Source organism: Neltuma alba, unplaced genomic scaffold, assembly GCF_004799145.2.
Source record: "Neltuma alba isolate B1F8T4 unplaced genomic scaffold, ASM479914v2 tig00003057_pilon, whole genome shotgun sequence".
In the NCBI taxonomy this organism is placed as follows: domain Eukaryota; kingdom Viridiplantae; phylum Streptophyta; class Magnoliopsida; order Fabales; family Fabaceae; genus Neltuma; species Neltuma alba.
This window is the reverse complement of record NW_021633125.1, coordinates 122,814-262,178: the sequence shown is the minus strand read 5'-3', so window position 1 is coordinate 262,178 and position 139,365 is coordinate 122,814. Positions and strand designations below refer to the sequence as shown.

General features: G+C 35.9%; 16 protein-coding genes and 3 pseudogenes across 24 annotated transcripts in view; 7 read left to right on the top strand and 12 right to left on the bottom strand.

Annotated features, from left to right (window-relative positions):
* Nucleotides 1-2,300, bottom strand: part of LOC114740094 (uncharacterized) — a 2,416-nt gene extending 116 nt beyond the window's left edge. The window contains exons 1-4 of the mRNA XM_028928218.1: nucleotides 2,076-2,300; nucleotides 1,914-1,980; nucleotides 953-1,814; nucleotides 1-195 (exon numbers count right to left, since the gene is read on the bottom strand). The exon at nucleotides 1-195 is cut by the window's left edge and continues 116 nt beyond it. Coding sequence (XP_028784051.1) covers nucleotides 174-195; nucleotides 953-1,814; nucleotides 1,914-1,980; nucleotides 2,076-2,150 — 1,026 coding nt within the window. The 5' untranslated portion in view covers nucleotides 2,151-2,300 and the 3' untranslated portion in view covers nucleotides 1-173. The remainder of the gene's footprint in view (nucleotides 196-952; nucleotides 1,815-1,913; nucleotides 1,981-2,075) is intronic.
* A 10,212-nt stretch (nucleotides 2,301-12,512) lies between these two features.
* LOC114740097 (TORTIFOLIA1-like protein 3) lies at nucleotides 12,513-15,690 on the top strand. Its single transcript, XM_028928222.1, has 5 exons — nucleotides 12,513-13,471; nucleotides 13,593-13,701; nucleotides 13,902-14,464; nucleotides 14,751-15,172; nucleotides 15,355-15,690. Exons 1-4 carry the CDS (start codon nucleotides 12,680-12,682, stop codon nucleotides 15,147-15,149), a joined length of 1,863 nt encoding a protein of 620 aa, XP_028784055.1. The 5' UTR covers nucleotides 12,513-12,679; the 3' UTR covers nucleotides 15,150-15,172; nucleotides 15,355-15,690.
* A 1,144-nt stretch (nucleotides 15,691-16,834) lies between these two features.
* On the bottom strand, nucleotides 16,835-22,324 carry LOC114740096 (myosin-11). The gene is made up of 4 exons (XM_028928220.1): nucleotides 22,211-22,324; nucleotides 21,824-22,000; nucleotides 19,062-20,768; nucleotides 16,835-17,188 (listed from the first exon to the last, which is right to left on the bottom strand). Exons 1-4 carry the CDS (start codon nucleotides 22,223-22,225, stop codon nucleotides 17,153-17,155), a joined length of 1,935 nt encoding a protein of 644 aa, XP_028784053.1. The 5' UTR covers nucleotides 22,226-22,324; the 3' UTR covers nucleotides 16,835-17,152.
* Nucleotides 22,325-23,560: 1,236 nt separating this feature from the next.
* On the top strand, nucleotides 23,561-28,431 carry LOC114740095 (pentatricopeptide repeat-containing protein At1g74850, chloroplastic). The gene is made up of 4 exons (XM_028928219.1): nucleotides 23,561-25,629; nucleotides 26,524-26,838; nucleotides 26,919-27,026; nucleotides 27,892-28,431. Exons 1-4 carry the CDS (start codon nucleotides 23,774-23,776, stop codon nucleotides 28,226-28,228), a joined length of 2,616 nt encoding a protein of 871 aa, XP_028784052.1. The 5' UTR covers nucleotides 23,561-23,773; the 3' UTR covers nucleotides 28,229-28,431.
* Nucleotides 28,432-37,424: 8,993 nt separating this feature from the next.
* LOC114740136 (transcription factor MYB1R1) lies at nucleotides 37,425-39,610 on the top strand. Its single transcript, XM_028928267.1, has 3 exons — nucleotides 37,425-37,815; nucleotides 38,054-38,262; nucleotides 38,800-39,610. The coding sequence occupies exons 1-3, from the start codon at nucleotides 37,545-37,547 to the stop codon at nucleotides 39,232-39,234; spliced, it is 915 nt and encodes a 304-aa protein (XP_028784100.1). The 5' UTR covers nucleotides 37,425-37,544; the 3' UTR covers nucleotides 39,235-39,610.
* Nucleotides 39,611-44,996: 5,386 nt separating this feature from the next.
* Nucleotides 44,997-49,019, bottom strand: LOC114740143 (serine/threonine-protein kinase AtPK1/AtPK6-like; annotated as a pseudogene).
* A 1,212-nt stretch (nucleotides 49,020-50,231) lies between these two features.
* LOC114740127 (probable myosin-binding protein 6) lies at nucleotides 50,232-51,944 on the top strand (annotated as a pseudogene).
* Nucleotides 51,945-53,059: 1,115 nt separating this feature from the next.
* On the bottom strand, nucleotides 53,060-56,507 carry LOC114740092 (transcription factor bHLH79). 2 transcript variants are annotated; one of them, XM_028928216.1, is made up of 6 exons: nucleotides 55,917-56,507; nucleotides 55,022-55,225; nucleotides 54,839-54,904; nucleotides 54,566-54,634; nucleotides 54,388-54,465; nucleotides 53,060-53,572 (listed from the first exon to the last, which is right to left on the bottom strand). In XM_028928216.1, exons 1-6 carry the CDS (start codon nucleotides 56,220-56,222, stop codon nucleotides 53,444-53,446), a joined length of 852 nt encoding a protein of 283 aa, XP_028784049.1. In that variant the 5' UTR covers nucleotides 56,223-56,507; the 3' UTR covers nucleotides 53,060-53,443. The 2 variants fall into 2 exon arrangements, with proteins under 2 accessions (XP_028784049.1, XP_028784050.1); XM_028928217.1 differs by having other exon boundaries at nucleotides 53,060-53,560.
* A 7,484-nt stretch (nucleotides 56,508-63,991) lies between these two features.
* On the bottom strand, nucleotides 63,992-66,842 carry LOC114740135 (uncharacterized). 3 transcript variants are annotated; one of them, XR_003739666.1, is made up of 3 exons: nucleotides 65,531-66,841; nucleotides 65,178-65,386; nucleotides 63,992-64,598 (listed from the first exon to the last, which is right to left on the bottom strand). XR_003739666.1 is itself a non-coding variant. In XM_028928266.1 (3 exons), the coding sequence occupies exons 1-3, from the start codon at nucleotides 66,209-66,211 to the stop codon at nucleotides 65,231-65,233; spliced, it is 765 nt and encodes a 254-aa protein (XP_028784099.1). In that variant the 5' UTR covers nucleotides 66,212-66,842; the 3' UTR covers nucleotides 65,047-65,230. The 3 variants fall into 3 exon arrangements, 2 of the variants coding, with proteins under 2 accessions (XP_028784099.1, XP_028784098.1); XM_028928266.1 differs by lacking the exon at nucleotides 63,992-64,598 and having other exon boundaries at nucleotides 65,047-65,386; nucleotides 65,531-65,614; nucleotides 65,687-66,842; XM_028928265.1 differs by lacking the exon at nucleotides 63,992-64,598 and having other exon boundaries at nucleotides 65,047-65,386.
* A 462-nt stretch (nucleotides 66,843-67,304) lies between these two features.
* LOC114740133 (uncharacterized) lies at nucleotides 67,305-69,848 on the bottom strand. The gene is made up of 4 exons (XM_028928263.1): nucleotides 69,355-69,848; nucleotides 68,981-69,094; nucleotides 68,572-68,859; nucleotides 67,305-67,936 (listed from the first exon to the last, which is right to left on the bottom strand). Exons 1-4 carry the CDS (start codon nucleotides 69,805-69,807, stop codon nucleotides 67,733-67,735), a joined length of 1,059 nt encoding a protein of 352 aa, XP_028784096.1. The 5' UTR covers nucleotides 69,808-69,848; the 3' UTR covers nucleotides 67,305-67,732.
* Nucleotides 69,849-70,273: 425 nt separating this feature from the next.
* On the bottom strand, nucleotides 70,274-72,041 carry LOC114740134 (transcription factor MYB35-like). The gene is made up of 3 exons (XM_028928264.1): nucleotides 71,909-72,041; nucleotides 71,682-71,811; nucleotides 70,274-71,018 (listed from the first exon to the last, which is right to left on the bottom strand). The coding sequence occupies exons 1-3, from the start codon at nucleotides 72,039-72,041 to the stop codon at nucleotides 70,343-70,345; spliced, it is 939 nt and encodes a 312-aa protein (XP_028784097.1). The 3' UTR covers nucleotides 70,274-70,342.
* An 8,678-nt stretch (nucleotides 72,042-80,719) lies between these two features.
* Nucleotides 80,720-84,567, top strand: LOC114740131 (hydroxyproline O-galactosyltransferase GALT6). The gene is made up of 7 exons (XM_028928261.1): nucleotides 80,720-81,812; nucleotides 82,383-82,615; nucleotides 82,693-82,983; nucleotides 83,080-83,208; nucleotides 83,292-83,465; nucleotides 83,736-83,843; nucleotides 83,945-84,567. The coding sequence occupies exons 1-7, from the start codon at nucleotides 80,972-80,974 to the stop codon at nucleotides 84,152-84,154; spliced, it is 1,986 nt and encodes a 661-aa protein (XP_028784094.1). The 5' UTR covers nucleotides 80,720-80,971; the 3' UTR covers nucleotides 84,155-84,567.
* Nucleotides 84,568-86,504: 1,937 nt separating this feature from the next.
* Nucleotides 86,505-88,478, top strand: LOC114740132 (AAA-ATPase ASD, mitochondrial-like). The gene has a single exon (XM_028928262.1). The coding sequence runs from the start codon at nucleotides 86,831-86,833 to the stop codon at nucleotides 88,274-88,276; it is 1,446 nt and encodes a 481-aa protein (XP_028784095.1). The 5' UTR covers nucleotides 86,505-86,830; the 3' UTR covers nucleotides 88,277-88,478.
* Nucleotides 88,479-88,498: 20 nt separating this feature from the next.
* LOC114740129 (DDT domain-containing protein DDR4) lies at nucleotides 88,499-96,252 on the bottom strand. Of its 2 annotated transcripts, XM_028928259.1 has the most exons (12): nucleotides 95,528-96,252; nucleotides 95,319-95,429; nucleotides 93,303-93,389; nucleotides 93,170-93,207; nucleotides 93,006-93,087; nucleotides 92,495-92,601; nucleotides 92,201-92,366; nucleotides 91,423-91,515; nucleotides 91,100-91,223; nucleotides 90,066-90,108; nucleotides 89,749-89,937; nucleotides 88,499-89,608 (listed from the first exon to the last, which is right to left on the bottom strand). In XM_028928259.1, exons 1-12 carry the CDS (start codon nucleotides 95,918-95,920, stop codon nucleotides 88,846-88,848), a joined length of 2,196 nt encoding a protein of 731 aa, XP_028784092.1. In that variant the 5' UTR covers nucleotides 95,921-96,252; the 3' UTR covers nucleotides 88,499-88,845. The 2 variants fall into 2 exon arrangements, with proteins under 2 accessions (XP_028784092.1, XP_028784093.1); XM_028928260.1 differs by lacking the exon at nucleotides 93,303-93,389.
* A 2,401-nt stretch (nucleotides 96,253-98,653) lies between these two features.
* Nucleotides 98,654-100,974, bottom strand: LOC114740117 (HIPL1 protein-like). The gene is made up of 5 exons (XM_028928247.1): nucleotides 100,521-100,974; nucleotides 100,191-100,399; nucleotides 99,678-99,856; nucleotides 99,309-99,550; nucleotides 98,654-99,091 (listed from the first exon to the last, which is right to left on the bottom strand). Exons 1-5 carry the CDS (start codon nucleotides 100,961-100,963, stop codon nucleotides 98,713-98,715), a joined length of 1,452 nt encoding a protein of 483 aa, XP_028784080.1. The 5' UTR covers nucleotides 100,964-100,974; the 3' UTR covers nucleotides 98,654-98,712.
* Nucleotides 100,975-102,220: 1,246 nt separating this feature from the next.
* LOC114740116 (protein NUCLEAR FUSION DEFECTIVE 4) lies at nucleotides 102,221-104,638 on the bottom strand. Its single transcript, XM_028928246.1, has 2 exons — nucleotides 104,079-104,638; nucleotides 102,221-103,733 (listed from the first exon to the last, which is right to left on the bottom strand). Exons 1-2 carry the CDS (start codon nucleotides 104,529-104,531, stop codon nucleotides 102,546-102,548), a joined length of 1,641 nt encoding a protein of 546 aa, XP_028784079.1. The 5' UTR covers nucleotides 104,532-104,638; the 3' UTR covers nucleotides 102,221-102,545.
* A 6,139-nt stretch (nucleotides 104,639-110,777) lies between these two features.
* On the top strand, nucleotides 110,778-122,396 carry LOC114740115 (zinc finger protein BRUTUS-like At1g18910). 2 transcript variants are annotated; one of them, XM_028928244.1, is made up of 12 exons: nucleotides 110,778-111,112; nucleotides 114,457-114,675; nucleotides 115,420-115,614; nucleotides 115,694-116,043; nucleotides 116,172-116,403; nucleotides 116,990-118,680; nucleotides 119,225-119,443; nucleotides 119,542-119,679; nucleotides 120,684-120,918; nucleotides 120,999-121,058; nucleotides 121,787-121,858; nucleotides 122,021-122,396. In XM_028928244.1, exons 1-12 carry the CDS (start codon nucleotides 110,843-110,845, stop codon nucleotides 122,120-122,122), a joined length of 3,783 nt encoding a protein of 1,260 aa, XP_028784077.1. In that variant the 5' UTR covers nucleotides 110,778-110,842; the 3' UTR covers nucleotides 122,123-122,396. The 2 variants fall into 2 exon arrangements, with proteins under 2 accessions (XP_028784077.1, XP_028784078.1); XM_028928245.1 differs by lacking the exons at nucleotides 110,778-111,112; nucleotides 114,457-114,675 and adding an exon at nucleotides 115,263-115,332.
* Nucleotides 122,397-123,050: 654 nt separating this feature from the next.
* On the bottom strand, nucleotides 123,051-123,843 carry LOC114740126 (LOB domain-containing protein 27-like; annotated as a pseudogene).
* A 1,039-nt stretch (nucleotides 123,844-124,882) lies between these two features.
* LOC114740118 (uncharacterized) lies at nucleotides 124,883-134,419 on the bottom strand. Of its 4 annotated transcripts, none has more exons than XM_028928249.1 (16): nucleotides 134,208-134,419; nucleotides 131,399-134,103; nucleotides 131,187-131,315; nucleotides 130,917-131,105; nucleotides 130,794-130,840; nucleotides 130,399-130,693; nucleotides 130,073-130,220; nucleotides 129,779-129,988; nucleotides 128,785-128,889; nucleotides 127,789-127,985; nucleotides 127,486-127,701; nucleotides 127,089-127,364; nucleotides 126,826-126,973; nucleotides 126,602-126,735; nucleotides 125,822-125,908; nucleotides 124,883-125,744 (listed from the first exon to the last, which is right to left on the bottom strand). In XM_028928249.1, the coding sequence occupies exons 2-16, from the start codon at nucleotides 134,036-134,038 to the stop codon at nucleotides 125,658-125,660; spliced, it is 4,908 nt and encodes a 1,635-aa protein (XP_028784082.1). In that variant the 5' UTR covers nucleotides 134,039-134,103; nucleotides 134,208-134,419; the 3' UTR covers nucleotides 124,883-125,657. The 4 variants fall into 4 exon arrangements, with proteins under 4 accessions (XP_028784082.1, XP_028784081.1, XP_028784083.1 ...); XM_028928248.1 differs by having other exon boundaries at nucleotides 131,399-134,089; XM_028928250.1 differs by lacking the exon at nucleotides 134,208-134,419 and having other exon boundaries at nucleotides 129,779-129,985; nucleotides 131,399-134,038.
* Nucleotides 134,420-139,365: the final 4,946 nt, after the last annotated feature.

Here is a 139,365-nt window from a genome sequence, read left to right as displayed (position 1 = left end):
CTTGACTAGCAACCTGATATATAGGTAAATATGACCCAAAAATTCCGCATCTCAAACGATAGTGCTGCCTGTTCAGTTTCCAACTGGGTTAAAAAAACTCCAACCACAGAGGCGTAGTCCACAAGCAGAGAGACACAATATTCCTTTTTTTCCCAATGTAAATCAAAGGTTATTTACCACTCATAACACCAAATCCTGCTAAAATCAAAGGTTATTTGATGACAATCATAATCATATAAAACCTTTCAAGTTATCAGTTCAACTGTCCTAAATACAGAAACCCCAAATTAGTTAGCAACTAGAGGAATAACATTCAAATGGCATCCCTAATTCAAACATTAAATTCAACTTACAACTAATACGAATGAAAATGCAAATCTCCAGAACCTGGAAGAATGAAAGCCGTAATTTCAACTAAATAATTATTAGCATTTCCAGGTATAGAAGAAAATGATCATACCGCCATGCAGTATAAATATCGGAAAATTATTGCTCCCTTTGCATGCATCAATCAAAATTTTATGTTGTTAGCTATACAAAGGCACAATGCCTTGGGAGCAGACAAAGGATAAAGGGGCAGTGAAGGGATCATATTTCAGAAAGTCACAATATGAATGTCTTAAATTAACCATGAAGATGTTTGATATGGAAGTATAAAATGATTTTAAACAGCATTTGAAGTAGGGAAAGGCCGCAACATGATATTCAATCGTTTTTTATGTATTGAATCTTTATACCAACTTATCTATTCACATACGAATCTGAGTATTCTACATCAACACATGCAAAATCAAACTCCAAATGAGAAACAGCTTGATTCCATGGTGATCAAAATCCATAAAACTACGCCAACTAGACCTAAAAAAAATATAGGAATACAGATCATGCAAAGATGCAAAAAGTAGACCCAACATACACAATTCAAGAAAACAGAGACAAATACTCTTATGACCTTTCGATCATGCTACATGAACGAGCTAGCCGAAGAGTCAAGCTGCCCCCGTGCACGCTTGCCTCTGTCTCAACAGGTTCGCACTCATAAGTCTTCCTGCACCCAGGACAGCGGCCGTCTTCCTCAAGAATTCTCTTATGGCAAAAAAGGCAAAGCCGGAAGCCACACGGGCAAGGTAAAAAACTTGAGTCTGTCAAATCAAGATCCTCACAACATATAGGACAAGAATGAGGCACCGCAGCACGAGCCCATGCAATTCCTCCTCCACATCGCCTGTCGGGATTTGGTAAACTGAACTGCTTTGAAAGATTGGGCAAACTCTGAGGGCGAAAAGCATCATCAGGCCTCCAAGCTCGCGTATTGCCAGAAGCCTGAGAAATTAACCTAGCACTCTCAGGTTGGAAATTCTGCGCTCCTAAACCTGACCCGTTTGCTCTTTCAACAGGCGAATCCATTTGAACAGTAGTTTCATGTTCCTGGTGCGACTCTGAACACGGGTTTTGATGCTTCTCATCGGCGGCTAAAGCATCTGCCACAGCCTCCCAATCATCAAAGCACCCATCATCACCCTCTTCTTCTTCGTCCGTAATGTTCCCAGAGCAGCATCCGGCACTGCTGCTGCTGCTGCTACCGGTGAAAATTGTTCCAGAATTATTACTGCCCAACACGCTGCTATTAACACTGGTGGGACTATTGGATGGCGATTCCACATCGCTGTCTTGACGAACAGATCCATCGTTATCTTCGCCCCTAGACCTCATTTCCAATTCCTCCAGTGAACGTTTGCTATCTTTTGCACCAGCCATTGATGGCGCATGATTGTTGTCCCCTGCGTCCATGCGTCCTTTATTCTTGACCGCACCTGAACCCCATCAATGGATATGCGAGAGCAAACTTAACCCAAGAAAATAAAAAATAAAAAAAGGTATAGGAAAAAGCATATGCAGCAGACGACACATACCTTGAGAAAGCCATTGCTCTCGCCGAGCGTCAATCTTGCACTGCTTCAATTTAGCCGACCTGTTGGTCTGAATTTTTTCAATATATTAGAATGGGAACGGTACGGAATGTACAGCACAAACAATCGCAATAACGTCAAATTAATAAGCAATCAATATCTTACCCTCTTCTTCTTGCCCAAATTTTTTGTGTTCGCGGCTGAAGGAATCGAAGCGGTGGGGATGGAATCAGAAACCATGGCTGAAGTGATGGATTCAAATTCAAAGAACGAAGATTCGCAAAAACCCTAATTTGTGCGGGAGAACAGAGAAAATCTAGAAAGAGAAATCTCTGAGAGGGGATGGGAATGGATAACTCAACGGAAACTCCTCTGCACCTATCGCCCTTTTTCAGAATTTTGAGAGCGGAGGGTCGAGGTTGATACTATATATATAGCACGCATAATCCCCAAAATGCCCTCACACTTAAGAATATATTATAATATATTTTAGGTTTTCATCATTTTATGAAAATCGCGAAAGAAACGTGGAGCACACAACAATGGGTGCATTCGTAAAATCGGGAAAACGATAAAAAGGAAAAAGTGTCGTCATGCTGAAGGTTATATTTTGATTAAAAAAAATCTAACAATTAATTAGTCAGTATTATTAACTTAATCTGATCCGAATATATTAAGTTACTATTTTTTTTTGCCAGCATATTAAGTTACTAATTAAAATAATTAAATTATTTAATATTTCAATTTTGATCTTAATTTTCTAAAAAAAATTGTATTTTTGTCAATTTTTGTTTATTATAAGATAGTTTTGATTAAAAAATTATACTCCTCCGGTCCTTAATATAGGACCCAATTCTTGAGTTAGTTTTGGTCCTAAATATAAGACCCATTTCTCGTATTTATTAATTTTTTCTAAATTATCCTTATGAATACTCCATCAACTATAATCAAGTAGATGGAGATGGAGTATTAAAAAAGATGATTATAGTGTTTTAGGAAAAATGTGTCATTTTTCTTATAATTAACTAACTTACCTAACTTTCTTAATCTAATCAAATTAGTTAAATGGGTCTTATATTAAGGACTGGAGGAGTAATATATAAGTTACGTAATAAGTCAAATTGTTTTTTTTTTCGCTTGTAATAATAAACCCGACAAAAGGAAACTTTTTTTAAAAAAAACAATAAGCCGTTTGATTCTATTAATCAGACATTTTTTACCTGATATTAATAAAACAATTGTTAAATTAAGAACTAAATGTATTTTCCATGCATTATAAAACTTGAAAAATAAATTATATAGTTTATAATTTAAAATTTATTCGGACGGGTTTGATTTTATGACTTAACTAATTTTGATTAGAAAAATTGCTTTTCGTGTGCCAAATTTGGCCCCTGGATTAGTGAAAAAGTCATGCGCGGACTTGAGAGGTATTAGGAAAAAGTATTCTCCATTTCTAAAGACATAAATTTTGGCCAAAAAACGTTTTTCTAAAGACATAAATCATAAATGTAGCCATTGTGGTACTTTTTTCACATTATTTAGCGTGTGCGCGTGTGTGATTTCTACGCAGAAGCATTATAAAACATACTCCTCTGGTTTTTAATATAAAATTTATTTAACTAATTTAATTAGATTAAAAAAATTAGGTAAGTTATTTAATTATAAGAAATGTGACACATTTTTTCTAAAAGACTATAATCATCTTTCTTAATATTCCTCCTTTCTCTTCTACATAATTATGGATGAGGGAGTATCCGTAAGGGTAATTTAGAGAAAATTGATAAATATGATAAATAAGTCTTATATTTAGAACCAAAACCAATTTGATAATTAAGTTCTATATTAAGTACAAGAGGAGCAGTAAATAAACAATTGTAGTATTCTTTTTGGGTCAGTGAAGCGTTATATCAAGAGAGCGGAAAGAAATAGAAGTTTCTGGACTCTTACTGTCAAGGGGTAAAAGTGTCCTTCTAGTATTTAGCTAAAAACACTATAAATTACTAGTATTTAACTATTGAAACTGGGAATAAGTGGAATAAAATAAAAGCAGGGATTGCTTACATAGGTCTTATTTTTATTTATTTTATTTAAAAAATATTAAAATATACCTTTTGAATTTTAAAATTCTAAATCAGCCTTATTTATTATATTATAATAGTAATTAATTATACTTGAAAAGTAAATCACAATCATTTTTATAATAATTCATGAATAATTTGAGATCTTAAAATTTAAGAAGTATTTTTTTTTTGTAATTTTCTCTTATTTTTATTTATTTTCACTAACTTACTGATGTTATCCAAATTTTCTTAACCAAACACCCTAACGCTGAAGTATTATTCTCCCGAATTTACAATTTTTTAAATGCACGATTCTTTAATTTGACAGCATGATTTCTCTCTTCTCCCTTTAACTCTTCTGCCCTTCTTTTTACCTTCTCTTTTCATTTGTTATTATTGAATTAAAATTTTAATGGCTCAAATTTAACATTTTACGAAAATGTCATTATAATTCATCTACAGAATACATAAGTAAATTTAAATTACTAAAATTTGTTCTGTAAAGCTAAAAGCTGTAGTGGAAAAAAATGTTAATTTTGAACAATTGAAATTTTAATCAAGTGGCAAAAAAAAAGATTGACGCTGAAGTATTTTTTTAGGTACGTCCAGTACTGTAAAGTTTTTTTTAATACATTCAGTACATCAAAGTATTTTTTTTTATGTGCCGACAGTACCAAAAACTAATTTTTAGTACATCCAGTGTTAAGATAAAAAAAAATATTTGAGGTGCTAGGCGAATTTAAAAAATATTTTAAGATATTGGATGTATCTGAGAAAATAATTTAAATGTTGGATGCATCTTGACCTTTTATTCTATTAGCATGATTACTTTACCAACCCCTGTACATAAACAATAAATAAATAATGTTATATGTAAATTAATAAGACAGACAGAGTAAAGTTACAGGAAATTAACTATATTAATCATTAGAACCAAATTAAAGTCACACACAACCTTCTTAATATGGGCAAAGTTGAAAATTCCTTTGATTGAAGTACATTTAATAAATAAATAAATTATTTTTTAATATTAATAAATTAGTTAAAATAATTTATATTGCGGAATGAGTACACTGTGACAGGTTAAGCTGAGAACGTGGGAAGGAAAAGTACAAGTCTCATCGTTCAATTTCATCGAAACAGGAAACAATTTTCTACTCATTATTATTATTATTATTATTTTGTTAAAGTATAGGCATCTTCTTATTAGAAGTAATCATATTCGACGTATTGTCAGGCACTAAATGTGGGTACTTTTCTCAGCAGGAATTTAAACCTTAGTTTACTACTCCCTCCGTTCCTTATTATAAGAGACAAATAACCGAAGTACGTTGATCAGAAAAACAGTTAAAATTAGTTAAGAACAATTAATGTATAAAAAGTATAATTTTTTCAAAAAATGCCCTCATTAATAAGGAGAGAGAGCATGAGAGAGAACAATTAAATTATTAAAAGAAAGAGAAGTGGGAGGGAGAGAGAGTGTGAGTTGGAGATATAAATATGGGTAAAATAGTAAATCAACACAAAAAGTAGAGACAACTTGTAAGTGTCTCTTATATATAGGAACATGCCATAAACATCAAATGTCTCTTATAATAAGGAACGGAGGGAGTACGTTATAAGGGATTAGTTTACTACGTTATAAGGGATTGTTCTCTTTCATGTTCTCTCTCCTTATTAATGAGGGTATTTTTAAAAAAAAAATTATACTTTTTTACATATTGATTGTTCTTAACTAATTTTAACTATTTTTTTATTAATATAATTCGGTTATCTGTCTCTTATAATAAGAAACGGAAGGAGTATTATTTTTCAAACGTCCTTACGGTTTCTTTTATGAGCGTGTTAAGATTTATCACGTTCCTAGAAAATCGTCGTTTTCAGGTTCGGCACAGATATTTTCGGAGCATTGTTTCCACGATTTAAAAATAATATTTTATTATTTTTCTGAGAATACAACTGTCAATTGCTCGCATCTTTGTATTATTTTCACATATATATGTGTGTGTTTGATTACTTCATTTTTCTCTAAATTTGTACTTAGTAATTCTTAAAAATTATTTCTAATTGCTGGAAAAAAATATTTCCAAATGTTATTACATTTAAAACATCTAATTTCTATTAGATATTATGCCAGTTTTTTTTGCCAGCATTTATTATCATTTTAGTTACTAACATTTGTTCGTTATTTTTATAATCTTCATAATCATATTATATCGAGTTTTGACGTGTTTTCGGGGGCAAGGTATTTAATATTTACATTTGTTGATTTCATTACAATGGTTTCAAATGTTTATGTGACATATTTATATAATGGAATTTATTGTATATAAATTTTTTAACATATTAGTTTATTAATAATTCCTTTTTGATTGCCGTATCTGTATCCAGCTTGTCGATAAAAAATACACGGACAGTGGGTGTCCACGGACCACCAAAGTCTCGCCACATTTTATTTATTCTGGTCTACAAAGCGGTACACTTGGGAAGGGGTTTTAGAGTCCATTGAGTATTGACACCGACCCTCTTATTTAATACCAGTATTTTTTTTATCAAACTTTTTATAATGACAAAAAAAATTATACTTATCTGACACGAGGCCTCTGACTTGGATATTCCTTTATCACGATATAATAATAGAATTAAAATAAGAAATAATTCTTGTATTCTCATTAAAAAAATAATAAACAAATATGTATGTGTGTATAGAGTTAGGGGGTGTTTGGATATAAACCAAACTATGGTTTCAGAAGTGCTTTTACGAATTACGAAGTAAATATGTGGAGGAGGTTACCTCGTTTTACGGAAAAATGCTTCTGAAGCTGCGATTTTAAGAATGCCAAACACTCCTTTAGTCATGGTCTTATATCCCAACAACAACAAACTTTTTTTTTGGTTAAGTATGAGACTATGAGTTTGCACAATCTGTTAATTGGCAATATATGTACTTTTTGGTCGAATCTTATATACTCCTATGGTCCTGTTTACAGTGTTTACCAAGTACAGAGAGAAAATATTTTTTGATCCTATTTATAGAACACTGGGAGAAATTTTTACATAGATATATAATTTTATCTTCATTTATGATTATACTAATTTTGTTTATATGAGGTATAATATATATTAAATAGGGATAAAATTTGAAAGTTATAAAATTTTAAATAAGAATTAATGAAATTTAAGATTTTTCTTAATCTATATAGAACATACTGAGAGTGACTTGTAAATATGACCAGATAAGTACACACACAATTAATTAATTAATTAATGACTATATAAAAGCAATCAGAGCCAAGGAACTTATGGGAGAGTCGTTTGAGAGTAACTAATCCGATACTCTTGGGTGGTAAGTTGCCAATGTATTAGAACAGAGAAAAGAGCGACACAAGTAACTAACTACTCTTCCGGTCTTTAATATAGGACCCAATTATTGAGTTAGTTTTGGTCCTAAATATAAGACCAATTTCTCATATTTATCAATTTTCTCTAAATTACCCCTATGGATACTCCCTCAACCATAATCAAATAGAAGAGGGAGATGAAATATTAAGAAAGATGATTATGGTGTTTTAAGAAAAATGTGTCAATTTTTTTATGATTAACTAACTTACCTAATTTCCTTAATCTAATCAAATTAGTTAAATGGATTTTATATTAAGGACCGAAGGAGTATTAATTATAGACATCGAACCAGAAAATGTATCTTGAAAGTGGAAATTAATAAATGTATTTTAGAATGTGTCAAGGGGAATAGAACGAGGAACATACGAGTATCTGGGAAATAACTCACATATTCTGGAATACTCCAGTCAGAGACATAGAACCAGGGGGAGTGTATGTGCTTTGAATTTCATTGATGGATGAGACGATTTTAATAAATTAATTAAGGTAATTATTTATTATTAAATGAATGTTGCCAGCGAATAACATACCAAATGTACATCTTAGTGCAATGTGTATTTTGCTCCCAATTTCTTGATACTTTGATATTGGTGGTTCTTTTTTTCACATAAATTTTCTTATGCTCCTAGTATATCGCCAGGCATATTGGGCGGCCGAAAAAAAAAGAAAGGAGCATATCGATTTTTCATGCTTTTTTATGAAAATCCGTCAATCAAGAGGGCATGTGGCGGTTTATGGAGGGACACGTGCAGGGCAGTGATGCGGAAGGTACATGAACAGCCTCACAATCCCGTAACGGGAATGGCTGTTGGCGGGTGCTTGTCAAGTTGCCCAGGTTTTCTTTTTAGGAACCACGGGAATGCGCTAACGGTTATCATGAATGAGTTGCGATGAGAATAGTCCCCATTCAACAAAAATCTCAGAAAGCCCTTTTGGATTCCCCTCACACGTGGCATTTTCCCAGTGGTTAAGTTCCAAAATGCTGAGCCTGGTAGTCAGAAAGTCAGAATAGGGGAACGGTGCTCACAACGTTCCGTTCGACTTAACTTCTCCGTAATCCAGCCCAGCGTGCCAAGCAAACAAACGGACGGAAAAGAAATCCCGTAATCGTTTTATATGTGACGTCAAGGAAACGCAAGAGGATGAGATCAAAAACCGAGGGAAGTGCGCCCCAAAAGAAACAAATGCGCTTTTCCCGCCAACCAATCAAAAGCAAGCTTTGCCCAAAGTATCTTTTACCTCATCAGATATTTGGGCTCCCTTGCTTTCCAAAAACCCATGCACATCTAATATCTTAATTTTTTATATGATACATCTAATATATTGATCTTATTTTTATGAAACATCTAGTATTTTAATGTTATTTTTTAATATCATTGAGTATAATAATTTTTAGATCAAGAATAATCTTAAAGTGTTAGATGCGCAAAAAAATTAAGGCCAAGATATTAGACGTGCTATACAAGGTGCTAAAAATATTTTTTAGTAATGGTTATGTTTGGGTTATGTTTTAATTTTCTCTCTGGTCAAGCTCAAAAAGACAAAGTGCTAATAAAAAGTTGAATTTTAAAAAGTGGGAGAAAATTAAGGAAGTTTTGGAGGAAACCCCAACAAGTGGACCTCAAAATGTGGAGGTTACAAGATAAGGAAAAATAGAATATATGTTGCATCACAAATAAACATAATCTCATGCTTAAGTTTTTTTTTTTTGGCTTTTTAATAAATCATGGTAAAAGGAAGAAGTGTGTGATACTAAAATATACTACCTCCGGTCTTAATTATAAGAGCTAGTTGATTAATTTGAGAAGATTAAGAAAATTAGTTAAGTTAGTTATTTATAATAAATAAGTATTGTTTTTCCTAAAATATCTTTGTTAATCAAGTTTATTGGCTAGAACTATTATTATTAGAGAGACTACATTGGGAAAAAATATATAAATATGAGAGACAAAGTAGATTAATGTTTTATAATTAGAATCAAAATAAAAATCAAATAAGACCTTATATTAAGAAGTAGTAGTAAAGTTTTATGTGATTGAACAAAAAATAAGTTGAAAATACTTAATCTTGACATAAGTCTTACTCATCCGATTCTTAATATAGGATCCAATTGTTGAGTCAGTTTTGGTCCTAAATATAAGACTCATTTTTCATATTTATCAATTTTTTTAAATTACCCCTATAGATACTCTCTCAACCATAATTAAGTAGAAGAGGAAGATGGGGTATTAAGAAAGATGATTATGGTATTTTAAGAAAAAAGTGTCACATTTCTTATAACTAATTAAGTTACCTAACTTTCTTAATCTAATTAAATTAATTAAATAAATTTTATATTAAAGATCGAAAGAGTGTTATATTGAGCCAAGTTATTTTAATAAAAAGATAAGCCTAACATATCCATAATTATTTAAAGCCAAGCCTAGCCGGTGGACTTTTTGTTCCAGAAAAAGACGTCTCATGTCATCAACACTTCGCCGTCAACGTCAATAATCATTAGCAAGAGAGTATGAAACTATGAATGCATGGACGTCGTAGTTTTAGATAATTATGGCTTTGGGATCCGTACAGAACGTCAGAACCCAAATAGCAGAATGGCAATTAAAAAAAAAAAGAACCTGGGCTTTAATATGAGGCCCATCTTATCAAAATCACCCTCTCTACCTGTGTCAGAGTGTGTGTGTGCGTGCGCGCGCGCTGCTCGCGAGAGAGAGGAAAATTGAAGGCCCACAAGAGGTGTTCTGAGAATCATGAGAACAGAACACAACCTTTTTATTTATTTATTTATTTTGCCTGAGAGAACAAAACAGAACTTTTATTGCCATGCTGGCTCTAACATAAGAACCAGTCTTTGTCAGGTTAAGTCAAACAGAAAGGGTTAGATTTTCACAATAGAGTAAACCAAGATTTAAATTTCTAGTAAAAAAGGTACCCACATTTAGTGTACTGGTCCATGTTGGAGATTGAAATTGGTCTTAAATATAAGATATTTATCCATTTTGTTTCTCAAATTTATAATATTTTCTCTAAAATATCCCTGTTGAGTTGTAGGGAATTCTCACCGAGAGATAATTTCAACACACATTATAAAAGAGGGTACTTTAGGAAAGTCAATTACAGTTAACTAACTTAACTAATTTTCTTAATCTTTAAAAAATTAGTTATCTAACTCGTATATTAAATAGTAAAACTAGTAATAAATATTACCTCCAATCCTTAATATAAATTCTAGTTGATTAATGATTTCTCTAAAATACTTATATATGTGTGTGTCTGGATTATATATCAATTTATAAACAAGGCAAATTAGTCTAAAAAATAATAAATACAATTACTTTAAAATAATTTAGTAATTTTTATAATTTTCATAAATTAGTCAGTTATTGGGTCTTATCTTATAAGCAACTGATATAGTAGTAAGGAAAGTCCTCCTTAGGGGCGGGACTATTAACATGGCAATTGGTTTTTTTTTTTTTTCCTAACGTATAGGTATCCTCTTATTGGAGGCAATCCTATTCAAGACACTGTTGGACACTAAATGTAGACATCTCTCCAAGCGAAGATTCAAACTTTGATTCATTATATTATAAGATATTAGCTCTTTTTACTAGAACTAACCTGTTGGTTAACACGGCAATTGGCTTGTTTTAATGTTACCAAATTAGCAACCTTCCGTTGAGTTGAGTCCAAAGTAAACAATCCAAATGCCTTTCGTGATTTGTCACTTAATTAACCAACATTCTTTCTGATCCATATATATGTTTCCATGCTTAAACAAGCAAGGTTGGTAGGGAGGTTGAGATCCAAATTGCCATTAGGTTGATCAGCTAAAAAGCTAGCATCCTTTTTTGCAAGCCATTATCACAACACTCAGCTTAATCCGACCTACTCATATTCCTTAAGGACTCAACTGAATGCTAAATCTCACTCACCTGTGACCTGTGAATAATCATGTACCAAATCCAAATTACCTTCAGTAATTAACCATGCCTGTTTCTTTTAATAAATGAGTTACGTAGTCTCAGCACTGCTTGGTATTGGTATGGCTATAAATTGAATGGTTGAACCAATTTAAAACAAGCGCTTGGACTTGGAGCCTTTGAACATTAAATGTTTCAGCAATTTGATCGTGATGAGCATTGATGTTACCCAATTCTTCTATGGACGTGGCACGTTCTTAACGATGATGATGCTGGCTACCAGCTGGGGATCTTCAAAATTTGAACTCAAATAAGCATCCCTCCAAACGCTGTTCCCAGCAAGCACACGACAATACGTATTTCGCCATCAAAACCAGCAAACCTCGCGTCGTTTTGCCCTGCCCTGTTTGGGCTTGCGTACCCCCCAGTTTGGCGCCAAACTCACGTTTCGGGGGCCATTGGTATCTTTGGTTTAACATCCATGTTTTGTTTTATTTAACCTCTTTTGTTCTTTTTGACCTGATCTTTAATATCAATGATGATTATACTTTTAATGTTATTCCATCTGAAGTTGGTATTTAATCCTATCATTCATATAACTCAGATGCATATTGAAAGAATATGCACACTGTGAAGAAGGACATTTTAATGTTATTCATCATAAAAAGTAGTTATTTTGATGTTTAAATCTAAGAGTTAGTCGTGGGGTTGTATTTGTATTCCGATTTATTTTGTTTTTTTTTTAAATTTTTTTAAAAATATTCTTATTAATTATAAGTGATTTCTACGAAGAAGAATTTAAATCATTTATTGCACATGATTGAAGATGATAGTTTAGGGATAGTAATATATATTTGGATTACAAATAACTAATTTAACTAAATTTTAAAGCATTTTAAAGTTAGTTTTTTTTTTATATTAAAAAGAAGAAGTAATACTAGTTATGTGATGAATGGAATTACTTTTCAATGTTGATAAATGTCGCATGCAATTAAAAATACTACTATAACTAGTTATTCAAGATCTGTGCTTTATATCAATGTACTATACGTTTAATAGATATTCCTAATTGCTGGCAAAAGAGGAAAAAAAAAACCAGTTTTTATTCTTAGAAGAAAGTGAAGTTTAAACTTGAAATTCAAACCCGTGACGGCGTGTCCGTCTCTTTCGGGCCTCGGCAGCTGCTTTGCTTTCGGGAGCAGTTTAAATTCAAAAGCCAGGAACCTGTAGGCGCCATTCGTTACCTCTGAACGTAAGAAGGGACAAAACCCCGGTGATGTTGCTGGAAATGTTACCTCTCAAACCTTTCGGTTCTTAACTACTTCTCTGAAATCTGTTCTGCCGTCACCTCCGGTAACTCCAGTTTCGCCTGAGTTGCAAGGAAATGGCTCCGTCTTCAGCTTCGGGTCATAGCCTCAAACAAAAAGTGTTCACTTGCCTCACCAAGCTCTCGGACCGCGATACGCAGTCCATCGCCGCCAATGAGCTCGAGTCCATTGCTCGGAACCTTGATTCAAACTCTGTGCCGGTGTTCCTCTCGTGCATTCACTCCACCAATTCATCAGACAAATCGCCGGTTCGTAAACAATGCGTACACCTCATGCAGGTTCTTTCCGAAACGCACGGAAACACACTCTCCCCTTATCTTTCCAAAATCCTTGCGCATATAGTTCGTCGTCTCCGGGACCCGGACTCGTCAGTTCGATCTGCTTGTGTGAATTCGGTGTCGGCATTGTCTGCGCACATCACCAAGCAACCGTTTGCTTCTTTCCTGAAGCCGTTAACTGAGGCTCTGTTCACTGAGCAGGACCAGAACTCACAGTTAGGTGCGGCGCTTTGTCTTGCTTCTGCCATTGATGCAGCTCCTGACCCGGACCCTGCGAGATTGGCGAAGCTCTTGCCGAGGGTCGAGAAGTTGTTGAGAAGCGGGAGCTTTAAGGCGAAGCCGGCGCTGTTGACGCTTATCGGAAGTGTTATTGAAGCCGGTGGACTCTCCGGTCATGCGGCTTTGAGCAATTTGGTTCCATGCATGGTGGAATTCTTGAGCAGCAACGACTGGTCGGCAAGGAAGGCTTCGGCCGAGACATTGACGAAGTTGGCAATAGTGGAGAGGGACGTGTTATCAGAATTCAAGGCTGGATGTTTGAATGTCTTTGAGAATCGACGATTCGACAAGGTTTCACTCCTTGAAAAAAAAAAAAAAAAAAGAATTTCAATCTTCCTCACCTGATCATGAGTTTATTTTCGTTTGTATATGGTAATTGGAAGTGAACTGAGTGATTATCTTGTTGGTTTAGGTTAAGGTAGTTCGGGAGGTTATGAATCAGATGTGTGAGGCGTGGAAGCAGATTCCTGATATATCGGATGGATTCTCTCCACCACCTAAATCACAATCTTCTTCCTCAGGTATTGTCACTTCTTTCTAGTTTACTCTTTGATGTTGCGATTGTGCCTTATAAAAAAAGGAAGGAAAAAAATTGTTTGCAGCTATTTGTTTAGCCACTGTCCACGACTGAGTCTGGTTCTATGCTCAATCTATTACGTGGCGTGTAATTATCTATGTCATCTTCTCTATCTGAGTTTTTGACTGTTGTTTTTGGGTTCAGAAAATGTAAGTGACGGGCGCTATCCGGCATTCTCACAGAATTCATGCAGTCCTGGTTCTGTAATGCCTCGATTGTGGAAGAAATCCAATCCGGCCAGCAGATCAAGCCCTGATAGTTCTTCTGTGAGCAATGCAAAGAAATTAAGCTTTAGTAATAAGAGGATGAGCTCAGGTGTGTTGCCAAAACTAAGCCATAAGAATCGGGATGTTCGAACTGCTGTGCCAAGTGCTCCCTCTCCTATAGGTGCTTATCAGGGTTATCTTGAAGAGAGAAATGAAATGATGCTGGAGAAAAACAAAAAGGAGAAAAGTCACTTTTCAAGGCCAGAACTGAAACGGCCTCTTCTCAGTAAAAATTCTGATGAAAAAAAGCGCACGTTTGGTCGCTCCAAAGCGGGATCCCGTGTAGCTCCATGTGATGAAGAGAGCCAAGATTCAGATGGCATCAGTAATGTCGCTAAAGATTTCCATAGGAATGACAAAGACTGTGATGAGTTGGCTTTAATCCGCAGCCAGTTATTTCAAATTGAAAAGCAACAGTCAAATCTACTTGATCTTCTAGAGGTTTGTTTCCAATATTGTAGCTCCAGATTCATTTGCAAAAATTTATGTCTTTAACCATAGCTTAGGCATGCAGATCTCCTGAGAGAAGCCTGGCTAATGCAGTTATTGTATTTGACCATCGCTTATGGCTGGCTAATACTTGAGCGCCTATTTCCCTTGCAATTTTTTTCGCTTCCTCCCTCCAATTCCATATATATATATATGTGTATATATATATTTTCCATGTCTTCCAATCCTTTAGACGATGAACATATATCTGAAAGCATCATTGATATTCATATTACAGAGATTCATGAATAGCTCACAAAATGGAATGCAATCATTAGAGTCTCGCGTACATGGCCTTGAATTATCCCTGGAAGGGCTTTCTCATGATTTGGCTTTATCAAATAGAAGGGTGATTTATTCTCATGCTCCCGGAGATTCTTGCTGCTTGCTGCCCGGTGCCGAGATCCTGAGCTCCAAATTGTGGAGGAAAACACAGGCCCCGTATCCATACTCCCAGTTCTCTAGATGTGATGTCAACCCATCACGGGCAGCCATGTGGCACAGAGCTCACACGAAGGGTGATGCTGAAACTGAGTTGACAAATCAAAAGATCAGGCTCCATGGCAATGGAGGATTCATCACAAATCCACTGGCAGAAGTTCATACTAGATTTGCAGATGCAAGACAGTGTGCGTGAAGAGAGCCAATGAATAACATCAGGTTCACTCTATATCTCCATCTTCCCTGTGGCCATCTCTAAATTGCCAACACACACAAGGCATTCGAAAGACTTGCGAGACTCGCACTTGTTGTTATTCTTTATCTTTGCAGTATAATTTCACACGCCCACCACCTAATGCTATCTATCTGTCTTCTTTTATCTTCATCCGGTCTTCTATCAGCTTAATGGCAGAAGGAAAGAGACCTTCCATCAACTTGTTGGAAGATCTCTTGATCGGGGAGGTGTGACAATGATCGGACCAGAACATTCAAATTTGGTTAATCTGCAATCGTCACTCTCAAATAAGGCGGAGAAGCTGAGTATTTTAGACGTCACGCATTCTAGTTCCAAGTGCAGAATTTCATTTGTCTCTCCATCATATTATTGGACATGTTTAGCGGACTGGAACAAGTCCACGGCTTGCTCTTTTTTGTTTGAGGTTAATTGCTACGTTGTATTCCAGTTGTGCCAAAGTTGACGATGATGCACCTCTAGAATGTAAGGTTTCTTTTCTGTATTAAGATTGGCGTCCTAAATTGTTGCAACTTGGGATGTTGTGACAAGATCCTCTTAGGCCATCCCATCCCACCTGCCTAATTCCTAGATTGTCATCTGGACATGAATATTAATAACTAACCAATGATTTGAAGTTTAACTTGGTTCTCAAGGAATGAATGAATATCAGGATTTTGGGCTAATGTGAAGTCTGAATCATCGGATTTCCATTTGTTCAGAGATTAGATGAATCATCTTATCCAAATACCAAATATAACTTAATTACATGCCGCGGGGGGAGTAGAAAAACAAATAAAAAAAATGGAAATAAATATAGCTCTTTATGGCTGTTTTCTCTGCAAGATTTTGAACCCTAAACTAATTTTCTGCAAGTTTCAGCACATATTAGACAAATTAACAACTCCAACCACATAGCGTCAATTGGGGGATCGTGTTCTGAACTCGTAACTACTTTGAAGCCAATTATGCGAAATATGAAGTCGGTTACATTCTTTACAATCTGTTTGCTGTAAACAGAATTTGTTCTTTGGGGTGAAAAAAAATGTTTTTTGTATGAAGACTAGATCATGCAAGTTAAGATAAAATTCTTTCAGTATGCTTACCTCGATATTTTATATTAATATTAATATATTCACTGTTGCTGTAAAATATTTTTATAGTAAAAATATTTATGAACATAATCGGTTTACTAATATTTCCACCCCCCTAACTCTTAAATCAGGACTTCCTAAACCCAAACCAAAACATATACCCAAATAAAAGGTCCATGTGAGAAAGTTATGCCGTTGGAGCCGAGTTCTATTTTTGTTTTTAGAACTCTATTTGTGGCAGGTTTCAATTACTTAGTGGGCGATAACTTAACCAGGCACGATTAAGTGTCAAAGAAAAACAGAACCCACTTCTTCCCTACTAGACAAAGAAAGGTGTGCGGGAAAACTGCCTGCATAGAGAAGAAGGGAGAAACTTCCATCATTAACAAAATAATTAATACATTTATAATATATTATATAAACTTATAACACGACAGAAACATTGGAACTCAACTTTTGTGATATGCATGTGATAATTATCGATATATCAAGATAATATCATATAAAACCCATATCGATATAACATCATCATTATTCATCAGTAAGACTCATGAGTAATATGATTCACTTTAGATTTTTATGTAATGCAATGGAATATATGTCAAGTTAACAAAATTTGTATTCCAATCATTGAAAGCTGGCCCTAGAAAGGACAGCAATAACATGTGTAATTTTAAGTTCCACAGAATATAATAATGCTACCCAATACCTAAAAATAGCTAAAACTGTTGGAAAAGAAGATATATAGTAATAATGTTTTATTAACACATCCCACAGCCCTTAAAAACACCAATTCCGGAAAGAATGGATCAGTGGACTGTGCTTTGAAAACTCTCTTGCTCAATCTGCTTGTAGCGATGGACCATCTAACATCTACTGCCACCATTTCTTTTCAGACAAAGATATGAGCTGCACAACAAACTTTAATATGTTAGGTTCTTTCCTCAAATTTAAGACAACCTTGGGCATCTTTTTTCAGCAACTAGTCCAACTTGCAGTGTCATTCATCATTGTAAAGCTTGAACAAGTGCACTTTCAAATAAACAATTCTACAATTAAAGCAAAGGTGAATATGCTATTCCTTGTTAATTTTTTAGCTTATTAAATTATTTCAAAGCCAGAAAAGCTGGTGTCCACATAATCCGGAATCTATCATAAATGTCCCTGGTTCCTGCTGTCATACATGTTAAATTCAGAACATTATACAATTGATTTAAAATTAAACAGCAGTATGATAAAAATTAATTCAAGCTCACAATTAAAATATCCAACAATGAGATAAAATTAATTTGATTCAATGTTTAATGACCGGACACATTTTCAATGGCAAGTAAAGCTGCAAAAAAAATAATTACATACAAATATTAACCAGACAAAAGTAGAGTTTAAATACAACAATAAAATGTCCCAAATCATGAGCTTTCTTAATTGAAACATATTACTACCTCCGGTTTTAATTATAAGATTTGGTTTGTAGACTATAAACAGAGTCTTATAATTAAGACCGGGGGTAGCATTTGTTTTGGAGGAATAGACAATCTGATAATTATAGTAAAAACAAGAGGAGACCGCAATATCAACATGGAACCCTCTGAAGTTGAAAGCGCAGAGGATATGATAAAGGACTACTTGGCCTGAAGTCAGAAACTTCCAGACAGGTCCCTGAAGCACGCACACACACACGTTCCCTTTTTTCTAATGTCCTGTTTCCATCTATATTAGGAACAATCAAAAGCAAGAGCTTGAAAAACTAAATATAAAAAGGTTAAGAAACTCCCAATAAGATTGACATGAAAAGGATGATTTCAACCCACCAGAACCAGAACCTACTGTTTGATTGGGCATAAAACAGGTTTAGATCTAAAGGAAGTGGCAGACGAAAATTGAGATTTCATGGACTAAACTTTGTAGGCATATTTTCAAAAATATGCCAAATAACGTTCACGGATCTCAAGAACAATGCTGGAGAGATATGCTCATGTACTAATAAAAACAGCTCAACATCTACACTGCCCACTTGATTCTTTCATACATGTAAATTTCTCTTTCCATTATCTAATTTGCTTGCTACAATAGTTTATCCCCCGTGGTTTGAACATAAATTAGTTTGCTCTCTAGTGGTTAAAATTATCTCATTCGATTTCCCTGTAGTTTGCTTTGTAACCACTTAAACACCATGTGGTATTCTTGTTTCTAATTTTAACCAAAAAAATTATGAAAGTTTAAACCGGCAAACAAATTCACAGTTACAGGTATGTTGTATCATAAAAAATTTCAGTCCTTGAAGACTAATAACAAGATGAAATTGACAGTTCAAAATTGAAACACACCTAAACTCATCAATGGCTTCAGAATTATTTATCACTTTTAACATTCAAGTGACTACTTTCATTAAAATTCCGATGTATAGTCTGGGGATCAGATAGTCATTGAACAAATCACATGGGTGTCAAATAATGCACCTTGAATCACAGCAGGAAAAGTTGATTTTGAGCCAAAGTACATGGAAGTAAAATATAATGAACCCTTACTCTTAAATGGTAAAAATCAACTATGGCTTACTCCTAACTACACAACTTTAAGCAAAGCTCATTCAATGTCATCATATCCCTTTTCACCTTTGGACCTCAAATAACTTCTATTAGGCTTAATCAATCTCTCAATTAAAGCAATAGCGTAATTCATAGTCACATAATTTGAAAAATGCACATGCAAGGATGGAGAAACATAAACACGTAAAGAGCAAAAGAGAAAAACAAGCACTCACAAATATATGACAAACCTGACGAGCAACTTGTGCTAAGCGCCGACTATCCCTAGATGATTCGGTGACTGTGCAAGAGTTGTGAGGCTCCATGTGACCACCCCTAGATGATTCAGTAATTGTGCAAGACTTGTGAGGCTCCATGTGATCATCCTTAGAAGATTTGGAAATTGTGCAAGATTTGTGAGGCTCCACGTGACCATTTTGCTTCTCTTGACACTGTTCTTTCAAAGTTCTCAAACAATCTCCATCAGAGCTGCTTAGAGACTCCCTCTTGCGTTTTCTTTGGAATGTGTAGATAAATCTATCATTGACAGATTGAGAAGAAGCCTTCTCATCTGAATCAGACACTTTTAGACTTAATGTATCAGATGGCTCATTAGCTTCCTCAACATCTGCTCTGCAAGTTGGAATCTCCAAACTTTCAGCAGACAAACCCTCTTGTCTGGTCAAGTCTGATTCATCCAAAAGTTCCTTATCATCCTTTATTTTCTTCCAAGCACTGCTAGCTTTAAGAAACACATCTTCCATTTCAGCATCCTTTTGTGATTCTGACTGCTCTGTCTTTGCAACTGTGTCAGTAGGTTCCTTAGATGAAGTAAACATATTCTTCAGAGCTTCACTTTCACATAACATGGAACAGTTCTCCATTGATGGATCATTATCATCATGTGGAGAATTTTTTGCGCAAGAAATATAAGATGCTTTATTTTCACTATCATTAATTCTCCTCTTTTTTTTGCATATTGGCACTTCAACTAATGTTTCCTCATTTACAGTATCATTTTTAGACACTGGCTTCTCTGTCACTGCAGTTAGATCATGAGATTTTTTTGTCTCCACGATCTGCTGCAAACATGATGTAGATTGAACCAACTCGCTTTTCTGTTTTGTTTCTTTGTTTCTGCAAAATGACACTTCAACTAATGCCTCCTCTTTTACAGTGTCATTTGGAGTGACTGACTCCTCAGTCACAGCAGTTGTGTCATGGGTTTTATTTATTTCCATGACCTGCTGTGAACATGATCTAGATTGAGCAACCTTCCTTTCCGGTTTGGTTTCCTTGTTTCTGCAAAATGACACTTTGACATGATCGGCATCTGCATCTGCCACTGTGAGTTCACCTGGTTTCTCAACTTCACGAATATTATCAGTTTCAGAATTGTTTGTCACAGAAATCACTTCACCTTCATCTGCTCTAACTATTGCTTCATTCTGTACATCATCCGCATTTCCTGAATGAGAAATATTTCCATCATACAGGCTCCTCTCAAATGCTCGTATTCTGTGAGTGCAACCATTTCTGTAGAGCTCAGGCTCCTTCCTCCTAATGACTATGGAAGCGAAATCAGGGTTATGAATGTAACAACACTTTTTACGATCATGTGACACACAGCACATGCTGCTCTCCTTTGTCCCATTTAGAGCTGAATTTCTAGCGTCGAAAGTTGCAGCAGATTCAAACTGTGAAACCGGGACGGAATATATTGATTCATAAGCATAAAGTCTGTTCTGTAATTGTTTTTCCTCGGCTCCATTTTCATCTTCTACGTTTTGTTCAACTATGGAATGAATCTGGTTGATTCTTGCCTTCTCCAGTTCAGCCTGCGCTTCTCTTAACTCTTCCCTCAGGTCTCTAACTATTTCCTCAGCTTCTTGGAGCTGTGCTTCAAGCTCCTCAATTTTCTTCTGCTGACTCGAGGATGTCATCTCAGCTTCATTAACCTATGAATTAGCCACATGTTAAAACACAACAGGAAATAAAGACAATGTTCAAAATGATTTAACTCACGTACATCCCCCTCCCAGCTCAAAATGGGACAAGAATGCTCTCAATGCTGAGGGCTTATTTAGAAGATATTAAAAAAGACAGTGCAGAGATCAGTTGAAATTGGGAACCAACATTCATTTAAAAACACAAATATAAGATTCCCCAGGCCACCTCTTGAATAAACCTACAACGTAAGAGAGTTTAACACAAGAAAATGAAAAATGAAACATGCCAACAATTATATCACGTCTATGGATTCAATTTCTTCCTCGTTAATCTGAAAGTTAAAACGCATTTTCAGCATTCCTCAAATAGGTACCATATGAAGGCTACAAAGTCATGGACATTGGACAGGTAGAGAATTCTGATAGAGTTAGCTGTTTTATCTGACAGTGAATCAGAAGCAAATAACATGCCTTCTCAAATTTATGTTGATTGCATTCCTGTAATGACCATTAAAAGCTTCATATGAAAATTAAACCTTTAATGCAAGCTATTCCTTATTAGTTATTACTGTTCATGATAGCTCTTGTAAGCATAATCAGACGGCCAGAGTGTGAGTTTACTGAAGTCCCTAGTTCACTGATAAAACAAAGTAGGAGACAAGTTAGAGATGAAATTAATGGACGGACAAGTTAAACTTACATAACATTCTCACTCACGCATAATCATTGCAAGGTAACCCACATTTTAAGCAATCACAATGTGATTAACAATTCAGTGAAAAAATTATCAGCCTTCACCATCCAAATTCTGCCAAGCCATCTTTTTTTTTTCCCCTGACTTAGTGATTATCATCGCTTGAACTTGAGTGGAAGTTTCATTTTTCAGTCTTACAAAAGAAAACAAAAAAAATCCAAGCAATGAACCAATAGCACCAGAACTAACCCCACGAAATGGAAAGATCATATTTTCAGAATCAAGAAAGAACTCAAACCAAAACCAATTCACAGAAATAGGTAGAGGAAACACCAGCCAAGTCAATACCATTTAAGGATCATGATTATACCTTAGAATCCAACATTTGTTTGAGCCTGAGAAGCATCCGAAGCGCTTCCTCTTTAGTCGAAACAAGCTCCCGCTGAAACCTCATAGCTCTTCTCTCGGATGACATGATACGCGCCGCCGCTTCCTTTGCCGTATTGAGGATTATATCGGCGTAGGCCTTCTTCAACGCCGTCAATTTCTGTTAAAAACGACAAAACAACCTTCATCAAAATAAACCCACCTTCCAAAACTCACACAACACCCAACAGAGAACACTAGAGAATATCAAAGACGATCTCCATTCAGAAAATTTCCAGTAGATTTTGCCCGAAGAAGAAATAAGAAAAGAAAAGAAAAAAGAAAGACTTGTTCATTCTGAAAGAAGTAAACGGGAAGAGAAACCTTATACCTCGGAATCCTCCATTATTGACTAATGCATAAAGAAGGGGTAGTTGATAGTTGTGGGTTCCTGAGAAAGAGAAAGAAAGTTCTTGTTTTTCTATTGCGCTTGGAAGCAATGAGCAATAGCAGGAGAGGAGCAGCTGTGTCTGTTAGGAACTGAAAGCACCCCCACCTCGTATGACCAGAATGCCCTAGTGCTTCATCTCGTTATTACGAAACTACCACGTCAGAAGACAAACCGGGTAACTCCGGCGCGGTCGAGAGAAGGTGGCCCACCGGAGCTGACGTGGATGAGTGCGAGGTATAAACGTGGACGTTTCGGTGTTAACCGTTTAAAAATTAAAATAATTTAAAAAAAAAAAAAGGAATTGCGTTGGGAAGCGTGGCATGACGGTTGATTGAGCAGTGGTTCTTCCTGCTGAGGGCTAAAGCCAAGAACAGCCCCCTTAGCCCTTCCCCTCTTCCTTTGTCACTGGTCGTGAAACCGACAAACGATCCTTCACTCGCTCTTCTCTCTTTCCTCTGTCCAGCGAAATCCTCCTTCTTCGATCCCCCGCATGATTCTTATCCTAACTGTTTCAACGTTCTTAATAAAATTAACATCTTTCTCGTATGGGTCTAAACTCCCTGTTCATGTGATGCTTAGGATCTATTTTGGGCGATTGCTTTCACACTAGGCAAGCTTATTTGATCATGTTAATCAGTAAATTGAACTGAAAAAAGTAATCTTTATAAAAGAACTACATGCCGTGTTCATGAAAAATTAAAGGATGAAAACACGGAGATTAATGAGAGGTCATTCCAACAAAAGTCAAACCCTTTTTTGGTCAATAAGGAGTCCAACCTTACAACAAAAAATGTTTTATCATTTTTTTCTTGTTATTTATAAATATTTCATCATCAAGCAAACATCTCGGAACATTCTCATGTATCAATCCCTTACGTTAAATTTTCCTTATTTAACGAGAGAGAGAGAGATTACACGAAGGGGGGGAGAGAGAGAGGCAGAGTCTTCTCCCGCTTAACCATGCTTGTTTGAAAATCCGTTAGTGCACATGATTCATACCCGAACCCAACATACAAGTTAGTACCGATCCCCTACGCTGGCCCATTTGCCCATTCTTACGGGCTCAAACTTTTCCGGGTAAGTAACATGATTGGTCAACCCATATATATGCCTGCCCCGTTCGACCGTTATCCGCAAAAAACAAACACGTGGCCTTCTCTCGAGTCAGCTTTCATAATCATCGCCTGCTCTTTACCCCATCTTCTTCCACCTCCTCCTGAGAATTCCGCTGAACGAACCTTACAGATTTAGTTCCGCTTCATTCTTCGCGCTAGTTTTCAACTCACCGTCTGTGTGTCGAGCTGGATTCGCTGCCAACATCTTTTTTATCGTTATATTTTTTTTTTTCCCAAACAAGTTCGCCCTCAAGATTCGACGAGAAGCTGAAGTAATCACTTGAAAAACAAGAAGGATTTCTTCTCAATATTGCCGACCTGGTAATGTTTACTCTATAGCACTACTTACAAGTATCTTGTTAAAGCTCATGCGAAGTGGTTGTGAAAAATGTCCATTTCGCCTTCACTCTCTGTACCCAATCCTTCGCCTTTCTCCACCAGGCAAGTCAAACCCTACCATAACTTTCACAAATTCTCTTTCATATCTAAAACCCAAGGCTTTCTATTCCATCGGGGATTCTTCTCCGGCGACCGGATATTACAACTTGAACCCTTAAAGGCCAGAGCCAAGACCAGGGAGCTAGTCCTTGGTAACCCCTCGGTGACGGTGGAGAAAGGAAAGTACAGCTACGACGTTGAAACGTTAATCAACAAGCTCAGTAGCCTGCCTCCCCGAGGCAGCATTGCTCGGTGTCTAGATTCCTTTAAGAATAAACTCTCCTTGAACGATTTTGCGTTGGTATTTAAGGAGTTCGCACAGCGCGGCGACTGGCAACGTTCGCTGCGTCTTTTCAAGTATATGCAGCGCCAGATATGGTGTAAGCCCAACGAACACATCTACACCATTATGATTACTTTGTTGGGCAGGGAAGGCTTGCTTGATAAGTGCAGCGAGATATTCGACGAGATGCCTAGCCAAGGGGTGCCCCGGAGCGTGTTCTCTTACACGGCGGTTATCAATGCCTACGGTCGAAACGGTCAGTATCAGACTTCGCTCGAGCTTCTTGATAGAATGAAAAAGGAGAGGGTTTCACCGAGCATATTGACATACAACACTGTCATAAATGCTTGTGCTAGGGGTGGGTTGGATTGGGAGGGTTTATTGGGGTTGTTTGCTGAAATGCGGCATGAAGGGATACAGCCGGATGTTGTTACTTATAATACCTTGCTTAGTGCCTGTGCTAATAGGGGCCTAGGTGATGAAGCTGAAATGGTGTTTAGAACCATGAATGAAGGTGGGATAGTTCCTGATATAACAACGTACAGTTATCTTGTTGAGACATTTGGGAAATTGAATAAACTCGAGAAGGTTTCAGAGCTTCTTAGAGAAATGGAATCTGGGGGTAATTTGCCAGATGCAACATCTTATAATGTGCTATTAGAAGCTTATGCACGGTCAGGTTCTATCAAAGAGGCAATGGGCGTGTTTAGGCAGATGCAGGGAGCAGGTTGTGTGCCAAATGCAGCAACGTATAGTACTCTATTGAATTTGTATGGAAGGCATGGGAGGTATGATGATGTTCGTGACCTTTTCCTCGAAATGAAAGTGAGCAACACAGACCCAGATGCCAGCACTTATAACATCCTCATTCAGGTCTTTGGGGAGGGTGGATATTTTAAGGAGGTGGTTACTTTGTTTCATGATATGGTAGAGGAGAATATTGAACCAAATATGGAGACTTATGAGGGTTTGATATTTGCTTGTGGAAAGGGAGGGCTTTATGAAGATGCCAAGAAGATTCTACTTCATATGAACGAGAAGGGAATAGTGCCAAGTTCTAAGGCTTACACCGGGGTAATTGAAGCATATGGACAAGCTGCACTATATGAAGAGGCTCTAGTTGCATTTAACACTATGAATGAAGTGGGAAACAGACCAACTATTGAAACCTACAACTCACTAATTCATACATTTGCAAAGGGGGGACTGTACAAGGAATCAGAAGCAATTTTATCGAGGATGGGTGAGTCTGGTGTACCACGTGATGTGCATTCATTCAATGGTTTGGTTGAGGCTTTCAGGCAAGGAGGTCGGTATGAAGAAGCTGTGAAAGCTTATGTTGAGATGGAAAAAGCGAACTGTGATCCTAATGAGGTGACACTTGAAGCTGTTTTGAGTGTATACAGCTCTGCAGGTCTTGTTGATGAGAGTGAGGAACACTTTCAAGAAATTAAAGCTTCAGGAATACTGCCCAGTGTCACTTGCTACTGTATGATGTTAGCTCTCTATGCAAAGAATGAAAGGTCAGTGTTCATTTAGTTATTTTACATTATTTTTCTCTTGTCTTAAAGATATTAATGTTCTTCTTTGATGCTCAAATTTGAAATTATAGCACCAAACAATGACAGAAGGCAGTTTCCATGATTAAGAATTTGACAATGATCAATTAAACTTCGCATAAGATAAGTTAAGTGGCACATACTTGAGTAAACTAATGATATGCAAGGTGTTTGCACCTAAACGTGTGCAATTTATCTGTGACATTGGAAAAGGAAAGAATTAAAGAAAGCATTTATATAAAACAGTTTCGGGGCCTGCACTGATTATCTGTTTCACTGATAGTGAATTCTGAACTCAGTCGGCAGAGCTGGTGCCTGTAAAAATATGGCATTGGAGAAATTCGCTTGAAATGTGATTTGAATCTGAACTCAAAACGGATGATTGTTCTCTTGGCTTTGTCGTCCAGTATGTTGGGTTTCAAGAAGTTTGTTTGATGATTAACAGCATTTGGTGTTCCAACAGTGATAGGGTATTTGAGAATACATTTGACATTAAGATAAATCAATTATGGATTGTTTTGTATATTGATTTAATCACATGTTATGCTCTTGCTTTTTTATTCTTCCAATTGGAACTCTCTCTTTTTAATTTTGCCTCTTTGTACTTGCTATTTGGTTCTTTTGTATTGGTCAGTAATGGCCAAACTCAACGTGCACACTAAATTTAAATTTGATGTTGGGCATTTTACTTCTAACTGAACTATGGAGCTCGTGCTTTGTATGCGTATAATATAAGTTGTATTGTTCATACCTTATGAACAATGTGGCTTTCTATAGATTTTATATTAAACAGTCATTATATGGATAATTAATCTATCTTGGCTATTTAATCTTACCTTTCCGGCTTGTTGCTTCCAGGTTGAATGATGCCTATGGTCTGCTTGAAGATATGATCACTATGAGGGGATCAGATATCCATCAAGTGATTGGCCAAATGATCAAGGGAGATTATGATGATGACTCTAATTGGCAGATTGTAGAGTATGTCTTGGACAGACTTAACTCTGAAGGATGTGGATTGGGAATGAGGCTTTATAATACACTTTTAGAAGCTCTATGGTGGCTGGGCCAGAGAGAAAGGGCAGGAAGAGTGCTCAATGAAGCATCAAAACGAGGGCTGTTCCCTGAACTTTTCCGTAAAAGCAAACTAGTGTGGTCTGTGGATGTACACAGGTATAATGGGAAACTATTCTTCCTGAAATTTGTACTTTTTATTGAACTTACTTAATACCTGAAGCTTGACTTTCTTGCAGGATGTGGGAAGGAGGTGCGTTAACAGCACTATCAATTTGGTTGAATGATATGCAGGATATGTTCAGGAGTGGCGAGGATCTGCCTCAGCTTGCAACAGTTGTTGTGGTGTAAGTTGCTTTTAAGACTAAACTTGTTCATTTGCTTTCTTTCATTTTCTACAAAACATGCCAGGGTTCACATAAACATTAATGAGAAGAGGCGTGGCAAGTATAACTGTTGTGCTCAATACCATAATGACATTTTCTGCCATGTTCCGCTGAATTGATTTCCAATAGAAAACTATGCTTGAGTTGTTTGTGTTAACCAAGTCTAGCCTTAAATAAGAAACGGTAGTTTCATATCCATTCAACCATAATACAATAAAATGGCATCACTGCATGGGTCTCGCTACTTTTCATTCCTATGATGTCCTTGCTTGCGTTGATCGATGGATATATGAATCACTGCCATTATTCAGTCACCTTGTTTTATTTGGGGTCAGTCCCAGAGTTGGTCTGCCTCACCAACATGAAACGCACACAACTTCTTATGGCAAGGTTATAGTAATGGCCAGAGAAATGAAGTTTAGCAAGGGTTACATTTGGAAAAATCCTCCATGCTCCCCATGTTTCGGTGATGAAAACTCAATCATTGAGCAAAGTTAATAAATATGATTGTCTGAAACAATGATTTGTTTTTTAATGGTTAAATCTGTGGTGTCAACTGTTAGGGTTAACAGTGCTGCAGATTATTGGATGTGCATTTGATCTGCCAGTATTATTTATAGATGGATTTGATCAACATAGATCCTCCAATCAACTTTATTGATGCTAGATGTGTTTTCTTTTGTTCTGTTTAATAGTATACTTTTGCATTGCATTGGTCTGCATATCCTTTTTACTATTGAGGAGAAAAATAAACGTTTCTTTTAGTGTCATCTGATTTGTTTATCGGCGAGCATGCTAACATGGCCACATATTCTTATTTGATCAGTAGGGGCCAAATGGAGCAAAGCGCAGTTGCCCAAGATTATCCTATTGCAAAGACTGCCTTTTCATTCCTGCAGGAGATTTCATCCTCCTTAACATTTGCTGGATGGAACAAAGGTCGAATTGTCTGCCAGCAGTCACAGCTGCGGCGAATTCTGTCGGGCAGTGAATCATCTTCAAAAAAGGCCAAGAAAGATAAATTAATTACTCTAAATAACTCTCCCTTGACTCTTCCAGGAGGAAGAACTTCCAAATCGGGTGTGCAGGCTGGTAAAGTTAATACTTTTGATTCTAGAACAGAAACTAGTACAAGAACTGAGCTTCTCGCTGGTGCAGTTTAAAGAAATAGAGACATACATTCATTGCTTTCCAATCCATGCGCAATTATGTTTGACTGTAAATGAAGATTAGGGCACATATTTGTTAAATTAATGTTCCTAAGCAGGCTGTCTTTCAGCCTGCCAAAATTTTGGTATATAAAATTTTCAAGGTACCTGAGCAAAGTTCAGTGAGATATGAGCACCAGTCTTCACGAGTTTATTGATTTCCTGCATTGGATGCACCTTGATAGGAATTTTTTAACCATATACTCATTTGTTTAATTTATATGCAATTTTATATAACCGCAATGTTTGAACGAATTCTTGAACATATTTAACAAACTCCGAAGCTGGTAAAGAACAGAGGAATCAGAAATTGAAACTGTTCTTCGTAGTTCACTAGCTAGCATCCATCACTTCAAAAATCTGCCAAGGATGGTTTGTGACAGCTTGCATTACTCCTGAGGACCACCCGCGAATCCTATAATGAGGTTAGAATAATACTTATTCCTAAATTATTGGAGGGCAAACATAAGCAATTTACAAGTGGCTTGCCGGCGTAGCTTGTAATCTAATTGCATGCTTTTTGTAACCCTATCAAATTGAGGTGCCGATTCTGGCTGATTTGTAAGATATCCATAATTTACTCATAACGGGTTTATAAAATTACGGAGACCGTAGGATTTGGCGGGGATGCAAGATATTTCTTTAGTGCGGCCAATATATTATATTTGTGATTTGTGAAGCAATTCTATCACCAGTTGAATGAAACAGATAGAGGATGGGAAATGAAGTTGTGTTTTGAAATTATTTCATTTGGTAGTAAGTTAAATAAAAATAAAATCATGAGGCTTAGCATAGTTGACATTTAACTGAGTTCTTTAAGCATCTATTAGGGGTTCAATTCTTGACAATATGTATGGAAAGGGTCTTGTGACTAGTATTAAAATTTCTTTGAAAAGTCTATGGTACGAGGAGATTAGTCATTGCTACCGGCAGTGAATATCCAAAGCTCAACCAAAAAGTTAAATAAAAATGAAGAATAAATATTATGATTATCAAATTATGATATTTATGGCACTTTCTTTTGGGTGACCTATGATATACTTATCTGGTTCTATTTACAAGTCACTTTCAACATGTTTTATATATATTAAGAAAAACCTTAAATTTCATTAACTATCATTTAAAATTCAACAACTTTCTAACTTTATCCTTATTTAATATATATTATACCTTATATAAACAAGATCAACACAATAAAACAATAAGAGATAAAATTATATATTTATATCAAAAATTTTCTTTGTGTCCTATAAATAAGAGTAAAAAATACATTCTCTTTGCATGTTATATAAATAGGATCAGAAGAGTATTACTTTTACCCTAATATTAAAGAAATAATATCGATTAGCATTAACTGCATTGATTTTCATCATTGGAACATACTGTTAGATTAAGATATTTATAATTGAGGACATATGCGTCACTGATGTGCACAAGGAATAATCAGTCTGAAACTGACGTAGCTGTCATTAACCCACTTTTACAGGCTTTCGGCTATCTTTAACTTATTTAATTCAAACCCTTTAAGAGAAACAAAAGGAGCTAAAGCTACTGCAAAAGTTGCAACTTCAAATTACTTGTAGACGAAAAGGGGGCTAAAAAATAGTAAAGCTTGAACGTGTAAATAGCGGTATGGCAAATTTAGAACGCCATCTATATATCTAACCCCCTTTTCACTTTTACTCCTTCCCTTAACCCCAATCATCCCATTTCCCATCACCAACAATGCGTTGCTCAATGCTTTTTTTTTTTCTTGTGAAGAGACATTCATATAGATTTCGGATTTTTTTTTTAACAAGTTTGAATTATAATCATCTAACACCATGTGGCCAACTTTATTTAGTGGGATAACGCCAACCATAACAATAACATAGTGACATTGAACTAGACTTTTTGAATTCATATAGTTGCTCACAGCAAAAATAAAAGTTGCTCTGCAATACTTGGTTCAGAAGCAAATGTAGTAAATTCTGCAATCTGTATGGCATAAAAAAACACATAACGTGAACACTTTCCTCTGTTGCCTTTTGCGTTCAGAGGCCGCCCATGTTTGCATTTAATGGCAAGGTGTGGTCAAATATTCTCAATTTCTTTGAAGCTAAGGAATGACTTTTGAGTTCACACAAGATTCCATCCATCTGCCACTTTTACTATTTATATAAGTGGAGGGTTCATCTTTATAGATGCAGATAGCAGTAAGAAAAGAAAACAAGCTAAATAATGCAATTGCAAAGCCGCCTTCAAAAAGGAAGGAGGGGTGCTTTTAGGCCAATGGTTTGAGTTTGAGTGAGAGATTATTACTATTAGTGATTGAAGTTGATGTTTGTTTTTTTTTAACAAGAAAAGCAGAAAGTTGGTGAGGTTCCACGCACACAATGGCCATTCAAAGAGGGAAAAAGTCATTAGAAAACTTCACTTTTTATAGGATTCATTGACAATCCTAAATCGTTGGCTTAGACTCTTCCTTTAATCTGGACGTCTTTTGTTTTATGATTCATTTAACACCACAATTCCCGGTACGGAAGGATAAAAGTACGAGAGATTTTTAGTTAATTAGTGGCTATTCAATTCCTAGTTACCTGCCATTAAAAAGGGTGAGCTAAGAAGAGAAAACAAATGAGCTAGGAGTAAAGAAGACATATCAGAGAATAAAAGAGCTCAGGGCAAAATCCCATTTTGGGACTTGAACAGTATAACATGCAAGTCCTGGTACTACAATTAATGTAGCACATTCAAGTTCCTGACCAAGGCTAGTTCTATTTTGGGACCCTAAACAGGGTAGCAAACACAAGTCCCTGATGCGGCAACCAAAGTATGCAGATTTAGGAGCTTCCAACAAGGTTTTTTTCATATAGGTCTCAAAACTTGACTTTAGCACTTGTTAAGAAATAGGTGTGAAGAATGAAACTGAAATGAGGAAACAAATTAAGAAATAGGTGTGAAGAATGAAAATGAAATGAGGAAACAAACAGGCGGGAGCAGGAGAAAAATCGTTGTATTTTAAGTCAAGACTTCAAAGTTCGAGTTTATAAGTTATTCATTATACTCTTCCAACCTTTAATATAGGACCCAATTCTTGAATTGATTTTGATCCTAAATATAAGGCTCATTTATCATATTTATTAATTTTCTCTAAATTACCTCTATGGATACTCCCTCAACAATAATCAAGTAGAAGAGGGAGATGAAGTATTAAGATAGATGATTATGTTGTTTTAGGAAAAATGTGTCACTTTTCTTATAATTAACTAACTTACCTAACTTCCTTAATCTAATCAAATTAGTTAAATGGGTCTTATATTAAGAACCAAAGGAGTATTATACTACCCCCGATCCTAACTATAAAAGCTAGTTGACTAATTTGAGGGGATTAAGGAAAGAAGTTAAGTTAGTTATTTGTAATAAATATGTGTTGTCTTTCCTAAAATATCCTTGCTAATTAAGTGTATTGGCTATAACTACTATTAATAGGAGGATTATCTTGGAAAAAAATGCATAAATATGAGAAACAGAGTGAATTGAAGTCTTATATTTAGGACCAAAATAAAAGTTAAACAAGGTTTTATATCAAGGACCGGAAGTAGTATATTACTCCTTCCAATCTTATATATAAGCTTCATTTTTTAAGAGATGTCTGGTCTAAAATATAAGTTTTGTTTTTTAGTTTGTCTGAGTATTTATTACTTTTTTTTTATTTTGCTCTTAGTTGACTGTGTTTAGTACTTTTCTTTCTCATTAATATTATCTCCACATATTATCTTTCATCATTTTTTTCATTTATTGTTTCTCTCATTTATTCTATTAATAAATGAGGGCAAATTGGAAAATAAAATACATTTCTGACCTATTTATTATTTTTAAATGATTTTAACTGCTAGCTCATTGAACATGATCGGTTATTCGAAGTTTTTATATAGGTGTCCTTTAAAAAAAAAAAAAAACTGGAACATAGGAGTACTTATTAAACTCAACTTTTTCTCAACTTTGTTTGATGTAGAAACTTAAGTCAATAACGTAACACCTATATATATATATATATATATATATGGTGTAGAAGAAGATTAATTTGCAAAGGTAGCCGTGGAGGAATCAATGTTAGTATAAGAAAATTAATCTAATCAAACAGACACGGCGGAAAAAGCGAAGAAGCTTGGATGGTTTATAAAACAAGGGAATGGAAAAAGCAAAGAAGAGATGATGGAACCCCACAAAGTCTTATCTCAGCCTTATCCTCCATTCCCATTATCATCCCACCACTAAAGCCAACCATTCATTCATCCATCCATCAATAATGTACATTAAAAAAAAAAAAAAAGGTTCTCATGTCTCCTGATATAAACCCTTTCTTTTCCCAAAAAAAAAGCCCCATTAAATAAAGGAAAAATCTTCTCAGTGGGCTTATTAAATATACATTTAAATCAACAGTTGTTTGTCAGGCCAAAAAAAAAAATCAACAGTTCTTTGGGAAAAAATAAGTGTTTCAAATGATAAGATCTGCCTTTTTAATTTTTCATATTGTAACTGATAGCTAATACTTTTTTATATAAATTTAATACACGATATTATCGAGCCAGATTTTAACATTATCATATCTATGTTTCAAATCATAATATCTATTTTTTTCTCCACAAGATTTAGTATCTGCTACTACCGGATCGAATCATAGCGTTTCAAATGATAAGATCTACTTTTTTTTTTTTTCAACACAATATTTGATATCTAGTACTGTTGGATTGAACTCTAACATTGTCATGTCCCAAATTATCAAAGCTATTTTGTATAATCACGCATAGTATCTTATGCATGGTACTATTATGTGAGGTTTAAGCATTATCAATTTTATTATTCTAAAATTTCTTTTTTTAGATTTATATGGACTTAAATCAAATTTCATAACCTTTTCATTAGAATCAACCTCTGTTAATAAAAGATAAGATCTACTTGCGCAGATTTTAATAAACTTTTATTATGTTTTTGTGCTTGCTAGATTTCAATTTTAAGCACAGCGACAGGTTTTTAGAGGCTTTTTTTTTTTGCTGTGTTTCAAGTTATATTCAACTCTAACTAATTTGAATTAATTTTTTTTTTGCTAAAGCATAAGCATCTTCTTATTGGAGGCAATCATATTCGAGACACTGTCGGGCACTAAATGTGAGCACCTCTCCTAGCAGGAATTCAAACCTTAGTTCACCACGTTGTATGAGACTAACCCCTTCCACTAAATCCAATTCCCGTTGGTTAATTTGAATTTGAATTAAATTTAACCACATAACTAATCGTACATATTTTTTGTTTATATAACTTTTTGAGGAAAATAGGCGTCAAATTAAAGACAATTTTTAATAGCGCTAAATTAAAAGTTGATTCATACAACTTTTTCGACAAAGGATCCGAGAAAAATAAAAATATGCATCTTGTAAATATATTCTTATTTAAATATTTTATTTTTTAAATGAAATAAACCAGAATTCTATGATAAACATTTAAAAATGACCACAAAAATTTTAAAATTTGAATAATACCTACATATCATTTAAATACAATATAAATTACTTGCTCTTCTGCTGCTAATTATATTGGAGGAGCCAATTCTTTGTCATAGATTTCAATATTAAAATAAAATGTAATGTGCTTTGGTAAGAAATATGGATATTTACAATTAAAAAGCTTTAAGAAAGTGTTTTGGTATTTACAGGGAACTTCTTAAGTACGTGAGTCGAATTTTTTAATTAATGGGCTGACGTGTCCTTGACTAATAGCGCACATATATTATTATCCCAATGATACACACTACATGACATTTTAGATTTTTTAATATTTGGCAATTTTATTAAACAATTAATGAAGTCCTTTTCAATATGCTCACAACTTCTTTTTTTCTAAAAAAGAAAATCCATATCCATATACCTATTAAATTATGAATATTGTGATTTATTCACTGTGATGCATGAGCTCTACCATCTACTTTTATATTGCTTGCATGAACTAAAAAAATATTTATAAACATATATATATTCACTTTAGTTGAATAATAGGGCACATTGATGAAAAAATTTCCCATTATAAAATTTGTTGTTCAAAAGTAAGTGAAATCTATTTAAGAACTTGGATGCCACCTATATTAAACTATATTCAATAAGTGTAAATTTCTTCAAATGTGTAACATATTTCCAAACACGTATGCATATAATTAAAGATATATTGCACAGAGTTTATTAGAGTTGTGTCGCTCAAGAATTTGGATTCTCAGATACTCAGTGAATATTGTAATAAGAGGTTTTTTTTTGCAATTTTTTTTAAAAAAATTATTAGTTTGTGTATACATATAGAGAAGGGAAAGCACATAGATTAGCTGGTTTACAACTAACACTTTCATAAACGGAGGGCTCACAAATAATCTAATTTTAACTGCAACTGCAACTCGTACTATTCTAATATTAAACTCAAAGTGCTCATCAGATTGGTTTTATTTAATAATAATCCTGTTTGTGCGCAGATAATGTCAAATCGGAGTTAACGTAAAAATGTTTATTTTAAAAAAATATTTTGATATAACTAGTGCTAATTTTTAATCCTTAACAAAAGAATCATAATTATTGAAAACGATTTAACAATAAATTTACAAAATTTAGACTGTTTGATGGATTTTTTTTCCCTAGATTAAACCAAGTTAATCTTAAAAAATAATATTTACACCACAGTGTTGATGCATGCATGTGAGCGTCTAAAGCCTCTGAGAAAAAAAGCTGGTGATAGCCCATGTGTTGGTGATTACACTAAATATTAAAATAAAGAAAAAAAATTAATAATAATGGAGGGTCATCTGAACTTGTCTGCTTAATCTTCATTATTTTTATTATTTGGTCAAAATATTAATTTCCACTTGTCAGTCTTTGGATTCCACTTTGGAGGGTTAAGATTAAGCATTTCTCTTAATCATTTTTTAATTTTACTTGTTTTGGGTTTTATTATGAAGCTCACAGTACAAGTTGTTTGACTCTTGATCGATGGTAATTGGACTTTTATTTTTTAATTACCAAATTGTTGTCATGGTGGATCCCATATCATCTTCACGTAGGCCATTAAAAAAATATGTAATCAGTTTTATAATTATATAATTATCTTATAATACATACCCACACGCACACAGAAATTCATTAGTCATTGACGTAATTATCAGCAATTGCTGAGAAACAGTCGGCAAAAAAAAAAAAAGGCAATTGTTGAGAAATAAATCAACAATTCTCAATTACTATCAAGTGATTTGAACAATATTATTATTGTTGTTGTTTTACGCCATGACTAGGGAGAATTATAGAGTTTTTTTTTTAACCAAATAGTGAATAATTAAAATTAAAAATCTTAATAATTTATTTGTCTCTATGTAGCCAGTCGTATAGATTTGGAACGTCTGCGGCAACTTTTTACAGTGTGTCTATTTTTTTCTTACACAGAGTCGCTTTACAATTTTTTTTTAAAATGAAGAAAATACCCTCCCTATTAACCTATTTATATGTTAAAAAAAGTGGACAAGGCACATGAAAAGGTGTTGCAGGACATTTGTGAAGATGTACTGAGACCTTGAATTTCTTTTTTTTTTTGGCAACCTGTTGAACATTTTCTGAAAAAGAAGAAGAAGGAAACTTTTTTCTAAAAATCGCAGATGTCCTAAAACTATTATGATTTAAAATAATAAAAAGTAATAATATTTGGAAAAATTTAGCATATACTGTTATTAACTTAGACTACTTCCAGTCCTTAATATAAAAACTAGTTGACTAATTTGAGTAGAATAAGAAAATTAGTTAAATTAGTCATTTGTAATAAATATTTTTTTTTAAAAATACCTTTATTAATAATGTGTATAAGCGTGGTTAGTTATAACTACCGTTTGATGAAACATCTAAGATATACACACAACTACTATAAGAATTGCCTTTAAAAAAAAAGATAAATATAATAGATAAAATAAATTAGAGATTTAATACCAAATTAAATATTAGATTAGTTTTTATATTAACCACGGGAAGTAATATTATATTTAGCAGAAATTAGATCTACCTAAGATACCGCATGTTGTTTTCTTCTACCTGTATAATCATAAAACAGATGCCTTTTGTTTTGTAATGGCCATTTTATGCATTTATTGTTAACAGCAACATCTCATATGCTCTCCTCTTTATGTGTGGGTGTTTTTATTAAGGATGTTTTATTCTGCTCTACAGGAAGTCAACCTCTTTAAATTAATTGTGACATTAATAAAAATTCCATCGCATTAATTGACAAGTATCTCCAATTTCCTCGAAAAAATAAATCCACAAGCTTACTTTAACAAGATTTGTATGTAAAGACTGAAGTATCTTAGTATCACAATTCACCAACTAAATTGGATTCAATGTTTATTATAGGGTTAAACACGGTTTAAGACAAGTACTTATGATTTTATAATGACTTGGATTTGAGCTCAATATTGTTAACTTCTAAGTAGACTAGATTAGATGTCTTTAACAATATGTGCTCTATGTTTCTATCAATGTCAAAAATATAAATATGGAATTTTGACTTCTGATTAAAAAAAAAAGTAGATAATAACTATTTCTATACTTTTATGAAATTTATAAAAATGAAACGCATTCTTGAATATCGTCACACTTAAAAAAATTACTCAGTTAATAAAAAGCGTGTGAAAGTCTAAAAGTATGAAAATATCATTAGCAAATGAAAATATAAAAGTAAATAATTATTCATCAAAATAATATTTTCTAACATAAAATATCTACTAGGATAAGCTATTAAATTAATAATTTTAGGGAGTGCTATTTCACCTGCATTAATGACAGAGCTGATAGAGAAATAAAATAAAATACTACTAGCTGATAGGAAAAGATATATTAATATAATCAGAAATAAAAGCAAGAAATTAAAAAACTCACCAAACTGTCTGAAGATAATAGAAGATTAGATTGAACAAAGAGACAAAATATTACACATGGTGGTGGCAGATATACGAACCAATAAAAACTCGACACGTATCCAAACGCACACACAAAATCCACTCATCCGTATTTTCAACATGCTCGCTCCACATGTTGCCACCTAATCGCTGTCTCTGTTTTTCTCTTTTCTATATAAAACCACCCCTCACCACCGATTCTGAGTCTGTCGCCGCCGCACTCTCCTTAGTGTTCCCCTTTTCTTCTCCTCCCTGACTTCCCCTGTACGGACTCTCTTCCCTCTTTAACGGTCGACGCCTTTAACGGCCCATCGGAGGATGTCTCGCACGGGCACTGCCACCGATTCCACCATAAGCGTCGATGGTGATGGTTCCGCCGGAGAGATCATGCTGTTTGGGGTTAGAGTTGTGGTTGATTCCATGAGGAAGAGCGTGAGTATGAATAATCTGTCTCAGTACGAGCATCCTCAGGACGCCGCAAACAATAATAACGGCAACAAGGAAGATACTCTGGCTGCCGGCTATGCTTCCGCGGATGAAGCTGCTGCTCATAATTCCGGCAGGCATCGCGAGCGTGAGCGTAAGCGAGGTCCGATCACATCATTTTTAGCTTTCTTCACTGCGGCCTATTACTTTGCTGAATTTTGTTTGTTTGTTTGGATTTTGTTATGACCAAAATGGATAACCCCGCCTAGAATTCTTGCTGATTCATATAGTGTTCTTAGACATCCTCTGTCTGAAGACCGTTTGGTCCCTTTGGAAACAGAATACGATAGTTTCTTTGCATTGATGTTGATTTTGACTAACTGTACATGTAAATTCAACAGGAGTTCCGTGGACAGAGGAAGAGCACAAGCTGTTCTTGCTGGGATTGCAGAAAGTTGGGAAAGGTGATTGGAGAGGGATCTCAAGGAACTACGTGAAAACTCGGACGCCTACACAGGTTGCGAGTCATGCTCAGAAGTACTTTCTCCGGCGAAGTAACCTCAATCGCCGACGCCGTAGATCCAGCCTTTTCGATATAACGACCGACACGGTAATTCTACGACCGTACTGTTCATGCCCAACAGTTATCTTCCCTTCCCCTCCTTTTTGAAGAATAAATAAATCGAGAATCAACGCAGGAACTTGGTCGGAAGTGAGGTTCATTTCCTGTTATTCTAATTCCAAGTCAGTCCTTAATATCTAATAGGTTATAGTCCATTGTTATTTAAATCGAGTAAGAATTCCTGATTTAGTTCTTAGTCTTCCGATAGGTAGTTTAGCTGAAGTTTACTTTTGCTTCTCCTGGGGGAAGAAAGAGTATATTACTTCTGATATTCCATGTTACTCAATTAGTTTTATAATTTCTTTGGTGGGTAAAGAGACATTGACAATAGTAGGATAACGTGATTTTCGGTTTTGGTACCCTACGTTTGAGAAAGTTGACATTTTACATGGTAGATTGGTAGGCTTAGTCAAATATTAGTCTGCAATTTTTCTAAACTCGAAGGATCAGAGAAACTCAGGTGAAAAAAAAAAAAAAAAGATCAGAGAAACAAGTCTTTCTGATCTTGTCAATTTTCTGCGTCAGGTCTCTGCAATCCCAATGGAAGATGAACAGATCCAGCATCAAGATTACGCGTCTCATTCAAATCCTATGTGCTCTGCAACCCCTGAAACCACCAACATGAATGGATTTCCAATGATGCCAGTATATCCGATGGGTGTTGGTTCTGGGATGATTTCAGTCCCAGTTTCAAATCCAATAGAAAAACTTACTCTTCGACAAGGAACGATGGACTGTAACGGGCAACCCCAGCTGGTCCGATCAATTGCAGTTCTTTCACATCCTCAAGCTTCTGAAGCATCTAATATCACATCAAGTTCAAGTTCAGATGTTGATCCACCTACGTTGTCTCTTGGGCTATCCTTATCTTCTGATCAAAGACAAACTTCAACAAGCCATCCTTCTATGCTTCCCATGCCACGTTTCAACAATGGAGATAACATCATAAGTGTTGCTTGAGGAAAGATAATAAGAACTTGGGGTTCGCGGGGATGTTTATGTCTAATTTCTCTTCAACAGTAAAACCTCAAAGGGGAAGGATAAGGATGGTGATGATGGGAAGGCAGCTTTTGTGACTGAAAGTTGATCCCTTCTGTTTGTTGTACAGACCCTGGAAAAGGTCGTGTCCTGTTGTTATTGTATTCTAATGCTATGACCTTAGATTCTTGTTTATTTTAGCCGTTTATGTCTGTAGTTTGATGCAGTTGATTGAAAATAACAAGTACTACTGCATGTTCATTACTGATAAAATTTGGATGTGGACTACACATTCGATCCCCAGTTTCTACATATCTCTGGCACCAAAAATATCAACTTGCATATGGCTTTTTAATTATTCTTGTGCTGGGCTGTGTCTTCGAATCAGGATTAAAACGCCTTTTATCTTTTGGGTAATTCCTTTTTGGTGAATATGATGACTCTATATTAACTCCTCTCATTAATGGCCTACGCGGTTGACTGATTGCATCAGTATTAATTTCATGATTGTTTGTGTTTTGTGGGCCATTTGGCTTGGTTCGAGACCACCTTAGCTACTGTCATTCTCGTAATTTATTTCGGGGCCAGTAATGATTTCATGTTATTCTTCCCTTTTACTCTTGACCTGTTATATTTTCACCCATCATATTGTTTCCTACTGGTGATTCATCCAAGAATAATGGCCCACCTAATCATATTGTTATTAAAATATGTATTATTTCGATTCTAAATATAAGACTCTTATATTTAGAAGCGGAGGAGTATAATTTATCATATTTTGACGGAAAAACTAGTAATAAATATAATTGAAAAACGGTATATAATTTTTATCTTGTTTAAACCCATTCTCCAAGGAATAATATTTGTTGTTTTCAAAGCTGAATCAATTTATCCACTTAGTAAGAAGTGGGTAGAACAAGCATGATTATAGCAGAAGAATAAGAATTAGTACGCGTACGCCATGCTATTAACTTTAATGGAAGCAAGAAAAACTTATTCACGTTGGCTTAGGGATAGTCTCAAAGATTAAGTTCCCTAAAGAGCCTGTGGGGATTTTCTTTTGAATTGTTTAATCCATTTCAGAAAAACGGAAAAAAAAAAAAGAAAAAGAAGAAAAAGAGACGCGTTACGTACACGCACAAGTAAACTAAAGGGGAAAAATTTGATAAGGCCGCCAGGACGTGTTCCTAATTTTTCATTGCGAAGTCTTTGCAAAAATTCATTATTCAATTACGACGCACAACTATATAATACTTCTATTATCAAGTAGTGGTTTTTTTTTTTTTTGGAATACATAGAAAGGCATAACCTTAGAAAGAAAAACGAAAGAAATTAACCCATCGAATTTAATATATTCCCATTTCCCAATCAAACCAAACCCCTGCAGATCTTTGCAGTTTGTATTGAGGAGGAAGAGATCTCATAATCATTTCTTCAGTAGTTATGTTCTGAGTTGCTTTCTAATTAAACTTTTTTTTTCTAATCTAAAGGGTTGGATTTTGCAGAAGGAGTTAGATTAAGATGAATTTAAGACTTGTTTGGTTTCTTGTTTTGAAAATAATTTTTTGTTTTTAAAAATAAAAAACTTGTTTGGTAATTTGTTTTTAGTTGATTGTTTTAAAAAACAAAAAAATAATAATATGTTTTTAAAACTGAAAAACCAAAATAACTTTTACATGTTTTTTTGTTTTTGTTTTTGTGTTTTTTTTTTATTTTGAGAAATTGGAGAAATCTTCTTTTTTTTTTTTCCTCTGTTACCTACTACTTATCATACCGGTGATAACTACCACTTGTCAAAGTATAATTTTTTATATTTTTTTTTATCAAATATGATTTTTTAAAAATTATTTTCTAAACAAATTTTTTTATTTTTTGTTTCCAAAACTTGTTCTTAAAAACAATTTTATAAAATTGTTTTGAGAATAAGAAAACAAAGAATAAAAACAAACAGGCACTTAATCTTTGAGACTAATCACTTCATATGTCACCTAATCTCTTTGAGCATCTTTCTATCGGTTCTCTGAAACTTTTCTTTTGGTAGTTCTAATCATTCAATGCTTCTATTAAATTTACAAGTTTTACAGGTTTGACTTGTAAATTGTAAATATGGGTGTTTGACTTGTAAAATTCGAGTCTTAGTCATGCGAGTTTGATTTGTGAGATAAATTTGTTAGGATCTTCTTGTATTTACTTTGCTTATATGGGACGTATGGATATTTTTTCTCAGATTAAAAAGCTAAGCAATCATGAGCTTGTTGAGTATGATTTTCCAACTCGTAGTCATATTTTTGGACCACTTGTTTATGATTTGCCGGCACTTGATCTACACAAAAGTGATGAATTTCCAACTCCTTTCAATTTGACATGATCGAGGTATCTCAACGGTCAACTGCAAACTACTCCTTCCGTCTCTTATTATAAGATCTTTTTAATTAAATTACGCAGTTTAAGAAAACAGTTAAAATTAGTCAAAAACAATTAATATGTAGCAAATATAATTTTTTTTCAAATATATCCCTATATATAAATGAGTAAATGTAAGAGAGTAATAGTTAGATAAATGAAAAAAATAATACATTAAATGCATTAAATTAGGGATAAAATAGATAATAATGCATTAAATGTTCAAACAAATTCAAAGAGAATCTTATAAAAAAACAGACCCATTCAAAAAATTAGATTTTATAATAAGGAATAGAGTAGTACTCCTTATTATCGAGCTACTTCATGCGGTTAATCCATTGTTTCTTCAAAAATATAATCCATAATATTGGTCTATGCTATGACTTAAATATCGGAGAGCCTCTCAAAAAGAAGTGAAATTTATAAATTTAAGGAGCACTTCCATTTAATAGGTTAGTTTTTTAGGATAAGTTTTCTTTTTAAATTTCTGCTCATAATGTTGATACCTCCATTAAGAGGCTAACGTTCTCATAGAGGCTACTCACAAAAAGTTTTGACTAGCAAGGTCGAGTGAAGTTCACGGATTGAAGCTATAAGAATGTTGGCTCTTAAGCGGAGTATATTGTTATGATTCTCGTCAATGCGTAACATCTTCAGGTAGTTAGGAATAAGCAGCAAAGCAACAAGAGAAGTTGAGTCTCTTACAAAAACTACAAAATCGTTCATTTCTCCAAGCTAACAAACCCAATATCAGTTTTATTGAATTCATATCATCCTAGCCAGAACAGCTGTATATGTAGTAGTTATGTAGATACATAGATGCAAGTTAAGGAAGACTATCACTTGCTCCCTCAAAGACTTCACATTTGGTATGCGGAAAAGTCTCTTACAATAAGCATAGTAAATAGATTTTTTCAGAAAACCTACTCCAATAACTATGGTTAGAAGTCTAACCTTCCCTTTTCCATTTCCTTTCTAGCAAGGACTTTTTCGCATACCAAACGGAACAGAAGGATTCTAAGTCTTGTGTGAAACGAATCCAAGCTCCTTTCGCTTCTGTTCGATAAACTTAGCAGCCAACAAATCTACGCTCTCTTCTTTCTTGTGCTTAGCGGGGACTTTCTGTTCTTCGACATGAGAGGTTGATCCATCGGCTGGAACTGGATAGGTCACGTATGTGGGGTTACCGCGACCCCTTGGCCTCTCCGACCTTTTGCCTACATAGACCTGATCAGCATACTCAGAATCTGAGGTTGAAGGCCTTCTGAGAGTCTTTCCAGCAGTAGTTCCAAAAGTTTTGAGTGCAATAGAAAAAGAGGATAGCCTAATGATATTTGCTACCACCTCCATGGATTTCTCACACAGAGAGCTGTCATTCTTTGGCATCGCTCTGCTATCCATGCTTCTACTGGTTGGAGCTGATCTTGTAGTGAACTGAAGTGATTGTTATGAGATGAAAAGCGCAAAGAACACGTATTTATAAGGATCTTATAAAAGATTGGTTCTTTCTGATTTTGTAAAAGCTCTAACAGTAAGAACTTGCTGTTAACTGAAGGTGTTGAGCAAAGTATAGAAACTTCAAGTAATTGGTATTATCTTGTTTCTGATTGAAAAGTGAACGATTTTTTTAGCTCTTCAGTTGTTATTTGGGAAATGGTCATTGGTTTAATTTCCACTACAAACAAAACAATTCAGAAAGTGCGGTTTGGGGAATCTGTGTGACAAATTAGATCATTGTGTATGTCAGTCTCATGACGAGAGATTGTGTGTTAATGTTGGGCTTCATCAAAAGTTTCCATCCATCAACCAAAACCACATGTTACCGAGTTACGCAAAGCCTATACAGCAAAGGAACAAGATTCTCGGACAGTGGATTCTGCCTAGTTTCCACTTTATATTTTGACATTTTCATATAGCTCCTTTGTCATTGTCACTTTCTCAATGATTCTCTTAACTATTGGTTAATTTGGTTAGGAACTAGTGGTTAATTACTTTCATCGCTTTGTCTCGCCTTCTCAGAGAAGTTTTTGTGTATGTCTGAAAAGCAGCAAGTGAGTAAAGAAATCTGGAGCCATCCCCAGCCACCAATACAACAGTTCTGACTTCTGACAGCATATCACGATACGTGTTCCTTAATAATTTTAAACAAATATTTCGGCAATGTGTTAATACTTAATAATGTTCATATCCATTCATAACCAGTTCAGTTTACTTAGAGGGTGTTTGGATAGAAACTAAATCATGGTTTCAGAAGTACTTTTACGGATTACGAAGTAAATATGTGGAGGAGATTACTTTATTTTGCGAAAAAGTGCTTCTGAAACCATAGTTTTGGATTTCCCAAACACCCCCTTAGTTTTTACGGTCTGAATCAATTCGAAGAATTCTCTAAATATTTTTCAAAAACTCAGTTGGGTAAAACAAGGGGTCCGCATCGAATCTGCTTGCTCATCCCCGACACGGTACCGTTTCCAGCATGAGACCCAACAAACCCCACTTTTTTTAATTAATTTTATTTATATTTATTTGGGTTAAATTGGATTAAACGCTCTGAAATATTTTTTTTAGCAGTACCCAATATTTTAAAATGATTAATTTTCAATATATCCAACACTCTAAAGTATATTTTTAGGAGCACTCAATATCTTAAATTTATTTTTTGAATGCATCAATATCTGAAAATATTTTTTTAGCGGGGCTCAGCATCCTAAATTAATTAATCTTTAGTATATCTAACATTTCAAAATATTTTATATAGCACCTAATGTCCTAAATTAATTAATTAATTTTTAGCACATGCGGAAAAATCTTTAGTGGGTATTGGGTGTTATTGCGAATCAAAAATTAATCAATTTAGATATTAGTAAAATTATACTAAGTAAAAAATCCTCTAGATGCAGTAAAAATTCATTAATCTGTATTACGGAGTGTTACTGAAAAAAATATTTTAAGATATTAAATATAATAAAGTTTAAATAAAAAAATAAAATAAAAAAGCCGGCATCTCATCCTCCAAACGCTGCCGTTTGGGGGTATGAGACGAGTAGGAAACGTCGATTCCCAATGAGAAAGTACGCAAGCCGCACAGTCGTATCAAAATCTCATGTTTTTGCCTTACCGTCCAGATTCCTGATCTCTCCCTCACCTTGAAAAAAAAGAAGAAGTTATTTTTAAAAATAAAAAGTTCGCAAGGAACAATTGCGGTCCACCTGTATATACGAAATGAATACTATTAAACAATAACAAACGGAGCGTGTAGAAGGTGCGGGACAAACAAACTTGATGAACAGGAAATCAAATCCGATCATTTTATTTCATGACCATCTTATCATGACCCGATGCGGACTAAATCATATGTTTTCCATCAATGCAAAATAAATTGTACAAACTCGAAACTGAGATACTATAAACTCACTTTAATGATCAATAGCTGCATGAACATTCTCTTTATTTCTACATTCATTATTGCTAAGAGCCTTCTCACGCAAGAAGGGGAACCTTTCAGAATAGTTAGTTACTTACAAAGGTTACAAGCAAATAGTTAGCTTACAGTACAATTCAGTGAAGCTCGCCTGTGCTCTTCATGTCATTCTTCGAACCATCTAGATACACATTGATATTGGCCTTATATGTCGTCAGTCTAGCTAGATGAAAGCCAAGGGTTCGGTGCCACGTAAGTGTACCCCTGGAAATGGTCAGATGCCGTAGGTGTGGGTGCTGGTGAATCAACAGGAGACATTGAGGTCCAGCATTGATCAAAATTAGCTGTACAGTCTAACCCACTCACATCTGGCTTGAATTTTGGCTGCAGTTCTCTTGCCTCCAGTTTCTTCCAATTGATTGAGTGAAACCACTTGTGACCTTTAATTTGGTTGTCTCCATTTGGTCCATTGCCCAACCTTTTTGATGGATCCTTTTGCAGCAACTGTGAAGTAAAAAGAAATGTGCAGTTGTTGTACTGTGGGTCTCGTGTGTTACATGGAATCTAAGAAATGAACCACGCTATCCATGACTCATAAGTAACAGGCTAGTCAGATTTTTTTATCATATACATTCATGAATTTTTGTAATTATGAATGTATAATGGTAACAGAACAGATAAAAATAGTATAAATTTCTCAACATGGTCTATTGGTCTTCGATTCAAAGTCAATTGTCATTTTCTTTACCTTGGGAAGTAGTTATGGCTTCAAAGGTCAATTCTATACAACTCATTTTCAAATGGAAGTTATACATAATATAGAGGGAAAATAACAATTGAAAACAAGGATAGGGAGACCAGAAAGTTCATAAAAACAAACTATTGCCTATGTGCAGGAAACAAACATATCTAACTTTTATTATAGGGTAGAAGAAAAGAGTAGAAAGACAACGGTTTAAGGAATGCTGTTGTATACTTACTCCTTTAAGCAAGGAGTGAGCTTCACCGGTAAGCATTGGTGGAAGTTTCACTTTCTCTTTAACTATCTTCTCTTGAAGTTTCTTTCTGTTAGCGTGTGTGAACGGGGCCTGCAAAATAGAAGTTAATGATCAGGGGGGCGGGGGGGGGAAAAAAAAAGAATGCACACGTTTTGTTACATAGCAGCATCCCATTGACTTGGATACAAATCCTAGCTGTCAATATTGTAGTATTTTGTAGCTTAATGTGTATAGACTCCTAAGGAATCTCCTAGATAACCCCAAAAGGCATTGGTCAACCATATGTTTTCTCAATCAGAAAAGAATTTGACAAGAAAAGAGTCCCAATAGCACGACATGATAGATAGATTAGACCAAACGCTAAATTAGAAAGACTGATCTTCATTATGAGAAGGGCTGTCAGGATCGATAATTTTTGTCATTAATGGTGAAAATGAGCCAACATTCCAATCTTAATGACTCGGCAGCTAAGACCTTAGATCCGAATGACACATGCACACACACAAATATGAAGTAAGCAACCAAATCATCAAAATGTCATTCAATTACATCGAAAAGCCTCTCCTCCACATGCACTGACTCTCCATACTCCATATGCATATTTTTATCATATACACGCATATATTCTAGCAGAGTGTAGAGCCTTCATGTAAATACACAGCTTACGCAACGAAAATGATTGGTACAGAGATGGAATTACCTTCCCTGTTAGCATTTCATACAAAAGTATACCGACGCTCCACCAATCTGCCTCCTTGTTGTGGCCTTTAGCCAGTAAGATTTCTGGAGCCATATATTCTGTGGTCCCACATAAAGAGTTGGACCTCCCTGATTCATCAATTTCCTTTGCCAATCCAAAATCAGTTAACATTACCTGAATAAGAAAATGAATTTATATATTTGAATCATTCCAAAAAAGATCATAACAAATCTGACGATTTTTACTGCACTTGTTATTTGCACAAATAAAATAATATGAAGAATCAGATCAAAAACTTGAGATCACAAGGACATGCGACAAAGTCTATGCATATTCCTTAAGCAAAATTAAGTAGATAGGCAACGCCATTACATGCCCCTCAGAGTCCATAAGTATATTTTCAGGTTTAAGATCCCGATGCACGATTCCACGCTTGTGAAGATGGGAAACAGCAGATACTATCTCGGCAGTGTATAGCCTTGCCTGATCCTCACTACTCAAGACATACCAAAGGCAGAATTAAATCTTTGAAATCTTTGAACATGTAAATTGCAGTATTTAGGGGGATCATGGATAATATACCTGAAGATACCCTGCCGATACAGATGAAAGAAGAGATGTCCTCCGTTTATAAAGTCCAAGATCAAATATAATTTAGATTTAGTCTGCCCATACATTTAAATAAAATATAACAGTAAGTCGAGAACTTGCCATTAAAGTGATTTAGCTAGAAAGAAAGGGGAAATAAAGAAAAGAAAGAAATGTTTACAAAATTCAACCATAGTGCCAGAGTATTTTACATGTCTGGAGTGTTTGACTGAAGTTAAAAAGAACTTTGCCAGTATAAAATTGTTTAAGCACACAAGATATCAATTCACTACATTCATGATGCTAATGTCTCGAAGTTCCTAGAACAGATTTAATAGGTGCTGACTCTTTCATAACTCACTCAATGGAACAAACGTGACTTTCAGTCAATAAACTGAACAGTGCTAAATGGTGCACCATCTTCACCTGTTAACACTAAGATCACCATCTTTAGAGGAAGAATGGAGTTAACGACATCTAAATTCTAAGCTGAGAGCAACAATGGCGAAGCTTAAGGGATTAAAAGATTACATTCTACAGGTATAACTACTGCTTAGTGCTTGCTGCTGCCAAGTAATATTTGCAAACAACAACATAAGCTGGGACCGTTACATAACGAAAAAAGCAACTGAACTTCCGAATCATGGGCAATACTTTAGCAGGCTAACATGAAACTTTGGCATGCTTTTCTATCAAACAAAAACAATTTAAATATACTCTCCCAAGTAGGAATTCAGAATTTAAGAATCAGGCCAAAAGAATGACTTTCATAGGTTCACCATAAATCAAGGTAAAGAAAAAGCACCTGAAAAGAGTACCGGAGCTGAACAATAAAAGGGTGAACCACTTTAGTGAGAATATCTCTCTCGGCTTTCATATAATCCACATGATTCTTCTTTATGATCGTCTCCTTCCGCATCACCTTCATTGCAAAAATGCCATCACCATGACCACCACCACCCTCCTCTCCATCCAAACGGTCACTCTTTTTCCTTACCTGAAAGACCTTCCCGAACGCGCCCTGCCCCACAACTCTCAAAATTTCAAAATCCCCAGGTCCGATTTTGCAGACCATTTCTCTCCAGAATCACTCACACCCACTTGCTTTTCGCCAACTACACAATCAGTTCCAAGCCCACTTCCGCCGTCAGTTTCAGTCTCGCCGTCGCTCTGAGAATCAAGTTCATCAACAAACGCCAGGAAATTGGAGGACTGGGCAAATCGAGGGGAGGGTCCCACAAAAGAGTGGGACCTACTCTGAATAACCTGTGGGCTACCAGGAATGGCAGTGGATGGAGATGGATTGGGATCGTGAGAAGAAAAAGGCGGAAAGTCGAAATCATGGTGAGTGGAGGAGGAGGAAGAAGGTATGGTAAGCTTGCCAAGGTTTGCAGCAAGGAGGGAGTGAAGGCTTTTCTTCTGAGACGTGGACACCATTATCAGGCACTTGATAGTTCCTCGGGGCCACAATCACGAACGGAAGAGAAGATGGAGACGGACCAGGACAAACGCGGGACGACGCTGATAAAGGTGACAATAATTGATACAAAGTACAGAATGATTCCGAGAAGCGATCAGAGTGGAACTCCTCAAGCCTGGCTGTCATTGCATGACGCGCTATTCGGATTGGTGAACATCACGATCTTTGCGTCCCTGCTCCCCCATGATTATCTTGTTTATTTTATTGCCCACCGTGATCATCATTATCATTATCAATAATAATAATAATAAAACTTTACACCCCGACCGTATTTGCAATTTTGCAGCTGTGGAGAGTTTGGTGCCTCCTATTTTTAATATAAGATTTTATTTAATTTTTATTTTGATTTTAAATATAAAATTTCAATTTATTTTGTCTTTTATATTTATATATATTTTTTAAAGTAATCATTCTAATAATGATAGTTCTAGCCAATACATTTTATTAGTAAAGATATTTTATGAAAGATAACACTTATTTAGAACAAATAACTAATTCAACTTAGTTTTTAATCTCCTCAAATTAGTCAACTAGTTCTTATAATTAGGACCGGTGGGTAGTATTACTTAAAAAAAATACTTTCAAACATAAAATTATTTTTGAAAAGATAATCCAAACATTAATATCTAATCTTATTTGCAGCTAAAATGATACTTTTTCATTCTAATTAGTAATTACAAGCATATTTGACTAACTTCATTGCTTCTTAGAATTTAAGAAACGATGGTCAATGGTCCCGTTTAGCAAAGTGGTAGAAATCTCTTACAAGCACGTTTCATGTAAGTTGAGATAAAACTCTTCTCACATACTTCTCTTGTATTTCGTAAATCACCATTGAAAAGCAGTTTATAACTACATATAAGATATTCAATCAGGCCCAATATCCTTAAATTTATTAGAAAATGTAACGTTTTTTACTTTTACTTTCTTACCAAAGGTAATGATCACAGTCGAATGTTGTCTAGAAATCATATCAACAATCTCATGAGATATATCAACACAATTTTTTTGTCAAGAATTATAGGAAATTCTTAAGAGTGCAGATGCTGTGCATGATAGACCGTTATTTCAGGTTATTGTTTGCCTTTTGAAGCTCGTGTTTCTATATATGGCCAAATGAGTTCCACCACCCAAACCTTTGGAGCCTTGTTTCTTAACATATCCACCTTCGTCACTTCCTTCTTCCTTCGTTGCAGAAACGTTCAAGGAGAGAAAGATAGAAGAATAGAGAAAAGAAAGAGAAAAAGATCGTGATCTCCTTAGGGCTCATCCTATCTGGGTCATGATCTTTTTCTATCTTGCTAACTTTGATATCCTCATCTATTTTCTGGTTCTTTCGCAATCCACACCACTAAATTTCATCACCCGCGACATAAAGAGAAAACCACCATGGCCGCTCGATCATTGATTCGCTTTGTTGAGGAAGAACTACACTTCTTGGTATACACAGTACTTGAATGGATGTTGATAGGTATTCTTTTCCTCAATGAGTTTCTAACTTTCGCTGCCAATGAGTTGGCCTTCTTCTTCCATATGAAAATCCCATGCCTGCTCTGTTCCAGCAATAGTGATCACGTTGTGGTTCACAAGGACTCCAACTGTTACTGCAACTACTCCATATGTGAGTTTCACAAGAAGGGTATATCGTCCATTGCGTATTGTCATAATCACAAGAAACTCTCTGATATAAGAAAGATGTGCGAAGGTTGTCTTCTTTCATTTGCAACGGAAAAGGAATCAGATTGTGATACCTACAAGTCTCTTGTTGGGGTTCTGCATAAGGATCTGGAATGCTTCGTTGGGGATGACATAGAAATTCAGCTGGGTTTGACTAATGATTATGTTTACGAAGAAACAAGCAATACCCAGAAATGTTCGTGTTGCGGACGGCCATTGAAGGTGAAGAAGTTCTTTCATCAAAAAGCCAAAAATGCAGTCACATTTTCACAAGCTTCAGCTCCAGCTCCTTCGCTTAAAGTTAATTCATGTGGGACATGTAAACAAGCCATGCCAAAATTTGATTCTTCAGAGCTTGATGATAAATGTGAGCGTAAAAAGTAAATTTGTTGTGTTCATGTGTCTGCAGTTTGATTAATAAGCCAAGAAATATCACTGACAGTGCCTCAATTTTCTTGACAGTGAGGAAGATACGAAGGGTGCTTCTGTACTTCTATTGACAGAAGCTGATAATTTGAAGGCAAGAACGAGGCCTCGTCATTTCCAACGGGTAATGAATTTTTTGGAACCCCACATGAAGATTTTGCTCCCAACAGTCCCAGATGTTATTACAGGATCACCAGCCAATCAACATCGGAGAAAACGGGATGTACACCTGAATCTAAGGAGGGAAGTGTTTCAAATAAAGGAGAGGATCAAGCCACCTTAAACCTTTCGAACAGACAAGTCCGTCTGGATAGAAAGCCGCTCATGTCTTTGTATATGGAACTGGATGAAGAAAGAAATGCTTCGGCTGTCGCTGCTAACAATGCAATGGCTATGATCACGCGTTTACAGGCTGAGAAAGCAGCGATACAGATGGAGGCTTTACAGTATCAGAGATTGATGGAGGAAGAAGTAGAGCATGATGAAGAGTCCCTGCGTGAAACTAATGAGATGCTACTCAAAGAGAGGAAGAAGTGATGGAATTAGAGAATGAGTTGGCTATTTACAGAGAAAAATATGGAAGCTTAATGGAAGATGATGACTTTCAGCAACTCAAAAATGGGAATACAGAGGACTGCCAACAGTTCAATTCACAAACTCATCTATCCCACAGAAGTAACATCTCTTCATCCAAGCTCCATGATTGTGAGGATAAGAAAGGAAAAGACCTCGATGGTCATCAAGCAGTACCAACTCAGGTTAATTTTGAAGAAGATAAAACATATTTTCACGGCTGGATGAAGAAACAAGAAAATAAAGCTCACTTGGCAGAAAATGGGAATCGGAGTGTTAATATTGCAGACAACGAGACAGGTAAAATAACAAGTCAACAGCTCGCCAATTTGGCTAGGTAAGATTCTACTGTTCTTGATAGATGTCACTATTTCTCACTATGGTTTTGATGTGGCAGGAAAAGGAATCCAAGCTTCACTAGCATAAGTGTCCTGACTCTGCTGGAACAAAATAATGATATTATATAGGATATACTTGGAATTGGAATGATGGCAGTGGTAATTGTAAGGTGTTCAAGCTTTATATGCTTTGCCCCGAACAGCTCAAGTATCAGATAAATAGATGTTGATAGTAATTTTATTCTCTCTCTCACGGATACGTCTGTAATTGTTGTATAATAGAAATCAACTAAGGGAATTCAAAGTTAATGTGCTTATAATATGCTGAATATCCCTACATAATAGGTTTGTACTGTTCACATTCATTGAGCATTATCATACAAGATTTGATTTGGTTAGTACTCCTCCGGTCCTAAATATAAACTCATTTTTGCACTATATTTAGACCGGAAGAGTATTTTATATGGATTGTTTTGAAACTTCCTTTGGCATTAGTTTGTACGTATCTTAAATGGAAATTAAATACATGCTGCAGGATCTCAAGCTTCAAGAAGCTTATAGTCTGATCTTCTCTTTCCTTAGGGATTTCTAATGTTTGGTATAATCACAAAAGAACACTCAATGATTTAAACATGTAAATAACATCACAAAAATGGTAAGCGGCAGGGTGCACCTAAATCTATATAGATCCGCTTTACACTCTGCACGAAGTCGTCGATAAGAGTGTTAATCATCATCACTTTATAAATTGATATTTAACGAAAGTGTAATGAGTTCGTTCAGATGGAATAATGACTGGTTTTGTTGTTACTATGCATGCTATAAGATCAACACTTGATTAGATTGAAGCGGTTACTTAAAGTGTGGATTTAGCTTAGCTTTAAGACAATAATATGATGAATGATAAATTTCAGTAATTGCAGGCTAAATTTAGTTCGCAAAACATAGACACAATTATTTCTAATGATGTCAATTATTGACTAACCCAGAAAAAATTAGTGACCAACTTTTTGGTTCACCAATCACCACAATCTAAGTATAGGGTACTACAGTACATTTTTGTCTGTTTACTATCGTGGAGTAAATTTATGCTTAGTGTTAGAGAGACTACTAATTTATTGATCTATTCTTTTAAAGAATAAAAATTTAGCCTTTCAATTTTGGCATTAAATGAAGGGACCCTAGTAGCTTCGAGCGCGCACGTTTTTTAAGACAAATTAGCTTTCTCACAGTCCGTCTCTGCCAATTACAACAATTCACTAACTCGTAGTGTCTATATTAGTTTCCACTCGAAAGACACAAATACAAGAGCTGCTAATAAATACCCAATTGCGCCACAAAGAAAACAAATCAGGTGAAAGGGATCCTATAATAACAGAGTTTTAAAACGAAAACCACACTAAGATTGTTGCTGATGGCAAATAGAGTGAAGCACAGTGTGCTCTGTCAGAAGATGCACAATGAGATTACAAGCACTTCCTACTTAATGATACCATATTATAACAGGGGACACACAGACCAAAGACATTCTATACCAATTGACTAAGTTGTTAATTGAACATATACTAAGCAACCGATCCCCTTGAACTATGTTGCTCTCTCGAAACCGCCACCTATCTGCATTTGCAGCCATCCGAGTTGTGTTCCCTGAGCATACGTCCTGCCTGCTTGTGATCCCAATATCATTCCAGCAACGTCAAGTGTCTGAGCACCAAGCTGAAACACCAGATCAGCATGTTAAAACTAATTACTTGTTTGGAGAACTAACAGTCATAAAGAAATTATGCCATAGGGAAATGATATGGCTCTCTGCAACATTATCAAGGCCAAATAGTCTAAATTGAGAAGGTTTTCCTTAATTAACACCGCAAATATTTTGAAATAGTGAAAGATCGTACGGGGTGATTGGCATCGCCTTTTTTAAGTTACTTTGATTCATGATTCACAAGGAGTCATTACACACCCAAAAAGTAAGTTGCGTTAGGACTAGTATAAAGAAGCTGAGCACAAAGTCCTCGAGCCCAGAAGCAGTGAGTCTCCAAGAAATACTCAAAATGAATTAATTTTTCATTTGAAGTAATTAATGAAAGGAAAGTTAACATTGTCTGTAAATTGGGACAACTTTATTCAGCTTCATGCATATGTTAGGTTGTGAATGGAAATTAGATTGTTAAATGAAGAAGATAACTTTGCACTGAAAAGGAAGTTAATTGTGAATTAACATTTCCCAGAACACATAATAAAGAGTTATAAATCAAAAGCATATGTACGAGAATCTGAAAAGTAAATTTGAGTGTGCAGACCAATCTTAACATCAGTAATGTGAAGAGTATACTTTAGCAAATGATGCGACACAAACAATACATGAAAATCGAAGCACTAAACAATGCAAAGCCCAATTTATAACTGAGGTAGGAAAAGTGCAGTGTTAAAAGATAATATGCTTAACATCAATCCCATGCATGCTATTAGAAATGGCTTTCACGTAAGAAGTCAATATGCTTATCATCAAGTAAAGCCAGCAGGCTTACATCCTTTGAAGGGAACCCTTCAATAGTGGGGCTTGTGGTCATTCTTGAATTAACTGCTTCAAGCTTCATCGAAAGAAACTACAAAATTTTATGCATCGCACATAAGATTTGAGATGTAAAGAAAGGAAATAATTAGTGAGGGGCAATAGTGATAGAGATAAAAGGTGAGAATATTCACCTCAACCTGCCGCTGCAGTGATTGAATATAATTGATTATCTCATCCAGGACAAGTGCTTTACCAATTACCTGCAAAGAGAGAAAATATGTCAAATACATTCAATAAGGGAAACAAGCTATGAGGGAATGGCACAATTAATACTACCTCCGGTCCTAATTATAAGACCTGGTTTGACCGGAAGTGGTATTTATTATCATTTAGTTACAGAACTTAAAAGAAAAGGTAATTGAAAGCGATAATCCAGCACAAATTCCACATAATATTATCCTTGCCTTGTTACATCCAGGGACCAAATCTTGTAGAATTTTCATCCTCTCGCTGATCTTTTCCCTTCTTGCCTGCCAAAACCGATGTTTCAACTTTCAAGTGACATGAACCATCTAAAAACACCTCTGGGTGTCTAACAGCATTTAAAGCTTAGTGAAGATAGCAGATAGAAGAGAACAGTGAAATACTCTTTCTGCAAGACTGTGGCTATCAGTAGCTTGGCCTCTTCTTGCTCTCACGTGTATATAGTCTGGCTTAGGTGGCTCAGGAGGTTTAGTACCCTGCTCACCTGACTTGCTACCAGCTACTGAACTTGCGTCTGCCTCAGCCTTCAGACTACCATTTTCATCCTTGGATGCTCCTAATTTTATCCGTTTATTGCCAGGATCATTCTGTACCAATATGAGCATACATCACAAATCAGATTCAAAAACTGAAATCAGGAAAGACCTGCAAGATTCAAAGCTCATTCCAAATTTATAGGGATTTCATACCATTTACTTCATATAAGTTTATCCTTGCATCATTATCAAGGAAACACTGTAGCTCAGTTCAGGTAGAATTAAAAGAAAAACAAAAGTCTATAAAATAAAAAAATTCCAGAAGAAGAAACGGAAACAAAACAAACACACTTTTCACAGGGAAAGGCATACCGAAGATGCTAGCCTATCCCTATAATCCTACACATGGAGTTCATCTTTGACCAATGACACGGAAAAGGAGCAAATTTTAATTTGACCAATTTTTTAATCCTCGCAGTGGGAGCCCCTTACGAAAGCCATTCATCTCGGACAATACTGTGGTTGGAAAGTAGGACTATAATTTAAGGAATTCCGACAATTCCGGCGGCATACAACATCTACATCTTTTCATCATGCCAGATCAAAGGCTAAAGAAGAAGTAATCACACAAACGCTCCATCGTTTCATTAACCGCGACCCCAGAAGGGGGGAAAAGAAGCAGCAAAATTCAGACCCAAAGACATCAAAATTTATGTTCTCCCCTATTCCATTCGCTATCTGAGGAAATGAGCAGAGAATTAAAGCAGCAAATCATCAAATTAAGCTGAAAATGAAGACCAACCAAATCATTGGCACTAATCATGGAAACCATCTTTGAGGACTCGTCCTCAGAGGTGGCATCTTTCCTCTTCCTGTGATTCCCTCCGCCGCCGACGCTCTGCTCCGTGACGGTGGACTCCTCGGCTGAGCCATCTCGATGGAGGGAATTATTGGAAAAGGAGGCCAAGTTGTGAGGCAGATGGGGCATTCGGAGACCCAATCCAGGTCCGGCAGAGTGGTCCCCAGGGAAAGGCCAAATCTCGGTGAGACTATACGCAGAAGGGTTAGCGTGGGAGAATGTAGACTCGTTGATGAGTGGAGGATCCATAGGAAGAACCGAAATTCATTCAAACCCAGAATTCCCAAATTGAGATTTGCAGGGGAAGAAGTGAGTGAGCAATGAGTATGATGAGCGAGTTGGGTGAGGGAGAGATAGAGAGAGTAGAGAGTGTGTGTGTGTGTGTGTGTTGAGTGAGGTGAAGAGATTATTTAAGTTGTAATTAGGAGGGAGAGGAGGCTCGGAGTTTAAAAGATGGCAACTGTTAATGGATGACGAAGACAATGAGAGAGAGTCACAGAGAGAGAGAGAAGCCTGTGACCTTCCTTGGCAGGACTAGCTCGGAGGGAAGGATGGTAGCGCATTGCGCCCACGGCGCTTTTTAATCCATTGCCTCCGAATCTGCTCTTCTTCTTTTTTTTTTTGGCCCGTAAATCTACCTCCCCATCTAGGCATCTACAAACTTGCACAGCTTTATACCAAAGTAATAAGCTAAATTACGCACTTTTCCAAAAATTATGTCTACTTTTATTTCTAAAATTGACCCCAGGATATTAAAATTAGATATATTATATTATTTTTAAATAAAATATAATTTTTTAAAAAAATTTCCCCAATTCTGTATAAAAATTATACAAACTAATTTGACCAAACTCTAAAGAAAATATTCATAATTTATGTGTTTTTAAAAAATAAAGAATTAATATCGTTTACTTGGATAATAATAACAGCAGAACTGTTAATGGATGACAAAGAGTCAGAGAGAGAGTCAGAGAGAGAGAGATAGAAGCCTGTGATCTTTTTTGGCCGGACTGGCTCGGAGGGAACGATGGTGGCGCATTGCGCCCCCGGCGCTTTTTAATCCATTGCCTCCGAATCTACTCTTCTTCTTATTTTTTTTTTTTTTCTGGCCCGTAAATCTACCTGCCCATCTAGGCATCCATTGCACAGCTTTATGCCAAAATAATAAGCCAAATTACGCATTTTTTCCATGTGATTAATAATCAAAAATTATGTCTAATTTTATTTCTTAAATTGAACCCAGATTATTAAAATTAAATACGTTATATTTATTTTTAAATAAAATATAATTTTAAAAAAAATTCCCCAATTCTATGTAAAAATTATACAAACTAATTTGATCAAACTCTAAAGAAAATATTCATAATTTATGTGTTTTTTAAAAATAAAGAATTAATATCGTTTACTTGGATAATAATAACAGCAGAACACTGGCATTCTCGCATACGGTAGCTGATAGTTGATATAGCATCAACAAGAGTTCGGTAAAAAGGTTAATAATACCTATTCAAAGGTTTTTTTTTTAACTACGCAAAAAAATATTAAAAAAAGGAATAAACTGCAAAATTTATAATTCTTTTTTATTTTACCCAGTCATTGGCAAATGTCATAACTTGTTTCTTGTTGTGATCGATTCTTTTGTTAGTTATCGTCTGCGTCACAACGACGTCCATATAATGAACTACCACTATATGTGTACATTATTTAAGATTTATGAACAGGAAGATCACATTATCTATAAATTATTAATTATTAATAAATCCAACTCACTTCACTTCAAAATCTATATCAGATGTTGGATCGTATTAAAGCCAAGAGTTTAATAGGGCTGAAATGTTGATCCAGAGGGGCTCAAAGCAGACGATAAGTATGAGAGGGGTGATTTCTTTTTTTCCAAAGGAGATAAATTAACAAAACATAAAAACTATAGATATGATTGAAGTAAAAGGTATAAAACTGAATCTTACAGAACAAATAGATATTGAACAGACAGAGAGGGATATAACGTCCATCCTGTTAGATATTGATATAGGGATTTTGCTTTCATATGATTGAGAGTGGTGCATAGCGCGCCCAATGTCCCACCACTAATATGGACTATCTCCCATATGGAAAATATTTATCAAACCCAATTGAATTTGAAATAGTATTAAGAAGTTAAAAAGTGTATGTCTAACCCAACAATCTAATGCTTCACAATGTCTTGAATTCATATCAAGAGATGTATTTACATTTGGCATCTGATAGTACCTGAATCATGATTACTTCTAATAAGAAAATACCATGTCTAGTAAAAATATATATATATATTGCAAACAAAGGTTATCAAATTAATAATAACTTATCTCATAATCCACAAGATTGTGAATCCAAATATTGCTGTCAATTCGAAGACTGTATTGGTTAGCAAACTATAGGAACTTTTATCAGTGTTTTGTATGCATGTCCTCATCCTATTGATCTCCTGAACACCAATTTACTTAAAATTTTTGTCATATTAAAAAAATATATATGTTGAAACTCGAAAACATGTGGCATTTTGCATGAGAGGAGTGAGGGATTGATTTGGGTAATTTTTAATGAAAATTTAATAAATATTAAACAGAAACATCTCTATCATTTGTCAAAGGGAAAAATAAATACATATAGAGTAGAGAGCCCTACAGTACAGTAAGAAAAAGGCAGCGGTAAAAATGTTGAGGAATTGCATGAGATGTGACTTATGAAGATTTTGTGTGGTGATAGGGAATCATTTGATATCTCCTAATTATAATGATGCTGGGATCCTTTGCTTAATTGCAATTTGCAATGGCCATGATTCCCTTCAAGTCTAAAACTCCTCAACTATAAACCCCAAATTAGCCCCTATCCCTATCTCAATTTCATCTTCAATTCTCTATTTATTTAATACTACTAAAATAAAATAATCAGAACTCCAGAGCTTGATATAGTTTGTAACAAGAAATCAAACAATTGTCATTTCTTAATAGATAGGGAAAAGTTCACATTTTTAACATTTGTCCATATGCATTCCACTCTTATCACCTAAATTAGTCTTATGTGGAACCATTTTTTATATTTTACCACTGATTCTTTAATTAACAATGATGGTAATGTAATAAATATATTTTACATATAATGTGTAAATTTTGCAACTCAAAATTGAATTATTAATTAGAATTCTGATTCTTGGGTTGATTAACAGAAATTTAATTTTTGACATAAAGGTGTCGCCTTATTTAATCTACAATCATCTTAAGGTTTGGTAAATAGCTTATGCTGCATATAGTCTTAGCAATCGATTTTCATGACTGAGAAACAACATAACTTATTAACTTTGATACATGGGATTGACTTGGTAAGTTACAAACATCAATGTAAATATAACATATACAGTGGGTAGTATTCTAGCTACTTGTTTGAAACTGCTTAATATAAACACTTATAAATATTTTTTGAGACGAAACTTTCCCACAAATATATCTCTTAAACTACGATTGAAATTTTATTTTGGAAGGCATCAATCGTCATCCTAAACAAACTTCTAATGCTACCCATAATAAAATAATATTGTAATAGCTAGAAAAACCTTCCTCTTAAAAGCCTAAACACCTAAATATAGTGTCTTGCCTAACCCATCAATCATGGATTACACAAAAATAAGGAAAACAGAAAAGCAAAAGAAAATGACCTACTAGGCAGGACTCGTCATTACCTAACTAGCTTAGCACAAAAAGTGCTAATCATACAAGCAAAGCTGAAGTAAAGGCAAGAAAGTAAGTGTCTGATAAGGCAAATATGGGGTTTAGGAGGTTGAGAGGTGTGAGAGGAAATTAATACAGGACCAAATTAAAGAAGCCAAGGTGGTGGGTATTTTTGTGAGATTTATAATTAGAAACGTGTTAGATTTTGATTTGGGATTCTCTTTGGAGGGAAGCAACTTGAGATGTAAAGCACATGGATTTTAAAGATTTAACCTTTTCACTTCAATATGGTCTCAGTCTCACATACGCAAACTTAATGAATGCCAACGACTTACTACTACTTGGATTGGAGCATCCAAGTTTGGTTAGGTAACACGAATGTGGTTCCCTAGACAATGAGGAAGGCAACTGATTTAGACAGCCACAAGTTCATATATCTATCATCAAAACTAGGTGGATAGGATACCTCCAAATTTACAGGAAAATTATACTACTTCCTATTCTTCATATAAGAATTAGTTTAACTTTTAGTTTGGTTCTAAATATAAAATTAATTCACTTTGTCTTTAACATTTATCTATTTTTTTCTCAAGTAATCCCTCTAATAGTTACATATATTAAGGAGTTACTATCAATTTGTAATTCAAACACACATAATTAATAAGAGCATTTTAGAAAAAACATTATTTACTATAAATAACTAATTTTTTTAATTTTTCCAAATCAATCAACTATGTCTTATATTAAGACCGGAGTTAGTATTGTTTAAGGAAGAATTGTTATGAGATCCCAAAGAAGAAAAATAAATACAAAGTCTCAATCACAAGTGGGATGTTGTCATTTCGTACATGAAATTTGTTATTGCAAAGTGATTTGTTGTCACTAGGACTTTTTAGTATTGTATTTTTTTCTTGGGACTTCATCATAATTTTCCATTGTTTGACCCAAAATTAGTTAGGACGATTATTGCTTGTGATCATAATATTTTTTTTATCATCACTCTAGTTTTTTTTTTAAATGTATCCCTGTTTTAATTTTTTTTCTTTGTCACTTTAACTTTTTGGTATTATTGATAAGGCACAGACTAGGTTGTAACATTAGATTAGAATTAGAATCGCAGTAAAGACGCAAATACCAGGTCCGGATGTCATGGAAGGTGACTGAGAAAGGAGAGGTAGAGATGAAAAGAAGGTAGAAATGGTAGGTAGAGAAGAAGAAGCAATGTTTGAAGAATGAGCATGCATTGTCAATACGGATCATCCAAGGACAAAATAAAATATCACTATCAATTCAACCTTTAAATATTTTATCAAATAAAAATAAAAAACTAGGCAAAATTAATTGATTGTTTTAAAGTTACCTCATCTTTCCACAATTACACTTAATTAGATGCAAATTATTTGATCATCTCTCTTAATATCTCTCTAACGCAATCACTTAGCAATATCCATAACAAGAATACCATAAGAAGAAGAAAAAAAGTAAAAGAAAAGAAAACTTGCCAAAAATTCTCCCATTAAAATACAGTAGAATTACAATGAAGTCCAAAAAAAAAAAATACAAAACAAATTTTAAAAATTATTATTTTTTATTCTAAAACTTGTCATTACAAATTACTTAGGTTGTTATTGGGACTTTTTAGTAATTTTTTTTTTTTGGGACCTCATTAAAATTCTCCCTTAAAATATTCATTGCCTACAGCTACCTAAATTTTTTTTAAAGAGCCAAGTCCTTGAATAGGTATAATATATTTAAAGGTCCAGTTCTTCTTTAGCTACGTGTAAAATGTCTTTCGTTTTGTTCACGAAATTAAGATGTATGCAACTCATTTTTATTTTTGTGCAAAAGTTTTAAAAAAACGACAGACATTTGTGAATAGCTGAAGATTTTGGAGACCTTAAACAAAATTTCTAGAGCATGACATAAATAAGAAATTTATAATAATAAAAGTGTAATTCAATTCAAATTTGAATTGAGTGCAGAAAAGAAATGGTGTAGTTTGCAATAAAGGACAAAGTGGGTTTTAGATAAACTTGGGACAAAGAGCAAACAACATGTGTCTACTTGTGAAATTCACATCAGAAAGCCGGCCGCTGCTTCCGGATGAAGCACATGTAATCTTCACTCCCCTTTGCTTCTTTCTCATTATCATCACAGAGTTCAGTGTACCTTTTTCCTTACTGTGACATCTTCGACTTCTGAAATTGAATGTGCTCCTTGGAGAATGGCCCCTGCTTGGAGCAGTCAACGAAAATTAAGGGCTGGCTTCTGTGTTTTTTTTTTAAAATCAAATTAAATCAGAAAACGTCTACTATTTTGACCAAGCTTTGAAGTTCAATGACATTGAACAGGAAATTATGCTCAGATAAGAAAAATAGAAGACATTAGGTTAAACCTTATTCACGTGTTTCATCTACTGACTAAAATTTGAAAATAAAGCAGTACTATTTAACAATATAAAATACTACTACCTCCAGTTCTTAATACAAGATTTCGTTTGACTTTTATTTTAGTCCTGATTATAATACCTCAATTTACTTTGTCTCTCATATTTATGTATTTTTTTCCAAGATAGTCTTTTTAATAATGATAATTCTATCTAATACATTTGATTAGTAAGGATATTTTAGAAAATATAACACATATTTATTATAAATAATTAACTTAACTTATTTTTTTAATCTCTCTAAATTAGTTAACTAGTTCTTATAATTAGGATCAAAGCTAGTATTACATCTTTAAATAACTATGAAATGGTTAGGCCGAAAAGTACAAAATATAAAACTGAGTTCAATAACAGCCCAATGGAGCACTTTTGAAAATAATGTTTTATTCGTGTTTTTCAGCTATTAATTACCACTCTATTAGGCTAGGACTGGAAACACCTGAGTCCTGCCCCCCATTGGGCCGACCTGTGGAGGCCCAAATTATTTGAAGCCGAAGTGAAAACTATTTTCTGCTTCGGGCAACTTCAGTAATTTTGACCAATTCAAAAACGCAAATCGTAATAATTTTTCTTTAGGGGAAAAATTGCAGTAAGATCCCCCAGGAGAATTAAATATAAAAAGATCTTTTGAAATCGTCAAATTAATCCAAAGTCTCAAGGGATCTCATTGCAAGAGATTCTATTTGTTTAATTACTAAATTATCCTTATCTTTTTTTTTAATATATATTGACAATTGTAAGAACAATCGTTAAAAACTTAAGGTGTAATGATTAAAAATTATTACTGTAGATATTAACAATATATTTTTTCAGCACATTAGAAAAAATACAGTGTATGAGTTATCAATACCTACCGCGATAGTTATTAATTGTTACCTCTTAAATTGTTAACGTTTGTTCTTTTACTTGTGAATGCATACTTAAAAAAATATAAAGGCAATTTAGTAATTAAATAAACAGAATTTCTTATAATGAGATTTTTTGAAACTTCAGGTATATGGAATCTTATTGCAATTTTCTTTTCTTTGGGGCTTTTCATTTCCTTTTCCTTTGTTTTCTGTTCCATGTCGTCTTCCGGTCCTATGGGGGCGGGGATATTGATTATATAATGATGCTCCATAGTCCATAGCCCATACGATAGTACACAAGTCGGGTCAAATTGATTCAACGATCGGTCGGCCCGTTTTGATTAAAACAAAGTAGATTTTTTCCAATATTTTGGGTCATTATTCACTCCTAGGGAGATTTCAAACAACATAACAGAAACTTTTAACTTTTTTGCCCCACAGAAATATATTTTGACAGTTTTACGCAGGTTATACTCTGGCAATAAGACGCATGCATCTAGGAGAACTTACCACTTTAAGTTTGAGCTAACTCAAAGTCAATACAATTTTTCAGATAGTAGATGATCTGTCCCTAAAAAAAGTACTAGTACTCCCTAAATATAAAATCTAGTTTGTAGTATCAATTATATTTCAAATTTGATCTTATATTTAAAACCGAGAACAGTATTAGTTTAGCATTATTTTTTTATGTCATAATTCACATACCCTTTATACCTTTATGAATTCATAATCTCACATTTAAATAAGTCTTAAAAAATGCTTGTAGTTAGTTGGAGTATAAGTCTCCACTTGTATAGCACAAGTTGTTTATATATCCTACTACTATACAGGAGTACACCTAAAAAAGTGTTTTTATACAAATCAAGTTAAAATTCTTCTTAAATGTATTTATCTCACACCCTGTAAAATTATTTTTAAAAAATTAATCCAAATATAATACAGAAAAGGTATGTTTCCTGAAAAATAAAAATTATTCAAATGATGGACTAGCTTGGTCTTACTTTTCAGTTTTCTAGAGCAGTGCGTCCCAATTATTGCACGCAAAGGCGTATAAGTATACTGTATTATGCTTCACTGGGGACCCTACGACGGGAGCAAACGAGGGAATGGGGGGATGGTTCGTTGTTTTGTAGGGATGCCTTAGATTGCGTACCCCAACCAACCTTATAATAACAAGCACAAACATTTAGGAGATCTCAGTGGCACTTTTGAGATCCTAGTTAGATCCCAGTGCCCTCTAAACTTGCCAAAGTACAAATCCCATAGGGCTATGTTGCCTTGTAATTTCAGCTTCTTCCAGAAAGTGAGATTGAGCCCTCGCAAGTAGCGAGTTCTTCGCTTCCACCGTGTCATTCATTCCAAAAGTAGGATTTGACAGCTCTCCAAGGAATCCAAATGCAAATCATCTCAATTATTAGTATACTTATTAACATATTATAAGAGTGAATGTTTCACTTTTTTCACCTGTGTTTAATAATTTCTGGGTAAACTGGTACTGTACCTTTTCCTCCTGCAAGTGAATAAGGTATATGAACTATGACGGAAGACCTGGCAGATGAACGAGACCTCTGGTTACCCCGCAAGTTCATTCAAACATCAAATTTAATGCGGTGGACCCCAGTTACATCTGAAATTTAAATGATTCACAAATTTGCAGGCTAATTAATGAGAGTGAGAGAGACGAGAGAATAACACTAAAATCATGAAAATGCAATGTCACAACCAAAGTTCTCTTCTCTGTTTCTTTCTTTGTTTTATCAAAATCCCATGTGGGTGCCCAAATTCAATTCATCTTTCTGCTCTGAAACACACTTCATTTCATTCACTAGCCATATGAGTTTCTGGACTCATGAAACGTGTACGCAATTTCAACCTCAATCATGTAACATCACCGTTTTAAAACCTAACGGCTATTCCATTTACTCACTTGAACAAGCAAAAGGAACAAGAATACAGACTTCCAATCAAAATTGGAACTTTCAAAGACAGATGGACATGGATAACGACAGCTAAACAAAATTTCAGCTTAATCCTTTAATTTTTTTATCAGCTATAATTATTTGAAAAAATTGAACTTAATTCAATATAGGCATTTTGTTAATGAAATTAATGGTGATAAAATTGGAGGACTAAAGAGACAATGTAAAATTAAGGAAATAAAGATACAATTTTATATAAGATTAAAAGACCTAATGTGTGACTATACATGAAAAATTCTGATTAAACATCGCAGAAGAAGCTTCCTTCTTGAACATTTCTTCAATCAGCTTTTTGTACAGTGGTCTTGAACAGTAGGACATATAACTTTTGATCCATGGAGAAATACAGAAACCCTCCAACTGAATGAGTCACAAAGGAACCAAAACTCGTCCCCACAATACAGTGCCAAGCCGGACCATATGCCCCATCAAACTCCTGCAAAATTTCCATCCAGCCAACCAAATCCTTTGACTAATCATTCACACTAACACATTTTGAAATGGCAACAAGAAATCTAACCAAAAAGCCATTCTTTTTAATCCAATATTTGAAACTAAAGAAATGGTTAAGATTCCTAACCTTCTTCAGGGCAAGGGCAAGAGTCTTGGATGTGAACTTCTCCATACTATCAAGCGCCTTTCTGGCACAATCCACGGCATGGATCTGCATAAACGGTGGCATATCAGCAGAAACCACTTTGACCCCATTAACTGCAAACACGTCTCCTAAATCCACCTGTGAGCCGCAGAATGATCTTCTTCTACCACTACTTAGAGCCAGTGAAACAGAGGGCCTCTTAACATCATCCCCAAATAGACCCCTACTACCATTAAGCTCTACACAAGAATCATTCACCTTCTCATTCGTCAACACACCCTGAAGTTTCCTCCTTTCCAAATCTTGAATAGATTTCTGAGGTCTCTCCTTGGACGTTTTCTTGGCTGGCTTATACTCTTTTTCAAGCTTCGGAGGAAGTTGAGGGTGATGGGTCTTGGAGGAATGAAGAATGGCAGAGGAAGTCATGGACTTGGCCTGCAAATGGGAGTCTAAACAGGCAGGAGGAGGCTGAGGATGAAGGGAATGGTTGTGATTTAAGTTGAGGGAAGAAAAGCGGTGAAGCAAAGAAGAGGGTTTGGAGGTAAGAGGGAGATCTGGTTTAGGGGAAGGGGCAGAAGTAAAGGAGGTGGTGGATGTGGAATCCACGGAGGAGGACAGAGGACCTGCTAAGTTACGGCGGTGGTGGGCGGAGCGGTGAGCCATGGGGAGGAAAGGAAGAGAAGGAGAAGAAAGAGGTGGGCTTTGTCGGGAAGTGTCAGGGAGAGATGATATTGATAAAGGATGAGAGCATATCTGGGTCTTCTTCTTATTTTTAGGGTATGGGGTTAGGATTTGGGAGAATTGTGAAGGGAAATGAATGAAGAGCAGTGTGCGGTGGCTTTGGTCACTTCATACCTCTGAAGGACAAAGGGAGAGGGGCGAATGGTGAGATCTTGTGAGTTCATAGCCGTTGGATTCAATCGTGTGCCCCGGTTCCACGACAACACAATCCCTGTGAATTGCCCATTACAGCCGGTGTATTTGGAGACCAAGTAATATCAAAATATATATATAATTCATATTTTATAATTCATACTATATTTTTATGTGATCAACTTGTGAGTTTTTAAATATATTATTAATATTGTCGGCACATATATATTATTAATATTAACTTCCACACACACACACGCATTTTTGTTACCCTAAACAATGACATCACTTATAATTTATTTGTTTTCTTAGGCATTACGTCTAAGTATCACACCTACAATATTTTTCTTATTAAATCACGTATATTATGAAAATAGAATTATTTATTGCTATTACTTTATTATGTATTTATTTACACATGTATAAAGATACTTGTAAAGAGCATAGAAGAGTCAGTATTGGTTTATTTTATTTTGACCAACAAAAAGTATTCCTTTCTTATTTGTCAGGCTCACTGTCAATGAATGGTAAGAAAAATGGGGAGATAGAAGAGAAATAATTATCAAAAAGTCTCAATAAAATTTTAACAACTTATAATGATAAGTCATAGAGTAAAGATGACAATTTCTGAGACTTGTTTTTAGATTGTTTTCCTTGTTTGGGATTTCATTGTAATTCTTCCTAAAAAATACCTGAGTTTTTTGTAATGTCAATTTTCTCAAAAATCACTTTAAAATTTCAGAAATAAAAATAAATATAAAATATCAAAATTCTAACAAAATGCGTTATTTATAAATTATGAATACTCAGTTTCAGATTTTATGCAAATTCACGCATAAAATTTCAAATATTTTTAAAGACTAACAGCTTCAACCCGTTAATGTCAACGGTATAATAATGATTTTTTCTTTTTGATAAACCAATAATGTTGTCAAGTGTTTAACTCGTACTCGTGTGTGTATGACAAGGATTGTACCTGGGTTTCTCAACTTGCCCATCCCAGGCAGCCCTTCCAACTAGGAGAATTGAACAATAATAAATAAATAATAATTCTTATTTCCAAGAGATTCCTATTATCTCACTTTTCAAAGGAATTGATGTCTTTCGATTGGAAGATTCGCTTGAATTATAGATCCACACAAGTTGTATTTCTCCTTACACAATTGACTGCGTCAATCTTGTAAAAGAAACAGAAGAGATTCTAATCCTTTGTGCCTCTGAAATTGACACAGGCATGCTCTGGGCTCTGTCTCAGATTGCTCAGCTCTGAAAATTAGATCCCAGTCTGGATTCTGGTATGACAAATGCTTTTCAGTTCCAGGGACTAGGGTGGCGAGCATCTCTGAAAACAGAAGTTCCACCAGACGCAGCTGGGGAAGGAGATGACGCAATGTAACCTGTGCCTGACACAGAGACCGAAACTGCAGCTGGATTCATGGGATTGCCTTGATGTGAAAGTGCAAAGCGTGATGGACTTCCAGTCACCCCCATACTTGCTCTGGAAGGCTGTGAAACCTTCAAATCGAAATGAAGCAACAAAGCATCAACATTTCATCCTACTATCTAACCATTGGGAAACTCAGATGAACTTGCTTTCAGGGTAAAGAAGTGAGGTATCCTGAAGAGTATCCTTAAGATGTATTTATGGGTTTAAATTAGCCCCATCCCTCACCTCTCAGCTTCACATCACTCGCTCACTCCGTTGAACATGCTATGATATAGTCAAGTATAATCTATATTGTACCCGGCAGGATATATGCATGTATGTCTGTCTCAAGGAAGTAGGTTCAAACATACCATGAGCAAGTTTGCAGACAGCAGCGAGTAAGTTGGCTACATAACCCAAAACTTCTGCCATTTTTAAATGAAATTCACCAATTTAACAGCTCTGTCATTACTTAAATGAACCTTAGTGGGCTTGGATTCTCAGAAATCATTTAATGTTCTGTCAGTTTTTGCAGCACAAGCAATTAACAATAACATGAACTCTATTAAATCTACCCAAGATGAACATTCTGCAGGCAGCAACCATTTCAGATGTTCATATATTCATGTCAGACACCAAATCTGAAATCAAGTTCCACAAACAAAGCTTTGAAATTGTGAAAAATCATTGATGAGATACTGCTTTTAGCAGTGAGCAACATTACCATGTTTTGTTGAACACTAGGCGTCCTCCTATGAGGGGATTCCGAAGGTGAAATGCTACTCATCCAATACGCATTACGAGAGTGCATGGTATGGTTTGAAGGATCATCAGTCTCACTCCCTTCCACATCACCACCACCAAGATTTGCTTCTGAACCCACTCTTGGAGTCATATGCCTGGTCAGTGAACCACTATCGTTTGTTCCATCAGCCTGAAATGGAACAGAAGGGCGCAAGCCAATCCCTTGCCCACTAGTTCGTCTTTTTAATTCTTCCTCCACATTTAAGATCTGTCATCCATAACAGCATAAAACAGTTTAAAAAACCAAGCATGGCCACATATCAAGAACTAGAACATGTCAAAATCTAAATGAGTAGTAAACATGAAAAAAGAGATGAACCAGTGGTTACCTGCTTCAACGCTATAACGAGATTATGTTTCTTTGCATTCAAAACTTGTAACTTATCCTCAACTTCTTTTTTCCTTTTCTCTTTGTCATTTAATCTACCTTCTTTGTCTCCGATCTGGCATCACCTCCAATGGTGAGCGCATATAACAAACTAAATATTGCTAAAAACACCTGAATTAAGCGCTTAAAACCCACACTTAAACCATAAATCAATTTCAAGATTTCCATAATTAAAAGATTCCCAAAATCCAATTTTTTTCCTTTTTAAAATCGATCCCAAGCAAACCATTTATTATGACAGCTAAAATAAAAAGAACTATTAATTAAGTATGAAACTAAAGAAGGAAACGAAACTGGTAGAGTAAGTTTTCTTACCGTCTCGGTCTGCTTTGTTACTAAAGACGCATCGCGGTCGCAAGGTTCAGACGCCTTCTCCACAGCATCAGTCTTAGCATCAGCTAACGAATCAAACCCATCAACTGTTTTCTTGATGGAACCATTACAGGGTTCCGGTTCCTTGTGATCTTCGCCCTCCCGCGAATGACCCGCTCCATTATCACTGACCTTCTCTGATTCGGGTTGAATCGCAATCGATGGCCTATCAATTACGGGAGCCTCATTTTGACCGTTAGATAGAGAGCCAAGGTTAGGGATCGAGAGGGTCGTGGTGACCGCCCCGTCGGCAAGGAGGCGGGAGAGGGCCTTTGAGCGACGCGCAAGAAGCGATTTGAATTCTTTGAGAGAAATTTTCGGAGTTGGCATGAGCCATCGACGAGGCACGTCTGGTACTCTGTGGAGATTCCCTCTGTAAAGCGAAATGGCCACCATCTTCACCAAGTTTTCTTCGTCCCCAATCAACCCATAGTTGAATCGCTATATAGATTTCCATGACAGTAAGAATGGCACCACTCGTTGGAAAAAAAGAAACTTTACAGAATTACTGATGATTAAATTATTTTCAAAAAAAATTATAACAACTTTTGTACGTTTGGAATTTTATCGGAACATTTACTTTGAAAGGGGGGAAATTAACCTCGGTGGTGAAATATAAGTAATGCATAATATATAACACTTAATCCTATTTTGAAAACGACAAGGTTTACTCTCAAAATTTAATGGAGCGTTGTAGAAAAATATCTAGTTGACTAATAACAACTCAGCCAAAAATATCTGTGGAAATAGAACTCAATCGGCACATGTGATCTCCATTTGATAGCTGAACCTTGGTATTGAAGTGTTTGAGAATTGAACTCTTTCAATCATCGGTAACATGGAACATAACCTGTTCATTGAACGCAAAGATCATCTTGTTTTCTACTGGTTGCTATGGAATCTAAAACCAAATGATCAAACAGATAGGAACTCAGTAGTTGGACGTGGACGGTTCCTCCATTAGGTGAGGAAAATTCAAGAACATCTCATTTTCTTGATCAAGCATGGCTTCTACGAATGAAATCTCAGAGGATGGCGATGAATACCGAACGTCACTGCTTGGGACTTGCTGTGACGTCACCTCATTCCTATTCTCGTTCATTGTCGGATTTTCATTCTCTAGGTTATCAGCAGCAGATGGGAAAACATCCTCAAGAAGAAAATCATTCCAACAAAAGGGCAAAGACAAGCCTTCGTGGGCAGCATTGGAACAAATAGAAGTAGACAGTGATGAAATTGACGACGACGACGACGACAGGAAGCCTTCCCCAAGTATGGCTGCTGGTATCGTCTCCTTCTCCATCACTTCTCTGTTACTGAAAAGGCTACTTTCTGTTGGCGGTTCTAATTTTGGTGAAGGTAGCTTCGGAAATGGGTCTGATCTGAACAATACTGTGTTCTTGAAGTCTTTACTGAGAGACCCAATTCGGGTACTTGGCTTCTGATTACCCCCAATGTTTCCATAGTCAGCTAGGAGTTTAGAGAAGGGCTTGTGGGTGATAGGGTCTATTCCCATGTCAGTGAGCTTCTTCTTCAGTTTTGTGTTCCAGTAATTTTTAACATCGTTGTCTGTTCTCCCAGGGAGTTGTTGGGCAATCATAGACCACCTACACCATACGACCATTCTTTCACACTTACATACAAAACATGAAAAACTGCTATGGTTATTGGCCTATTATGGCTGTCATATTTGCTTAGAAACAGAGCTAACAGAAATTCTTAATGGAAAAGTATACGCTGCTCCAATTCTAAAAGGCTATTTCTTTTTTAACCGAAGTTGCAGCACAGAACAACTGGGTTGCTGGTAACAGATCTTCTAAGTTACATACTGCGAAAAGTAAAGTGCAAGCAAGGAATTCTTGACAAGAAAATGAATCACATATAGATCACAGTTGCAATGCATGTGTGTCAGAAGAAATGTTGCATCTTTACTCACTTTCAATTTTTTTAACCTAATGGTCAGTGTTTGATCCTAACAAGTGATGTAAGAGTAAAAATAAAAAGTATCTGCTTGCTGTTATAAAAATCCCAGACTCGATCTTCATAAAAAGGGGGGACCCAAAGAAGATGTTGTGGACTTGTAATGGTACTCCAAAACACTAGGAAACTGAGAGGATGTCATTATGAAATGATTTGCCCTTGCAACATAATAATGAGAAAGCAAATATCAGATGAAGAAACCAGAGGAGGCCGCACAGGATTGCAAAAGAAAGAAATTTATATTTCATAATTAAGAAGAAATGTATGGAGCAGCTTATAATAATTATGACCTGCTTCCAATGGCTGCGTGAAGCTTAAGAATCAAATCCTCTTCTTGGGGTGTGAAGATATCTTGCTTAAGATCTGGCCTGAGGTAATTAGTCCACCTGAGCCTGCAACTTTTCCCACACCTCTTTAAACCTGAAAATGACCTCAATGCAAGTTGTAGAATTGAGTAAAATGTTGAAATCCTGATTAGTGACCCATTTCATGTTTAACAAAAAGGCTCTCTCTTAACCTGCTTTTTTGGGAACAGAGGTCCAGTTACCAGATCCATGCTTTGAGACAAATGCGATCATCTTTGCATCTTCTTCTGGAGTCCAGACGCCCCTTTTAACACTGAGCTTGTCGCAGCATGGCGGCCTCACCATTTTCTTTTCTGTTGATCCAAAATCACATTAGGATTTAATTGCTTAAAGAAAACAAGGCTTGAAAAGGAAACGTAAAGATAAGAAAAGAGAGAGAGGACTTGTGTAACTTCAAAATTAACTTGTCCTGCAAATTAACAGTCTCTTGGAGATCGAGGGAGAAGATGGGGTTTAAAGATATCACTTATTAGTGTGGAAGCAAGAAAAGCGTGGGTGGTTTTTACAGATTAAACTTCATTTGCATGATTATTGGTACCTGTTATCACAACAAATTAACAGCTTCGGATAAAAGAGGATGAAAATAAAAACACATAATCCTCCTCTCTTTGGCACTTTGGGTCAGGTCTAAATCCGGTGAATTATTTGGTTAAACTTAGATTAAATTTAAGTCCAAAAAACTATTATTATAGTTCAGTTTAACTGGTTTCTGATCTTTTCTCACAAGTTTGATGAGAGTATTTGTTTAAACTTTAGATTCAACTAATTTAAATGGATTATATTAAAGCCGTTTCCAATGTGTTCTTCAAGTTTGAGCCATCATTTTCGCGTGATATCAATCCCCAAACCATGTGCATATTTCAATTGTCAGTCGCAATCGCTTCTTTATACTTCAACATCCGTTAGTTTGTTTACTTTATATTCTACCGCCCCTTGTTAAATTTCTTAAATTACCGACTCGCTAAACGGCAAGTATCCTGCAAAATCAACCCAAATGGAAATGTCTACCAATACTATGTGAATTGGTTTTTTTATAACACTCTTTTTAATTATATACATTATAACTACTGCTTCATAGTATTATAAATTTGAAAGATAAAATAAACTCACATTTTATATTTGTAACTGACATAAAGTCAGTAAACCTCTTGCGTAATTTATATATATATGGGAAAATTTCACAAAAGAAATTGATAGTTATTAAATCTCAAATCAGGTTTGATGATAACATTTTAATAAGTTTTGAAAACACTATATTTGCAAACGACGACATATTTGTGTTTGAATTTTTTATTTGGGATTTAGTAATTTCAAAATTCTTTTTGTGGGGTTCTTCTTTTACATATTTAGGACTAGGGGTATTATTATAAATTGTCACCTGGTTTTTATAAAATACTACTTTTCATCCTTAATTTGAGTAAATTAAAAAAGCTTGTTAGGTTAATTACTTTTAATAATTAGATATTGTCTTTTCTAAAATATCTTTTCTAATTATATGTATTAGCTAGAAGCCTAGAACTACCAGTTGATGGAGTTTTTATATGTGCAACTACAATAAAAACTGCTTTAAAAAATAAATAAATATTAAAGATAAAGTAAATGACAATTGAAATGATATTAACTCCTACTTATTCATCATCTATGTTAGGTCAAATGTTCTATGGATACAAGTTTTTTAATAAACCAAACTCTTTCTTTTTTTACTCTGGCCCTGAGAGTTATTTATTTCGATTTCTATCCTTATACTTGTAATAGATATTGGTATTTATCCAAATTTCATTTTCTCATTATCAGTTGACAAGATGGAAGCTATTCTATTCGGATGTTATATTTATGTTAATCGTATGTATTAGTTAAAAGCCTAAAACTACCATTTAATAGAATATTTAGTATGTGTAACTCCAACAAGGATTACTTTAAAAAAAAAAAAAGATAAATATGAGAGATGAGGTGAATTGGGATATTATATTTATGTTAATAATATTTAACACGTGTAATTATAATAAAGACTAATTTGAAAAAAATAAATATAAAAATAAAATAAATTAAAAATTTATATTTATGATTAAATTAAATATCAAATTAGTTCGGAAAGTTATCATTTTTATTGTGTCGAATTCAAATCGATTTTTCTGAGGGAAAAACCGAAGGAGCTGAAAGGCAAGATTAGTGAGCTCAAGTTAGGGACAAAGGCCGCCACTTCCAAAAACGAAAAACAACCGACGCTCACGGCCCATGTCTTGTTTGTTTCAGGAAGAAGGACGAAGCCTAACAGGCCGAAGTGACCCCAACATTTTACTACCACTTTTGTTTTTTCTAATACAAAATTATTGTTACAGCTGACTTTGACCTCGTCTTCTTCGGAGGGAAAAACAAACACTTATCGTAATCATGAGAGGCTTTCGTTTAAAGAGCCTCTCGTCAAGGTCTCCCCACGAAACACCTGGTCAGTTCCCAATAGAAAACAAACGACCGTCGTCGAAGTGGACGCGTCAAGCGCGTCGCTTTTGCTCCTCACCCCTTTCCACGTGGCATGCACACGCGACGGTCCTTCATGACTAAGAGTCTAAGATCATCCTGCTCTGTCAATATTTTACGGTCAACACAACCCTGCTTTCACCTCCTGATAGGATATAGTTAGGATAAAAAAACTACTCCTCCAACCCTAAATATAAAACCCTTACATATATTTAGATTTTTATATACACTTATATAATATATATAAGAGTCTTATATTTAGAATAGGAAGAGTAATTTTTTAATCCTTCTATAGTTTTGAATTTACTGTAACTCGGTTTTTAAAATTTTAGCTCACTTCCCAATAGAAAAAAACTACATGGCATTAGGGTTAAATTTTAGAAATTAAATTACAAGTTTTCAAACTTTATGAACAAAATATTAATTTTTCCTTATATTTTCCTTTCTTTTGAAAGGTGGGATCCTGTTTGTCACTTTGGTTTTAGCGGATTTCAAGATCACATAAAAGCGCAAACTTTCGATCCACCGATAAAGAAGAAAAAAAAGCTGTATTTTTTCACATCAGCTGCTGTTTATTTTATTTCGGGGACAATCTTAAAAAATTTAATTAATAGTTAAAAAAATTATATAATAATCAGTGTAAACATGAGAGTCCACTAGGACTGAGGGGGATGGGAACTTTTTCCTTTGCTCTAAGACCCCGGAAAGTAATGAAAAGACAGGTCACTCGGATGCCGGGGACGATCGATTCTGATATTACATATATAGCTTCCAGGTTCCAGCATGCATGCCAACTAATACAGTGAATACAGAATTATATTATTATTATTATTCGGTGGGCTTATCTTATTATATGTTGTGTGTGTAATTGAACCTTGGCAGTGTCACAAAGCCAAACTAAATTTAAACCAGAAATTAATAAATAATGACAACTTGAGACTTTCCAGCGGAACATACTTATGCACACATCTGGCCTACCCTTTTACTACGCCTCCCCCTCCTTGTGCCCCACTTCGGATATTACGATGCTTCCTTCTCCCATCCTTCCAATTAATGCTCCTTCCTGTCCCATTGCTTATCCACATTCATCAGGATTCTCAACGTAAGACTTTTCTAGTTCTTCAATTTTATTTTTAAAAAATACAAACTAATATCAATACTTCATTCTAATGACAACGGGAAGATACACATCATATCTTTTCAGGATCTTACAGCTAGTAACCATTCCTCTTAAGGCTTTCTTACATATGATGTTATGAGTTTGAGTTTGTATATAGAAAATGGAAACGTGATGAATACATGAATTACGGGGCAAAAAAACAATACCATACTACCTCCGGTCCTAAATACAGGAACCAATTGACTGATTTAAGTAAATTAAAAAAATAAGTTAAATTAATTATTTGTAATAAATAAATGCCGTCTTTTTAAAAATATCCTTAGTAATTAAGTTTATTGGTTAGAACTACCATTATTAGAATGAATATCTTGAGAAAAAAAAGAATAAATATGAAAAACAAAACGGATTGGGGTCTTATATTTAGAATCAAAATAAAAATCAAACGAGATTTTATATTAAGGATTGGAGGCGGTACCTAACTATTTTTTTTTACCAGACATTTATATAAGCCTGGGATCTCGTTCACATGGCAGGTGGTATTAGAATTGGGATAGCTTGCCACTCAACATACATTGATATTTGTCAAGTGACAAATATTCCAAATGTTGTACAACACACGAAATTAAGTCCAATTATTGGCATGATTTATGAGCAGCAAGCCTGGCCACCAAATTTTCTCCGCGTCCTTGTCATTTGAATGAAAATGCAGAGTGAATTGGGCATATTTGCATTAAGAATGTGGGGGTGAGGACAATGGAATGAGAACATTATGAGTGGGGGGTGAGGAAAAGTGAAAGGCATTATAAGAAATAAACGTATATACAAATACAGGTGAAGTTGAAGTGGCACGGGTCAAAGAAAAGCAGAAACATGTGGAGGAAGGCCAAAAAATGGGTGAAAACGCAAAGTGGCTACAACTGTCCCATTTGGCCATTAGGCGTCCACTTTGGGACAACCCCAACAACAAAACTCAGTGCGCTCAACTGTGTCCGTTTCAATTCTCTTCTCATTACCTCAACCTTCGTTAAACCATTCCACCAACCTCTCCCTCCAACAAAATGCTTATTTTCTTCACCTTTTTATAAAGTTATGTTAATTACTTTTATAATTATATTCGACACACAGCTCCTATATTGTTTCTTCTTCGTGCACAAAGATTTTAAGATTTGCAGGGCAATTATTAAGAAGCATGTCTTGGGAACTTGTCGTTTCAATTTTCAAAGATGGTCCTGTGATCCTAAACCAATCTCATTTGGATTTGTCCATGTGAGTAAATCTAATTATATTAGTGTCATTAATTAATGTGCATTCTGTCAGTTTTTTACTTGACATCTATACTTTTTTCCCCTTTTTTTACTGATTTATTTAATTTCATCTTTTTGGCACCATTAGCGCTATTGAAAATAACCATGCCAACAAAGTAAAGTTAAAGAATTTAATAAAAAAGATGTAAGTATCAAATCAAAAATTGAAGAGAAATATAGATATATGCGAAATGATTTTCTCTTGATATAGAAAAGAGTAAGCAGTTTTTATCAATATTAACTAATTTTGAAATATAAAAAATTAATTAAAAAATGTCTTGTTGGATAGTAAAATTGAATTCCCATTTCTCTGCTTCGGCGATCCAATATAATTGAATATTCTAACGCGTCCCTCTCTCCATGCCGTGCAAGAAAGTCCTATGACGTTGGCAACCAAAAATACATAATTACAACATGGTATTCTGTAGATGTAAGTATGAAACAAAATGCGCGGACACATAATTTTTTTTTTTGAAATTATACTGATTATTTATACATATAGATTTATCCTAATATCAAAATTTATTTTAAGCTCAGTTTTAAATACTTAAATGCATTTTTATTGACTTTTGGTCCCTTTTGTGTGGTCTGCCAGCTCAAACTCGTGATCAAGCGTTTATTAACGTGTGGCACACTAACCAGCGATCTACAAGTCTTGAAAAGCATAATTTCGTAAACCCAATTAAGAAAATTAAATGGAACGTAGTCTGATTAAAAATTAAACCAAGTCAAATTAAAAGGTGGGTCTTTTTTTTTTTTTTTTTACTTTGAAATGCAGTGGATGACGAGAACAGAGTAAAGTTAAAGGATTTAATAAAAAAGATATAAGTATCAAATAAAAAATTAAAGACAAATATAGATACATGCGAAATGGGTTTCCCTTAATATAGAAAAGAGTAAGCAGTTTTTATCAATATTAACTAATTTTTGAATAAAAATAAAAAAAATAATAAAAAATGTCTTGTCAGATACTAGTGCTAAAATTGAATTCCCATTTCTCTACTTCGGTGATCCAATATAATTGAATATACCTACGCATCCCTCTGCCCCATGCCATGCAAGAAAGTACTATGATGTTGGCAGCCAAAAATATATAATCACAGCAAGGTAGATGTAAGTATGAAACAAAAAATGCAGACACACAATTTTTTTCCCATATTATAATTATTTTTATATATATAAATTCATCCTAAAATCAAAACTTATTTTAAGCTCAATTTTAAACTCTTAAATACATTTTTACTGACTTTTGGTCCCTTATATATGGTCTGCCAATTTGAACTGGTGATCAAGAGTTTATTAACGGGTGGCCCACCAACCAACGATCTCATAATTTCATAAACTCAATTAAAAAAATTAAATGGGATGTAGTCTGGTTAAAAATTAAACTAAGTTAAATTAAAAGGCGGGTCAATTTTTTTACTTTGAAATGCAGTGGATGACGAGAATAAGAGTTAAACTTATTGACCTTGACGACGAATACTAGGATCTTCTAATCTGTTTAGCTATCGGAGTTTGAATATACCAAGAAAGAATGTCGTCCCAGATTTCAGGTTAGGGCGAGCCAAAATAATTATTCTTAATGACGTTTGTAAGTAGCTTTGTCGAACAGCTGAAGGTGAAGGCTAGTTCTTGATTTTTTTTTTTTTGTGAGAAGTAAACTTCCTATACTAAAAATATGTGTTAATATTATTGTTGGTATTTATAATTTGATTGAATTTTGATTTTGGTTTTTATGATTTTCCATTCTTGATTTGGATTTTTATAGTTTCATAAGGATTTAGTCTAATTTAAATATAGGGACAAAAATCAGAATTTGTTAAAAGTTCACGGACCATTGACTAAACTCACATCATATTTTTCACCACAACAAAAAAAAAAAACTCACATCATATTCTCATAAAATTATAAGTGCCAAAACCAATTATTTGAAGATATAAGAACGGAAATCAGAATTCAATCAAATTATAACCATTAGCAATGATATTAATTCCCAAAAATACTCATAATACTAGCATTTGGGAAATTAAGATAAATTGTTCTTTTTCTTAGATAGAGGATTAAAAATACCAAACATGTAAGAATATAACTGGAATTAATTCACAATCTCTTATTTCTATAAAAAATTTCACGTTTTACTGAAAAAGAAAAAATTTACATAATCTGCAAATATTAAGAAAGTAAATTATTTATAATAAATGTCATATTCTTTAATATATTATTGCTAATCATATACATTAGAATTGAAATTCTTTAAACCGGGGGTGTGGTTGAGCGGTGGGGGCTCATCCTCCCTTAACCAAGTGTCGAGGGTTCGATCCTTGCCTTGAGTATGGAAAAGCTTTAAAACTCCAGGCCAGCTGTCCCACCCATCGAAGTGTCTACAAGCCAGCAAAGAGATTAGTCACCGGGTCTGCCGGTGGATACCCTGATGTTTCATCAAAAAGAATTGAAATTCTTTAACATATGAAATTACTTTGGACAAAAATAAATAAATATATGAGATAAAATAAATTAATATTCTATATTTAGAAACAATTTAAATAGTAAATACTATCTAAATAGTTTGTAGATTAAGAAAGTGAGAAAGTCTATATGTATTTAATTATTTTTCTGGTGATTTCACGCCTGCAATTTCACACTTTTTTTTTTCCGCGTGGCAGCGTTCGTAATTTTCTCACGGCAAAGTCTGTCCCCACCACCAAAAAAAAAAAGGAGGAGCGGTGGCGGCAAATTAGACCGTTACAAGCACGGGAAAGAGACACGTGAAACAGGGAAGCCATTTGTAGACATCTAATCACACGGTTTTGTCTTGGTGTCTTCCCATTAGTCTCTCTCTTCCCCCTAAAGCATCAGTCTTTCCAATAATTATTATTAACCTCGTGAATCCGTTGCCCCTTTATTAATGCCTCATCACATTGTCTTTATAATCATTCCACTCCATTTAGTTTTCAACTTCTTCCAAATTTCTGCACTTTACTTTCGTTTTCCCTTTTCATTTAAAAAAAATTACTATGTGGTTTAAATGAAGAAATATAGTTATAAAAAAAACTTAACAAGTTTGAATGCAGGAGATAACAAGAAGATTAATATTACTCACTCGTAATAGGATTTTCTTTTTAAGGTTTTAAGATAATTTTAGTTAGACAATACTTACATTAAGTTTTTTATATCTGTCTATCAATCACTCGTGTATCATTTTTAAAATATTGACATTTAATTATAAATTTGTTCGAAATGAAAAGAAAAAAGACATATGATTGTATATGATTGGAAAACTTCCAATGTAATCTAAGTTTTTTTTTTACATATTCTTGTTATCAATTTTTTCATTTTTTTTTTTTGCCAACTTTTCAATTGTACTCTCTCCAATTCAAAAATATAAACTCAACTTTATCTATTACGTTCATTAAAAAAACTAATTAAAATCAACTTAAAATAATAAATATGTAAGGCATATATTTGTTTTTCCTAATACACCCTTATTAATGGAGAGAATAAGTAAAAGATGTAATAAATTAATTAAAGAGAAAAAAGAATATATGAAGGTAAAATTGAAAAAAAAAACTCATTAAATACTTAGATAAAAATAAATGTTATCTTATAAAAAAATAACTATTTTAAAAAAGTTTAGTTTATATTTTGAATCAGAGAGAGTATTTTCTATCTAAGCCAATCTTAATTATTTTAGACGTTTGTCATGACATTAGCCTGTAATAAATTGAGGGTCATTAACTTTAAGAAATTAATATATTAATTGGAGAAGGTAATTTATTAATTATTAACGTAAAGAATCCACTGGCCCCATAAAGCTTGATGTTGGCATTGAGAACGACGAAAACCATTCCATTTCCATTATTTATTCCTTTTTTAGATTTTCAAAATTTGGAATCCATCGCTTTATTATATTCTTTCCTTTTCCTCGGAAAAATATTCTTGCTATTTCCTGGAAAATGCTAACATCACCGACTCAAACCACCTTAAGCTGAACATTTCAAATTTTAATTCCAAGTTTATTCTAACCTTCGCTTATTATGACCATAATATCATCTCGTTATTGCTCTGACGCGTTCATTTCAAACTTCGGTGTCGCTGACCGAACACGGTCTTCTCCTCTTCGGCTGCCTCTTCTCTCTCTCTCGCCCCCCTTTCACGGCACTTCTGGTTTAACTTAAAGGTGTTCGTGTGAGAGAGAAAGGGCTCGACAAAATCTTTTTGTGGAACTCTAACGAAGTTCAATCCCACTTGAAATCTTTGGTTGAAGTTCTTGCTTCCCATTCTCGAGGTTTCGGTGCTGGTTGCTTAAATTAGAAATGAAGAGGGGCAGATTGGTTAAGTTAGATACTTTTGTGTCATTGACAAGGCAAAGATCCATTCAGATTCTGATCGGAGTTGGGCTTTTGTATATACTGTTGGTTACGGTGGAAATCCCCTTTGTATTCAAAACTGGGTTTAGTTCTGTGTCTCAGGAGTTCCTAACTCGCCCTTCTAGACTTGAGAGCGAGGAGGACTTGGAAGAAAGAGAGGCCCCCTCTCGTCCTCTGGAAAAGGTTTCTGTAAACGCGTACCAACCGATTCCGAGCCAGCTCAATGAGCACAAGATTCTTTCGGGGTTGATCTTTGATAACAGTACATTCGATTTGCGCCGTAAGGACGGTTCCCTAGAGCTTTACAAGTCTGCTAAGAATGCGTGGAAAGTGGGGAAGAAAATCTGGGATGAGCTAGAATCCGGGAAATCGCGAGCCGCCGCCAAGAAATCCGAGAACCGATCCGATTCGTGCCCGCGATCGATTTCGTTGTCCGGGTCGGAGTTTTTGGCCCATGGGCGACTCATGGTTCTTCCTTGTGGACTGACATTGGGGTCCCACGTAACTGTTGTGGCAAAGCCGTTGGCGGCGCACGCAGAGTTCGACCCGAAGATATCTTTGGCGAAGGATGATGATGAACCGGTGGTGGTATCACAGTTCATGATGGAGTTGCAGGGTTTGAAAACGGTGGACGGCGAGGAGCCCCCAAGGGTTTTGCATTTTAATCCCAGATTAAAAGGAGATTGGAGTGGGAAACCTGTGATTGAGCTCAACACCTGTTATCGAATGCAGTGGGGTTCGGCGCTTCGATGTGATGGTTGGAAATCAAAGGCCGATGAAGAGACCGGTAAGTGTGAACAGTGAAGCTATCATATGATAGTAATAGATCGTAAAAGCTTTGATCTTTTTTGGTTTGAATGATACCTGTTGGTGGTTTACTGTTTCTGACATGGCTTTCATAGTCGCATGCTCGCAGCATATTTACGGTGCAACAAGAGTTTTAACTGCGACCGCCTTCTTTCATTTGGATGATTTATGTACAAGATAGATATTCATATTACTTTCTTTTCGTATATCGTGTGAGAGGTAGAATTGCACAATCATGCCTAAGTTGGAACCCAGAATTGGGAGGGTGAATGCCTGGGCTGCTGGTTTCAGTAAGGGAAATAATGTTATGACGCGGATGATATGGTGGGAAGTAGGACCCTTAAATATCCTGGTGCTGAGCTCATCACAGACTTGAACTTTCGCCTCTTATCTTTGTAGCGGCATACATATAGGCTTATATTCTCTGCATTTTATTTGTTTAATGTGCCGTTGTATTTTTTGCCCCTTCTGTTGAGTTTTTTTCCCATGAACTCTCCGGTCATTCCTTCGCAGTTGAATCAATTTGAGTTATTCCTTTTATGGATTGTAGTTGATGGGCTGGTGAAGTGTGAGAAGTGGATTAGGGATGATGACAATCACGCAGAGGAGTCCAAGGCTAGATGGTGGTTGAGTAGACTGATTGGTCGGACCAAGAAAGTTTCAGTTGACTGGCCATTCCCATTTTCTGAGAGCAAACTATTTGTTCTCACTCTTAGTGCTGGATTGGAGGGTTATCATATTAATGTTGATGGGAGGCATGTGGCATCTTTCCCCTATCGCACTGTGAGTAATATGCTTGGGCTTATCTACATGCATATGAATTTGTATGATTTTTTAATATTACCATTTAATCTTGTCAGGGTTTTACTCTTGAGGATGCCACTGGGCTTTCTTTGAGTGGGGACATTGAAGTCCACTCTGTATTTGCTGCCTCTTTGCCTTCAACCCATCCAAGTTTTGCTCCACAGAAGCATCTTGATTGGTCAAGTAGATGGCGGGCCCCTCCTCTTCCTAATTTTGATGTTGAAATGTTCATCGGCATCCTTTCTGCTGGAAATCACTTTGCTGAGAGGATGGCCGTAAGGAAGTCATGGATGCAGCATAGGCTCATCAAGTCTTCAAAAGTGGTGGCCCGTTTCTTTGTAGCACCGGTAATGGTGGCATGTTGAGAACCTTTCATTTGTCTGATACATTTTAGTTTCTTGTGTCAATTTTGGGTTCTTAACATTCTGATCAACACTTTACAGCATCCCAGAAAAGAAGTAAATGCAGAGTTAAAGAAGGAAGCAGAGTATTTTGGTGACATTGTTGTAGTGCCCTACATGGATAACTATGACCTTGTTGTGCTGAAAACAGTGGCCATTTGTGAATATGGGGTGAGTTGTTAATTGATTGAAATTACAAGTTTGGAATCACAAGAATTCTTCAGCGCTTATAGCCTGTGCTCTGTTGTCTATAGGTTCGCACAGTTTCTGCCAAGTATATCATGAAGGGTGATGATGACACTTTTGTAAAAGTGGACGCTGTATTGAATTTAGCAAGGAGCTTTCCAGGTGACAAGAGCTTCTATATTGGAAACATAAACTACTACCACAAGCCCTTGCGCTATGGTAAATGGGCCGTGACGTACGAGGTATTTAGAACTTGTTCCATGTTGTTCTTTCAAGAGTTGAGAATAGGAGTTTTCTGGGGAGGATATCATATCATGAACTTGATTGATAATGGCGTGCCATTAACAAGAGCTTATTTTCTAAAAAAATAAAAAATTCTCTCATTGAGTTTTATCTGCAACTTTTTACCTATTTCCCCTTAACCCCTCGATTATTAGCTTCTTGTTTCTAGTTATATTTTTGGTGGGACAGTGGGACTTAAATAGTGGTACCTTCTTGCATTCTTTGTCCAGGAATGGCCTGAAGAGGATTACCCACCCTATGCAAATGGACCTGGTTATATTTTGTCCTCTGATATTGCGCGGTTCGTTGTGTCTGAATTTGAAAGGCATAAATTAAGGGTTAGTAAACTGTGCCCGGCCACCTGATATAATCAATGGTCTGCATTTTGAAGTTAATGTTTTTCTCTTATTGACGCATCCGTGGTCCCTTCGCAATGCAGTTATTTAAAATGGAAGACGTAAGTATGGGAATGTGGGTAGAGCAATTCAACAAGACGAGACCAGTGGAGTATTTGCACAGCTTGAAGTTCTGCCAGTTCGGTTGCATAGAAGAGTATTACACAGCTCATTATCAATCGCCACGGCAGATGATGTGCATGTGGGATAAATTACAGAGACAGGCAACCCCTCAGTGCTGCAACATGAGATGACGATTGAGAAAACAGAGTGGCCATATTTGAATTCAGAGAAAAGCAAGTTTTGCAGTTATAGCCATCGAACATTGTATATACTGTGGAGCTTGGATAGAGAAAGGTTTTGCCCCTTGTATAAATATAGCCCCTTCCTTTCGAATTCAGTCTTGTTGGCCCATCATTCATTCATTCTTTCCTTTGGTTTTACGTTGAGGGGTTCATTTTTATGGGATCGTTATCAAACTTCAACCCCTGTAAAGCACTTGATCTTTGACGGGACGAGCCTTAAGCCCAAGTCCAATTGCCTCTCCACTCATCACTGTGGATGTGGATTGGATGATTATGTGCCAGTCACTCTCTTTCGAAACCTCAGTCAAAGCGGTTTGACATTTAAATTTACTTTGTTAACAATGATAAATCATTTTGATTTATGACTGCACTAACTTGGGTAGCCCACTTCCCTAACATTCTCACTTTTAAGTTTTAACCAAACTCTCTTCTTGCTCGCCGCTCCCTTTGTCAGCAACGCTTTCATTTTTGTTTGCTTTTTCCTCTAGCATATGATATATGTGCCGTTTGTAATAGTTTGTAATCAGCTTACAAGTAGTTTTTTAATAGTAATTTACAGAACCAACAGGGGTCAGATCTAGTAGAAAGGGTTAGTTCTTCAAAACGTGGCGAACTAAGGTTCGAATCCTTGCTAGGCAAGGTACTTACATTTAGTGCCCGATAGTATCTTGAATAGGATTGTCTCCGATAAGAGGATACCTATGCTTTAGCAAAAAAAAAATGATTTACGGAATACGAGACAAGTATGTAAGAAAAGTTTTGTAAATAAACTTATAGGGAATTTTTCTCGCTTTGCCAAACGGGGCCATAATGCTGTTACTGGTTAATTCTAATTGAGAGACGCGTCAGGTTTCAATTAAATTAAATTCTTTCATAGCATTTGTTAAATATGGTTTGCGCCTCTTGGTGATCCTCAATGAAGATGATTATTGGGAGGGACATGCCAACTCTAGAACATGAAAATGATTTGTTTTTGAGTTTGGCTGAAACCATGATTAAGAACAAAGCCACAGCAACAAGTTTCTTCCATTTTTGCTCACTCCTTGAGAAAAAGTCGTTGCAGGCATTATCAAAGTTAGCTCTACCATGATTGCTACTGCTACTTCTAGTACCTGAAACAACTTTAGAAAAGCAATCACACCCATTCAAAAATAGCAGCAAACGATCACATGGGCCTCAGATTTTGTTGTTATTTATCAACATTTGAACATGTCCCCGCATCTTTCATGAGAACATCAGATTCTGATTCTGCTCTCTCTCCAGTCATGTGATTCTGTAACCCCTTGTTTCTTGTCAATATCTTCCTTGTTTTTCACCCACCAAGAATAATGGCATCTGATTCCTTCTTCATCACAAGACTTTATTGAAATCCCTATAATTATTAGAATTATTATTATTAGGTTCTGGCGAATCTCAATCAGGCATTAATTTCATGACTTCACAACTCTTTGGGTCACTATAATTGGCTTCCTTTGGTATGTATTGTCCACATGTAATGCTTTTGTGGCCCATATTAAACTTTTTTTTTTTTTTATAACACCAAGTGGAAGATTATAATAAACCCTTAATAAGATATAGGGAGCGTGAAAGAATTGGGAAAAAAAAAAAAGGCCGCCGTAGCCATTAGATGTGGATTAACATGATCGAATGTGGGTAAGTTGCAAATTGAAAAGAAGAAAATCTGTAGTTCAAATATTTATCTAATGCAAAAAGTATTTCACTTTAGCAACTTGAGTTTAATTTCATAAAATATTTCTTTAAATACACCAAATTAAAGTGAAATATTATATTTTTTAATATTGTTTCAAACAGACGATAATCCAGAACAAAGCCTAGAAATATACTTAACGGCAATAATAAAACACTATTAAAAAAAAGTTTATTTGTTGTAAACTCTAGTCTGAATAAAATAATTAATCGTGCGTGAGTCTAATCGGAAATCATGAATGGGTTTACGCTAGCGTGTTCAATTATTAATGTATGCGTTATTATGCTGCAACTTTCAAGTTGTGGACAATGACCAGTCCAGACATATCAAACAAGACAACGAGAGGCAACCAAATGTCCATGGAAATTAAAAATTAAAGAAGGGAAAGTGAGAATGAGAAGGACCCCATTATATGCCAAGAATCGCCATTATCACCATCTCAGACAGCCAAGTACCAACTTCGTCACAGAGCTTCTCGTCCCATGCGCAAAAAAAAACACTTACCTTCGAGCTTCGTAGGGTCGCTTCTGTCTTTTTGTTGTCTTTTTCTCTCGGATTCAGACCTTTCGCTCTCTCTCCTTTCCTTCCTTCCCCAATAAATAACTCCTAGCGGACAGTGAATCGGTCCATATTCTTAAAGCGTTTTTCTTTCTGTGTGTTGGCCCATCGTCAACATTCATACACGTTAGTGGAACCTTATTTTCTATCTTATAATTGTCCTTTTCGTTTTTAATCAAATCCTCTTGCTTCTTGCTACTTGCTAGTGTTATTTGACTCATTTTGCTTATAAAAATCGGTTCTTTCTCAATCTCAACTCTCATCTTGCCCACCATATCACTATTTTTCCTCTTTTCCCTCTTGTCTCTGTTTGGATAATCCAAACCTCAGATTGAGAAACCCGAAACAACAAATCAACGATGGTGCCACTCAGGATGACAGAGATGTGGGCGACAATGGGGTCGACCATAGCTAGCTTCATGTTTGTGTGGGCGATCATACGGCAGTACTGTCCGTACGAGGTTCGTCGTTTCTTCGAGAAGTACACACACAGGGTCATGGGTTACTTCTACCCTTACATTCGAATCTCCTTCCATGAATTCGTTGGAGATCGGCTCAAACGCAGCGAAGCTTATGCAGCCGTAGAGGCGTATCTCAGCGCCAACACATCAAAAAGCGCAAAACGGCTCAAGGCAGAGATGGGTAGAGACAGTAGCAACCTCGTACTCACCATGGACGAGTACGAGAGGGTGACGGACGAATTTCAGGGCGTCAAAGTTTGGTGGGTCTCGAGCAAGGTTATGTCTCCGACAAGGTCCATGCCTTATTATCAAGAACAGGAGAAGAGGTTATATAAGCTGTCTTTTCATTATAAATACAGAGACACCATCACTGGATCATATCTGGAGCATGTGATGAGAGAAGGGAAGGAGATACGCTTAAGGAATAGGCAGAGGAAGCTATACACGAACAGTCCTGGCTATAAATGGCCAAGTTATAAGCAGACAATGTGGAGTCACATTGTGTTCGAGCACCCTGCTACGTTTGACACAATGGCCATGGAGAAGGAGAAGAAGAAGGAGATCATCGAGGATTTGGTGACATTCAGTAAAAGTAAGGATTTTTACGCCAGAATCGGTAAAGCGTGGAAAAGGGGTTATCTTTTGTATGGTCCTCCTGGTACGGGGAAGTCTACGATGATCGCTGCAATGGCTAATTTGTTGGGATATGATGTGTATGATCTTGAGCTTACCGCGGTGAAGGATAACACAGAGCTGAGGAAGCTTTTGATCGAGACGACCTGTAAGTCTATAATTGTGATCGAGGACATTGATTGCTCTCTTGATCTTACAGGGCAGAGGAAGAAGAAACCAGAGATGGTCTCAGATGATGATGTAGATAAGGCGAATGCAGACATAGGAAAGAAAGAAGCAAAGGAGGATGGCGGCGGCGGCAGCAGCAAAGTGACACTTTCAGGACTTCTGAATTTCATAGATGGGATTTGGTCTGCAAGTGGAGGGGAAAGATTGATTGTGTTCACAACTAATTATGTGGAGAAGCTTGATCCTGCACTTATCAGAAGGGGTCGAATGGACAAGCATATAGAGCTATCCTACTGCAGTTTTGATGGGTTCAAAGTGCTTGCCAAGAACTACTTGAAGATCGAAACGCATCCTATGTTTGACACAATAGAGAAGCTACTAGGGCAGATCAAGATCACCCCAGCTGATGTTGCTGAGAACCTCATGCCAAAATCTCCTACGGACGATGCAGAAAGATGTCTTTCGAGCTTGATTGAAGCGCTTGGGAGGTCAAGAAAGCCGCGGCTACCGCAAAGGTGGAGGAACAGAAACAGCGTATTCTGATTAAGGAAAATGGTGAGATTCCAGATGGGTGTACCAAAGCAATGAATCATTGCCAGCGATAGCGCATATTACTAGATGAGTATTATTGTATAAGAAGATTCTGGCAGTGCATCATGTGAGGCAGATTTGTCATTATATTACTAGATGAGTATTGTATCTTTTTTCAATGTTGAAAACGAATGGTTAGGTTCGAAATGTTAAATGCTCAACTGCACTACAGAGTTCAAGAAAAATAGAACTGGAGGACTTAAAATCATCTAATATCTTTAGAAGTTACAGGGCTAACTGAAGTTATTGTACATTGATTGGATGGGCTAAATAACGCCCAACAAATTCTCATTCATTTTCGTAGAGCCTTTGAATGTGGACATACTAAAAAATGACTACCTAATCTACACATCTCAGTATCACGCTGCTTCTGGCGGCAAATCATTCACCATGGTAGCTGCTGCTGCTCAAGAGTTGCCCGTAGGAAGATATCTGACGGCAACTTCCATCGGGCCTTTTAACAAAATTTATAGTTCTATTATCATACATATTGACTTGATAAGAAACTAAAGTGCCCGCAATCATGAAGAAGGGGAAGCTTGAACATCATTATCCACATCTTTCATTACCGTGTTTGGACCGTCGTCAAAGCCAGAAGTAGGGGCAAGCTCATTCAAATCAAGGAAACGTCTTTTTCCTGTGCCCTCACCTTCCTCTTGGTTAGGACTATCTGATTTTTCAGGAGGTTTTTGTTCTTCTTTCTCTTCCTCCGCAACATAAGCATGGGGCTCATTATCTACTTTTGTTTCCTGATCTTCGCCATCATTGTCATCTGAATCTTCATCTTCCATCACATAATCCCCATTTTCGCTGGGACCTGAGTGATTGTCTGAAGCATTAGACTTCTCAAGTTTCGTAGACTCCGGCTCTGATTCTGACATCTCATATTGACGGTAATTGATACGGTTTCGGGTGGCCCTCTTGCTGCGTCGTAAACCAATATTAATCTCATCTACAGACCTGAGTTTAGTTTCTCTCCTAGTACGACCTGGTAATTGCTTAGATTTCCGAGGCTTGTCGCTGTCTTCACTGATGCTCAAGGAATCTTCATCATCATCATCATCATCTTCTTCTTCAACATTGTCTTCATCCCACTGATATTCATCATCTCCCTCAGAGCTACTAGAATGGTTCCTTCTCTGCTTACGTTTCCTGAGATACTCTTCATCATATACAGCTTCTCCAACAATATCATCATCACTGTCATAGTCTGCCTCGTTATCTGATAATGCTTCAACGAATTCTTTCTCTGAGTACCGCATAGGCCTCTGTCTTCGACGATTGCTGATGTGAAAACAATATTATAAGAATCAGGGCTAAATCATCAAGCATCATCAGTGGTTCTCTTTTTCTTCTCTTCTCTTTCTTTTTGGGGTGTTTTTTTTCTTTTTGGGGTTGGGGGGGGGGGGGTTCAGAATTCTCACCTTCGGTCCAACAATTCAGATTTGTGCTCTTCCTCAGTATCCCCAAAATCAGGCGACTTCGGAGATGGCGTACTAAAACTCAGATGTTCTGAGGTATGTGAAGGACCACTCCGTCTACCATTACTCAAGGTTTCATGCTTTCCTACAATGTCTCTCCTAGATATAGGTTCTGGAGATGGCTGTTTTTGTCTGAAAAGGGAAGAAGCAGATTTTTAAGCAGCGTACGATCAAACCTCTTTTCTTCGAGCGGGAAAATTTACACAAATACAAATACATCAAGAACAGGCAGAGAGAGAAGGTTAAGATGGATTCCATACTTGGTTACTTTGATCGCCTCATTGATGGATCGATCATAATCATCTGCAATGGCATTCATGTAAAGAATGATATTAGTGTACCATCAGCAGATAAACATACTCAGGCAGCAAGATGATTCCCATCCAAGGAAAAAAAGAAGATAGAACCCTGGTCAACTTCAGATGATAATTATATCAGGGTGATAGTAAAACAAGAATGCCAGTGCCAATACATGGAGGTGAATCCTGCATACATAATGAAACACTGAACTAAACTATATTTCGTTCCAGATTGCCTTACCACCAGTCACAATGCGACTAACATGTTTCAATTAACCACAAATTAAGCTGACTGATGAATCTTAATAGTTACTCCCCTTGGTCCTTTTTATATGAGCTTTTTAAACCATCTTACCAAGAATAAAAAAGTTTGTTAAGGGTTGTTTATACTTGTTAAAAGTGTAAGATTTTTTCATGAGGTTCCAAAACTGCCCCTAGTTATTTTATGGATACATGTAACGCTTAGTTATCCCTATTCCCATATATATTTGGAAAAATGGTTATTAATGCTTGAGACAATTTATGCAAGGACTTGTAATTTAGGACCAAGAAAACTGGAGGGAGTGTGAAAGAAAAAGCAATTTGGATGTGCTACAATAAATAGATTAGGATGACTTTGTCAGACAGTAGAAACTCAATATGAAATATTTGTCAGATCAATGACTCATCGTTTAGCCCTTAAACAAATACGCACCATCTACCAGTCAGAACAATATCCCTGTACACCCTGTTTTACCCATGAAGGAAAGCTTATTTGCCCGGCATTGTCCAAGAATAATGTTTTAGGTACGGATCATCGCATTTAGCCTACATCAGAGCCTAGAGGTACACCCACAACAAACTAGCTACAAGAAACGGAGCTTAGATGCCATGGAAGTCTAAAATCTGGTTAGAAAATCAACATGAAATGCATTTTCTAATGTGAGGAGTTTCAACCACCAAGAACATGAAAATGCTGGTTCCAACGATAATAGTTTAAAACTTAGTGCCCTTACCAAATGTGTAAGTAACAGGCTTCCTATCACGAAGTGAACGCCCAGTAGCAAGGCCATCAACCCCTAAGAAATTATCAAGCAGAAGAGCCTGTCTGTGTTGTTTTTTCAGCAACCTCTCCTTCCTCTGAAAAGGGGGGAAACCAGATTCATATCAGTTACTCTAAGAAGTAGCACTAAGATTCTGCAAGGAGAATAGATAAACAAAGAGGAAAGGGTAGAATCCCAAGTTTAAATCTTGGAACGACCTCCTCTTATCATTCTTCCAGAGAAAAATAAAAGACACACCCCCCCCCCCACAAAAAAATTTTAACCAGTAATAGTACCTTGTGAACTTTCTCAATCTCAGGAAGCATGTCTATCTTCAGCTTTTTCCCTAGAGAAGCCTCAGTTCTATTTCTACTTGAGCAAAGCTTCTCCTATACATGAATATGAACAAAGCCAAGTAAGAGTAAACTTACTAAAATGAAAAAGTTGCAATCAATGACGAACGCAGGACAGGTAATTTCCCCCTATTTTCTTCAAAAAGGGTGAATCCTATAACTGGACACAAACAAATATGAATATTGTAAATTTATGATCAAACTATATTAATTACATTGATCAAAGAGAAAACAATGTAAAAGAATTAATCCCGGGTATTGGCTTGGCATGAAGCATGATTGTTGAATAATTATGGCAACGGAGTTTACACTCTTCAGCTCACATTAAGTGCTAATGAAGAATATAGTCTGACTCAATGGTGCTAAAGTAATGAGAATCAACAACACAGCCCCATTCTTACAAGAAAAAGTTTAAGGAACATTTATAATGATGCCTAAATGTTCATATTTAGGGGTTATCACGGAGACTCGATTAATCGGTCATTGGACATGTAAGAACTATGGGTGACTTCTATTCCCATTTTAAGGATTGATAACTGAATTGTCTATTTGGCTCAACATTTCTTAGCCTCTCCCTTGTGCTCTTCCGCTCTAAAATAGTTCTCCTAACATTACATTTCAAACTTTTCTCCACCAAGCAAGCCACCCAACAATTATTAAAACATGCCTCCCTGTCATCAGGCAGCTGAAGTATGAACATGGATCAATTTCAGAAACTTACGGAAACATCTTGAAATTCGTCAAAATTGGTCGCAACAGCTTCCCACTGATATGATGTATTAGAAATAACCTTTGAACCTTTTGCCTTCCCCTTCTTCACTTGAACTACTTCAGTTTTCCTTGTTTCCCGATATAACCTATGACCAATAATTGGGTCATCTTCATACCTGCACTAATCAAATTGCAAATAAATAAACCAACAGTAGGTGTAATTGTAAAAAAACTTTCCACTATATTATTTCAAGATCTTCACAACTCTTACGAGAAATTTCAATTTTGGAAGAAAAAGTATTACCAATAAGAAATTCCATGAGAATCACCCCCAATACGCTCTTTTCGAAATGTTGATAGTTGAACGCCATGTCTGAGTGAGTTGTCAATGTAACTTCGGATATCTTCTTGCTGCAAAATATCACTCAGATTATTAAGCCACTGATACACAAGCAGAAGTAATTGTCAAAGTAGGACCAAGCCAAGCAAATGATAGCATTTAACATAGGGTTGGAGAGGTAGAGAACCAGATCAGATATGAATATCCTCAACTATCTGAAGTTTAAATTTACACAGCCATCCTTCTATCAAACTACACTCATGACTAATTAGGGAAAATTCATTAACACAAGCAACAACCACGCATAACAAATGACGCCATGTAATTTGTGTATTCATAAAGAAAGGACTCTGCAGCATTTTCTTCCAATTAGATTAGATTCAAAACATCAGGTGGAGTGGCCTCATTCTACCATGCTAAAGTCTACCTAGTTAAGATAAAGATACAAAACATGTACATAAAACAATAACAGTACCTCAACTCGAATGTCACATAAAGCTTTTAAGATAGCAACACGGACCCCAGGATCAAGTGATTTATATGCTTCAACCTCCGCCCTGTCATGTTAGAATGACCTGAGGCTTTGGAAATGCATATAGATTAACATCACAGAATATTTTGCATTTCATGGCTACTTACCCATGTGAAGCAACAATTGGAACATCCCCTTCAGCAACCTGTGTGTAAATTGCATCATCATATTAGGATGTGAAAGCTAAAAAATTCACATTACTCTCAAATATAAGTTTGCTGAGTGAAATGGCCTCATTACCCAAAACCACCAATCTCTCAATTTTCTACATAACACAGTTACCCAAGTATCACGAGTGAGTGCCATTCTTGTAACAGGAGGGATTGCCTATCAAAAGATTTGAGAACTGTTATTGGTAGAATAGCAGCAGTCTTGCAAATTTGACAATTGAAACAAGACAGTACCATTTTCTAACTAATTAGACACTGAAAGTACATAAGGACATAGCAAAAGAACTGCAGATGAAATCACAACTTTTAACAACTCTGACAGCCTTGATTTTCTCCGTCTTGACAGATCTGTTTATCATTAATCATCTACTTACAAGGGACCCATGCAATGATTGGTGTCCATAATCATTATGCTGCTCTACCCAATGATTATATTCAAATAAGTTCAGCTTCAAGTATCACCAAGTGCAGTTAAAGGGCTCATCTCAATGCCTAAGGCGCTCATGAAGCCCAAAACCTCTCACATAATGAGAGGCGCTAACTTCAACCAGAAGCTCACCTACTAGTGCCTTAGGCTCTTTTAATGTCAGAAGGCAATTAGTCTTTTCGGGATTTATGTAGACAAACCAAAACAAACCAAGTCTATTATCACTCTGAATAGTGATATTATCAACTCGATTTATTGCAATTGATAATTATGACTAATGAATTGATGATTATTTCGTAGTTAATTTACCAGTCAAGTGCTGCTATAAATTTACGTTTACCTGCTTCTGTTTACATAGTATTCATTTACCCCCATTTGAGTGCCTTGATTCATTAAGCGTTCACCTTCTTGGAACCCCTCACCTCAGGTGATTTAAAGGTTGAGGCTTTTTGTCTACTATCTTACTATCATCACTGCTTACATACACAACTCAATAAATCATGCATCAATACACTAGCCTGACTCTACTATACTCATAAAAACATTGGAATTCACGCAAAGGATAAAGTCTCAACATTTCACTGCAACCCCCCCCCCCACCCCAAAAAAGCCAAAAAAAAAAAAATCTGAATCCTCTTGAAACCATATTTCATGCCAGACACCTAACTGTAAGTCTAGGCGCAAAGAAGAACCTTGTCTCAAAATTACTAAAGCTATCAATATATCTGGTTATTGCCAGATGACAGTCTATCAATATAGACTACATGTCTGGTTATAAAGTAAATTATCTGGTTACGCACTGTTCTTCCACAATGCAGAGGATCTCTAAAGCCGAGGACGAAAAATAGTGCAGTCCCATGCGACAAACCTGAAGTTTAAAGATGCAATATACAGAATAACATATTGTATGTATCCCTTCATAACAAGTAAAAGAGGGGCTCTAAAGCACATAATAAAAACCTCCAATAGTCCAATTCAGTGTCTTCTGTCAACTAACTAATGACTAGCATCTGTTGAAGATGAAAAGTAGTCGCAATTAAGTTCATCTCATATAATAATATATTAAGTTCGTTCAGGCCATCGACTAGTAAGGTATCCTCAAACCCCAAAAGTACAGGTCTCTAGTTTATGGTTTCTTACATCAATCCCTAGACTCCATGTGTTAGTTACCACATTGAGTAAAGCTTGATCAGCTGTTGCAAATTCTTCAAGTTTCTCATTTGGGCTTCCTTCATCCATACATGTTCTCACTTTTGGGATAGAGATGTCTCCAGAACATAAATATCACTACTTAATATAACCAAGTAAAATGTCGGGCTGAATCACTTTTTTCTTCCAACCACAACAGTCACCTACATACAAAGTAAGTGATTTGGCAACTCTCAAACCTCTCCGTTATGGCTTAGCAGGCGACTAAACTCCTACAAAACCAGCATTTGCATATTATGGTGCAACGATGCAGCTTACAGGTATAAGCATTGCAAAACAAGTTCAGTCAACATGAAACAGAAGCAAACAAGCGAAGGAATGTTTATTCGGGTGAGATACGCCAAAAAAGTAAGCACTCAAATAACGAAATTTGCATCACATTCATCTGAAGATGAGCGTAAACAAGAAATATAGCGCTTCAATAAAAAACGAAAACCACAAAGCACCAACCTTTAACAACGGCATATGTATATCACTCAATGTGTCGTTGGGCATAAGGAGAGCTGTCTCGAATTCTTCAGCCGAGAATTCTACTGAGATGTTTAAAAGGGGCCTAAATACCTGTGGCAAGATACAAAACCATTGGACCCAAAAACACTGAATGAGTAAGAACCCCATAAAAGCAATCCAAAGACAAAGATCACAGCTTTCCAGCTCACATGCAAGAAATTGAGTACAGAAGCTAATTCCCACATGGACCGCAGTTTCCACCGAGGTAACTGCGAAGGTGGAGGCGGTTCTACTAAGGGCGTCACGATCTTGCTGCATTGCTGCTGCGGTGAGTCCTCCTGCTTCTCCTCCTTCTTTGCCTCTTTGGACTTCCGTTGGATCGCCGGCTGCACCGATGAATAGAGACGAGCCGCAGCGCGAATGGTGCACGCGCGCGACGGCCGATTGCTCCTCGTTGTGGTAGGAGCGGTTGTGGTTTCTTCCTTTGAAGTGGCAGGCCCGTTTTGGGAATCAGGGACGTGGTTTTCGGAATTTGGTTCCGGCGACGATCGGTTACCGGGTTCGCCGGAAATCGGAGGAGGAGAGGGAGATCCCTCGGACATGGTTATGGAGATCAAAAAGTTTTAGGGAAGTTACAGAGGGATTACATGTAAAGGATCATGGGTTAGCATTGGAGCAAGAAATCAAAGTGAAGGGATTTCACAAAGAGAAGCCCCGTGTTGTAAAGAGCGAGAAACAACAAACAAAAGGCAAAATGCGAAAAAACAAAAGGATGGGAAGGACCAAGGGTCCAAGCCCTTATACACAAAGTTGCATAAACCTACGTACTGCTTGTGTGACTGCAAATAGGAAACTCTCTGAGAAGCACAAAGAGAAGAGAGATAACAGGTGGTAGAGAGGTGAAGAAGGACAACTCCTGGGATTTGGGGTGAGGTGGGCTTTGCTTTCACTCGGGGTTATTTGGTAAAACCATTTTTCTCTTTGCCCCCTTCTTATCCTTTACCGCCGAACGTGAAACGAAATGGAAATGTGTTGTTTCTGCCTTTCTGGGCGAGGCTAGAGATTGAAAATTCCTCTCTTTTATCCAATGTTTTCCCGTAAATAGGTTCAATTTTCTAAACTCGCACCACAAAGCCTGGTAAAAGTACTACATATTTTGTTTATGCTGGTCTCACGTTTATTTATTACTATCCTCATCATTTGAATGTTAATCTGCACTGGGAATTAATGCTCTGAAGCTGATGAAGTTCCTACAAGGAGTTTGTTTCCCTTCCCGGCTAAGGAAATACAGATTGCAGATCTGTCTTGTAATTGGCATTATGTCATGTAAGCTTAGCAAAAAAGCGATAAAAACTTGTAACTTATTCTTGACCCTAAATATAATATTTAAGTCTCTCAAATTTATAATTCGTTTAATTGCTCTTATTAATTACATATATCTACAAATAATTGAATCAAACCAATACTAGGAGAGGTATCTACATTTAATACTCAATATTAGTTAAAACGGATTACCTTCAATAAAAAAATACTATATTTATAATTCGATTAATTTTTAAAATTTTTATAAAGAGAAATTTGATTAAAAATCTTTATGTGAAAACTTAATTAGCTAAAAGAACCTAAATTTGAACAAGTGTAACTATGATTTATAAGTATAACTTTTCTTCTGCTGTATGCAACATATCGTCAATAGTAGGCATCAATCATCATACAAAAGTCATTTGCATAAAATAAAATAAAATAAAAGTTGTATTTACGAATTATAATGGTAGGCAACAAGTGTTTTTTTTTTAATACCAAATTTCTCTTTTATAAATTTGTTACTAGAAAATGCATTGCATATGTTTAATTTTCATTTAACTTAAACGTTTCATCTGAATCATTGTTGGCAGTAAAAGGGGGGGAAAAATTACTGTCATTGTTGGGCCTGAAGAAACGATAATCACATAAGGTGATGGCAGTCTAATTAGATTACTATAAATTAATATTTTTAATTGGTGTAATCCACACAATAGTGATTGTTAACCCAAAAGAAATCAAGTTCTTTTATTTCTAGTGGTTAATACACGTAAGATAAACTTTTTTTTCCTCTTGATTGTGTTTTTTCCCCCTTCATATCGATAATTTTTTTGTGCAGCCTTGGACGTATGGGATACTTTGACCAACAACAACCCTTCCCACCATCTATTATTTTCTCATTTTTAGCAATTCTCTATTATTGTTTTATAGAGAATTTTTGCGAAAAGGGCCAAAGGTAATACACATCTCTCCATCTTATTTTGTTTTGTTTTGCTTAGTTTTTAAAATGTCTTATTGATTGTATAATATTGAAAATTACTAGAGAATTAACGATAATAAATCCCAAATTTAAACACGCAATAAGTTAATCCAAAGAAATAAATCTAGTGCCAGAAGCTAAATTCTCGAGTCAACGTCAAATTAATTTTATTTTTTGGTCAAATTCAAAGCGAGAAAAATGAGAAAAAGATAGGACCCACTTTTTGCTTTTACCCTTGTCACTAAACTCTCAACACTTACAGCCCAAGGCTCTGGCAGCGGATGGATGCCAGTACTTCATATTTTTTGTACTGATCTTGGTCTTGGCTTTCTCAGCGTTAAGGCCCAAGAAGATTCCAACGTCAAATAAATTAATTGAATCTTATTATTACTGTTTAAAATGAAAAGATAAATAAATTTCCAAATTTTAGAAGTTTTATTAGTTCATATAAATCTTCTTTGCTTATTTATTTATTTTTCTAGTTTTATTCACTGATTTTCTTTTTTTGCCTCATACCTCAACATCTTAAAATAGCTATTCATTTCCCACAATTACTATTTACTTCCCCAGCGTCATGCTACCCTTAGAAGATCATTAAGCTTAAAGAGTAAGCTGAAGTCAGTGGTTTGTAGATTTTTGCTTTCTGAAGTTTCACTTTCACCTTTTATATTGGGCTGTTGATGAAATTGTGATTTCATGACAGGAAGCCCCACTGATGACACAGATGCATAGTGACGTAACTTGATATGACAGTAAAGTGTTTCTGCATATTCAAGTTCTTTGGGGTTGTTTAAATGTCCAAGTTCATATATCTAGAAATTATTAAAATAAGTTAATGACATGATCTCAATCTCAATCTCGATCAATGAAACCATGTAAAAGTTGCACTTTTGATTTTCCCACGTATCTCAATCTTATATATCACAAGCAGACTGATTTGTTATTGGAGGCTCTACCAAATACATTAGGGGAAAAAGAAAAAAAGAAATGAAAGATTCCTCAATTTAGTTGTAATTATCACTTGAACTTGTATTGACTAATTCAGAGGCAGAAGTCCACAGGTCAAAAGCTGAATCTTTTAAGGAAATCAAATTGGCCCCTGATAGGCTTTAGTCAAGACATAGAATGTAGGATAAGAAAGACAGACAACAGAAGGAAATCAACAACTTCAGGAAATGAGGAAGAAGAGAGAGGTTTGTTATGTTCTGAAACAACATCCTTTTCCTTGCTACACAAATATCTACAACGTTTTGGTCGTGTTACTCTATAAACCCCAGTGCTTGTGAGATGGTAAATGTCCTTCCTGTTATCTTCTGCTAATGAGAAGACGTACCCCAATACAGGAGTTGAACTTCCCTTCAGAAAAGAGCATTGCATTGAAGAGTCAGGAGCACATCTACAAGGAATTTTAGCACCGGTGAAGTTTCCACTTCTTTCAGGACTCTCTTCACCTACCAATATAGATCCTGCATACAGATCCGTGTACAAGTACCTGAAATGTCGCCAACACAAATTTTGATTTTGCAGCGCGTATTCCCTAAAATAGCTTAAGCATTTGAGTTAATCATTTGGTCTACAATTATTATCTGTCTGAGCTTTAACCACACAATTACAAAGAAAGGGTGCATCAGAAATGATCATTGACAGGTTTAAACAGTGAGATAGTGGCTTCTAAAGAGATTCAAATTGATAGATGGCTTGAAGTGTACCTTCCATACATGCAAGGATCAGTCATGGAGCGATAAAAATAGCCACCTACAATGGATGCAGAACCAGCTATCGCATCGATGTCTGAATGACTATATCCCAATATGGGAAAGATGGGGTGTATGGAACTGGCAGAGGTGTTTCCTCCAGGAGACTGTGATGGCTGGAAAAGTAAAGGTCCCTCATAGACTCGCCATCCATAGTTCCCGCCCCTTTTGACCATATCGATCTCTTCATATTGATCCTACAAAGAATGAATCATAAGACAGTGAAGATCACAGTGCAAGCAACAACTTGATGTTCAAAGTTAAACAGCTTTGCATGCCTACTGAACTGTTCTACTACAAAGTTATGAAATTGGATCACTGAACTTGTCCTGAGTCTCCACAAAGGAAGTACGAGGACCTCTTGGCGTCAAAACTACAACGCCAAGGGTTCCTCAAACCCAAAGCAAATATCTCTGGTTCAAGCTCCTTGTCATCGAGATGTGGATTATCTCTAGGAATACTGTAGTTTCCCCATAAACCTTGTTCTTCTATTTCTCTAGTACCTGCGAAGAATGTTGAGATGAAGTGACACTTGCAAAGTTTATATAAAAATCAAACAGACATGCATGTTAGTGAAGACTATAAAAGGTACCGGTTACTTGAGGGCATAGAACATTCTCCATTACTGTTAGAGATTATTCTTGTACACGCTTGGCCTATTATGTTATTCAAAAACTTATAGGCTCCACTTACAAAGAAGTGAGTTCAGACCTACTTTGTTAATAAAATAAATTCTCATAACCATGTGTAAAAAAATACACTACAGAAGTACAGAACGGTTCTTTATATAAGGTTATCACGCTAACGTTTTTTCATGCAGAATTAGCTAGAACTTACTGGGTAAATTGTCCACATCAATTCTCAAAATCTTTCCCAGTAATGACCTCTTGTTCTGGGAAAAGTTGTAAGGATCATCATGATCAGAGCCATCTGCCATCATGAGGTACAGGTATCCATCTGCGGGTCCAAAGAGAATCTGACCAGCATGTCCTCCTCTGTACGGAACACCCATGGTGAATATCCTTCTCGCTTCCAATGGATTGGCACTTTCAGCCTAAAATATATATATATATATATATATATATATCGGTATCACGCATTTCTCAAAAATCACTCAGTAACAGTCTTCAGAAACAAAATATGAGATAGGTACTAGCATCAATGCACACCAGGGAAGGCTCTGATGCTGTGCCGTTGACTGTAAACTCTGCAACTACAACATGATACTGACATGGCAGGACATCATCATGGGAGTCAAGTTTCGAAGGGTCACAATTCACATCTGAGTTACAAGCACATCTCCCTGAACAACTAGGATTTTTCGTCTGATCACAACAATATGAGAGAAAGAAGCGGCCATTTTGTGTGAAGTTTGGATGAAATGCAATTCCCATCAAACCGTGCCCAGAATCAAATAGAATTTGGTCACTAATATCTAGGAAGGGTTTGGATTCATCGAATTCCAAAATCCCATTAGACGCTTCATCAGGAATTGAAGCTAGCCATAACTTGCCTTGCAAATTTGCCAAGAAAGCACGGTTGGAACCATCAGGATGTGGAACCATATTAAGGTAGGCTCCATCCCCTATTTTCTCTAAGCATAGACCCATGGGAGGTTTGGAGGTAGAGAAGCCAGGTCCTTTTCCAACTCTGTCTTGCAAGAAAGGTTCGAATTTAGAAGGCATTCCTGACCCATCAAGAAGAACGCAAACTGGTAATCATCATTATCAGTTGATTTAAAAACATAGAAGAGAAAAACAAAAAACAAAAAGGACTCACGTGGTCTAGCGGCAAAGGGGAAAGCTGAAGTCGACTTGAGAATAAGTGAAATGAAAAAAGACAGAAAGAGTATATGAAGACTGCTAGTCATGATGAAATTATCATCCAATGCTGAAGAGAAAGCAGAAACTGAACTTTCTTAGCTTCTTTCCGCGATCTAGCTGTTACGAGGTGAGCTTCAATAAATCCACATAATGGCAGGAAAGAAAGAGTCGCCCAAAGCAAGTTTCTCACAACATGCCATTCAGTTCACACCACCTCCACGTCGCCCTAATGGAAATTCTTGGAACTATTATTAATAACGTCGTTTATATCATAGAATTCATCAAAGAGCATATGGAAGAGAGCTCCTAAGAAACAAGTGTGACATTGAGAAGAATTTTATATAGCCAATGCAGCAAAATCAAGTCATGGCTACTTTATGCCAGTCTCTGAGAATTGATCACCATTCATTGAGACGAGTGAAGTTCTCATATTGGTTTTTGAACGATAAGCGAGCCTGTCTGTTTGGCGGGAGACCTAAGCCAACGCCACAGGAAAACATATGGAGATCGCTGCACTGGAAAACACGTTTCAACTCTCAAATTCGCGTACAGGAAAGAAGCCTAACTCCAACATTAATAAATAGTAATAGTAGTACTCCTATAAACTCGTTGCACGAGGCGTCATTACTTATTAATGAAGACTTAGAAAATTAAATGAAATGAAAATAAGGCCATAAATTTAGTACTACGTGCGTCCAGACGGTAAGCTTCTTTTTCTTCTTAAGCGTCTCCAGAAATAATTTCAAGCTTCCATTTTTCAACCATCAAGCACACCAAGGACTATCATATATTCAAAGAAAGCCATGGATAAGCCATCAGTACTCTGCCTCCTCCAACAGGAGAAGAAGCTGCTGCAGCTTGGATGTAGACTACTTGTTTTTAATTTTATATATTTACTTTCTTTTGTTATCTAAAGAAATTACACTTTAACTACTATCTTCACTCAATTCTTTTTATTGTTTCTTTTGGCTTTTACGTTTTCTACCCTGGGTTTTACTCCCCTTTCTCTTGGCTTACTTTGAATTTTTCATTTAAAAAAACACATTGATAAAAACATATACTTTTATTCACTGATAAAAAACATCCTGCCGAAGGCAGCATCGAACCCAAGCCCTTTTCTTTTCGGATTTTTTACCCAGTTTAGTACATCTTTGACACATGGCATGGCAAACAGTTTCTTCCAGTTCACCTCCATAACAGTACTATAATACTAAGGAAAAGTTATTTCCAACATATTCCCTCCTCCATTGACAGCGACAAGAGAATCAACGAGCACAAGTGATTTACAGACTCCCACTCACAGAGAGAGAGAAGAACTGGAATAGCAAAGCCTCGACAAATTATCACATTATATTACTGCTTCATCTCTTCACTCAGAAGGATATTGAAGTCGTCTGAGAAGAACTTGATTATAGAAACCTTTCGTTCGAAAAAACAAGCCTAGAGCAGCCAGAGAACCCAAAACAGCAGCAGAAGCCATTATAAGGAAAGATAACATAAAACAATGAGTTCCAGAGCATGTATATCCTTCTGACGCTTCTTTGTCATATACATACCCAACTACTCTTACAGAGAATATATAAGATCCAACAGGACTTGCTATGGTAATTGTGTTGAATATGCTTCCCATATGTGCTAGACCGAATATTTCAGAAGTAATTGTGGGCATTAGGGACCACTGAGAGCCATAGCAAACTCCAACCAATACGGAACCAACATATAGAGCAGCAGGCAGTCCAGAAGCTATCACCAAATGGCCAATGCTCATGATCATTAGAGTGATGAACATGAATAAAGGCCGTGCCCATCCTCTTGCGTGTAAGAAATAATCTGAAACGTAACCAGCTCCAAAACGGCCGAGAAAATTCCAAATGCTCCACAAAGAAACCAAGGTGCCAGTCTCATGGCTTGTATAACCAAGGGATCCTCCAATCTGACCGATGTTATTAACTGTTGCAAGTCCCGATCCCATCCCACATGCCATTGAAACAAACAGAAACCAAAAATTCACAGATTGCAGAGCTTGGGCCAGATTCTGGTTTTCTCCCAGCTGCAATGCCCTTCGATTGTTAGTAATCATATCTTGATCTGTATTACTAGGCGTATGACCCTCGGCAGAATCTTGTGTCACATCCCTCTTCTCCCTATCTAAGGGGCTTGGTTCAGCAATTAACGGGGAAGCCTCGGAAGGGAAAATGTCAGAAGCATTTTTGAAGTTTCTTTTCCGTGCTTTTAGTGCAACCCCTAGAGGCAAGGCTAACAACGCTATCAACAAAATGAACACAAAGATGCGGACCGGTAATTGCAGACTGAAAATGTTCTCTAGAATTATGATAGCCATAAGATAAGCAGCTACAACTAGAGCTATCATAGACAGAATATTTAGATATTTCCTTTCATCTCCCTCACGAGTATTGTGGATTCTGACAAACCACATAAGCAGCAAAGTATTTACAGGTGGTAAGAAGGCCAGCATCAGGAGGTATGATGTAGGCTTGTTCTTAAATATCGTCCTATACACTTGGATTAGTATAGCTCCACTGAGACCAAGAAATCCCTACCAAGGAAAAGAGAAGTCCTGAGACCAAACTCAACACTACACAAGACACCAACCAGGTAATGGATGCTAAATAAAGTCGAGCATAGTCAATATATTAGCACACGAAGTTTAGTATCAAGTCTCGACAAGACAGCAGAGCTAATGAAAGCGTATTGATCGATGACAGAGAGAATTACATTGCCCATTCTATGATCTCCCAACAAACTGATTTACATACAAAGAAGCCTTTGATCTATCAGTAACAGGATAAGAAGAAGAAGCGGCTTATCCTGAACAAAAACAAAAAGAAAACGTCGTAAAGCAACAGGCAGAGCGAAAAAAGAGTTAAAAACTTGGTTTTACCTTCATAATGCCCACGATGGTTCCGCCATAGTGTGGGAAATTACGCACGCCGGTGACAACATTGGAGGTATTGAAAAAGCTCTGAGCATGAGCAGCTACGAGAATGAACACACACATAACCGGGACGGGCGTTGGAGGGATGACGCCGGCGACGGCGGCCCAGATAAGGAAATATCCCAAAAAACATTGGGCCGCGCCAATCATGTGAACCACCCAAGGCCCAGCCTTTGTTCGGTGGGCAGCAAAATCATATAGAAGACCGGAGAGAACGCCGGCGTTGACACCGATGTCCTTGAAGACGGACACGGTGTCTAGGGTAGACTGATCATAGTGCTGACTGGACTTGAGGGCGTCGGAGTAGATGGAAAAAGTATACAAGGAGCCACTGGTGCACTGAATCCATATGCTGGCCACCGTTGACATCCATTTGGAGCTGAAGTCGAAATTCTCCATTTTTAATGGGTTTACCCTGCCGTTTTTGGTTTCTTGCGCCTCTGTCTCTCCTGTGTTTTGCTCCTCCGTCTGGTGAGCTCGCCTGGACCATGATTCGTTCCTGGTTGGACACATGCATCCGGCTTTTTTTTTTTTTAAGGCATGAAGCGTGTCCTATTTTCCCGGACCAAAAAAATAAGTTATACTCCTCCGATCCTTATTATAAGATCCAATTTGACTTTTTATTTGGTCCTAATTATAAGACCCAATCCATTTTGTTTCTTATATTTATGCATTTTTTCCCAAGATAATCCTTCTAATAATAATAGTTTTAGCCAATATACTTAATTAGCAAGGATATTTTAGGAATGACAACACTTATTTATTATAAATAACCAATTTAACTTACTTCCTTAATCTCCTCAAATAAGTCAATTGGGTCTTATAATTAGGACCGGAGGAGTACTATAAATAATATCTTATAATTAAGATATGAGGTAATAATTTCACTTTCATCTTCAGAGCCAACTATGAATGGGAGAACGAATCCAGGCTGTAGGCAAAATAAAACATGAAAAGCCAAACCATCTAAAAAGTCTATGAGATCCAAAATTCTATTTGCATTACGTTTTGGTCCCATTTGATATAAAGTATTGAAAATAAGAAATAGGAACTAGGATTTCAATTAAAAAAATTATTAAATTTTTTTAATATAAGTAATTATTTGTTACATAAGATTGGAAAATACCATAATAAAAAAGTAATCTCTCATGTCAACTACTGTTTTTTCAATCTTAATTCTAATTCTAATATTTTATTTTTAATACTTAGTATGAAATAGTACTTTTATCTCCGATGTCATTTATTAGATTTTGAATGGAGGAAAAAGTGTGAACAAAACAGAAAAGAGAGTACTAAGAGGAAAATTTTTTCAAAAATAATTAAAAAAATTATTATTTTTAACAATTTTTCCTTCTAGCATTCTATCCTTAATTTTCTCCATCCAAACGCGGAGTTAAAGTACACAGCCGAATGAAAAAAAAAAAAAAAGCGTAATTGTAAATGTTGTTTAAAAACTGTGATTTGGATTTTAATTTCGTAAATATTGCTTTTCTTCTGGGGTAAAAATTTTGTGCTTGTTGCTGGTGCTCGAGCTGAGCTGAAGATGCGTCATAGCAAAGTTTGGAGTTTTCAGGCTGGGTCATGATAATTGCAAGAAGAGTATGATGAGTTCATAAAAACTGCCATTTTTAATATTAGAAATATGGGCTAGCTTGACCTATACGGGCCGTTTCATTGGGGCTGACTTGCAAAACAACGAGAGTCGGGCCGACTAATGTTATATGATTTAGACCCGGGTCACACGGGGTGGGTGGGTTGAATGGATCAACCCACCAAATCACCCTACTTTTTTCTCTTTCTCAAATTTCAATAATTTCTGAAACTTAAATTTAATCCATATAACTAAAATAACACACTTTAAACTCACATATTATATAATCTATACCATCTAAAATTAGTATTCATAGCAAAAATATAACATATTTTTCTGGAACTAAATTTGTTAAATTTAGTAATTATGTGGATCAGCAATAATTAGCAAGGAACAAAAAATCGGACCGGACACTAAACCGGTTGAGATACTGATTCAAGGGTTAATGGGTCAGATCGGGGTCAACTCGGGATCAAACCGGTCATATTAAAATAATATAATTTAATTAAAAATGACAAAATATAACAATACTGATAATTACTAATAACAAAATATAAAGAAATACAATAAGAATTTGATTGTAATAATAATAAAGTACAACAATATTAAGAATTTTGATCTTTATAATTTTTTAATAACTAAAATTAATAGTTATTGATACCAAACTTATCATCAAAATTCATTTAAATCTATAATAATTGAGATATTATGAGCTAAATGAGAAAAAATGACATAAATATCAATATATTTATTTAAACCGGTTTAGTACCGGTTTGAACCGGTCTCCGGTTTAGCCTATAAACCAAACCAAACCACTGACCGGTTCACTGGTTGAACCGGCCGGTCCGGTCCGGTTTTTTTTTACAATGATAATTAGTAATGAAAATATTCATTTTTATTTTGAGATTAGTCTTGTTGTAATGTCAAGCCCAGTACAGATAGGGTCCCATATCTATGTGTATGTTTTGTGTTGGGTTGGTTCACATGCAAGTTTATTTGAATAAAAGTTTTAACCTGCAATTTTAACCTAATTCTTCGTCACACCACCTTTTTTTTTTCCATTATGAATTAATTACCCAAAATCCACGCCGCATTCATTAAACATAACGTATGATATATTCACCAACCATGATTAGAAATTCATTAATACAATAACAATCATGTGATATGAATATACTCTTCTGATCCTAGACGTAAGATTCATTTTATAATACAGACTATATTACTATAAAATAATTGTTACATTTAAAACTGGATGAGTATCATTTGCCAATAGTAAGATGATTGAATCTCAGTTTGCTTTGAACGTAGGATCAATTCTTAACTCCCCATCACCATTTTCATCGTCTTCAACAAGAAATAAAAAAAACATTTTTTTAATTTAACCATTGATATGATTTTTTTTTTGGGCCATGCATGGCACAGGTAAGCAAAATATTAACATGACATGTGCGCTTAGAGTTTAGTTGATGGAAGACAAATTGATGAAAAACCTTAAATATTAATCAGACAATGTTACAAAGTGGGTGCATTAGCTCGAAGCAAATCAGCTTCGTCGTCTATGAACGTCCTGCGATTTAATACATCACGTCCAACCTCCAAGTATGGGCCATTGAGTTAATCCTAAAGCTTTTGTACTATCTGTACAAGGTTTCTAGACTCGGTTAATTAAATATTACTTTTTATTTTTAATATAAGAGTTAGTTTACTAATTTAACTGGATTGAAAAAATTAATTATTTTAGTTATTTATAGTAAACATGTATTGTCTTTCATAAAATATCCTTGTTAAATTGTATTGGTTATAACTACTATTATTACAAAAACTATCTTAAAAAAATATATTAGTGAATTGGAATTTTGTATTTAAAACTAAAATAAAAATTAAATAAACTCTTATATTAAAGACTGAATATAATATTAATAATTACTTAAACGACCCGATAATTAATAATTGGATGACAAATTCAAACAATACGTTAACTATGAAAAATAAAGAAAACAATCATGCGCACTGCGCAGACTAGAAAACGCGAGCAAGGAACGTGGCGACACAATCAAGCGCGTGTATGCTGTCGACGGACACGAGCTCAGGCTTGTGAAAGGCACACGAATTAATTATTCCATTAAAACAAAATCCGAATTGCTCCCCACGTAATAGTGGCCATGGACGTCAGCATACCTTTTCTTTTGGGAAAAAAGTATGCCAATAAAAAAATCAGCTGACCAAAGGGTAATTGGTTTTGGACCGAACGGGTTAGTGTCCCACCCTGTAACGGATCAAAATTTGAATATACCAATAAACATCTAGAATTCAATAATATCTTAAATAAAATTATTTTCAATAGAAAAATACTTATCAAGTATTACCTCTGATCCTTATTATAAGATCTAGTTGACTAATTTAGAGAGATTAAAAAAATTAGTTAAGTTAGTTTTTTGTTATAAATAGACGTTGTCTTTCTTAAAACACCCTTGTTAATCATGTACTCCTCCGGTCTTAATATAGGACCCAATTCTTGAGTTGGTTTTGGTTCTAAATATAAGACTCATTTCTCATATTTATCAATTTTCTCTAAATTACCCCTATGGATACTCTGATACTCTCTCAACTATAATCAAGTAGAAGAGGGAGATGTGGTATTAAGAAAGATGATTATGGTGTTTTAGGAAAAATGTGTCACTTTTTTTATAATTAACTAACTTACCTAACTTCCTTAATCTAATCAGATTAGTTAAATGGGTCTTATATTAAGGACCGAAGGAGTATATTACTTAGAGTTAGCATTTCATGAAACCTTTCATATGTGCAACCACTTTAAAGACTATTTTGAAAAAAATCCATAAATATGAAAGACAAAGTGGATTGGGATCTCATGTTTAAGATCAAATTAAAAGTCAAACAAGCTCTTATAATAAGAAACGGATGTAGTATTAATAAGAGTTATCTAATGGAAGGAGTGATAAATCAAAGTTTAAATATTTGTACGGACATATGCTCACATTTACCAGCTAACATAGCTCAATTAGGTTTTTAATAAGATAGTTGTATTTAATAAAAACATAGAAAAATACCTGCATGCTTGCATTCATAAAAATATAAGCTGAAATCATATAGTGCTGTAATAATATTATATTAGAATTTATTTATTTATAATAACATTCTACCCTCGGTCTTTAATAGAATACCTAGTTGACTAATTTGATGATATTAAAAAATTAATTAAATTAATTATTTATAATAAATAGGTACTGTCTTTTCTAATATTTTTGTTAATCATGTGTATTAGCAAAAACTACCATTTGATGAAACACTTAACATATGCAACTATTATAACAACTATTTTTTAAAAAATAGATTGAAATCTTATACTTAGGATCAAATAAAAAGTTAAACTAGCTCTTATATTAAGAACATGGGGTAATATATTGTTTTTTTTAACGCATAAGTGACTTCCTATTAAAGATAATCTTATTTAAGATATTGCCAGAGACTAGATGTAAGCATATCTTTTAATAAGAATTAGTAAGAATTCAAAGCTTGGCTGAAACCTACCCTCTTATGCTGAAATTACGCACGGGTTATTTTGATTGCCGTGAACTGAAGACAAATGTCAAGCAGGCATCCATTGAGCCAATAAGAGCAGGATCACGCAGTTTTTTTTTTTTTTTTACCAGCAGATCACGCAGTTTACCCAGAAGGAAACAGAGCAAGAGTCCATTTTCCCGTCTAACTCAATAACCCTCTACCCCTACAGCCCTACCATTAGGCAACTATATTCCTACCTCTGGTTTGTAATATAAAAAAATAGTTTAATTTTTTATTTAATTCTAAGACTCCAATTCAACTTATTTTTTATATTTATCTATTTTTTAAAATAATTATCATAATAATTGTATATGTTAAAGATTTTTTCAAATAGTAGTTTTAACTAATACACATTTTTAGTAAGGATACTCTAGGAAAAACAGCGCATATCTGTTATAAATAACTAACTTAACAAACTTTTTTAATCTATTAAAATTAGTTAATTCACTCTTATATTAACTACTGAAAGTAGTACTAGCCCTAGTCTTAATTATAAAATCTTGTTTGTAGTTTATAAATAAAATCTTATAATTAGGACTAGCAGTAATAATACTATTCTAGTCAAACTATTTTTTTTGGGTTAAATCATAGGTATATTCCCATTAGAGGGAATCCTATTCAAAGCACTGCTGAGGATTAAATGTGAGCACCTTTTTTAATAGGAATTCAAACTTTAGTTCATCACGTTATGAAAGACTGGTGTTTTTTAGTAAACCCAACTTTGTTAGTTCTAGTCAAACCAATGCATACGTCAAGATATGCTCTCACGTCAAACCCCCCCCCCTTTTTTTTAAATCTCAGGCCCAACAAAAAAAAGCCCAATTTTTAAATCATGTGCAGCGCGGGACATCAAAGGACCCGTCAGAGCGGACTTTATTTTTTTTCCCTGAATTTTTTTATTTAACATTTTTCTGTGAGATTTTTTTTTTTTATTCACTCCCATTTTGCATGCGGGAACGATTCAACTCAATCCCTAGCGCGTCACTTCACTTCACCCTTCTCTTCTCCAGGAGCTTGCAAGTTGTACGGAATGTCTTGATAATGAAGACATTAGTGGACCTCGGTTTAACGACTGCATTAACAATTAAATGTGTTAATTAAAAAAAGAGAGATTCAAATTATGTATCACGTGAAATATTAATGATAGGATCTAAATGGATTTTATGACTTACTCCTAAGACTTCGAATATTGAGACACCCCCCTGAAGGCGCTATTCATGCCGCTGGGTAGCGCCAAAAAGCAAACGCAAATAACGTTGGCGGGGTTAGTTACAACGTCCCTTTCTGTATTTCGCGTCAACTGGCAGAGATTATATCCGTTTTTTTTTATATGTTGGCTGATGGTGATTTTCTGTTTAAAAAATTGCGAGAGCCTTCCAAGACGCCAAAAGGCTACAGAGCACGGGAGGGACCAAAAGCATGAGAAGCAGAGCCATAAAAATCTCTCTCGCCACTTCTCATGCTTCTCATCACCTCCCTCTCCTCCCTCTGTCGCCGTTCATGGTGGTGTCTGCCCTAACTTTGATGGTCGATGGACCTTCTTGCGCCGGATAAGGAGGAGAACATTGAACATGACTCGTCGGATTATTGCGTCTCCCGAGTTCGACTCGTCGATGCTCCTGTACTCTTATTTGTTTGCTTCCACAAAGCTCTTCGCGGAGAACTCAACGAGCTTCGGAGCTTGGCGGAAACGTCATCGCTGGAGAATGCATCACACAACCCGGAGCTTATTGTTAAACTTCAACGGAGATTCGAGTTTCTCAAACTAGTTCTTAAGTATCATTGCGTCGCGGAAGACGAGGTGAGTCCAGCTTATACCTTGAATTCTGGTGGTCTGGGAAAACTAGGAATAATAAAGTGGGAAAAAAAGGAATGCTATCAGTGTTTCTGAGACTTTCTCTGACAATGCAGTTTGAATACTTGCACATATATAGCATCCGATTGATAGATGGAATTAAATATTTCAAAATAATCTGGTTTAGTAATCCTTATTGTTAAGCTAGTACAAAGTTAGTAATCGGAGCATGTGGAAGATTTTGGTCGCAGCAATATTCCGGCAAGATCACCAAATGTTGTAATTGATCCGGAATTGTCCATGGACCACGCAAGAGAGCAATATAATTCCACATCATAGAACATGCGTTATCGACACGCATGACATTATATATCATTGTATTTTGCGCGGGGTTTGAACTTCTAGGACTTTCTGGCTAAATATTTCAAGCATTACATATCACTGAAATCTCCGCGTGGAGTATGTGTTACATAGTTAACCTCCCATCTTGCTTGGCCATATATTAATTCCATAGTTGAAACTAGAGTGTGGAATTTAGTCATTTGGATGCATGCTTCTCGCCAAATAAGATACGGAACAAGAAATGCTTTTGGATTTTTGTGATGCAATGACCGGCCTAATCCATGAAGGCCAAACAGGACACCCTGCCACTGGATATCTGAAAGCTTAAATGTTATCCATGACTATTTGAGCTTCGTTTCTGTCCTTTTAAGTAGGTTTTTGAAGGATTGAATTTGCAAAATATTTAGGGATGCAACTTATGGGATAACTTAACCTGGATATATAGTAGCAAATATCTTTAGGATAGAGCAGATTGTAAGACAAGCAAGCATCTCATAAGACCAAAAAACAGAGACGTCATCTAAACCTCCAAAAAAATCCTGACCGCACGATTATTACTTTAAGCTCTTGGCTGCTATTGGAAGTGGGGAAAAATATTCTTTTAGTTGTCAAGGGCAGTCTCAGTTAGTCTAATCGGTCTGCGGTCTCCATCGTCTACCCCTCTCCCTCTTTTTTCTTTGACAATGGCTTTTGCAGTCATACCTTTTTTCATCTCTATTGAGATCTTTTTTTTTTTTTTTTTACCGCAGATCTGAATTGTTAGATCAACGTTGAATGGTTCGGATTTAATTTTTTTTATAAAGGCACTAATTAAATGCGAAAATAATAATCAAATATAAATCATTTTGTTGCAGATTGATTGTCCATATTTTTGATGAAAACGAAGTGGATGGGAAGTGTATTAGAGAGAATTCTTTCTTGCTTTTCATTCTCATCCTCTTCTTTATTTCTTTTCTTTTCAATTTTTATGCTCTGCATATATAGTCAAGTCCTTGCTCTTTATGACTCTTTGGTTTATATATCCCTGCTCAATTAATCTTCATCTAACATCCACTTCCCTGAAAATATACAAACGCATGCAAATCGCAAACCAAAACTATTACTGCTTAACAAAATTCCTTCAATTTGTGCTGTATTTCACATCCGTCCATTATTAAATTATATTCCTTTCTTTTTTTTGGTCCTCTTTAGTATATTTTCTCTCCATCTTTCACATGTCCATCCATGCCCGGCCGGTCTAGATCTTAGGCACAATCTTCTCATATTGTAGATCTCCGGAGACCCAACTTGCACCTTACAGCCCCGGTTATATTATTATCTCCGGAGACCCAACTCAGATATGTCGAGTAAATGGCTAGAATATTCTCAATTCGGACGAGTCGCTCAGGATCGATTTAAAGTCAGACGACGTGGCAATCTGAACTGTCATCGGTTGAAATTAAAAAAAAAAACTTGGATTACTTATAGTTCCATGTGGTAGATCCAATCGCGACAAATAATTTTTTTCCTTTTAAAAAAACGAACCTGGCTTTCTCACGATCTTCTGTCCCTTTTTTTTTTTTTCATGGAATAAGATCTCAGCAGTAGCTTGCAAAGTATTTGTTCCTTTGCGAACAACAGGACTGAACATAAGAGGTAGAAAACACTGATCTTTTACTAGTTTCAGTGTCTGAACTTATTTATAATATATTTTTATGTCTATAACTTCTTAATTAAAATATCGAAAAAATATGTATAGCATATTACAGTAATTAATAATGAAATAAAAGACGCGTGATTTCCTCCTAAAAAAATGCGATAGATCTAGATCCTGCTAATCTGACCTTAGATGCAATAAATTCTAGGTCCTGTTATTTTGACCTGAAACGCACTGGAGAAAGAATTATAGCTCCATGCAGTTTGTTTTGACTCTTGGTCGTTCTTCCCCAAAACTACCTTACCTTTTGTCTGAGCCGTCTGACTTAACCATGACTCTTTAAGATGTCATTATCACAACTCCCCATTTACCAGCATTTAAGAGAAAGTGTCCAATGATTCTCCGATGTCCAATCAGAATATCCTAAGTAACTACTCCTCCGGTCCGAATGTTCTGCTAACCAAACCGTTACCCTGCCCTACTCTGTTCTGCATCCATCTGTCCTTCTTGTTTTGCAGTACTATCCTCCATATCCTTCTTGCTCAATTTCTCTTCAACTCACCGCTATTCTCTCTGGGAGCATCTCATTGGCTATGTCAGCAACTTTTCCAGCGTTCACGTTTTTTTCCTCCATCATTGATCATAACACTAGCTAGGTTGGCAAAGCGATGGTCGGGCTCCAAGAAGGAAGAACAACTCGTGGAAGAGATGAGGTCTCATGTGCCCGAGCTTCGAAGAAGGAGGAAAAAAAGTTTGTTTGGAAGATATTAGTCGTTGGTTATGCATGGAACTTGAAGCGTTGCTCTAAGGAAGATTTGGCCGCGAGGAGGAAACGCTACGAGGCATTAAGGAGCAAAATAGGCTCAGACGAGAGAATTGCATGGTTAGACTAGAGAAAGGGGATCTTGCACAATCATGGGCTTCAAAGAACGAAGAAGCAACAGGTTCGAAGAAAATAGGTGAGGGATTTCCACGACAAATCAATAGACGCCAGTGCATTCCAATGCATCATCGTGGGGGTGCTGCATGAGAAACTTTCTGGAGGTTGGGAGGGATTTTATCTTTTCTGGTGGGGGAGTGAAAGAGAGCCTTGTAGAGAGGGGTACAAAAAAAAAAAAAGGCTTTGAAAAGAATTCTGACTTAGAAGAATAAGTTGGATTGAGGTTAAGATTAAGCGCCTTAGCCTTCTATTCTTTGATATCTTGAGGTTGTCATGTGAGTTGTTATAATAAATTTAATAGTAAGACCTAGCAGCTCCCTCTTGCTATATAGTTCTTGTTTGCTTCACTTGCTAAGTTTTTTCTCAAGACACTTTGGATCTGCATACCTGCTCTGCGAGTATTTCTTACTTGAACTTCTTTTTCTTGGGCAGGTTATCTTCCCTGCATTGGATGTACATGTAAAAAATGTAGTAAGTACTTATTCCCTTGAACATAACAACATCGATGAAGCCTTCAACTCAATCTTTCACTATTTAGATGATTTGATGGATCCAAATGAGAATATTTCCAACCTGTTTCAAGAACTTATATGCTGCATTGGAATCTTGCAAGCCACCACATTCCAGCATATGCAGAAGGAAGAAGAGCAGGTATAGCTGTTTTTTACTGCTGTGATGTTTGAAAATCTTTTTATTTTTATATGGTTTTCTTAATTTATGTACGGATATGAAGTTTTCATTTGACTGCTTCGTATTTCTTACTTAGCAGTTGGTTGTTTCCACCTTGCAGTGTAGATGATGTTAAATTAATTCCATATTAAGGCAATGATGCATATAATGCTTTTTCTTTAGTAGCCATATTATAAAGGAGAAGAAAATGTTTCTTTAATTGTGGGCATGAGATATGCATAGGGTACCTTTTAGTTTTGTTCCAGGTTCTTAAAAGTTAGTTAGCGCATACGACAACATATTCTACTGATTAATTAGAACAAGAAATGATGTCAAGACAGACATTATTTATGGATAGGAAAAAGTCTGAACAAAAAGGAGATAAAAGTAATGAATTATGGACATGATTATTTGTCTTATTACTTTATGAACTATTGAATTATTTGGCTTACTTTACCTTTCTCTTATACTCACTCTTTCATAATTGCTTAGTCGACTATAAAAAAAAAGTCTGTGAGCATGATGCTGATTGCAGAACGTAGAAACTTAAATAGGTTAATACTAGTAGACTAGACTAGCAATACTAAGAAATGACATCTCTTGAGCAATGCCTTCGATCTCGATGCCTCATCATTTAACGTATGCTTGTCTGCTCAATAGCATATACTTGCATATTCTTGAGTTCTGACTGTCATACGTCTTTTCTGAATTTGTGCAATTCTGCAGGTTTTTCCTCTCTTGATACAGAAAGTTTCTATCGAGGAACAGGCTTTGCTGGTCTGGCAATTCATGTGCAGTGTTCCTGTAGTGTTACTGCAGGAAGTTTTGCCATGGATGGTATCATTCCTTTCTGCAGACAAACAAGCAGAAGTTCGGAAGTTTTTAAATGAAATTACGCCAATGGAGAAAGAACTGCAAGAGGTAGACAACAGATCAATTCTTGACGTCTGATAAAAGTTTCTGATTTTTAACTAATTCTGATTCTGATATTATTGTGAAGGTTTTCATTGCTTGGCTTGGTAGCAACACCCAAATCTTCACCGAGGACTGTTATCTGAATGGAGTTATTCAATGTGCTGATGGATTCCTGGATATGAAAAGACCACGCGGGTTGAGTTATTGCAATACGAATTTTAAAGCCATTTCAAATCAGATGAAAGCAAATTGCTCAGACGTAGAAGATAGGGCCAATCAAGTTAATGTTCTTCATATTTGGCATAATGCCATCAAGAAAGATATGAAAGACATGTTAGAAGAACTTCATCAAATCAGAAACAACGCTTATCTTCATAATTTGGATTCGTTACTCATCCAATTAAAATTCTTCGCCGACGTTCTCACCTTCTACAGGTAATATTCTTGTCTTTTCTTCCACATTTTTTCTTGAGATGCTGAAGTCTCCTCCTTCTCTTTTGTTTAAACTACAGCTTTTTTCCTTTTTAATTGCTTAATTTTCATATATAACCTCCGGATTTCAGCAATGCTCAGAAGAAATTCTTTTACTCAGTTTTGAGTGAACTTGCTTATGGTTGGTTGACCAAGTCTAGCGAACAATTTCTTGGTGAAAGTCATATTGAAGATTTACAGCAGTTGTTATTGTATAATGCTGAAAGCGGCATGCCTTTGTCTGAATTCGTGGAGAAGCTTTGCAGAGAGCTTGAACTATTTATGACACGAGTCAGCAAACAATTTGCTTTTCAAGAAACTCAGGTATACTGCTTGTATCACAATTTTTGTTACCAAGCAATGCAGGAACGGGAAACTTCTTTCAGTTTATCCTCAAATATAATAATTAAAACATACCTCCGCATAATGTGCTTCTTTTTGGTTGATTAACCGCTTTTGGAACATTTTTCTAGTTTTAAAAGTATGATCACGATGAAAATGCTGCTTTGAGATCTCTGTGTCTTTTCTGTCTACATGTGCAGTCACCTGTATTCGTGAAAGTGTCCCTTAAATCAGATAGTTCTTTGTTGAACTTGCACCAAAAAGGAAGGACCCAGAAAATGAGAGAGATTAAAGGAAAAGTTGAAAAAAAGTGAGAGGAGAGAAAATGCCTGTATTGTGTAGATATACAGGAACCAACTAACCAAATGACATTATAATGATTCGTTTCAAATATATTCTCAGGCTTTTCTTTCTTTGCAAATAAATTCTTTGGTCACTCGTGCTTTTGTGAGCAATTGTTGGCTTCACATGTAAAACGAATTACACTTTAAAAGTGTCAAACTGTTAGTGAAGTAACATTCCAGGTGGTTGCCATATCATCAACATTTGATGCCCTCTTTTTAATCAGGTCTTTCCTATCATTCGCTTGAATCTCAACAACGAAATGCTAGAGGAACTCATTAGCTTGAGCCTGCACATGATGCCACTTGGGTTGCTGAAGTGCGTGATAACTTGGTTCTCAGGTCACTTGTCTGAAAATGAATCTAGGTCCATTCTCAGTGCCATAAAACAAGGAAATCCTTTTGTCCATGAAGCTTTTGCATCACTGGTACATGAGTGGTTCCGTGTTGGTAATTCAGGTAAAACTTCTATTGAAAAATTCCGACAAGACTTGCGACATATTTTCAAAAGCAAAAACTCTCTGTTAACTGAGCAAGTTAAGGAAGCTGCCGGGTTTTCGTTCTTAAATTATGACAAGCCTCGTAAAGGATCTATTGGTAAAAATGGTTTGTCTAGTTCATCATCTTCTGGATTCAACAATGGGACTAGATATGAGACACCATACTCTATGGGACTTAATACGCATATATTATTCCCTGCCACAGCTATGAAGTTAAATCACCGTCCTAGATTTCAGGCAGCTGATAGTCCTTCTGTTCCCTTTCTTGATGATACAAAACCCATTGACCTTATATTTTTCTTTCACAAGGCTATCAAGAATGATTTGGATTACCTTGTTCGTGGATCAGCTCAGATAGAAAACAATGTTGAAATGCTTGTGAATTTCAGCAAAAGATTCCATCTAATATGCTTTCTTCATCGAATCCATAGTGAGACAGAGGATGAGATAGCATTCCCAGCCTTAGAGGCAATGAGTAAAGTGAAAAACATTAGCCTCTCTTACACGATTGATCACAAATTTGAAGTCGAACACTTCGACAAAATATCCTGTATCCTTGATAAGATGTTCGATCTACATTTTTCCGTTTCTAGTTCTGAAACAAATACATGGGAGCAAAGAATGCTAACGCATCATCAACAGTGCAGAAAGCTGCAGGAAATGTGCAAATCAATGCATAAACTACTTTCTGACCATATGAATCGTGAAGAAATTGAAATTTGGCATTTAATTAGAGAATTCTTCTCCAATAAGGGGCAAATAAAAATCATAGGGTGCATTCTTGGAAGAATTAGAGCAGAAATATTACAAGATATGATACCCTGGTTAATGGCATCTTTAACACCAGAGGAACAGCATGTTTTAATGTTCTTATGGTCCACGATTGCCAAAAATACAATGTTTGATGAATGGCTAGCTGAGTGGTGGGATGGGTACAGGATAGCAAAGGAGGTACAGAGATCAAATGATCCTCCTCTGCGGACTGTTGAGCCGTTGGAGATCATATCTAAATATTTATCTAAAGAAGTTCTCAATGAGCTCCAAGGAGAATCCGCTTCCAACAAAAGCAAATTTTCCTCACAGACGGATCATATTGGTGATAATAATGAGCAGTCTCACTATTGCAATCGTCATGGCAAATCCCAGGTTCGTAAAGCTAAGAAGATTAGTAGTGAATGTTCAGAATGCAGAAATCAATTGAGTGATAACAACAAACAAACATGCACTCAAGTAACAGATATCACAAGTTGGATGGATGATAAAGGTCAGTCTTTTCAATTCTGTGAAAACTCTGGGGACTATGACCATCTTATGAAAATAAGTCCAGATGATCTGGAGAGGGCCATAAGAAGGGTATCTCGTGACTCTTCCTTAGATCTGCAAAAGAAGTCATATATAATCCAGAATCTGCTGCTGAGGTTGGTAACACCCGACATTTTTGTTATTCACCTCTTCAATTTTGGAAGAACAGTTTTAGAACCTTGCTAGAAGCAAAAAAAAAAAAAAAAAAGGTACAATTGTCATAATTTTTTTAAGGTCATCTTAATGGCAAGGTCACAGGATCTTGTTTGATTTTCCTTGCTATTCATTTCACCTTAGTCCCACTAGATGTTACAACAAGGATCGATTACTTGATCTTGTAAATGTTTTGGAAGTCAGTAAAGTGAACTATGTCAGGCAATAAGATTAAATGAGCATGAGTTGCACCCCGATACCTGGGGGTTTTTCCCTCCGGTAAGGGATACCTTTGGGATTGAGTAATATACATATTTACTAGAAGTTTGCATACTTTTTTTAGCAGATAAAGAAAATATATCCCTGCTTAAAGAACTGTACATCCAGTCACCAAGAACTCTTTAGAATACGATTAGGAGAAGTAAATGTCAAATTTCTCTAATTTATTCCATGCTTATCCTGGATATCCTCTCGTGAAATTTAACGCTAGTTTCCACATAATTTCAGCCGTTGGATTGTTAGACAGCATATCTCTTGTTCAGAAGGCACTGTCACAAACAATGGGCAGGAGGTTCCTGGGCAGAATCCGTCTTATAGGGACCCACTAAAATTGGTCTATGGCTGCAAACACTACAAGAGAAGCTGTAAGCTTTTACCTTCCTGCTGCAACCAACTTTATACATGCATACATTGCCATAATGATGCATCAGATCATTTAACCGATAGGTATGAATAGTATGTGCTTATTCTTTCTTTAGTTCTTGAATCAATAAAACCATTTTTTTAATTCTTCATGTTTGCGTCAATTTTCCATATATATGAAGGAAATCCATTACAAAGATGATGTGCATGAAGTGCTTGAAGATTCAACCAATCGGTGCCGCTTGTTCAACTGTATCTTGCGGTAACTTACCCATGGCAAAGTACTACTGCAAGATCTGTAGATTGTTTGATGATGAAAGGTAATGTAACTGGATTGATCTACTCCATCTTTATAGAGAACTAAATAGTGTGGATTTTGTTACTGTTAATCCCCAACCCTCCTGTGTGATGAACTGTAAGCTTTGTGCTTCTACCATACCAGGTAAGTTATGAACTTGAACTGTGTATGTAAAAGAATAACAAAATTTTAGGAAGAAAGCAACTCACGCACACTTCTTTAATTAACTATCTCTCATTAGCTTTAAAATTGAAAAAACAAGATTATCACTTTAAATTATTTGTTATCAATCAGCATATACGTGTATATAAAAAAAAAAAAATCAATCAGCATATACGTGTTGGTGCCTGTGAGAGAAAGAAATTTACTTTTTTCAGATCTTTGCATCACAAGGCTATGGTGGTTTAAGCCTTTAAGAGCTTTCAAATACGTTGATGGTTCACACCTTCGAGTCTGTAAACCTTCATGTCGGTTACAGGACTTGACAAGCACTAGCATAGCGGTGTATCCGATGGAAACTAAAATTATATGGGATACTTTGCCCTATATTAATAGTACAAACTGTAAAGTCCTTAAGTGGATTGATCCTCCTACTTCAATCGTTAACTTTTTGGGGAGGGTTCTTCCGAGTAGCTAACCATCAATTTCATACCAACATACTCAGGCCAATAGTTGAATAGGGAACCCAAAATGTTAATTAGCAGCTAACCCTTAGAAACTTGATATATTTGACATCTCAGTGTTCCTCATATCTATGGACAGCATATTTTTATAAACCTACGGTAAGATAACCTTGTTTCCTTATCCTGATAATTAATTTATTTATTAAATCGATAATGCAAAGGAGATAATAGGGCCTGTCTTCACTATCTTTCTCTTTTCATGGTAAATGGAAGTGACCAAGTGCATGGACATCTGCATGGATATCTTAATTCTAAGCTTTCAATTTTGCTGCAGTTTTCCTTTTCTACCATTTAAAATAATATATTATTACTGCAAATCTCTTACACTGAAAGTGTTTAACAGGGAAATTTACCACTGTCCCTATTGTAACCTGTGCCGAGTTGGGAAGGGCTTGGGCTTAGACTACTTTCATTGTATGAATTGCAATGCTTGTATGTCTCGCTCCCTTACAGTACATATATGCAGAGAGAAATCTTTAGAGGACAACTGCCCAATTTGTCATGAATACATTTTTACGTCCTGCTCTCCAGTAAAGGCCCTTCCATGTGGTCATGTCATGCACTCAACATGTTTTCAGGTAATTTCTTGTGATTCTTTCTTCTTTTTGAGTAGCATTTATGCGAACAACTTGATCACTTTTCTTGATTTTGCTTTCAGGAGTATACCTACTTCAATTATACCTGCCCAATATGTTGCAAGTCACTTGGAGACATGCAGGTCAGTTAGTTATTCAGTGTTATTGGTACTTGATACTTGTCCTGCATCTTGTGTCTTCTTATGTTTCATACTTCATTTGTCGGGCGAACACATGGCGTAGAAGTATGCTCTACTCATGCATTGAATGGGTACTCACTCTTGTCCTTTGGCGATAACAATTATTTCTGGAATGATAGGATATGGAAGATTCAGAAAAATCTGATTATTTTTGGCATTCGAATTACTGCATGTAGATTCACCATCAATGCAATTATGAAGATAAAAAATTTGAGGAACTTAGTTAGAAACTGAAGGGTCAATGCTCATAGGTAACTTTACACATCATACTGTTGATCAATTTATTAGTAGAGGGGTCAGAAGATGCTTTACGTGCTTCCCAGGTCCTTCCTAACTTTGGTTAAATTTGTGCGAGTCTTGAAGGGTATCGTCGATGGGATCGAGAAGGGGAGATGGAAGATGGGAAAAAAAAAAATTAATACTGACACTTTTTTTTTTGTGGATTTAAATCAAACATTTCTTTTACTTAGGGTGTGTTTAGATTCAACTAAAAAATTCTATTTAATTATGAACAAAAGAAAAGTCTAAGGAAACATGCACTTCCACATGGATACTGAAGCAGCTGTAGGATTGGTGAACCTCTTGTTACTTTCCTTATTCCTTGTACCAATTTTTTTCTTCTTCCTATCTCAAGCAATGAGCTACCTAAAACCATTAGAACGTATGTGTAGGTATATTTTAGGATGTTAGATGCGTTATTGGCTGAAGAGAAAGTCCCCGACGAGCATCTGGGTCAAACTCAGGTTTGTGACTTTCTTCTTTTTTCTTTCTTTCTGTCTCTGGTTTTGGTAAATTATGAATCTGCTCTTTATTCAATGTGTCATTAATTATCATATACAAAGATTGTTGAATATTGCATGAGACCACGACTTTCCCGAACTAACCCCACCTTGTAAGAGCTGCAGATGATACTATGCAATGACTGTGAAAAGAAAGGAACCGCTCCCTTCCACTGGCTTTACCACAAATGTTCTTCTTGTGGGTCCTACAACACCAGAGTCATATGACTCTTCCATTAACAGGAATAATTGCTCCTCTCCAGCAGCCCCTTTATCCTGGATGTCAGACTGTACGTGCGACACGATGTTTGCCTCTAGGGTTTGTGCCAATAATTAGTCTTTTTTGTAAGAATAATTATCTTGTTGCCTTTGAACTAGAATATTATGTTCTTCTCTTCCTCTGCAAAATATTATGAACAGTTGCGCATCGTCAGTCTGAAAAAACCAAGAAATTCTAAACCTCATGGGCTATTTTCTTCTGTTAGATATTTATTTTATGTTCTGTTCCCTTAATTTTGCTGTTTACGCAAAAAGAGCTCCCAACATTTTTGGATATTTATCTCAATCATATAATGCCAAGAAGAATGAGAAGTTACCAGAAATTCTGGTGAGCTAGAGGTATATCAACAGGCCCAGAGTTGATTAATGAACCATCAAATTGACACCTTAATGTCTGTTTATAGATAAAGTTAACTATCTCAGGACAAAGTGATATGAAGGAATCGTTGAAGAAAGAGAGATGAATGGTTGTTAAATTTTTGCTTCCAACCTGTAAAATGTGTAGTAGCCAATCTGGATGCTTTTCGTTGAAACGCAAATCCATCCAATTGATGATAAACAAGTGGAGGGTATTTTTCCCCAGCCAAAATGTCAACGAGCAACGGATTCCTTAACTAACAATAGAAAGCTTACCAAGAAAAATGAAACCCCGAAGGAAAAGGAGAAAGAAACCTTAATATACATACTTTCTCTTTGTTGGGAGAAAAAAGATTGGCTCAATTCATCGATCCTCAGTGCACTTTCTCGTATCTTTCAAACATTTTTCTGAACCGCAGGCACATTTACACATTCGTTACGGTCTGATCCCTGATTGATAATCATGCAAGTAAAAAAGGAAAAAAAAAAAAAAAAAAAGGTACCTTTCCTCATAAGCCTCCTAAGAATAATTATAAGATTGCCTACCATCGATTACATCAAAAAAGTGGACCCATTTCATCGTAATATTCTCCGACAACTTTTTGTTGCATGTCCATTGGCTGCGAGGCACCCAACTCCAACTGGGAGTGCATGGCCATGGCCATGGAATCGCCATCATCATCTTGGCAGGGAAGCTGCTGGACCCACAAGCTATTTGGTGTAACAACATGATCCTTAGATTCCACGTCCATGGAGTTGTAACCCACATTACTATTACTGTTGCAGTAAGAATGTTGATCGGAAACTGCAGGCAAAGCAACCTCTGAATTATATGTCTCTAGGTTTATCGAAGGACTATGGTTGAAGAGTGGTAGTGCATAATTATTACGGGGTGTCATCCCCAACTCTAACCGCGAAGTGACATCATCAACCGTTAAAGATGAAGAACCTTGGTGCTGCAAAGAATGTTGTCTGTAAATCTCTAGTTGCTGATGAACAGCACGAAGCTCTTCTTCAACGTACCATATTTGGTAACTAAGCCTGCAAATCTCTTCCCAGCAGCCATGAACAGGGTATTTATCTCTGTAATTAGCTTGGCAAATGATGGAGTCCATGGCTATTTTCTTCTGGCTGGGATCTAAGTTCTTCAATATCTTCTCGATATTGCTGACTCCAAATAGCTTGTGGACATTCTGAAACGCTTTGGGTTGGTCGGCGGGGAAGTAAGGAGCGAGGACGCATTCTGGGGTACACTTTCTTCTCTGAAATTTGCAAGCAGCGCAGGCCTGCTTTGTGCCACCTTTAAGGGTCATTTTGTCTCACAACCAAGTCAAATGCTGAGACTCCTCTGCGTGATGATGAACTGATTTCCGCGATGATGAAGGCGAGAAGCAATGCATGGAGGAGAGATATTGGTAAATGGAAAAAACTGTAAGGAGGGGGGAGAGAGAGGGAGAGGGAAGTGGGTGCATTTTGATCAGAGGTGGATGGGTTAGTAGGCGAATGTGGTGGGTATGGAGAGACTGAGTAGAAGGAAGGATGAGAGAGAGAGGCGAATTGCTCGGAATTGGGTGAGAGAACCGTCAGGGACACTTGTTATGAATGTGGGGATTCCTTAATCCTAGGTTGTGGGGCTGCCTCATGCTCATAACTACTCCAACTTCATTTTTTTATTTATTGTGGAAAATTTGTCACCCGTTTTCGTGCGCGTGTCGTAATTTGATTTGGGAGGTAGGTCGTTTGTGTTGGAAAATTTAGTCAACAGATTTATTTCGTGGGGTAAATTTTGCTCAGGACTTCCGTTTTATTTTTTTTTTTTTGAAAAAAAAAATTAAAAGGAACTGCCTCCTCTTTCTGGTTGGGGGAAGAAGTTGGCCAATTGGTCTACATCTATTGGCCGGGTTATTAAAAAAGGAAGTATTTGTGATGCAACTCTTTGTAGATGTGATACTATCTTTGGTATTTAATATAAGATCTTAATTTTTATTTTAATCTTAAATATAAAACTTTAATTTACTTTACCTTTATACTTATTTATTTTTTTCCTAAGATAGTACTTTTAATATGAATAGTTCTGACTAATAAACTTGATTAATAAATATATTGTAGAAAAAATAACACTTGTTTATTACAAACAACTAACTTAATTTATTTTTTTAATCTACTCAAATTAGTCAATTAAGGATAGAAGATAATATTAATTAATGGTTTGCAAATCAGAGAAAGCGAACCGGATCGGGTCAGCTCAGAATATCCAACGGTATGGCGGGAAAGATGCATCATTAATACAACGATAAAGCTAACAAGCTTGCTTATGCAGAATACAAATCCACCAAACCACCGGGACCCGCAAAAAAAAAAAAGAATTTCAATGAAACGAGGAAGCGACTGCTCGGTTCACAGCTGCACAAACAAAACCCCGTACATATCATAATTCAAATAGAATATAGATCAGGAAACTACACTCTTTTTAGCTGCAACAAGATGACATTTCCTCAAAAAAATATGTAATTGTTTGTAAGCTATACAGATGCTCTCTAAAATCACCTTGGTTTGTTTGTGGGGAGGTAGGGAGGATAAGGGAAAAGCCACTGGAAATAAAACATATTCCCCTCCAACTAATATGCATTTTTTTTAATAGCTCCTCCAACAAAATAATTCCTGAAAACAATAGGTCCTCATTTTCACCACAAGATCTTCCCGCGCAGAGCTGGTAACGTCCACATATTTTGGTGCTACGTCCCAAAACAGAGCCTGCTTATTGAATGTAAACGAGAATTGACAATTATGCTCCCAAAATGGACCAATTATGTAAAGTCTCCCTAAGCTCTTCAGCGTCCAAATGCATCCGGTTAGTATAAAAAAATTTTGGTGCACGATTCGTTCAACCCCTCCCCCCTCGAAACCATCCTTCCTACCATATCCAGTATCAAAATTGACCTACGTATGCCAAAATTTGTTGCCTCTGGAGAACCTTGCTATATTATTTGCCCCTGGATACCACTTCTGTCTAAGCAGCAATGCATCCACATGAACAGGGCTTCACACGGAACCAGTTGAGTACCAAACCATGTCACCGTTATTTTCTCCATTACCAAAGATGATGTTATCAGTTCCCCCGAGAAAATTAGTTTACATCTTCAAAGAAAAGAACCTGAGGTTGTAGATGCCCTCTTTCACACATTGCAAGAACATCAAGCCACCCACCAATTATCTGTAGAATAATGAAAGATTGTAAACACAAGGGAAAAACTTAAGAAATGAATCTTCCACTTCAAAGATTCAACTTACCTTGACTGTCTTATCATCATACATAATCCATTGCTCATGTTCATGGCTATAAGCAAAGCAATGATAGTGTTGCCCATAGTAGCATACCTAGAAATTTGTAAAAACATTTCGGCAAATAAGTCATTCAGAATATTTGAATTGCACAGGATCATTGATACACATCCATTCAAAACAGCATCCTGTAATACTGAGTAAAAAGGTGGGCATGCGAATGAGACATCACTTTACCCACAAACTGAATAATGGTACTCCCGATCTATATAAAATTGGAAGGACAGGATGGAAGCCACTCATCCTTCCCATCTTCCTTAATAAAATATAGATATGACCATACGAGTATAATACTCGTTTGCAAATTATCAAGTAGATACATGAGGAACTCATTTTGTTTGGTATAGTCTTGTGTTGCATTTAAAAAAAAATAAACAACACAATAATAGAGAGGGGGGGAGTTTTGAGTGGCTAAAATTATTTCCAGGTCAGCGTTCTCCTCCTCCTAGTACAAACACTAGAGGTCTAGATCCTGATTAAACAGAAAATTGTAAATTATGCCCATTTTCAAAAAACCTTTTTACTAAAAAAATTTATTCTTAAAATGCTTAAATTGCATATTTATTCCCAAAGAGAGCTAAACTTTCTATCTTACAAGCACACGAGCACAGAAGGGGGGGGGGGAGATGTTAGTATAACTATAAACACCATCTCAAACTATGATCACTCAAATGCTCAACATTGAACCTTAGCCTTAAAAAGATAAATAAATAAATAAAAGCCCCTTACCACGGAAACCAAGCTATGAATGCTTTTTGGGTCTAACCCACGATAAAGAACACTGACGTCCATCTTGGTGCTCAGCGTTGCCAAAGTTGCTTTAATATCATCAGCACTCTCGCATGTATTTTGCCAACCTAGAACTGTATATACCAAACATAAATAAGATAAAAGGCCCAAGAAGGCACAGCAAATGGAAAACAACGAACATTCCAAAGAAACATCCGAGCTACCAGTTGTGAAAACATGAGGTGGTTTTGAAAGAAAATGATGGATGTAATTTAGCTTGCCACAGCCGCCAGCTTCTGGATCACAAGCTAACTGATGATTCATCTCCACTACATTCAAAAGCTCATCAAAGGAGCTTTCACTACACATTACCTGCAGAATATGGAAGGGGATCCAGCTAAGGTCTTAACAAGCATAATTGTGAACTCATGTTTCCACCAGAATGAAAGAGGGAGAAAACATAAAGTAATTGGAGGTCCAAAGATACCTTCATGGTCCGAAGGGAGTTGGCATTTATATTATGGAAGAAGGAAGTATACTTCAGATGCCTGGACTCAAGACCACAGTGATGGCAGTTCATCCGTTCAAAAATATCCATTCCAAAGAGTGAATGTGCTATACAACTACTGTTTGCACAATCCCAAGATCCCATGGAGTTGCTTTCCACTGATTCTGTATCAGAAACACTTGAACCACGAGTAAATGATCGGTGAAGGCAGTCAAATACCACTGCCAGTACTTCAGAAGCATCATTCATCTGAGCCTGTGGAAAGTCAGCATATAAATCACATTGCTCGCGCAAGAAATACATTATGTCTTTTACGTCATGCTCAACCACTAGGAATTTTAGGGCAAGAGATACAATCATATCTTGGTGGTGTTACCTCCTGAAAGAAGTTACTATCTGGACATAGATTGCTTAGAGCTATTCTCAGAGAAGTAGGGGCTACAGCTTCTCCCCTGCAATCCTTTGACGCAATTCCCATGGCAGCGAAGATATCATACAATGCACACACAACGCAAGGATTACCCACATGATCATGCTCTGATCTTGATCTGCTAAGAAACTCCTCACGAAAACGTTGCAAATGCCACAAAGACTGAGCTCAAAACAAAGAAAGTTTTAGACAATAAAATATATCATGCATTTAAGAAATTATCACAAGTTGAAGAAATTGACGACCTACTTGTATTATAACATTGAGAAAGCAATTATATTCACCCACTTCATTCTTCAACCCGGCACCAAGCAAACTACCTCCATTGACATTCTCAGTTGTGTTCTCCTCCAGTGGAGCACCAAAATTATCTACTTGCGAAGAAGCTCTATCTGGCGTTCTCAATCTAGAATCTGGAGGCAATTTTTGAAGAGCTTGATATGTGTCTGAATAGGCAGTACCTCAAACAAGGTCAGAGAGCCATCAAATTTTCCATAATAATTCAAAGAGAGAAAGCCAGAAAATTTTCCTCAGGTAGGTGATGTAATATTATGCAAACACGTTTGCCCAATCATAGAAAGCTAAACAGTAATCTAGGCTAGGTCCATCAATAGCCCCATAAGAAATTATGGCGATATTAGAAACTGAACAAATTAAAGGACATGTAAGGGACCTAGGTTTCCCAGAAAGTAGTCTTTAACTCTCATTTTCAATTAAGGGCAATTGCAATCCCACAACATTTAGCCCTTCACCCCTACCACAGGCAATGGGTCCCTCAAGCATTTTAAGCACGCTATCACTGAAAGTGAATGATATTTTATCCCATGTGACAAAAGCAGCTAGTTTTATCAACTACAGATGATATGAAAATCCAACTATCAAATCATGGAGAAAGTTGGACTTGGAGTCCAACGGAAGTGCAAATAATTGTTCAGATTCATCAAAGATGTACAACTTACAATTATAACCGTATATAGCAGACACGCTAACCAAATTGAAACATATAATGCCCCAATTACTCAGGTCGGACCAAAGATTAGTAGAATACAAGTGAAGCCTCTATTCACGTTATACAAAATATGTTGTGTTTGCAACTTGGAGATGGTAAATTAGATCCCGTTCTTCTTATTCCTGAGTTTTACTAGTAAAGAACCAATCATATAGTAATGTTATGCAACATGTATGGGGATACTAATAAAAAATATACATGAAATAGCAGCAGCAGCATGTCACATAAAATCATACCCAGACTTTGGCGTACAGCTATTTTTAGGTCAGCTTGGAACCTTTCCTCCTCATCATGCTCCACTTGCAACTCTTTCAGAGTCATTGATTCATTGTCTCCTTGCACTGATGACAAAGCACTAACACTTAGTTTCCATATGGCAGATAATATTTTCAATAGATGCCTTCTTTAGGCATATTGACGGAGTTTTCACAGCCAAAACAACAGCAGGAGTAATGCGACTAAATATAATGGCAATCTAATCTGATTCTAGATCTAATTTAGCAGTACAATGGACGCAGGACACATTCACATCAAGAATTAGAAAAGGAAGATCAAGTTGTTTCAATATCAGGGTTTTCCAGTAATTGTGGACAATCAACTAATTATAATGTATCAAAGATCTAATTAACTCACAAAAGGGTGAGAGGATTGGAAGGATGTTTCTGAAGTTACTTCAAGACTTTCCACTTTGTTACATTAGAAACCCATAATGTGTGTGTGTGTTGATTGTTGAGGATGCAAATAGGGCCTTAGCCTTCCTCCTTTAAGCCCAAAGGAGTGCTTGAATAGCGAGTTGCAATGCTATCAGTTCTAGCTTGGTTTTCCTCCTAAACCGATCAAATTCAAAACCGTCTTCCCATAGACAAAATTCTTAGCCACTAAACATCCCTTAAAACCACACCCAGTTGCACACAGATTGCTCTTTCTTAAGATACCACCAATGAACACTAAATCCACAATTTTCCCCCTCAATTCCCATTTTAAATGTTGAATTCAGTCTGCTAAGCCTTAAAGACCCTTCCTGTCGTACAATAAAGAAAGTATGTTTTAAATAAAATATTTTCATTGAATGCTGTTAAGCAACTATGCATCCTCGTGTATTTTCCTGGGTCATTAGGATATAGACCATAAACTAACAATGATGTACATCAACTGCAGACAAACCCAAGATAAAAGGTAACCTAACCAACATATCAGGGACATTAGACCTTGAAAAAGGTTAAAACTAACCGTCGTTAGCATCCTGATTGCTGTGGAATTTAACATGCTCTCTTAAATGGTTATCAGCATGTGCACCAACATTCTCTTTATCCGATGAGACAGCCTCAAACTTTCCATCAGCCAACCTGGAAGCATTTCTATGGCGTTTACCCTTTTTCCCTGTACGCGGCTCAGCCAAGTGAAAACCATTCTCAGGAACTACTTTGTTAGACAGATCTGCTGAAGAAAGAAGCACATGATGAGGACCTTGGACAAGAAAAGCAAATACTGCAAGTTACAAGATCTTAGAAAAAGAGTACCAACCTTGCCTAATATTTGATGGGTCCATATGATGAATCGTTTGATTCACTGAATCAAGTAAAGATTTGTTTGGAACTGCAGAACCATTTGATGTGGCAATAAGCACACCATCTAAATTGCGAGGGTAAGCATTCTCATTTGCTAACTGCTCCTGAGAAAAAGTTAAAAGTTCAGAGGCATAATTCCTGTAAGACCTAATTCGCATCTAAAAATTTCACTAGGTTGGATATTCGCTTTCCAATTCTCAAATGCAACAGTAACTTAATAACTGCAAGCCAGAAATTCTACCCCCTGCCAGGTATAGGAGAAACTCAAGCAAGAGAACATACCAGCATGGGCGGTCTTTCTAGGCCATCAGCAACGGCCTTTAATTGACAATCCAGAACTTTGTCAGCCGGCTTCTCCAAATATGTCCCAGAGGATTTTTTTTGTTGCTCAGCAAGGTGCTTCAGTTTAGCCTCATTTTCTATTCGACGTTGTAACTCCAAAGTTTCTTCAAGTTTTTTTTCCTCTTCTTCTAACTCAATTTTACGTCTAACTTCCTCTTCCTGTTGTTCCAAGTCAACACTAATCGTAGAAACAGGAATGGAATCATGGTCCTTATCACGCTCAAGGGAATAGGAACTGCAGCAGAAGCACATCAAAGGCATTTATAAAAGTTGCTATGTCTCTCAAAAATAGCTAAGATGATCACAGGAAGATAAATATGGAAAAATATACTAACTCGGGAGTAGTGGTGTCAACATTGTGCGGCTCATGACCATATGTAGCCTGCAAGACAGACAATAGTTGGTTGTCATGGACAGTGACCCAGTATGCAGACAAATTTCATCACTCATAACCATACCTTCAAATCCCTTGTTTTTCTGTTTTCTTTATTTTTCTTCTTATCTTTTGTTTTCTCCATATGTTTCGCACTATCACTTCCCCCTTTAGAGCCCCTCTTTGAATCAAGAGCAAGCTCAGCCAAAAATGCTTCTCGTGCTGCATCAGACTTCTCCGTTGCGTCTTTCTCAGCCAAATCTTCCAAACGTGCCTGAAAAGAGTATAATAACAATAAAGCTGGCAAACTGAAATGTGAAGCACCAGCACGTGTTTCAAAAGTTGGAATACAAACCCTTAGGTGCGACTTCACTAGAGGAAGTAATATTGCACGATAATCAAAAGCAGAAACAGGCTCAAGCTTCAGTTCCAACTGCTGCATCTCTGTAACATTTCTCATGATCCGTGCATCAATTTTGCTAAGCTGCATGATAAATTAAGTAAGAACACTAATGAGGTCATTGTCTATGTTAACCTAGTAAAACTAACTAGAGTAAACAAACTAACCTCCACAGATAGGTTTTCCTTCAGTTTCTGAATGGCTATTTCTATGTAGCTATCCATTTGATGCAAATAGTCTTTCATTCTCCATTCATCATCTTCACCAGATTCCACGTCACATACACCAGTATAGTTTTCCTCATAACCAAATTGATTAACATTCATTGCCTCTGCTTCTTGCAGAACATTTGTTATGGCATCCAACTCAAATCTATTGCCAACATACATGACATCATTTTCACTCTCAATGAGCTCTTCTCTCCGCTTTCTCAAAACAGATCCATAGCTTTGCTGAACAAATTTGGTGAAATTTTCCCTCTTCTTACCTTCTTCTAGGCAAAGGTCCTCTACAACCTGCAGTGCTTCCTCATAATTCATTCGCTCACATTTCTTCTCAGAAAGGCTCTGTAGGTGATAAAACTCCTTCTCAAGAGTCTGGACAAGTTCCATTCCTTGACATCTTTTATCTTCTTTTGTTCTCATCCACAAAGTCAATTGATCCCCACAAGATGAACCTGAAAATATCCAAGATAGGAAAGGATCGGTGTGTGAAGCAACATCATTAGAGGTCGGGGTAGTCACATCATCCAATGCAGCACTCTTAGTAGCACTAGGAGTGATTTCTGCAGGCACTAAACATTCATCTAGAAGAAGGCATGATGCATCTCCATTGAGAACAATCTTCTCTTTAATCTCGGGAATTTGATTTGAATTGTGTAAATCATCCATGGGACTAATACTTTTATCAACATATCTGCCCAAACCACAAGCATGAGACAGCTCCTGCAAAAATTTGAGAATTTTCTTGAGTTGTGGGGCTCCCAAAAAGCATATGCACGTTGGTGATTGGTCTAAACCATGGTTCAAAAGCTGAGATCCAGCAGCAAGTCCCTGTATCTCATCCATGGTAAACTGTATGACCTTGCCAAGATGACTAGCAGCAAGATATTTGTGTCTAATAAGCATATCAAGTACTGCATGAATTTTCTCAAGAAGCTTTGCACGCTCAGAGTCATCTGACAATGGCCAACCATCAGAATGGGAATATGCTACAGACCGTTCAACTTCAACACCATCTGCAATACCAGTTTCCTCAGATTTATAACAGTTACTTCTATCTGGTGTACAGCTACCAAGGTCATGTCCCCTTTTAGGCAAAAAATAATTAGAGTCTTTAAAGCAATCATGGTGCTCCTCGATATGATCCACATAGGAATCCTCAGGAAATGAAAAATCATCACATTTTGCTTGACTTTCAAGCATTTTCACAGCAGCACATGCATCTAGAGGTTTCCAAGAACACTTAGATATCAACTCAATCCATTCGTTGTCAACATTTTGAGGCAAAAGTCTTTGCATTTTAGGTAAAAGATTCCCCATGTGTTCCTGCACAACATGCTGCATGTGAGACTCCGAATCTGAAAACTTCTCACCACAGCGGCAGCAAAGCCAAAATCTCCATGTTTTGTTGGCCTCAGCATACGACAAAGCTTCTGCTACAATGTCATTCAGCAAAGCATCCTTTGAAGACCCAAAGTGAGATTTGAGATCACATACCCTAATCCTAAGGAACTCCCTCTTCAAATCAATACTCATCAAATTCCAATATAAACGAACCCAATCTCTCCTTTCAGATGTAGAGCCAGCTTTTCGGACATGACCATGCTTCCGCCTCTCACTGATCCTCTGCCCAGATCCTGAAGATGAATCCACTGTCCTGCCATCCCTCTCCCCTTGGTTCTGGGATTGGGGTGACTCTGACTTTTGCTGCAATAGCCTTGCAGCAGCAACTCGAACTTCAATTTCTTTTCTTCTCTCATCGGGAGTCTTGGTCACCTTTTTTATCTCATTTGGCCTTCTAGTTTGAACCAACCTCGCCTCCATTGGGTCCTCTGTTGCCCTCCGTATTGGAATCAAACGGAATTTCTCCTCCCCATTACCCAGATTTTTCATCCACGTTGATAAGGAAGCTATGTTTGACTTCTGAATTAGCTGCCGCAACTCATTCTGGACATGAGCTATACGGGCGTCAGGGGTTGATATTTTCTGCTGGCTCTCATCCTGCAAGCTCTCCTTTGCAGGATCAATTGGATTTGGAATCCCGAGTGCCCTTTCACACTCCTTCACCACCTGCTCGTATTCGGTCGAATCATTTGCTGCCTCGTATAACAAATTTGCATAAAAATGGGCAAACTCAACAGAACTGGGCGATAGCTCAACGGCTCTTCGCGCAGACTCAATTGCATTCTTCAAATGTCTTTGCTTCGCACTTGGGTCATCAATAATTGAGGCCACTTTGACACATACGGTACCCTGAACTCGATGAATCAAGGCAGAGTAAGCGGAGCCGTCATGTCTGGAGCATGACTCCTTCATAAGCCTCAGTGCCTTAGTGTGATTACCACGTCTGAGCGCATTGAGGGCCCGTTCACATTCAAGCTTGATTGTGGAGTAAACCGAAGGCTCGGGTTGAGGAGACAGCTCGATCTTGGTCGCGCTTTGAATAGTGTCATTAGAACTCATGCACAGCTCTGACTCGGCTGAAGTAGGGCCATTGGCGGCTCCGCCGATGGCAGATTGTGTCACCGGAGAAGCCGCCACAGATTGTTTGGAACGTGGGGCAGGGTTTCGCTTTTTATGCCCCATCAATTGAGTTCATGTATATATCCAATCTACCCGCATCAATACGGACAAAACCTGCGCGTGTAGGTCTCTCGAGAAATAAAAAGAAGGCAGAAAGATCTCAGACGAAGAAAGGGCATAGAAAGAAGACAGAAATTTCAGACAGAGAAAGTAGATGGAGGAAGACGCTTACTGGGGACTGTAGGAAGAGGCCTGAGGGGGCAGGAGATTGATTGGAATCAAATGCAATAGGAGAATTAAAAGGAAGAGGAAGTTCCTGCCGGTGCCGGCGACTAAGAATGATCGGCGGGAAAATCTAAGATGGTAGTGGAAACTAGAAACTCTGGCTAGCCTGTCTGGCTCTGCATACATCCACCTACCCACGCCGGAGGGGAGGAGGGCCTGAGATTTGATGGACAAAGAATTTTGATTGGGAAATTAACTATTTATATCGGGTCTAATTATTAGTTTAATTATTAGTTTCATGTGATTTCTCAGATACGTATTTCTTTCGGTTAAAAATAATAGTAAGTCCAGTATTTAATATAAAAACTAGTTTAATTTTTATTTTGGTTTTAAAAATAAAATTTTAATTTATTTTGTTTTTTATATTTATTTATTTTAAATTAATTCTTATAATAATAATAATTCTAACTAATACACTTAATTAGTAAGAATAATTTAAGAAATACAATACTTATTTTTTACAAATAACTAATTTGATTAGTTTTCTTAATCTACTCAAATAATCAATCCTTATATTAAGGATAAGAGGTATTATATTACATGTTTCTACTTATTGGCGCAAGATATATATACTTTTTGTTTTTCACTTTCTATTAATTGTTTTTAGTTATTGCTTATTGTTTTGAGCGAATGACAATGAGGTCCCAAATAAGAAAAACAAGTAAAAAACAAGTCCCAATCTCTCAAAGGTTGTCATTCTCACTATATGACTTGTCATTATAGGCTGTTGAGGTTGTTGTTGAGACTTTTTAATAATTATTTCTTTTTTGTGGGATTTTATTATAATTTCTCCTGTTATTTTTTACTTTTTTAGGTGATTATCAGTATATGTAATGTTTTTCTCCCAACCATTTCACTTATATGTAATGTACGCTATATGCGATGTACGGAAACAAATATAGTCTTTTAAAAAATGCTTGCACTGACCGGTATATCTCTGTGTTTATGAATAAATAATTATTTAATCCAGATATTTTCAGCTTAATTACGATTCAACTTCTAGCGAGCTTAACTTGTCAAATTCGTTCCATTATAAGTTTCAAGTATTTAATACAATGCTTGTAATGCTTTTAGAATATCATCTGATCATTTAAATATTAAGTCGTAATTGGATCATAAAATATACAGACTAGTTGGTAACATGACCAAAATTTAACGGACTCTTATTAAGTTAAGCTTCAAGGATTGAATTGTAATAAAGTCAAGCCCAAAACACAAATAAATAAGGTAATTATTTTTTTAATTAATTTTTTTGGTACAAAAAATTTTTGGTGAATTGAGTATCAGGGCTTCACCAGAGCCAAAGCATACATTTAGGCTCAGAGAGTGTTTACAGAAATACTTACAAATCACCTACTAACAAAATTCTTATATTAGAAATGGATTTTGAATTCATGACTTTATGAGTTAGAAGTCGAATCCTTATTAATTTGATTAACTCTTTGTTTTTTTATAATTTTATGTCCACACACATTTTAAACGCCCCACACACCCCGATTCCAGGTTTTTTGTCCAAACCCTGCAGCCTAATCGGGGCCATTATTGACCACAAATATTCTAGAATATCTTATTGGGCTAACTCTTTCTTTCCCTTTTTTCCCCTTCTGCACCAATAGGGACTGAATCGACCTTGCGTTGCCTGGCTGGGCTGGTTTGGTCGAGTTGTTTTGTTTGTGTATGTGCTCTCATAGGAGAATTTTTTTTTAAAAAAAAATTGCAATTAGGTCCCAGGAATTAAATACAAAAAGGTCTTTTAAAATCATGAAATTATTTTGAAGTCTCAATAAACTTTTTTGTAATAAATTTTATTTGATTAATTGCCAAATTACCCTTCTTTTTTCTTTTTAAATTTGTATTGACAACTGAAAGAACAGTGGTTGCCAATTTAAAGTGCAAAGATTGACAAATATCGCGGCTGGTTTGACAACACATTTTATCAGCATATCAGAAAATGTAATACATGAGTTGTCAAACAAGTTGTGATAATTGTCAATCATTGCACCTTAAGTTGTCAACTACTGCTCTTTCGGTTGTCAATGCAAACTTAAAAAAGAAGAAGGGTAATTTGATAATTAAACAAATAAAATTTATTTAAAAAAAAGTTAGGACTTCAGAATAATTTCACAATTTCAATGAACCTTTTTTATTTAATTTTCTTGAGTAGGACCTAATTACAATTCTCCCTTTCTTTTTTTCCCGAGTAAACATCAGCATGCTATATGTAAGTGTGAGATAAGCATGAATTTTATCTATTTATAATTTTTAAAAAGATAAAATATATATTTTATCTTTTAATTTTACAAAAAGTTTCAATTTAAGAATTTAGTCTCTTAACTTTAAAAAATATATTTTTAGTATTTTAACCATAAAACTATTAGGAAAATACCAAATGCTAATATAATAATTTTAATTTTTAAAACTATCATTATTGTCAAAAAATTTAACGTCAACAATTTTAAAATTAAAAAACTAAAAATATATATTTTTGAAGTTTTATTTGGTAAAAGACCAGAGGTACAATTTGACCATTATAAAATGTTGAAACTTTTGTTTTTCTCACTGGTGAAACAAAGGAGAAACACCTTTTTTATGGATTTTCTTTTTTGCAGAATCCCTGTCTAATTGGGGCCTAAGAGAGCTTTTTCACTGTGCTCCATGATTGCAGTGGACTGACCTATTAGGCCCGGTTTGAGGGCCCAATACGGAATGTGTATATTTGGGCACCATTCTTTGAAAACAGATGTCTCTCACGGCGACGAGGCCCCAGGAAGAACAAAACGTTGTTCGGTTAATTAAAAAGGGAAAAAATATACTTTACCACAAAAAAAAAAAAAAATAAAGAAATGGAGATATATCGGCAAAGACTATATTTCCAGGCACATTGCATTGCATTTGATGATGTTTTTTTTTTTTCCCTTCGACATTGGATGATCATATTATAGGGTATCATATTATATTTTTAATGACATTACTAATAATAAAACAACCATTTTTAAAAGATAAAAATTTTAATTGAATTTATTAAATTACCAGACTTGGCGGGTAGTCATTTCAATGCTAACATTTTAATTTAATTCTACAGATCTTAATCAGTCAATTCAATCAGTTTTCAAATAAAGAAAGATTCCACGTTAAATTTCAAGCCTGAGTGATCCCAAAAATTAACCTTACTCTTGGTGTTATTTACTATGTGCATTCAACACTTATTCAATTTTTTTAATGTGAGCTGTTTTTTTTAATGAGAATTCAAATTTTAGTTCATTACCAAACTGAACTCTGCACTATTTATTTCTAAAGTTTAGGTATTTATGCTTTTTCATAAATTGGATTTTCATAGAAAGAGACTTTTTTCATAGCTTAAAATATTTTTAAATCATTTTGAGCTTAAAACTAATCTCTGTCAAATCGAAAGTGTTAAAATTAAAGACCTCTCAACAAATATGCTTCTCAAAATTTGAACTTATGTTTTTCTCTTTATAAAAGTAAGACTATTTACCATCACAGATAACAACTTATTAATAAGAAGAGATTAGTTGTATTTTTTTTTTTGTCTTCGCAATAGCCTGTATATGGCCAATCCTTTTTTTTTTGGGGGGGGGGGTGGGGGATTCTCAAATAGCAAAGAGTGAGAACCCAGCCATGGACTACGTGAAAGAGAAGGGAGGCTAGCCTGATTTGGAAGGCGAGGTTCATGGAGAAAACCAGCTAGTTCAGAGGGAGCGAGAAGAGAAAAGTGGTCCGTTTTTGCAAAGTCCTCAATCATCATTCAACGCAATCATGGCAGTAACGTGTAGTTTACACTTTTACAATTTTTAGATGGAATAAAAAATGTAAGAGATAATATCGGAACAGGGGCAAGAAGATTAGTCGATCTGGGAGAGCATGCAGAAGATTGGTCGATCTGGGAGAGCATGTGGTTTGATGCATGCAAGACAACAACTTCAATTCCACCAATAATTCCTCTTCACAAAGTCTTTTTTTTTTAAAAAAAAAAAGACTTTTGCTTTGTAGGAAATAAATATATAAAAAAAATTTGCTTCCCAAAAATACAAAAATATAATTATGATTCTAAATAAAAGATTCATTTTTGTAGTGTAAAATTTAAAAAAATGTTTTTGTTTTGTAAGAAACCAAACTATAGTTTTAAAAGTTATTCTACAATATGAAAGTAAATACTACCTAATTATAAAACATTATTTATAATTTGCAAACAAAGTCTTATAATTAAGACTGGAAGTAATATGTGAGAAGATTTTTGTCTCCGTTTATGTTAAAGCACTTTTTAGAAGTATTTTTTGCACATTCCAAACACTCTTTTTAGAATTGGATGAAGTAATTAGTTTAAGAAATTTCAAATATCCCTTAAAATAAGCTTTGTTCCTCGCTGATAGTGCATAAATTGACTCACACATAGACACATATATAACATTAAGATGTAAACTTGTCTCATAAGTTTTCACTCAAAAGTACTAAATACCTGAAATTTTAAAATCGTAATAATATTATTCCATATTGTGAAGAGATTAATGCTGACCATTAATATTTTTAATGGTATGGGACACATTGCTATGATTTTAAATCTTCAGGGTGAGTTTATACTCCAAAAAATCTTGTGTTCAATGCTCTTTAGTGAAATTTTTTAGACAAATTTTCACTTTAACTCTGTACATGTAAAGTGACTTAATATAATATATATGCATATATCATTGTGTGAACGTTTAACTAAATATCCATATTGCCTAGAAAGGGAATACAAACTTTTCAGGAAAAAAAAAAAAAAGCACAATATCTGTGCCAAATTTCCACCTACCTAACCCGTTGGGTTCATGAAGATTGACGAGAATAAGAAAATCACTTTCCCTGAACTTGCAGGATTCAAATATTCAGGCCAAACAAAACCCCGTCAATTAAAATATTTAAGAAATAAAAAAACACAAATAAAGAAAATGCGTAAATCCAGTGCATAACTTGTTCTTTGCGTTGAAGGAAGGGTGGGTTTGGACTTCGGGGATGACGAAGATTATACAAAGCCAACAGCTTGCAGGTTTTTTTTTTTTGGGGTAACCTTTGAGTGAAGAAAAGGTTGATATATATTCCAAACTCAG

Excerpts from the sequence above, each read along its gene's own strand:
- LOC114740129 (XM_028928259.1), bottom strand. The coding sequence starts at position 95,920 with ATGTCCGAGGGATCTCCCTCTCCTCCTCCGATTTCCGGCGAACCCGGT. Across the intron at positions 93,208-93,302 it reads TGAGAGATTGGTGGTTTTGG|GTTGCTGAAGGGGATGTTCC; the intron begins GTAATGAGGCCA and ends ATTTACACACAG. Across the intron at positions 92,602-93,005 it reads TATGTGACATTCGAGTTGAG|CAAGAAGATATCCGAAGTTA; the intron begins GTACTGTTATTG and ends GATATTTTGCAG.
- LOC114740097 (XM_028928222.1), top strand. The coding sequence starts at position 12,680 with ATGGCTCCGTCTTCAGCTTCGGGTCATAGCCTCAAACAAAAAGTGTTC. Across the intron at positions 13,472-13,592 it reads AGAATCGACGATTCGACAAG|GTTAAGGTAGTTCGGGAGGT; the intron begins GTTTCACTCCTT and ends TTGTTGGTTTAG. Across the intron at positions 14,465-14,750 it reads ATCTACTTGATCTTCTAGAG|AGATTCATGAATAGCTCACA; the intron begins GTTTGTTTCCAA and ends TTCATATTACAG.
- LOC114740118 (XM_028928249.1), bottom strand. The coding sequence starts at position 134,038 with ATGGGGCATAAAAAGCGAAACCCTGCCCCACGTTCCAAACAATCTGTG. Across the intron at positions 131,106-131,186 it reads TAGTGAAGTCGCACCTAAGG|GCACGTTTGGAAGATTTGGC; the intron begins GTTTGTATTCCA and ends TACTCTTTTCAG. Across the intron at positions 128,890-129,778 it reads CAATCAGGATGCTAACGACG|TGCAAGGAGACAATGAATCA; the intron begins GTTAGTTTTAAC and ends CTTTGTCATCAG.
- LOC114740115 (XM_028928244.1), top strand. The coding sequence starts at position 110,843 with ATGGACCTTCTTGCGCCGGATAAGGAGGAGAACATTGAACATGACTCG. Across the intron at positions 115,615-115,693 it reads TGGAGAAAGAACTGCAAGAG|GTTTTCATTGCTTGGCTTGG; the intron begins GTAGACAACAGA and ends ATTATTGTGAAG. Across the intron at positions 119,444-119,541 it reads TCAGATCATTTAACCGATAG|GAAATCCATTACAAAGATGA; the intron begins GTATGAATAGTA and ends ATATATATGAAG.
- LOC114740116 (XM_028928246.1), bottom strand. The coding sequence starts at position 104,531 with ATGGAGAATTTCGACTTCAGCTCCAAATGGATGTCAACGGTGGCCAGC. Across the intron at positions 103,734-104,078 it reads CCATCGTGGGCATTATGAAG|GGATTTCTTGGTCTCAGTGG; the intron begins GTAAAACCAAGT and ends TTTCCTTGGTAG.
- LOC114740134 (XM_028928264.1), bottom strand. The coding sequence starts at position 72,041 with ATGGTGAGGCCGCCATGCTGCGACAAGCTCAGTGTTAAAAGGGGCGTC. Across the intron at positions 71,812-71,908 it reads CTCTGTTCCCAAAAAAGCAG|GTTTAAAGAGGTGTGGGAAA; the intron begins GTTAAGAGAGAG and ends GGTCATTTTCAG. Across the intron at positions 71,019-71,681 it reads CACGCAGCCATTGGAAGCAG|GTGGTCTATGATTGCCCAAC; the intron begins GTCATAATTATT and ends CGTATGGTGTAG.
- LOC114740133 (XM_028928263.1), bottom strand. The coding sequence starts at position 69,807 with ATGGTGGCCATTTCGCTTTACAGAGGGAATCTCCACAGAGTACCAGAC. Across the intron at positions 68,860-68,980 it reads TCGTTATAGCGTTGAAGCAG|ATCTTAAATGTGGAGGAAGA; the intron begins GTAACCACTGGT and ends TATGGATGACAG. Across the intron at positions 67,937-68,571 it reads CTAGTGTTCAACAAAACATG|GTTTCACAGCCTTCCAGAGC; the intron begins GTAATGTTGCTC and ends TTCGATTTGAAG.
- LOC114740095 (XM_028928219.1), top strand. The coding sequence starts at position 23,774 with ATGTCCATTTCGCCTTCACTCTCTGTACCCAATCCTTCGCCTTTCTCC. Across the intron at positions 26,839-26,918 it reads TGGTCTGTGGATGTACACAG|GATGTGGGAAGGAGGTGCGT; the intron begins GTATAATGGGAA and ends ACTTTCTTGCAG. Across the intron at positions 27,027-27,891 it reads CTTGCAACAGTTGTTGTGGT|TAGGGGCCAAATGGAGCAAA; the intron begins GTAAGTTGCTTT and ends TTATTTGATCAG.
- LOC114740132 (XM_028928262.1), top strand. The coding sequence starts at position 86,831 with ATGGTGCCACTCAGGATGACAGAGATGTGGGCGACAATGGGGTCGACC.
- LOC114740136 (XM_028928267.1), top strand. The coding sequence starts at position 37,545 with ATGTCTCGCACGGGCACTGCCACCGATTCCACCATAAGCGTCGATGGT. Across the intron at positions 37,816-38,053 it reads CGAGCGTGAGCGTAAGCGAG|GAGTTCCGTGGACAGAGGAA; the intron begins GTCCGATCACAT and ends TAAATTCAACAG. Across the intron at positions 38,263-38,799 it reads TCGATATAACGACCGACACG|GTCTCTGCAATCCCAATGGA; the intron begins GTAATTCTACGA and ends TTTCTGCGTCAG.
- LOC114740096 (XM_028928220.1), bottom strand. Across the intron at positions 20,769-21,823 it reads AACAAATGTTGGATTCTAAG|GTTAATGAAGCTGAGATGAC; the intron begins GTATAATCATGA and ends GCTAATTCATAG. Across the intron at positions 17,189-19,061 it reads TAGCACAAGTTGCTCGTCAG|CTCATATCTTTGTCTGAAAA; the intron begins GTTTGTCATATA and ends TTTGTTGTGCAG.
- LOC114740135 (XM_028928265.1), bottom strand. The coding sequence starts at position 66,211 with ATGGCTCACCGCTCCGCCCACCACCGCCGTAACTTAGCAGGTCCTCTG. Across the intron at positions 65,387-65,530 it reads TTGCCCTTGCCCTGAAGAAG|GAGTTTGATGGGGCATATGG; the intron begins GTTAGGAATCTT and ends GAAATTTTGCAG.
- LOC114740117 (XM_028928247.1), bottom strand. The coding sequence starts at position 100,963 with ATGGGTCTATGCTTAGAGAAAATAGGGGATGGAGCCTACCTTAATATG. Across the intron at positions 99,857-100,190 it reads TGATGTGGACAATTTACCCA|GTACTAGAGAAATAGAAGAA; the intron begins GTAAGTTCTAGC and ends CATTCTTCGCAG. Across the intron at positions 99,551-99,677 it reads TTTGTGGAGACTCAGGACAA|GATCAATATGAAGAGATCGA; the intron begins GTTCAGTGATCC and ends CATTCTTTGTAG.
- LOC114740092 (XM_028928216.1), bottom strand. The coding sequence starts at position 56,222 with ATGGATCCTCCACTCATCAACGAGTCTACATTCTCCCACGCTAACCCT. Across the intron at positions 54,905-55,021 it reads GCCACAGTCTTGCAGAAAGA|GCAAGAAGGGAAAAGATCAG; the intron begins GTATTTCACTGT and ends CGGTTTTGGCAG. Across the intron at positions 53,573-54,387 it reads AAGGGTTCCCTTCAAAGGAT|CTTGGTGCTCAGACACTTGA; the intron begins GTAAGCCTGCTG and ends CTGGTGTTTCAG.
- LOC114740131 (XM_028928261.1), top strand. The coding sequence starts at position 80,972 with ATGAAGAGGGGCAGATTGGTTAAGTTAGATACTTTTGTGTCATTGACA. Across the intron at positions 81,813-82,382 it reads AAAGGCCGATGAAGAGACCG|TTGATGGGCTGGTGAAGTGT; the intron begins GTAAGTGTGAAC and ends TATGGATTGTAG. Across the intron at positions 82,616-82,692 it reads CATCTTTCCCCTATCGCACT|GGTTTTACTCTTGAGGATGC; the intron begins GTGAGTAATATG and ends TAATCTTGTCAG.